General features: G+C 36.6%; 3 protein-coding genes and 1 pseudogene across 7 annotated transcripts in view; 3 read left to right on the top strand and 1 right to left on the bottom strand.

Moving 5' to 3' along the window:
- The first annotated feature begins 9,013 nt into the window (after positions 1–9,013).
- Positions 9,014–12,627, top strand: LOC149828081 (putative serine/threonine-protein kinase WNK9). 2 transcript variants are annotated; one of them, XM_090019876.1, is made up of 7 exons: positions 9,014–9,488; positions 9,580–9,617; positions 9,718–9,945; positions 10,060–10,280; positions 10,582–10,739; positions 10,840–11,266; positions 11,367–12,627. In XM_090019876.1, exons 1-7 carry the CDS (start codon positions 9,417–9,419, stop codon positions 12,284–12,286), a joined length of 2,064 nt encoding a protein of 687 aa, XP_089876002.1. In that variant the 5' UTR covers positions 9,014–9,416; the 3' UTR covers positions 12,287–12,627. The 2 variants fall into 2 exon arrangements, with proteins under 2 accessions (XP_089876002.1, XP_089876003.1); XM_090019877.1 differs by having other exon boundaries at positions 9,017–9,488; positions 9,724–9,945.
- A 38,426-nt stretch (positions 12,628–51,053) lies between these two features.
- LOC149828080 (Methyltransferase-related protein) lies at positions 51,054–52,308 on the top strand. Its single transcript, XM_090019875.1, has 2 exons — positions 51,054–51,387; positions 51,858–52,308. Exons 1-2 carry the CDS (start codon positions 51,235–51,237, stop codon positions 51,966–51,968), a joined length of 264 nt encoding a protein of 87 aa, XP_089876001.1. The 5' UTR covers positions 51,054–51,234; the 3' UTR covers positions 51,969–52,308.
- Positions 52,309–67,085: 14,777 nt separating this feature from the next.
- Positions 67,086–118,895, bottom strand: LOC149828079 (Chaperone DnaJ-domain superfamily protein). Of its 3 annotated transcripts, none has more exons than XM_090019872.1 (3): positions 118,052–118,895; positions 68,507–68,635; positions 67,086–67,765 (listed from the first exon to the last, which is right to left on the bottom strand). In XM_090019872.1, exons 1-3 carry the CDS (start codon positions 118,271–118,273, stop codon positions 67,157–67,159), a joined length of 960 nt encoding a protein of 319 aa, XP_089875998.1. In that variant the 5' UTR covers positions 118,274–118,895; the 3' UTR covers positions 67,086–67,156. The 3 variants fall into 3 exon arrangements, with proteins under 3 accessions (XP_089875998.1, XP_089875999.1, XP_089876000.1); XM_090019873.1 differs by having other exon boundaries at positions 68,567–68,635; positions 118,052–118,894; XM_090019874.1 differs by lacking the exon at positions 68,507–68,635 and having other exon boundaries at positions 118,052–118,894.
- Positions 118,896–141,331: 22,436 nt separating this feature from the next.
- LOC149828078 (cytochrome b-c1 complex subunit 7-2, mitochondrial-like) overlaps positions 141,332–144,179 on the top strand; it is a 10,479-nt pseudogene continuing 7,631 nt past the window's right edge. Inside the window, exons 1-2 of the transcript XR_016435023.1 lie at positions 141,332–141,432; positions 141,510–141,675. The product of XR_016435023.1 is annotated as a cytochrome b-c1 complex subunit 7-2, mitochondrial-like (transcript). The remainder of the gene's footprint in view (positions 141,433–141,509; positions 141,676–144,179) is intronic.

The raw sequence follows: 144,179 nt of genomic DNA, 5'->3' as shown, positions 1-144,179 counted from the left end.
TGTTTGCTTTTGAGAGGGTGATCATCTTGAAGGGTGATCCCTCTAGATCAGTATGTCTGGAACTTTTATTTAAAAGCTATATGAAACATATCACACCCAAACACCTTAAGGGCTCGCTTGTTTCATACCCTTTCTTATGAAAGAGGACATGAAACAAGAACCTCTAGAAAAACATGTGATTGGGTATATATATATATATATATATAAGGGAGAGAAGCATTTTTTCTATCAAAATGGAATCGCATCTCCCTTATGGGGAAGCACTTTCCTTCCTGGGTGTCCCTTTCAAGGGAAAGTAGCTTCTCTTGTGGGGCCCTTACCATATTGCAGTTCATGTTCCCCTTGCCCAATTTCATGCGATACAGTACCATAACCTACACACCCAATTCGCTCATCTTTTCTATTCCCAAAATTCACTCCAACTCAGGATGAAGATCAGTTGCTTTTTTTTTTTACTGTGAAACATATGGATTTTAAAAATGGAATGTGTTTGGATCATCAAAGTATGATTTTAGTGGAGAAAATAATATTCTTTATGGTGTAGGATGATGCATGTGGGCAGGCAACTTTTGACACTTGATATTCTAGAGGGAGGCTCATAGCACTAGGCATCAAGGGAAGCAGGTACTGCTGCAAGTTATGATAGTGCAACCTAATCAAGCATCTCATTCGAAACCCACGTATATCAGCCATTTGCTTGAAAAATAAAAGCCTTGGACGGCCCCCTCACCAACTAAGAAGATACACACAACACTTTAACATACGTGTGCACACTTGGAGAATTGATCTTGGGATGTCCAAGAGAGAATGGATAATCATACATCACCCTAGTCATGTAAGCAGACTCGTCGTGGGAGACAAGTGCCAGTTATTGAAATTGGATAAAAATGAGATTAAAGATCTCAACTTGCAGCTTATATTGTGTGTGCTACTTCCAACAGCTTGCGAATATGCAAAATTTGGTGCTAATACAAGGTATTAGCGCTTTGAACAGAATCTTTACACTACAAGGATCCAGGTCAACAGTAGCCATGTGTTTTGCCGATATTGCTCTATTTCTCTCTCCTATAAGTCTATAATGGCGAGAATTCTCGCCGATATAGTAAAAAAAAAAATTAGCCTTTGTTGAGTAATAACGACGGCATTTATAATTCAGCATTAAAGGGTGAACCAACACTAGCAACGAATCTTGTCGGAACTGAGAACACCAATAGCAGCATGACAATCTTTAACATCAAAGTTGTTTTAATGATAAGATAGGATATAACGGTGAGATAGGATCCCTATCTCATTGTTATATGCTATAACGGAGACAATTGACTCACCTATAATGGCGAGACAAGGATCTCGCTTATAACAGTGAGATAGGGATCTCGCCGTTATAAGCTACAAACCTGCAAAAAAAAATAATGGATATTGCCCTGTTTATTCTAGGACCATTTACGTATTTCCTATCTCAAGGGCAATAAAAATACCACTCGAGATCTCTGCTCTGAAAACAAGATTTTCCTACACCATTTTGTAAAAATACATCAATTAACTGATGCAAAATTATGACCAATAGTACCAGTGGACGAGCACTATAAACTTAACAAATCAACAACTTTTGAAGAAAGCCACAGAAAACATCTTCATCTTTGTATCATGAAATGGAATTGCAAAAAACAAGAAGGCATTTAACTGTGAAAAGGATAAAGGCTGATACTGGGAAGATCTCAAGGCACAAACTTGTAGATGTCAAGCTCTGAAATAACATCAGATTTTACCAGTTTCTGACAGATCTTTCCTTTCAAGTAAAAACAAACCAACTCCACATCTGATCAGATAGAAAGTTTAATATTTTTTATATCAAGTTAGCAAAAAACATGGATTTTCTAGTTAAACAAACCAGTTTCAGAGTTAGAAACACTAAGGCACTAAAGCATATTTTTTTTTCTTTATTTGAAAAGAACATTGGATGGAACCTCTATCTAAATCGCTTAGGGAATAGTGAAAACGATTGAAACAAATACACATTCATAAACAAATTTGTCAATAATGGGTTGAAAATATTCTTCTTAATCATCTGTACACTAAAGAATATGAGTCAATAGCGGCCGCTATTGCTCTCTTTGTCGCTGTTATAGGTCTATAACAACGACAAAAAGTGGCCGTCTAGTTTTGGCCTCTGTCAATAAATAATGGTGATATTTTTTGGTCGTTGTTAAAGGGTATGCCCCAATAACGGTGACTTAGCCTATAACGAAGACAATTAAGTCACTATTATAGGAGAGAACGACCAGAATTAAATTATGTTATATCTTATAACGGTGAGAATTAACTCGCCATTATTGGCAAGCTTATTCTGAGCGCTGGGGTCACCCTTGGATTCCACTTTCACCTCCATTTTTTTTCACCATGATCAACATAGTTGTAGGGACGGATTTGCAAAAAAATGTGTCAGAAATTCCTAGTTTATACTCGGGTTCACATATTTTCAATTCACATATTCTAGTGACCCTATGTGTATGTAATATGCCACTTTTTCAAAAAGTAAGAATGATTTGAAAAAAAATCAACTTGGATGATAGAAAGACTAAGGATTACATGAGCAATGAAAAAAAAAATTAAATACAACTACATCCGAAACTATTGGCATCTGATCACCTTGTCTTGTTTATGTGGCTTTTGGTGGTGTGAGTTATTGCCTTTAAATTATTTGAAGGGCCAATGCACATATTTGTATTTGTCCATGCTCATATCAGGCAGCACCTTTGGCATGCGAAGCCACGTCACATAGCGCTAACTCAAAATAGTGGCCACGGTTGCTTCTTATTTACAGGCTTCGTCGTAATGCCTACGCCACATCCATCAAGCACAGATCCTGCCATTACACGTATGAAGGGATCCATCCTACTGTTAAACTAATAGCTGGAATTAGTCCACATTCTGGAATGGATGTGGACCAGTCCTAGCAGTCCAGATGCATCAGTTGAGCGGCTAGGATCAACATAAGATCCTACAATATCATATTGGATAGGGTCCTTCAAATCCATCTGTTGGATCCAATTAAACTTTCATGTGCAGAGTCATCTCCATTTGTTCAATGCAGCATTGTCTCTTTAAAGAAGACTTCTCAAAACATGCAACCCAGTTGTCTGTGTGTGTGTGCCCGCACCAGCGTGCACTCCCACATGTGTGTGTACGAGCGTAATTTTGTTGTGTGAACTTATTATATTCTATGATTATGATTCATAATTAAAGAGGGAGGTAGTTGAAGATCATGCTGATGACACTGACTAATTAACTACCAAGTCCATGATCCATGTGGGTGGTTATTTAGTCTATTAATCTGAATAAGCAAACCTGGAAAATTGACTGTGGTGCTTATTGGGATACAGAAAAGAAAAAAAATGCATATGGGATGGGTATCCCTTGTACTATTTGTGATGGCATACTTTGTTGCTGATCTCATTCTTTAATGGGTAATAAAATTTAGCACTTAAAACACTTTCAAAACACATCCTTTCTCTCTCTCTCTCTCTTTTATATATATAGGAAAGGAAATACCAAAAGGTCTAAAATCTAGAATCAATGATGATCAGACGATTCTCCTTCTCTAATATTATCGATCAGACCTCATATATTTGTTCTTTATAATTTATTTAGTAAGAAATATGTTTTACATGAAGACTTTAGGACATATAGACATGTTATTCAAAATGCAAAAAATAGATGGCTCACAATGCATTTAAAAGTTTACAATACAAAGTATTGTCTGACGGGCTTTCAAAAATGAATTTAAACATAAAAAATTCATAATACAAAACTTGTCGCTCACTAAATGAATCATAAAAATCCAATATGTAAAGTCCAACTGATGAGAAACTCAATCATTAGAGAAGAAATATCGTTGATTATCATCGCTTGCAAATTTGGACCTTTCGTTGGATGGTCCTTCTTTCCTGCTATATATATATATATTGTAGAGCGTAGGTGCTTAATGATACATGTTTAATGGGGTTTTCTACTCTTTTGGTATTTTTTTGCAGTTTCGACCCAATAAATGTATTGGGCATAGTCAATTTATGAGAAATTCACACATGAATCATGTGTTTTCAATGAAAAAAATGATATTTAGAGCCTTGAAAATTTACAAAGACTTTAGAGAGTTGATTTTTCGAACCTTATAAAAACTCACCCATGTGTCAGATCAAACACTTCATGATCATATCCCTATAAAATTAAGTATATAGATCATGTGTAGGGTGAAAATTTAAAAATAAAATGAAAAAAACTTGAAAACCCATTAAGCACGTATCATTAAGCACCAACGCTCTAATATATATATATATATATATATATATATATATATATATATATATATATATATATATAGAGAGAGAGAGAGAGAAAGAGAGACACATGATAAGTCTCTTGTATGCACATCTTCAACTCAATTGACACACTAAATGTGAATTACATGGTTGTCTTGGTAACGATAGACTCTTAGATCATGCTTTTCATATATATATATATATATATATATATATATATATATATATATATATATATATATATATATATATATATATATATATATATATATATATATGTTTTGAGATAAAAAAAATTGCTGCCATTGATACATTGATTTGCCCAAAAAACCTGTTCGTACATCAGATATCAGTGATCCAGGAGCTGATTTTTACTAAATCAAACACGTACATCACATCTATGGTGTCAGATTGAGTCAAAACAACTGGCACATATGAGTTTCGACTCATTGATATCGTATGGACGTGTGAACTATATATATCACACCAAAAATCCATGAAAATCGCAGTTCACACAGTAGTTATCATATTCCAGTGGGTGTATGTTATAATTTATAAATAATATTATGAGTAAATATTCATGTCTCACTGGTGAGCCAGTAACCTACGCCATCAGCTTCGAATGATTGCAGCCATTATCCATAGCTGAACTGGAACGCTTACATGTAGATGCTTGTATACCACTAGATTAATTCTTAAAAAAAAAAAGAAAAAAAATGAGAAAAAAAATGTGAAATCAATACATCAAACCATTATATATATATATATATATATATATATATATATATATATATATATATATATATATATATATATATATATATATGATGCAATCGTCATGTCTGTACCCATATTTTGTTTCTGTCAGAACCAAACCCAGTTGTACGTTGAATAATAACTTGTGGGGATCTGCCTAAACCCAGCTTGCCTTTCAAAAAACCAAAAAAAGGCATGAACCATACAGGAAGTATGAGCTAGCCATATCTCTCTTGGGGAGTGTGCCCCTTGTGTATCAAAAGATTGGGGATACATGGGATGGACATGGCTATTGGTGAAAGCTTCTAGAGCCTAGTAACTGTAAAATTAAACCCTCTAAACAAATAAAGATGTTAGTTGTTGGAACCCTGGTAAAGAAGGAGAAACATATTTTCAGTTGCTTTCCATGACATGAGTGATAAGAAGGAACACCCCAAGTTAGAACCGTCAGATTATGTGGGACGAGGCAAAATCTAGTGGTTGTGGATTGAGGGGTAGGTGGATCAGGCCCAACAATCATTTATTTTTTTTAGCATCATAACTTTGAACATTTATTTTATAATTAGAAAATCAGAATGGTTAAACTTAATTAATCAAGTCTTCAAGTGTGTTGAAGAATTTCACTTCTTAACCAAACAATTGATAACTTGGTTCAGTTTTAAAAACATCTCTAAACATATACAGTTGAACAATAACTCTGAGTTAAATTATGTGGTGTCTGTGATAAGCTGATATGATCTATGCAATAAGTTAGTGCAAATTTTACTTAAATAGTGTATTGGACAATATCGTTGCGTTGGAGCCCACAAGATTTTCACCTTCTTGGCTAAGGGCGACTCTAGTTTGCCACCTGGCATGGAACGACTATGGTCCAAAACTCAACGGGAGCCTCCATTGCTGCCAAAGCTAAGCTGGGCGTACTCCCCGGAGCAATGTTGTCAGTATCGGTATCGGCCCTGAATCGTTTGGCCACCAATACAGCCGATACCGATACTCAAGTGAATCAATTCTTTATCACTCCAAAAAAAATAAAAAATTAATACATGTTAATCATAACATGCCACTTGTTAAAATCATTAAAATAATATTAAAAATTATTTTTTTGTATTTTTTATATTTATTAAAAAATAGACAATATTTGCAGAGTATCGATTTTCTGCCGATACAGATAACATTGCCCCGGAGGGTAGGAAAGACTTCAAGGGTTGGATGGTTCTACCTTGGCCTACACCAAAAAAAACTTTGAATTGGAAAAGCTGATCACCGTTAATAAATTAAGAAATTGATTAGCAACCGATTAACAAATCTTTAGAGAAGCTTTTAGATAAGTTCACTGTGCACATGACCCCCAAGGGGTCTGAGGCTCAACGGATAGGGAAGTCTCTTTACCCGAGTTCAAATCCCCATGTGGGCACCTCTTCCACAAAGGTGAAAGTGGGTGCCACAGGGTTTTATGCTATTGGGCATGGCAAGTTAAAACCAGTGCAGCCAGGTCTCTGATCCTAGGTGCGATACTTCCATGTAATAAACCAAAACAAAAAGTTCTCTCTGAAAATATTTAAATATAGTGGAAGGGTGTTTTTCTCATGATGCAAAATTAGAGGAAAGAGAATGGTATGCAAGGTTACAAATTCTAAAGAATGCATGAGTTCAAGGGAAAGTAATCATCAAAACAAGTTGAAGGGACATCTATCATCGAGTGCTACAAGTTTTGGAAGAAAGGAGACTGTGAGGGGAGTTGCCTATAGAGCTGTTAAAAACTTGTATAGTTATAGTTACTATAAAGTTAATTTTTTGGTTAAAAACCTAGCACAGCTAGCGAGAGGGGAGATCACCCTTACATTGGCACCCTTTGATAGAAGGGTAAACTTTTTTTTTACACAAACTACAACATTTAGTTGATCAATGAACTGGTAGGGGTATGCCTAACCCCATCTTGACGATAATATATATATATATATATATATATATATATATATATGTGTGTGATACAAGCTAGAAACATCAAAAAGCTCTCTCTCTCTCTGATCAATGGTTGACATTTCCATGCATGACATATTCCAATTAGGTAGTACTCCAATTTTGAAGACGTTGCATACAAAAAGAATATCAGGAATAGTAGACGGTGGACCTAAGGTCAACATAAACACGTAACCCATCTCTCTACATCTTGACGTTAGCCCTTCACGTTATATTGTTTTTCCGATGGGATAGCGTTAATATCAATAAGAACAGTACCAATTTCTAATTAATAATATTATTGATTTTTTATCATTATATACATTAGTATAATAATAAAGGTTAGATCCCAAGTTCATAAATACTAATGGACTCCTGTATATATATGTTCCAACCAATGAGAGAACATGGTTTCCATCACATGGTGTTCTTTTAATTTGTTTTTTCTTCACTATGAAATTGATACCAAGACCTTGGTCGATCATGTGCACCCTGAATCGAATAAAAAAACAAAAGCAAGTTAATGATGATGGATATAATCATTCTATGAAAATGAAATATACAAATAATAAAAGATAGGCTTCCGAGTTCACCTGGTAACATATTTTAGGTCAGGAATTTTGGGCTGTCAACTAACTTTGTTTTCACAGATATTCCTGGCCATTGATCAGAAATGCCCAAGTAATGATCAACGGCCACATTATAACAGCTACGGAAAATAATACTTGAGTAAAATAAATAAATAAGTAGGGGAAGAGAGAACCACACCATGTGGAGCTTAGTTGGAGGGACAGAGACATGTCATGTGCCCGCATATGGCATACGCACGTCCTTCACCAAAATTTTGGAGTAAAAAACAAAAGGGCTATCCCCAAAATTTTCTTCCATCATCCTGTCTCTTCACAACACGTTATCCCATCAATCGCTCTGCTTCACGTACCTAACGTACCGCTATTTTTAATTGATCAAATTACCCTTCAACAACTTTGTCTTTTTGAGCAGTTGTAAGTTTCAAAACTGAGACTCGTATCCTCAACAATAACTATGTGAAGAAAAACTTTTGGTATACATGATTGTCTGCATGCTGAACCACATAGGTCAGGATGGTTGTCATGGCTCATAATCGGTTTCGATTCTAGTTAGATTTAATGTTTTAATTTTTTGTTTTAACAGGGGCGTGTCATTGTTTAATCCATTTATTTTAAAAAAAGTTGGTCGGTTTTATATGGATTAAAGTTTAACAATTAGAATTCGGATCCAAATCTAGTTAGAGCTCTAAACTGGGAAAAAAAATTTAGATTTAGTAAACAATCAATATTCACTTACTTAGATCACAAACGTTACTTTTAGAACATTCTTAAAGTCGACTGGCAAAGTATGAAACTCAGGATGACTGACATAATTTTTTTAATAGTTGCCAAGTCAAAAATTCAGAGTCCTAACGTATGCCAAGACCCGAAGACATGACAATTAAGTAAAGGGCACACACCCTAATCCCTTGGACTCGAGCTCATGGTAAACAAGGGCATTTGTGCAACCTTGAGCGCAATATGAGGGACTTGATTGTCATCTTTTATATCTTTGGATAGCAACAAGTTTGGCATACCAAAATAGGTAATTCAGAATGTTGTAAGGGATATGTTGATCAATCCAATTTCTACCGCCAAAAGTGCCAAAGAAAGGTGACGGTGATATGGCAAAAATATCAATTTAGATCCATAGATATCTGGTTCATAAGACATCTGTCAATATTGAATATTAATTTTGAAAAAAAATGGAGCATCCTCCGAATTCTCTCAGCCTTGGTTCAATGACTGGCCGCCTTTGCCGCTGCTCATCCTATACTGGCAGTCAACAGAATTAAACTCCATGCTACTTTTGTGAAGCCAAGAAATAAAAATTGCATCAACTTTATTATTTCCTTTAGTTTTAACTACTGATGTAAAAATCAAAGGATTTGTTTTTGAATTATCAAGATTCATGGTGGAGGGATGCGACAGTTGGATGGACAGCAAGGGAAGTGTTGCATTTTAACAATACGGACATGGAGGACCAACTTTGTCCTTCACTTGTCCTTTGTGGATACTTGTCCTTTGTGGATGTTGTATAGCTATATTCTATGATTTCTATCACCACAAAAATATACATAAATCTGTATAAAATATATGTATCTGTATGCTCACACACCCCATCTGGCTTTCTTTGTATTGCTGTTGGTTCTGTAACTCCTTGTCTTGTGATGAGGCAAACCCAGTCTTTATTTTTCTTTCCTCATAAATACGGTTGGTGCTGTTGTTGTTGTTGTCCTGCTTCTTATCTTCTCTCAAAGATGCGTTCTTTGCATTAAAACTGGATCTTTCTAAGGAAGTGGGAAGAAGGGAAAAAATGATTAGGCAGAAGAGTTTTGATGATGGGTCGGAGTTTGTTGAATTTGATCCTACTGGTAGATATGGCAGGGTATGTTTTTCTCTCCCTCCCCTTTCCCTTTTCTTTTTACAAATGGGCAGATCTTAGTGGTTCTGATGTCGGGTTGTTGGTTGTTTTGCAGTACAATGAGATTTTGGGGAAGGGGTCATCCAAGATTGTGTAGGAATCTTTTCTTCCAGGCCCTTTGTTTTCAGTTTTTTTGGTGGATCTGTATTGTTGGTTTTCTGAAAAGTGTGTTTTTTTCTGGGTTATGGTGCAGATACAGGGCCTTTGATGAGCTTGAAGGGATTGAAGTTGCATGGAATCAGGTGAAACTTTATGATTTCTTGCAGAGCCCTGAAGATTTGGAAAGGCTGTACTGCGAGATCCATCTGCTCAAGACCCTCAAGCACAAAAACATCATGAAGTTCTATGCTTCTTGGGTTGATACTGCAAATAGGAACATCAATTTTGTCACTGAAATGTTCACCTCTGGCACCCTTAGACAGTGAGCACACTTGGGCCTTTTTTTCCTCTCTTGTACATAATTTCAGGAATTAATGGAGAAACTAATAGGTTCTTTTGTTTTCTCCCCTTCTCTGTTCTGGGTTTGATGGTCCAGGTATAGACAGAAGCACAAGCGTGTAAGTGTTAGAGCAGTGAAGAATTGGTGCAGACAGATTTTGAAAGGGCTTCTGTATCTTCACAGTCATGATCCTCCTGTGATTCACAGAGATCTCAAATGTGACAACATATTTGTTAATGGAAACCAGGGTGAAGTTAAGATTGGAGATTTGGGGTTGGCAGCCATACTAAAAAAATCCCATGCTGCTCATTGTGTTGGTAAGAACATCTCTAAATTCTTTCAAACAACACCTGCTTTCTCCTTTCTCTCTCTCCCTCTCTTTTTAATGTTGTTTTTTTCTGATGCCATACTTCATTTTCTCACTTGTGGAAAAATGAAATGCAAAGGCAGAAAATGCTGTTCTGGTTTATAAATTCATTTACCTTTTTATCAAAACCAAACTGTTACGTATGGATCGATCTGTCGATAGGCGCTCTAGATTCATTTTGTGCTCCATCTTTTCTTTTTCCTTTGTTTTTTTCATGTTTTTGCTGATTCTGTGTAGTTGCCTCCTAACAGGCACACCAGAATTCATGGCCCCAGAAATTTACCTAGAGGCATATAACGAATTGGTAGACATATATTCTTTCGGGATGTGCATCTTGGAAATGATAACCTTTGAATACCCATATAGTGAATGCACGCATCCTGCTCAGATCTACAAAAAAGTCATCTCTGTAAGAATCCCCTTTTGCTCATCTTTATTGGGCTTTAGCTTTTTCCTTCTCTTTATGGCTGCAGACTCATCTTTCATTTGATTTTTTCCACAAAAAAAAGGGGGAAAAACCAGCATCTCTGTACAGAGTTACCGACAGTGAAGTGAGAGAATTTGTTGAGAAGTGCTTGGCGACCGTTTCACAGAGGGTTCCTGCTAAAGAGCTGCTAAAAGATTCATTCCTTCGAATCGATGATTCTGGAGCAGATTCAAGGATTATAGAGTATAGAGAACCTATAGCAGAACTCAAGCCTCTTTACCAACCATCTCTTGTATCACCCCATCTAATTAATGGGCATCGCGAGTTCCCCAGTCACATTGAGAATGGATGGAACTACGAACTCGATGAGCTCGGATACCATTATGACCCTCTTTTTTATTACCATGATCATGATGATGAAGTTTCTGCAAATTTTGGAATTTCAATCAAGGGAAAGAAGAGGGAAGATGATAGCATTTTTCTCAGGCTCAGAATACCAGACGCAGAAGGTTAGCCTAGTATTAGGGAAAAACAATCAGATTAACCTTTGTTGTTGCTTGGTTGTTTTGGATACAGAGGAACGCTAATTACTTTGTATCGTTTATGCAGGACGTATCCGGAACATTATTTCCTTCCCATTTGATATTGAGGCTGATACTGCGCTAAGTGTTGCAATGGAAATGGTGATGGAACTCGACTTAAGTGATGAAGATGTAACAAAGATTGCAGAGATGATTGACGAGGAAATATCCTCATTAGTTGCCGACTGGAAGCCAGGGGTTGGTATTGAGGAAAGTCACAATCCTGAAAACCTCAATTTAGGCAATAATTCTATGTCAAATGTTCCATCGAACATTTTGCTGCATGATTATCCACGAACGAGCAATCATGTGCGCAAGAATTCACACTCCCGACTTGAGTGTGCTGCTATGCATGGCAGATTTGAAGAGATCACCTATCAGCTTGAGGGATCAGAACACTGTGTTACAGAGGGCGCTCCTCCCTTATCCAGCCAATCTGATAGTCCCCAATTTACAGATGTTTGGACTCAAAATGAAGCTTCAGATTCTGTAACATCACTTAGATCAAATGGATCAAGAGTGGTACACTCTGATGAAGAACATAGCCAATCAGATCGCAGGGATTCTCATGCTGATTCCTGTTCTGGAAGTTCTGTTTATCATGATTGCTGCGATGTGAGTGACCATCAGAATTCAGACTGTTGTACTCCTAACTGTTCTTCTCCATCGGAGGAGCTATCAGATGGTTATGAGAATGAGATCAGGCAAGGGCTGAGCTGGCTCAAAACCAAACATCGGATGGAACTGAGGCAATTAAGTGAGCACCAGTTGGGGTCTCGGACATCTTCAAATTTATCACAGGCTACTGGACACAGAAGACAAGTAGGCCAGGAACCTTGGGACTCACTGGAAAAAGCTTGCACAGCAAATGATTACCACGCATCAGTCATTTTAACAAATGCCTTTCACAGGACCAAGTCTCTTCCTGTGGATGCTGTTGATATTTGAAGTTATAGAGACCACTCTGTTTCTCCCATGGACAGCCTCTGTAAATCCATGAGAATTGAATACAGAGATGTAAATCTGGTGATCAGAGCTCTTAAAACTATCAAGAGTTTTGCTTATATATGCAGCCCCTTTCTTGGGGACTTTCACGAAGAAAATATACGTATAAAACATTCATTATGGTACTGTAAGGAAAAATACCAGGTCCCGTCATCAAAACCAGGAGTCCATGTTGATAATCTTGAGATTAATTATAAAGGTTGGTGTTTCTAATCTTTGTTTATCTGCACATGCTAAATAACGTGCTTTCAGAGAAAATGATATGCCAGAAAACCATTATTTCTAAACCATTATTTCTAGCACACTGTGCCCATTTGTAGACCATAATGCTATCTGGCCCTTGTGTTCATGTCATTGTATGCATAACCCATAAACTTTATGCATGTGTGTGTTTGTGAGCCATGGCAAGTGTTTGCAGTCTGTATGTCTGCTTGCTGGCAGACTGGTGCCAACGCTTCTACTTGTGCATTTGAGGTTGCTAAAATGCAGAGTTTTCTAGAAAAGTTCTCCTACAGGTGGTGTTGAGAAAAATCGTGTAGGCCTACATATGATATATGATAAGTCACACGTTGTATGTTTATGGTTTAGGCCATGTAATATCTCGTATGGTGTAGTGTTATTATATGAAAAGACAATTGAAAATAAACGCTCTCTGAACCTTATATAGTGGCCTTCTTTTTAAACTTTCTATCGTCAACAAGAGAAATCAATCTCGCTCTCGGAAGGTTTAGAGAAAGGCAAGGGTCACGGATATAGGTTCTGGAAAATCATACCCGTCAAAGATCTGTCGGAGCACCAATAGATTCAGGTACGCTTTCACATTAAGATTCTTACTTTCAACGATTTAGCGCAAACATGTTTGACGGTCCTTTTAGTTTTTTGGTGGATTTAAAATTCAACAATTGGTATCCGGGCAACTTATTCTTGATAAATTGTTGAAATATTTAATTTCAATATATATATATATATATATATATATATATATATATATATATATATATATTTGTGATGATTCCATCATTATCGAATTTAGGCCACGAGCGAAGGAGGATCAATCGACATTTTTTTTGCACCATTCGGTTTGTCCGAATCTAGGGAGGGTCAATCGGTCCTCCTTGTGTGTGTCAGATTGCCGTTGGTTGGCAAAAGGGGCTTGCCCTTCTTCTGGTTGCCGGACTGGAAGGGCTGTCAGGCCCTTCCCTTCTCTTGTTAATCAGACAGAAGGGTTGTTCGGCCCTTCTCCAATTTTTTAGGTTGGTCGAACGGTGTGCGACAGAGAACCCCTATTTTTCAGACCATCGAACGACGTAAGAGGGCCCTTTATCACCTTGGTTGTCGAATGTTGGATGGAGGACTATCGCCATTCAGATTTGGACATCGATAGAGTGTGTCGCCATTTGAATCGTTGGTCGATGAGGCATGTTGCCATTAAGGATCGTCGGACGGTGCAGGTGGGCAGCCAGTCAGTTTAGATGTTCTCAATTCTGGCGGCATCTCAAGGTCGTTTTCGGCTCTTCAGTTAGTGTCGAGCCGTGATCGGTGTACGCAAGAGTGTTAGGCCATTTCGACCATTCATGTGGTACCGATTTGTTTTTCAGCCAACCAAACCGGGACCGGTTTGGTCCCCTGTCGATCGAGTCAGCGACCCTTTCAGCACCCATTGTCGACTTTCTCAGGTAGGGTGGTTCGGGTATCAGTCTTGGGCTGGGTCAGGTTTTTGGTTTCTTGGTCGATTCGGCCCCTGTGCACAGGATTGACTCGATCTTGTGTTTTACCGGGTATGGGCCTCATAAGTGACTTGAGCCGGGTTTGGCACCCAGTCTAGGGTCGGGCCGGCTTGAGTCACATTCAGGGTGGGGAGGTTGGTTGACCCGGTTCAGTCCCATTCGGTTTTTTGGGCTGAACCGAGTTGGGTGGCACTGATGTGCGGGTTGGGCCAGGTTAGACTCGACCTAATTGCATGAGCTTGCACCCTGTTGCAGATTGCTGGGTCTGACCCGATCCGGGTCAAACTAGTTTTTCACCCACACAGGTGGGTCCAGCCAGATCTGATGGGTCAGACCGTGCACATGTCTTGAAATAAAAAAAATTATTTTGAGGACTTTATTATTTTCAAGACTATTAGGTGTGCATTAAGGGTCCCTTCAGAGGGCCATATTCGATTATTTTTGGTCCTTATACAGATTGTGATTGTGTTTTCTTTTGCTTATATGCATGTATTAACGTATTTGAATCATGGTATTTTTTTTCAGAATTAAAGGTCTCTAAATTGAATTAATTGAAATAATATGTTGTCAAAATAGCTTCTATTGTATAGATTAGCTTGTTTTGGAATATTGTGATGTTTATATGTTTGTGGTTCATGTGAATAATGATCGGCTCAAAGGAATATTACTATTTAGTTGAACCAAATTATATATATATATATATATATATATATATATATATTGGTAATAAATATGAGACAATTGTATAGTTTTCCATGTGAATAACGAGTCGGTCCAAAGAAAGACTCGTTGTTTGACAGGATTGATTGTCTATGTTTGATTACTGTATTGAGAGTATTACTTACAAGTTGACATTTATGTTCAAAGACTAAATGTCAATTATGTGTTGGGTATCTTGTGATGGGGTTTACCACAGTTTTAAATATGTTATTTTATGTTAATGCATGTGAAAATATATATTAATCGTGGGCTTATTTTGTTCTTGATTCAGTTAATACTTATGCTTCTTCGATATATGCAAACATTAATTTCATCCCTGTTTTGAGTGGTTCTAATTTTAAAAGCTGGAAAGCAAACATTATGATTGTTCTCGGATGTATGGATTTGGATCTTGCACTACGAGATAATCAACCACCTGCTCTTACATATAGGAGTTTCGCTAAGGATAAAAGAAACTCTGAGCGGTGAAATCGATCCAATCGCATGAGTCTTATGATCATGAAATGTATAATTCTTGAATCCTTCAGGGGCACTATGTCTAAAGAGGTTAATGTCAAAGAGTTTCTTGAAGAATTTGAAAAGCATTTTGTTAAAAATGAAAAGGCTGAGACAAACACTCTCCTTTCAAGTTTTGTTTCTATGAGGTATAAAGGTAAAAGAAATATTAAAGAGTACATTATGAAAATGTCACATCTTGCCTCAAAACTAAAGACATTAAAGTTTGAGTTGTCCGAATACTTACTCGTGCACTTAATTTTGATATCCCTTCCTGCATAATATAGTCAGTTGAATGTCAGTTTTAACTGTCAGAAGGATAAATGAACTCATAATGAGCTTATTTCACACTTTATGCAAGAAGATGATAGGATGAAGCAAGATAAGATAAAAAGTGCTCATTTGGCAGTAGTCTCTAAGGACAAGTTTAAGAAAAAGAAAAAGACTAAGGAAGGTGCAATGGACCCTCAATCACAGAAGAAGCACAAAGGATATCAGGATCAAAAGTTGAGTTGTTTCTTTTGCAAAGGGGAGAGTCACATGAAGAAGGATTGTACCAAATATCATGCTTGGCGAAAAAAAATATATGCTCCTTGCTTTGGTTTGTTTAGAGGTTAATTTAACTTCTGTACCTAAATACACTTGGTGAATGGATTTTTGTGCTACCACTCACAGAAGTATATCTATGTAGGGTTGCAGAAGTTGTCAAATGTCAATTGATGTTGAAAGATTCATCTATGTGGGCGATGGCAAATCAGTTAAAGTTGAGGCAATAGGGACATTTATGTTACTTTTAAAGACTGAAATTATTTAGATTTAAAAGAAACATATATTGTATCATCTTTTAGACAGAATTTGGTTTCTATTTTCACTTTAAATAAATATAATTATTTTTATTTATTTAAAAATAATGAATTTAAATTGTTTATTGATTCAAATCTTATTAGGACTGGTTTTTTATCTGCTGTTGATAACATATATTTGCTTAATATTGTTGCCTTATATAATGAAACCTTGCATTCTAGTTTTCATGGTACAAAATGAAAATTAGCCAATGAGAATTTTGCTTTATTATGACACAAGCACTTATGTCATATTTCTAAACAAAGAATTGAAAGGCTTGTGACAAGTGAAATTCTTGACTCCCTTGATTTCACTGACTCTCAGGTTTGTGTTGAGTGTATAAAAGGAAAACGAACAAACATAAGAAAATTAGGTGTCGAAAGGAAAACGAACATCTTAGAACTAATTCATACAAATATTTATGGTTATTCTGTATGACTTTTTGGAATGGTCAACAATATTTTATTACGTTCATAGACGACTATTCTCGTTATGAGTACCTATATTTAATTTATGAAAAGTCTTAGTCCCTAGATGTGTTCAAAACTTTTAAGGCTGAAATTGAAAACCAACTTGGCAAAAGAATTAAGGCTGTCAGATCTGACCATGGTGGTGAGTATTATGGTAGATATGATGGATATGGTGAGCAACGTCTAGGGTCCTTTGTTATATTTTTAGAGGAATGTGTGATCATCTCTCAGTATACCATGTTAGACACTTCTAGCATGAATGATATTGCTGAGAGACGAAACAAGACCCTTAAGAATATAGTAAGGAGTATGATTTCTCATTCTACCTTACTAGAGTCTCTGTAGGGAGATGCATTAAAAATTGTAGCTTATGTATTGAACAATGTACCATCTAAAATAGTAACCAAGACCCCATATGAATTGTAGATAGGCAAAATGCCTAGTATGAAGCATTTTCATATTTGGGGATGTTTAGCTGAGGCTAAGCCCTACAGGCTACATGAAAAGAAACTGAATTTCAGAACGGTTAACTGTTATTTTGTTGAGCATTCTAAATTATCCAAAGACTATAAGTTTTATGACCCTGTGAATAAGTTCTTTTTTGAAACAAAAATTGCTTGTTTCTTTTAAAGATGCTGAGTTTGGGAGGAGTGATAAAGTAAAAGACTTTATTTTTGAAGAAGAGTCTTTTTCTCTTCCTACAGTTGTGATTGATAATGTTCAGATTTTTATTCCTGACATTGTTCCAACATATCCAGATCAAGGCAATGCTTTAGATCTCTCAATCCAAAATCAAGTTTTTACTCATTGAATACAATCTCAAGAAACACTTCAAGTAACTCAAAAATAAGTGTCACTAAGGAAATCCACTAGATAGATAAGAAGGGCAATTTTAGATGATTATATTGTCTTTATACAAGAACATGAGGGTGATATTGACCTAAGAGAAGATGATCTAATCAACTTCCATCAAGTCACTCAAAGTTCTAACTCTCAAAAATAGATTGATGCAATGTGTGAGGGGATTAAATCTATGAGGGACAATGATGTATGGGATCTTGTCCTATTACCTAAATATGTGAAATCCATTAGTTGCAAATGGATATTTAAAACCAAAAGGGATTCAAAGGGTAGTGTAGAAATATATAAGATATATCTTGTTGTAAAAGGGTTTACTTAAAGGGAAGGAATTGATTACATAAAGACTCTCTGATTTCTATGAATGACTCTTTTAGGATTATGATGACACTTGTAGCTCATTATGATTTGGAACTACATCATATGGATATAAAGACTGCATTCCTTAATGGTGACATTGATGAGACACTATATATGGTCCAACCAGAATATTTTGTCTCAGATGATGTCAAAAAAATGGTTTACAATTTAAAGAAATCTATCTATGAACTTAAGCAAGCTTTTCATTAATAGTATCATAAATTTTATCAAGTTGTCATCTTATTTGGTTTTGAGATGAATGTGGTTGATGAATGCATATACCATAAGTTCAGTGAAAGTAGATATATTTTTCTGATTTTATATGTCGATGAGATATTGCTTGTCAGTAATGATACATGCATATTACACGAAATCAAGAGATTTTTGACAAAGAAATTTGAAATGAAAGATCTTGGTAACGCCTCATTTATATCAAGGATCCAAATACATTGAGATCGTTCTCAGGGTATTCTTGGATTACTATAAAAGAACTATATTGAAAGGATTCTGGATAGATTTGGCATGAAGGATTATAAATCGGGTGATACTCCTGTTGCTAAGAGAGACAAGTTTAGTCTCGCTCAGTGCCCTATACATCAATCTGAAATTAAGGATATGAAACATATTCTCTATACATCTAGTGTGGGGAGTCTTATGTATGCTTAAGTGTGTACACACCCAGATTTAGCGTACATTGTTGGGATGTTAGGCAGATATCTTAGTAGCCTAAGTATAAATCATTGGAAAGCAGTCAAACAGGTTATGCGGTATTTGCAGAGAACAAAAGGTTACATCTCACATACAAGAAGTCAGATCAGTTGGAGATTATTGGGTATTCTGATTCTGACTTTGCTGGATGCCAAGACAATCGCAGATCCACGTCAGGCTATGTTTTTATGTTGGTCGGGAGAGCTATTTCCTGGAGGAGTGTCAAGCAGACACTCATTGCTTCTTCCATCATGGCAGCAGAATTCGTAGCCTATTATAAGACATCCGATCATGAAATATGGTTATATAATTTTGTCATAGAGATATAGATTTTGGATAATATTGAGAGATCGCTAAAGTTATTTTGTGACAATAATTCGGCATTACTATATTTCAATAACAATAGAATCTCATCGAAGTCAAAGCATATTGACATTAAGTTCCTCATTGTTAAAGAAAGAATGCAGAATGATCAGATATCGGTAGAACATATTGGCATAAACTTCATGATTGCAGATCCGCTTATTAAAGATTTTTCACCCAAGGTCTTTCATGAGCATACTACTCGAATGGGTGTTTTATCATTTTATGATATGCAGATTTAGTGGGAGTTTGTATTTGAACGTTCTATGATATAATAAAGTTTCTTTTACCACTTCAAAATAAAGTTAAAGTTTTAATTTCATTTTGTACTCATATGTTGTGATTTCACTAAAGTTTAAGGAAGGACTAGTTGGAAATAAGCATGTTTAGATCACATTATATATATTTTTCATACTTCACATCCATAATTGATCCATGTCATTTGGTTATGTTAATATACATAATCATTGATGGCTCCAATTACGTTATTTATAATGAAGACTGCTTTGATTTTATGTTGACATGATCAATAAACCGGATTGGTAGAGATATCAATTGATAAGACATTGTTTTTTAGCTCATAAGGTTATAATGTGTGATTATAAGGTTACATATGTGGCCCAAGTGGGAGATTGTTGGAAAAAATCACGTGGGTCTACATGTGATAAGTCATACGTTATATGTTGTCTATAATTTAAGCTCTCTTTGTGTGATCTAATTCGGTTAGGCTATGTGATATCTCATATGATACGGTATGATGTTATTATGTGAAGAGACCTTTATGCCCTTTTCTATCAATTTTTAATTTTATGATATGCTGAATTGAAAATAGACTCCCAGGTAGTTACAATTAGGTTATGGTCTCCAAACCTTATATAGTGACATTCTCTTCAGGCTCTTCATTATCAACAAGAGAAATCAGTCTCTCTCATAAGGTTTAGAGAATGACAATGCCCATGTATACAGGTTCTGAAAGATCATACCCTTCAAGATTTGTCGGAGCACCAATGGATTCAGGTACGCTTCTACATTAAGATTTAGTTTTTGTCTTGCTTTCAATGATTTAGCACAAACATGTTTGATGATCCTTTTAGTTTTTCGATGGATTTAAAATCCAACATATGGTGATACCAAAATCTTTTGTATGTGTATTTGCTGAATCTACATGTTTGTCCCTCCGAATACCATGCCAAATTTTCTGCATGACAATTTATTCAAGCGTACATATATCAGGTCCATAGTGACAAAAGTTAAAAACGACAAAATCTTGACCGAAAATGGGAGATTTTGAAAATTTTCATAAATCTCGCTTTTTTCCAGCAAAATCTCGGGAATAAAAAGTAAATTAAAAAATATAAAAATTAAATTTTATAAGAAAATATAAATAAAACACATTTGAAAATAAAAATCTTGAGGGTTTTCACAATAAATATCTTTTTAAAATATAAATATTGTGATATTTGTTATGCTTTGAAAATCTTGCAAGAAATTGCCGTTTTAAGCTTTCATGTGTGGTTTGCTGTCATACAAAGTGTAGAGCATATATGTCAGTCTGATGCTATATTGATGTGCAACACACAATAATCAGATATTTGCTAGCACAAAGAGCATTCGTAGCTACGATGCATACGTATGCATGCAGGAATGCATGCACTATTTCTCAGATACTGTGTACATGTGTCTGTCTGTGCATGCATACACGTTTGTATGCATGCATGTGTTTTTAGACTAGCTGCGTGATCAATGGGTCACTATCCATGGAGCTGTAGTCATGGTAATGTTGGTCATGTCATTGAACAAACAAGCTTTGGCACACCTTCCATCTTGGGCAGCCTGCCCTTTCTTCACTTAATAAAATATCTGACTGTGTACCAGTGCTTTCTTGCCCATGTGACCATGTCTGCAAGCAGCAGCAGAAATTACGTAGCTGCGGACTGGGCAATTATCCAAGTTGTTGCAAAGAGCCACCTCAATCAAATCTCCAGATATAAAGTGTATCTTGCAGGGTACTGAGTCCAATCACTGCCGATACATGGCATCTGTTCATTAGGCCGAGTACCTTTGCAAGGTACTCGGCCAAGTACTAGATCTGCTGTCACAGTGGTTGACATGGGGCAAGCTACGTAGAAGGCCGTTGTGGAGATGGAAATCAATGCCTTTTTTGGTTAAATTGCAGGTAATTATTCATACAAGAAACCGCAAAGTCCTAGAACAGACTAAAGCTTCTTTGATCCACACAAGAAAATTACTTAAATGTCAAATGCAAAATTATCAGCTTGTGTACTGTGAGGATGCACATCCTTTTTTTCCCTGAAAATCTCCACACAAAGATGTCTTTAACGATGGGAATAGATTTGTTTAACTAATGCAGCAACCATGTCTAATAACGTTACAGTTTCACCCTTGGCAGCATGTGTGCCTCAATTTGATCTCCTATGGCCCATAGTGCCGGAAAGTAAGCCCTTTCTATTAGAAAATCGAGCAACAAGCCAAAAAGGAACACAATTTCCAACTGTCAAGAACGCTAAATTATTACTTCTTAAAATGTGTCTGCCTCTTTCATAAAGGTGAAGACAACATGACATGACTCGAGAGTCACAACCTCCACCAAGGAATCAGAAGCATGGCATGTGGGATGTTGATCTACTCTTGGACAGGGAAACTGAAGGTTCAATTCATGGGCTTAGTGAGAGTAATAAATTTCTTACCATGTATAGAATGCCACTCTGTTGAGATGGACCAAGCCACAGCCTTTGACCCTTTGACTTTTATAGGAGGAGGTGCAAAAATGGAGGTACTTTCTGCTCCTTCCTACTGGTTGAAAGATCGCACTATGCAATGGGAGTACACTTTGTGGGCTCTGATAGTCTAAAAGTATGTGAAACCAGTATTACAGTTCTTAGTTCATTCTGCTGGAATATGAAGTACATTATCAAATGTTTGGATACTCCAAACCCTGATTGCAAGAATGGTAGAATGAATATCATAAGGTGTTTCATCACATGATTTCCACTCTATGGGCCATGTCAGTGATTACCAATGCAAACGACTTTAGGCTCTGTGCTGAAGATGTATTTGAGGTGGAGATTCACTTAATCCCCTTGCCGCTGCTGTTTGGTAGCTCGGATTTGAGATATGAGAGTGGAGATGGCTTGCCATCTCCATCTCTCAACTACATCCAGGATGTAGTTGGCAACTTTATCCTCATCACCAATTTTCCTCTCCACTCTCATTTCTCCTCTAACACCAACTTCCAAACAAAGTGTTGAATGTATTCATGGAAAAGAGGTTCAAACCCAAGATCAAGAAACATCGAGGTTACAACCTTGCAAGAATGTATCCATTGATAGGGTGAAAGCAGATGAGGGGTATTCACCTACAGTTCAGTAACCAAGGATTGTCGCTTCTCGTGAAGTACCAGACCAAATATCTTGCTACTATTGCTACTACTAGTAGTAGCAAGATGTTAATAGTAGTATTATCTGTAATGAACCTGAAAAATATGTTAAGCAATCAAAGTATGGAGATTTTGTTGGATCTTAGTATGGATCCAGTGTGCCTATTGGGTCTCATACATGGAATTCATATGTTGGATCCAAGTATCTGATCCAAAATTGAATCCAAAGTGTATCATTGGAGATTCCAATGACTTTGAGTAGTGGGCCAAGAATCCTAAGACCCACTTAGGCAGTGGGTCCTTAAGTTCCAAGCCACTGAGTTAGTAGTGGGCCCATAACTCATTAGATTCCAGCATGTTTGAGAATCAAGGGAACCGATAAGGTTGAGAACTAATCAGGAAAGGCTACTTAACCCAGCCCTTGCCTCTGCTAAAAACATGATGCAAATTCAATCTCTCTCTTCTCCTTGACCTGGTTCCTCACCAGCACTGCATTCACCACAGATCTCAAATTTCAACTGTGGTATCAGAGCCCGACCTCATGGTGGAGGACTGCGAGGTGCTCTCCTACCCGATCACCCAGTCGCTTGTGGTGGTGGAGCAGAAAAAGAGGCAGACGTGAGTTATAATTGGAAAAGGCTCTAATTGTCGATGTTATCAACCCTCATAATGCATTATATCCATGAATGAAAGCAAGGAAATAATCGGAGTAAACCAAGATATTCTGGAGACTTCCCTTCCCAAGCAAGGCGGCCAGTTATCGTTCTGTATGGGAAGCATAAATGTGTTTTTGGCAAGCTTGCAGCCAGAGATGTAGATGAAGAGACTGGGATGGTTCAGGATACAGAAATATCTGAAATGATCAGTGTGGGTCTTGATCAGATTGGGCCGACCTGTCGACGATAGTGGTGGAACTCGGGTGAGCAACGATGGCTCAGGGAGCCGTGTTGCCAAAAGTCCATCGCATCAGGCGGTGCTGTAGAGAGCGATGGTTGCAGAGTGCAAAGGAGGTTGTCGCCCACCAGCCAAACGGTTGCCGAAAACTGCGGTGGCGGCCACAGAGTAACGTTTGAAGAAGAGGATGAAAAAAAATAATGAGAGAAGAAGAAGAGAGGGTGGTTAGGGTTTCTCAAAATTTTGAGAAACCCTTCTCTTTGTATCTCTTTTGATTTCATTTATTGTTTTTTTTAATCCATATTTTTTGGAATATTACCTTTTGAGCCCTTTGGTTTTTCCGAAGAGGGACTCTATTTTTAGAAAATTTTAATTATAGCACAACTCCTGGCTGCGTTGATCCGCCAATTGTGATCTACTTACAAACTTGGTCTTGATGGGGTTTTGAATTTGTTTTTAGCACCCTCTTCCTTGACTTGGGTGTGTGATCTCGATCTATTGGGGTTGAGTAGGCCTCCTTATGTGATTGAACTTCTTTCACCTTTCTTCTACTACTTGTGTTTTCACAAAAGTACTCTTCCAATGTTTGAGGATCTAGAGCCATAAGCTCAATTCAAATTTTATCTTTCAGACCTTCCATGAATCTACCTTTAGAGCAGGTTTAGACTAATCACTACATATTGTGCTTATGTTCTCAAACTCGGCTTGATATACTTGGATGAACCCTTTTATCTCAAATTCTTCATCTCTACATTATAATTGATATATGAAGAGGTAGGGGTGGCAATTTCTGACACGACCCGCCAACCCGCCTCTTAGGCGGGTTCGGGTTGGGCTTAAGCCAACCCGTTTAATAAACGGGTCGACCCGCGTAACCCGTTTATTAAACAGGTCGGGTTCGGGTTGGGGGTATGCCAACCCGCCAACCCGGCTGACCCGTTTAATAAACGGGTTAGGCGGGTGGGTCAACCCGCCAACCCGTCTGCCCGACCCGCCAACCTGCTTACCTGCCAACCCGATCCGTCAACCCGCCAACCTGAAAACCCGTTTACCCGACCCAACCCATTTATTAAATGGGTTGGCGGGTCGTGTTGGGTTACCCGTTTATTAAACGGGTCGGGTTCGTGTTTGCCACAGCCGACCCGTTTAATAAACGGGTCGGGTTCGGGTTGAGGTATGCTGACACGCCAACCCGCCAACCCGCCAACCCGACCCGATTGCCACCCCTATGAAGAGGGTCCAAACCTTTTCAAGCGCTTTCTTTTGAACTCTATCCAAGTTGGTATTCTGTAGCGTTGCTCGCACCAATGGTACCACCAGATTGCTTTACCTTAAAGGTGACCAATGGTGCATCCTAATTTATTTTTATTGAGGATTCTTTGGTTTATATAGTATTGTTTTGACTTATACAATCAATCATGGGAGTCTTTCCCCAAAAAATAGGAAAGATAATTTTCATGGGTCACATAAGAGAGATGTCCAAGTTGAAAATTCTTGAACCGAATCCATTATCTCCCAAGCACCAATCGAGGATGGAATCATTAACATCTTCATCACAATCATCTTGTTCCTCGTGATTGTTGCTGCATTCACCTTCGATGTTGATATGTTGGAGTTAGATGGTGTCTTAAAAGGTCTTGTGGAGTTTCTGCACAATCTGGGTAAAGTTGGCTATGCTCATTTCTAAGGTGATTATTCGGGTTTTGACACCTCTAAGTTTTGAGTTGGTGTCTTTTGTGAATTGGTTGAAAGTTTTGAGGGTCAATTCAGAGGCTTGGTCGTGGTGCTTTCTGAGAGCCATAGAAACATTGTTCTGATACTACTTTGATGTGTTCTAGTGGGCTTGAGTTAGGTTTAATAGTTTACGTAGGCTAGGTTAGGTTTAGAGTTAAGTTAAAAGTCAATTTGGGTGATAGGATAGGTTGCTTCTCACAGGTTCAGTAAAAAATCTGGTACGCCCAAATGGTGTGACAGAAAAATCCCAAAAATTATGAGATGATTCTAGACACCTTAAGAAATAAATGTGCCAAATTTCAAGGTAAGAAAATTTGTATTTTAGGGATTAAAAATCAGACAAGTTTTAGGTTGAGATTTGATTTTCTGCAGGCTGGACTGGGTTTGGGTAAAACAAACCTGGATTATAAAATCAATATCTTCGTATAGAGGTATGATAAAATCCTGATTTTTGGTTGGTCTGAATCCTAAAGGTGTTTGGGTCAAAGTTTCAAACTTAAATAACTAATTGTTTGGGTTGGGCGACTTCTACAAGTTTGACAAAAAATAAGTTTTATCGATAAATAGATTCTGGATAGGTTGGGAGTTATGAAAGGTTAAGGCTTGAAAGAGGCATAGGAAAAGGGTTCTAATCACTTACATATTTTAGGGAGGATGTTCTAAGGCTTGGGAAAGGTCTGGTCCATCCAAGGTTGGCCAAGGTTCCTCTTTTAAGGCTGGGTTGGGTTGATTCTGCCACGTTGTTGATGCAGTCCACATGAACACTAAGTAGAAGTGGCTCTACTTGGTACTTAGACAATTCTAGACCCAAGCAAGGTCTGAAACACCTTTAGTTGAACCAGAGAAGGGTGAAGGAGTCATGGGGAAGGACTCGCAGGGGTAAGGAGAGAGAGAGATTTTAGAGCAAGAGTTTGAATTCATTTTTATATCTTTCACATCCAAAATGAGACCCTTTTATAGGCTAACGAACTTCTCATAAAAACATTTCATATATCAAAGCATAATGAAAATAATAATACCTACTTAGGTACAACCTATTTTCCTACTTAAGTAATATCTCCTTTAAGTCATTTAATGAGGGCCTAACTCACATGAGCCACTTGTGCTTCCATGACTCATTAAGTTCTTGAGGGGGCTTAGTGGCTCTTGGGTGGTGCCAACTAGGTGGGGCCCACACACTTTCATAGAGGCATCTGGAGAGGATGCCTCATATGGGTCTCGCTTGCATGCATTAAATGAAGGGTTACTCAATAGCAAGTCCCATGTGGATGATGTAGCTACTGGTTGAGGTGGCCGCATGGCTGATGTGGTGTCTCCTTGGCACGGATACCTTGTGGATGAGGTGACTTGCATCATATGAAGCTTGGGTAACAAATCTGGATCGGCAATGATTGGACTCGTTTGCATGATTTAGACATTTGGTGTTGGATCGGGCTCACCCGAGACTTGGTCTGCATCATTTGGCAATAATAAAAAATGCACTTACGTTTTGGTGATTGCAGCACATATTTAATGACAAATTTGCTCTAAGTTTACTTAATTAATCATGACAAACCTTAGGTGTACTTTTAGAATACTAAAAACATGTGTCCATTTTTATTATTGCTCAAAGTTTTAGGTGTGCATTTGAAACTTTCGCCCAAAAGAAAGGAATTTGTAAAAACCACCTTAATTATGAAATATTGACAAAAATTCATTCAACATTTCACATACTATATGAAAACACCTATTTTATCTGAATGCATTTCAAATACTAGGTGCAAGTGTAAAATATTGTTTTTATCCTTTTTGGGTGAAATAACTTATGCACTTCAATTATTAGAAATCAATAACGAGGGCATTTTAGCCTGTTGGTTTGGCTAAACAAATGTCACTTTAAATGATGCTAGGACCTCTTAAAAAAAAAGATGTTTGGACCAAAGGTGTCTTTTGAAAGATAAATGAAAAAACTAGGTGGTGAAGTGTAAGTCAGAATGTGAGACAACTTTTTTTAAATAATTGATGAGTTTGGTGGCTTTTTGTAAATTATTTACAAAATAATGATAAAACATGATAACAATAGCATTGACTTAAATGATAATGAAGCTCAACATATCATAAGATTTAAAGTAAAATAAAAAAACATTTCTTATAACAAACCTTAGCTTGTCATGTGAGATGTGAGGCGTGTGGCCCTTGTAAAAAAAAGTGTGGCTAATATTGTAAAAGAGCAAACGGATTTCCAAACACACACATAGAAGTCACAATGTATGTGGTTCGACCAATGCTATGGTCTATGTCCATGATAGGTAATTACCTTTTCTATTTCATACACATAAAAGTCACAATGCACGCAAAATTTGATCTTGTGACCTATGGGTTATGGGTTGCGACTAGGTAGATTGGTGGACAAAAATATGATTATTTTGGATTCGGGTGAGTGGATTTGGTTGTTATGGGTAACTAAGCATGATGGATGAGTTTCAGAGGGTTTAGAGGACTACTAGGGACATGTACAGAGGTTGAGCATACTTAAGAAAAGGTCTAAGGTTCCTTGTTGTGGCGAACAAGGTGGTACAGGCAAGAAAGAGCCAAAATGGGTAATTATGTAATGCGATTTGAGCTTGATTGATTAATTTGATACAGTTCAAGATCTAGGACTTGTAGGACCTGGTCTAGGGACTCAAGGGAGGTCTAAGGATGTGAGGAAAGGTCTATGACACATGCTAGATAGGGGTAAAGGCTCTAGACGTTTAGGGACACCAAAATAGTCCAAATGATTAAATTGAGTTATCAGTAGAGTGTGGTTTTGGGTTCCCAAAAATAGGTAAAATTGTATCTAAGACTGAGAATGGAGTCTAGCGGTCACTTATAGGTCTGTAATAGGTTGTGAAGGCGATCTGAAATATAGGCACATAATCCGCAATAGCAGGATTGCACGACCTAAAACACTGTAGGAGATTGGGCTCTCTGAAAAGGGTGACCGACCAGCCCTTGGGGGTCTGGTCCTCACGTGGATCAAAGGTAAATCAGAGAGAAAAGAGGAAAAAGATAAGAAGACACTAGAAGAGAGGGACTTTAGAAAGAGAGAGAAGGAATATAATTCAATAAACTTGTATGCTCCAAAAGGAGGACCCAAGGCCTCTATTTATAGTGTTTGGCCTGCGTCTGGGTCTATCTCTAATCCAAAATAGAAAATTTAACACAAAATATTCATACACCATCTAATTGCCAAAATAGGGTCCTAACTGACAGCTAGAACTAGACTAGAGAAAGAGTCAATTAACTAGACTATGGTCTCTCTAACTAGGTCCTAGCTACCCTAACAAAGTTAATAAAAGCATAATTAAAATAAAATAAAAACTTACTTTGTTAAACCCATGTGACAAAATAGAAAATAGAAAGTAAGAGAAAAAGGAAGAGACATCTCTCCCATTTGGAAAGTATGGGGTGCCCCCCTTTCTCCTTTTCTTTCTTTCCTTTTTCCTTCACAAGATGGCCCCTACTTGTGGCTCCTCTAATTTAGCCACTTTTCTTCTCTTTTTCTTCTTCTTCCTTGAGATGTCAAGTGTCCTTATGTGTAAGAAAAGTTTTTTCCTTTAGAGAGTTCTCCTTGCATGTCATGTGTCATCTTTGTGGAACCCATATTCTCATTCATTACTTGAATTTTTTTTTTTGACTTTTTCACCCTACCATCAGCTACATAGGCTTCCATATCAACATACTGGACAATAACAAACAACTAGCACAACTTTGCCCCCAAAGTGGGAGAGTTTACAAACCAACTGATTAGCCGCTCCACCTAGTTCAAATGAGATTTTGGTCAACCCCATGCATTGCGATGATTCTGTGGTTGTTTTCTTGTGATTCTAAAATCACTACCCAACTCCTATATCATGCCATGTCTATGCGAAGGAGCTTGGGACCATGATGCCCTACCGTGATGTTGGCATGAGTTACAAAAAATATTGCTTGTTGCTCCAGCATTGAGGTGACTTGCCATGCATGCTCATCCCTTGCATTTAGATGGATCACGTTGCACACCAACTTGCATAGGATGTGATGCCGCTACGCTTGAGACAGTACCCATATTTGCAACCCTGGTAGGACTACGAAGATGCTCTTTATTGATACATTAGTAAGTTGTAATAAGAGAGGGAGCAAGGTTGTTGGACAGTCAACATCCCTAGGGGGTTACAACATTGGCTCATTGGGACAACAGGAAGTAAGGTGAGGTTGCTGATCAGTTTTATGCATAATTGCCTTATTTTATTTCCCTATGACCTTCTCGCTACTGTCTCATCATTGGGAGCCCAAGACAACGATCTTACGCTTGTTTTCCACTTTGCTTAACTCACCACCCAGGTCACCACCTACTATTGCAGTTAGGTGCTAATCCTCCACCACGGGTGTGTGTTCCTTGTGCAAGGTGGTACTACCACCATGGCTGCGATCACTACAATTGTTATGAGTTGCGGGCTAGTTGAGCCGCCAACCTAATTGGATGTGCTCTCTCCCCTTGGCATGTAGTTATGGCCTTGGTGGTGGCCACACTAGGAAAGGAACCACCACCGGTGGCAAATTTGTCGATGAAGATTTTGCATATGGCAAGGGTTTTTTCACCCAATGTATTTCAATTGCCTTTTTGTGATTGCTTGCTTTATAGTTTTCCATGCTTCCCTCAAACAAATTCTATCTTTGTGGAATCTACACATAGATAGTTCATACACCCAAGCAAGTATGTCGAACACACTCCTATACACATGCTAATCTACCTCATTGATAGGTCTTACGAGGTCAGCAGCTTGCGAGTTCATCTCTTTAGTGAGACGCTCCATGATCACGACATCAACTCGAAGATCTGGTTTTTGCTTTAACACTCTCATATGTTACTCAAGGCATGCCAGATCAAGGTTTCACTCGGTATAAAGATAACCAAGGTCACCACTCATCATGACTAAGGATGAGTTCAGTTGGTTATAGGCCAGAAAAACCAGGTTGTAGTGAAAACATTATATTTCGATATACAGACAACAAAAAATCCTGAAAATTGGTCAGTATTTAGCAAATAAATATACAAGCTCACCCACCAAATTTTAGGCTAAAACGCCAAAGGGTTGGGTCTCAATGAATTTTTAAAGTTGGGATCACTATCAGGACTAGGTCTAGGCTTAAGATCTGACCGGGTCCAGGTATGAGAATTTTGCAGAGCAAACCTAGGCAGATCTAGGCGAGATTTTTTTACAACAAATTCAAAACACATTGGGAGATAGAAAATATTTTTTTTAGAATTTTTGATACAGACTCTCCTGACTAAAAATTTTGAAAAGTTGAGTAGTCTCCTGCAAGAAATCTGGAGCCAACTTGAGAGGGGCCTATCGAGGTCGATATGACTCCAATTCAAGTAAAATTCATATTCTAAATTGATGATCAAGGTGTGTATAACATGTACAAAAAATATCAAGGCCAATGGACTCCTCTTCAGGTCAAACCAACCAAAATACTTTGAGGTGTCTGGAGCACTCAACTAGAATAGGGTTTGTTGGCTATGGATCCGATCTCCAGAGGCCAGATCTCACTTCTCGTGCCTAGATCTGGGTCTTGATCATTTTGATACTCTTGAAATCCTTCGGGCTTCACTATAATACCACTTATTGCAACCCAAATTTTAGGTATGCAAATTTGATCTCGGGAACTATGGGTTATGGATTGTGACTTGGTAGATCGGTGGAAAAAAATAGGACTATTTTTGGAATCAGGTGAGTGGATTTGGTCGCTACAGGCAATTAAGCATAAGGGATCAGTTCCAGAGGGTTTAGGGGACTTCTAAGGACATGTATAGGGGTTAAACATACTTGAAAAAAGGTCTAAAATTTCTCGTTGTGGAGAACAAGGTTGTACGGGCAAGATAGAGCCAAAATGGGTGATCAAGTAATGCAATTTGGAATCGATTGACTAATTTGATATGGCTTGAGGTCCAAGACTCGTAGACCTTATAAAGTCCATAATTTTTTCTAGGTATTTCAGAAATAATAACGGATTGTTCATGATATTTTTTTATGAGAAATTCATAGACCATGAATAATCAATGAACTTTTGGATGTTATAAGAATATTTAACTTATACAAATAACTTATGGATCTGGATCTCGATAGGAGATCCACAAGGACTGTCCCCCCTGAAACCTAGTTCCAAGTATACATTTGATATATCAATGATCCACCAAATCTCCTAATTTAAATAGATTTGGATCCAATGTATGATCTGAATTGGTGTAACCTTAAATAGAACTCAGATCCATTCAAATATACCTGATTTGAGTTCAGAATAATTGGATCTAGAAATAGGGATCAATTCTCAAACATTCGATGACCTAAATATATATTGTATATAAAAGGTTGTTTGGATCTAAGATCCAAACGAGACCCACAGTGGTTCTTATATAAGATGATTTAGAACTTGGGTACATTCATACCCAAACCAACGAAGAACACAAACTCTATTGCATTGAATTGGAATTGGATCCAATCCAATCTCAATCCAATACTTCAAACCTAGAAATAAGGTTTTTTGTATGGATTTGGATTTGTAGGATCCGAATCCAAGCCACCTATAATAGAGTAATATATATATATATATATATATATATATATATATATATATATATATATATATATATATATATATATATATATATATATATATATGGATTAGGTTGGGTCCAAATGGACCCAACCCAATCCAATCCCACAAACAACCGACCCCCCCCCCCCCCCCCTCTCTTTAAAAAAGGAGGGGGGGGGGTGGATCAGATTTGGATCCAATGGAATCCAACCCAGCTCCAAGCCCCCTTCTTATACTGGTTTGGATCGAGATTGGATCCAATTGGATCCTACCCAATCCAAATGCATCCCCTTAAAAAGAGTTTGGACCCGGGTTGGATCCATCGACCCCCGACCCTCTATAACCCCCACCCCATACCAGTGAAGCAGGTTATATGTTCCCCCCTGGAACATGCAGGTGTGTGTTCTCGGGTCTGAATGAGTGTCATGTATGTAAGCACGTGGGGCACATTTCCCTGTGTGTGTCAGCATCACTTAGCATCGGAGTCTGGTTTGTTTGCAAAGACTTAATTACCCTTTTCCACCATTAGCGCCATGAAACGATGTTTTGAGTAAAGGATAAAAATGTCCTCCCGCAAGAAGAGAAAAAGGGTTAAAATCATCATCATTTTTGCCCTAAAAAGTAAATGATTCTGCTTTAACATGAGCTCCTCGCAATATGTCACCCTAAACGTTTTGGCTTACCCTTTGACAATGCACCATCTGCTGTAACAGGAGCTCCCTTTAACGATGCAGCCTTTAACGTCATTTGTTGCCGCTAAAGCACCCCTTTTCGTCGTCTACTGTCGTCAGAGCTTAGTCAAAGCACCATTGCCACCATCAGCTGCATCTACCTTCTAGGTGTTTCTCCTCCAGTGTCGGATTGGCAAAACTTGTGTCCTTTGGGTGAGTTTTGTGTAAGGTTTTGTTATATAAACAAATCGATTTTCGTTATGTAAATCTGAATGCTAAATCTTACATCTGGTTATATTATTCATGTTAAATAACACCTATTTTCATACTGAAATAAATTGATGTGTACCTATCTACCTTCTGGATGTCGAAAAATAGTTAGCATGATTTGTTCTTCTAAAGGCCAAACATTACAACGATATGTACTTATTAGGACTAAATTTCTACAACGATTTGTAAGTTTGAATTTAATAATAATTTATACATTTAATGCAGTAGTGATTTGTTTGATGCAGCAACGATTTATATGTTTCAAGCATTAGAGATTTAGTCAATTTATGATTCATGATTTATACATTTAAAGCAGCCACGATTTATACATTTAATGCAGTAGCGATTTATGATTTACAATGATATGTACTTATGAAGGGTTTGATTTCTTCAACGATTTGTGGTTAAATTTATGTGTTGTGTAGGTTAGCAATGACTACAACAAGAAAGCCTTCGTCGTTGGAGGGGATGACTCTTGGAGAAATCATCCGCCAATCCGATATATATGAGGGTTATGTAAAGTACCAAAATATAATGAACATTGAGAATGAAAAAGATAAGAACAAATTGTTGAATATTTATTATGCGGAGCCTGATCCATCAGATATTAAAGATGAAAAGCAAACGAAGAAAGATGAGGAAGAACTAAAGATAAAGAAGAAGAAGAAAGATGATGAAGAGAAAGAAAAGCAAACGAAGGAGGAGAATGAAAACTACGCGCACTTATGAGGCAAAAGAATTTCTTCTTGCCAACCATGCAAAATTAAATCTACATGCACATCATTCTTCATGTTATCTGTCATGATCGTCAGTTGCATCGCACTATACTATGCAAGGAGTTGTTATTTGCCGTGCCAATTAAAGAAATGATGTATCCTATATGTGTGTTGAAGATAGCGATTCACGTGACAATGATTTAATGACAGCTACGATGCTGTGAAGCGATTTCAATTTTAATCGCTAAATGAGCAATGATTTGAATACGCAAATCGCCACCACAATCACGCAACAATGTAAATGCCACACACACACATTTTAATATCATAATAAAAATATCTTACAATTTGACACTAGAAAACACATAATGTGTTACAAATCAATATACATATCACATAATATATTACCAATCGATACAAAAATTCAGCATAATAGCTTACAAATCGATATTAGCAACCACGATTTGTGTTATACTATTCTAATATTTTTTATACAAAGGCAAATCGTTGTGGCCGACATATACGTCATTGCGTAAATTGCATAAATCGTAAACTGGAATCCAGGTCTCTGTAAACACCTCAAATTTTCCATCTTCATTCACAAACACCTTTTCTCCTGCCACAGAGATCCACTTTCTAAAGCCTTCAAGCAACCAACTGGTCGATGTCTGAGCCAGGGTCGTTCATAGCCCAAATTTTGCATCAAATTCCAATATTTCATCTTGCAATCAAGATTCATTCTCTATTTTGGCTCATATTCAATCATCAATTTTTGCCTTCGAATAAAAATGTTCAAATCTTTATCTCTGCCAGGGGTTCGGGATTCCAAGTCCCTCATCCAGGGCTTACATTTCATGTGTCATTGCATATCACTCCGTGAAAGGGAAGGCACCAATGGTGGAATTCATGTTAAAACATGGAAAAGTATTAAATAAAACATATAAGTTTATGAAAATTTTTACCCTGAGGTTGCAGCTGTAATGGAGGAAGGAGGAAGGGCTGGAGAGGAAAGAGAAGCTCCAAGAAATCAAAAGGAGAGAGATAGGGGGGTCGACCCCCCTATGGTCTTTTATAAAAAAAAATTAGGTTTAAATTACGAATTTTGAAAAAGTTGGACTCTAAAGGGGGGGGGGGCGATTTTCCTAGAGGATTACCTATTTACCCCTATCCTAATCACCTTAATTAACACCTAACCTAAACTCCTAATTATCCTAAAAGACTCCAAAATGTGGCACCACCTAGTGTGGGCCCACATTTGGGTTTTTAAAGCCTTAATTAAAACTTTTAAAAACTAATAGTTAAAAGCCAAAGTTAAAAATGGATTTTCAAAATGGATTTTGATTTTTCTAAACCTCTAAACTAACTAGGACACTTACTAACCCTAGTCTAACCCTGACTTTATCGAACGTGGCGCCACCTAGTGTGAGCCCCGCTCAAATTTTCAAAAACGATTTTAAAACTTGAAATTCAGAGGTTTTTCAAAAGATATTCAAAAGTAGCCTTGAGATTGAAGATTTTGAAATGACACAGAGTTCTGACTGGGTCAGAACTCCTCTAGATATGGCGCCAACTGAGTGGGCCCCACATCAGAGTTTTGAAAATTTGAAATAAATACTGAACATGGCTTTAAAAGGGGGTTAAAATCAACAAATGGAATTCAAAGGTTTGAAAATAGAGTTCTAAGCGAACTGGAACTCTGAACCAGAGTCCTAAACCAATTAGGACTCTAAGATTTTAGATTTTAAAATCCAAATGAAGGAGTTTTTGAAAGATTTTATCAGAACTGGTAAAAACAAATTGATAAATACAGTCAGGGTTAGAGTCCTAACTCAACCGAAACTCTGAAATAGAGTCCTAAATTAACTGGACTCTACAGGATGACCTAATTTTTGAAAACAAATGAAAATAAAAGTAAAAATAGATTTCAGAACAGACTCCTAACTCGATTAGGACTCTAGGACAGAGTCCTGATCAGACTAAAACTCTAGATTTTTTTTGTATTTTCTGAAAAACAAATGAAAGAACTTGTGAAAACAGTGAAAATGATGACAAGTATTGAAATCAGAACAAAGTTCTAATTCAACTAGGACTCTTGGGATAGAGTCCTAATTGAAGTAGGACTCTTAGAATCTTGGATTTTCTAAGAAAACGAATAAGAGGATTTTGAAAAACAAGTGAAAACAAGATAGAATTGAAGCTTGGTTCAGAGTCCTGGTCTGATTAGGACTCTGAAAAAGAATCCTAATTCGACTAGAACTCTGAAAATTTTTGGTTTTCTAAGAAATAAATAATGAGATTTAAACAAAGCTTTTGAAAACCAGTGAAAATGAAGTGAGAAAATAAACTTTGGATAGAGTCCCGATTCGATCAGGACTCTGGGACAGAGTCTTGATTCTATCAGAACTCTGGGATAAAATCCCAGAATTTTGAAATTCCATGATAAAGGTATAACAATTTTGATTCCTGAAGAGATAAATAGAAGAATTTTTGAAAGATTCTCTCAAAATTGAAATCAAGGTCAGAGTCCAGATCCAACTAGGACTCTTCAAATAGAGTCCTGGTTCAACCAAAACTCTAAGTTTTTTATTTTTCTTTGAAAGATTTTGAAAGATTTTGAAAGATTTGATTAAAACAGGTAAGAATAACGATGAAAGATAGAGTCTTGATTCGATTAGGACTCTTAGAAAGAGTCCTAATTCAACTGGGACTCTAGAATTTTGGCCAAAAACAAAAGATTTTGATAGGTTTTCTTAAAAATAGGTGAAAAGGGTAGTAAAAAGTAGAGTTCTGATCCGACTAGGACTCTAAAAAAAGAGTCTTGATCCAACTAAGATTCTAAAAAAAAGAGTCTTGATTGGACTGGGATTCTAAAATTTTGGACAAAAATGACGAGAATGAGCAAGGATATGACCACAGCTGATTTAAAATCAGAATGGTGTTTTTTAAAAAGGTTCAAAAAGATGAAAATACAATTTTTTTTAGATTTTTGATAAATAAAGGAATCCAGAAGTGACACCACCTAAATGGGCCTCATCTAAGAATTGAAATCAATTGAGTTTAAAATGAATCCAGATTGTTTTCTGAGAAAAACATTTCGAAATATAAGATCCTGGGGGTTGGCAGATGACAAAAATATTGATTTAAAACCCAGGTTTTGAAGTTGATTTTGAAAGAAAAGTTTTGAAACTCGAATCTAGATTTAATATTTTGAAAACAGGAGTTCTGGATTTCGATGATAAGATGCAATGACATGCACTGTTGTAAACACCCCAAATTTTCCACATCCATTCTCAAACAATCCTCCTCAGGCAGTGCCAACCCTGTTAGGTCAATGTAGGAGTCAAACCCCGAGTCAGTTTCAGAAAATCACCATTTTACCCATTTTCATTAGGAAAATCACCATTTTACCCCTAGGTCATCCCAGACCCGAGTCAGTCGGAGTCAACCAAGCTCATTGGTCAGTTCAGGACAGTTAAAATATCAGTCATCTCAAGCTCATCTGAGCTCACAATGAACAGACCATTTTCATTTCTGACCATTCATGCCAAAATGGGATCATTTCTTCAAAAATGAGCTCATTTCTCACTCGAATCCAAGCCAATTGTCTCCAAGTCAGTCATTCTCAGTCAGTCATGTTCCCCAGAGTCTAACTTGAGCTCACCAGGAGTTCAAGTGCTCCAGTTTCAGTTCAAAACCATTTCCAAGTGTCTAGGAGCCCATTTTAGTCCATTTTAGCTCTTTCAACTGAAATTGAGTTGAGTTCAGTCAATTGAGCTAGTATTCGAGCTTCAATTTTAGTTCATGTCAGTATTAGTAACCTTTGTTTCAGCTCAAACCCAGCTCAGATTCGTAATTCACTTCGCTTCAGTGACCATTCCATACCATTTCTCTAAAAATGGCAGCTTTTCTTGAAAATTCAGTTGGAAAGGTCAGTTGAGTCAGTGTCCGTTGAGTTCATTTGAGTTCTGAAACTCTAAAACCCAGCTCAATCCAGTTCATTTCAGTTGAATCCAGCTCAAACCCTAATTTTCAGTGTTACTCTAGCTTGGCAGAGCTCGAAAATCATTTCTTCAACCATTTTTGCAAATTTTGTCAATTTTAACACTTTTTGAACTGGTACAAGTGTCAATCGGGGTCTAACATCCAAAATTCTTCATTCAGGGTTAGCATTTTGCATAGCATTTCATGTCATTTCTCATCATTTCATATCATTTCTCAGCATTTCATAACATTTCATCACATTTCATTTCATTTTCGAAGTCCAGAACTCCAGTTTTATAAATTTCAATCCAGATCGAGTTTTAAAAGTTTTCAGGAAACAATTTCAAACCCCGGGTTTCCAAAATTGACATTTTTACCCCCGAGATTCTAAATTTGGAAATATTTTCTCGAGAAAAACAATCTGGATTCATTTCAAACTCAAATTTTCAAATTCTACACTGGATTTGCTTTGCAACGAGCTATTAAACTTCAAAATTCAAGCTCATTTCAAAAACTGCCAAAAATAGCTCATTTTGTTTGGAAATATTTTCTCGAGAAAAACAATCTGGATTTCTTTCAAAATCAAATTTTTAAATTCTACACTGGATTTGCTTCGCGATGGGATATTGAACTTCAAAATCCGAGCTCGTTTTAAAAACTGCCAAAAATAACTTGTTTCGCGTGGAAATTTTTTGAAAAGACTATTTTACCCCTCTAATCATCAAAATAAATTTCAAAAGTAGAATTTGGACCCGCTCTGAGATGGCCCACTCATTTACATTTCTGTTTTATTAAAAATATATATATATATATATTCTTTGATTCCTTTCAATTTTCTTTTATTTGTTCATTTTTTTTAATTTATTTATTTTGCATTTTAGAGAGGTGGGACCCACAAGGGGGTCACCCAAACCTCCAGCCCATTTCCTTTATTTCTTCCTCCATTTTCTTATTCTTTTTTTATTATTATTATTTTTATTTCTTTTATTTCTTTTTTTTTCTTTCCTTCTTTCTTTCTTCTTCCTTTTTCTTTTTTTCTTTCTTTCTTTCCTCCTTTCTTTCCTCTCCCTCCACTCACGTATAGTCTTTCCAGCCCCTCCTTCTTCTTCTTTCCCTCTCCTTTCTTCCCCTTTCTTTCCTTTTTCTTCTTCCCCTCTTCTTTCCTTTTTCTTCCCTTCCTTCTTTCCCCTTTCTTCCTTATTCCCCTTTGGATTTTCCCCAAAAGCAATGGCTGCAGCCATTCACGTATATTCCTTCATGAAATATTATTAGTAACTTAGGTTTTGAGTTAATCAAAACCTAAGTTATGATAAAAAGAAAAAAAGAAAAGAACGGCTGGGGGGGATTCCCATTCAACGTCTCTCTCTTCTCTAACCCCTTCTCTCTCTCTCTCTCTCTCTCCCTCTCTCCTTTGCTGCTATACCTACAGCAACTCCCACCTTCTTCCTTCAGCACCACCAACTGCACACCATAGCAGCCAACCACCTCTTCCAGCCATTGAAGCTCCACCTACCAGCTTGCAGCCACCACAAGGGGAGCACCAGCCGGTTCATCTCTTCCAGCCATTGAAGCCACCAAGGAGCACCTCCATCTTCTCCTCATCAAGGCAGCCATCTCCCTCTTCATCAAGAGTACAGCAGCTCAGCCACCTCCATTGCTGCACTTCCAGCTACCTCCTCCAGCCTTGACAGCCACCACTAGCCTTACTTGGTGACAATCACCACAGCAAATCCGTCAGCCATCCTCTTATTGAAGCTTCTCCATAGCAGCAGTCTTGCCTCCAATTCCTTGCAGCCACCAGCCACAATAACATCAAGGTGCTCCAGCACCATCCTCTACTTTGCTTCAACCATCTCCATGGCTGCAACTTATTCCAGCAAAGTGCCAAGGTGAGTTCATTCTATTTTACTAAGTTTTTCATTAAATTTGACTAAGATCATATGATTAAAAGGGAACATGCAAGTCTTATTTTCATAAGAATGATGTGCAGTTAGATCTATGATGATGCATGGGTTATCTTTGTGGTTTTGAATAGTAGGGAATAAGAAAACCTACGTCCCATATGCGTGGGCTATGTGAATGAAGAGATCCATCCGTTCAATAGATTGGATCTCTCATTTCGAGAGCAACATTAAACAAAAGATCATACCTCCCTGATCATTTTGATTTTATTCTTGGTTACATGTAGATTTCATTGAGTAGAAGCATTATATTTAATTTATGTTATTGCTTAATAGGTATTTTACTTAGTTTCATCCATGTTTGCTTATTAGTTTGTAGTTTTCAATCTAGGCGTAGAGTTCAGTTGTTATTTCATGGATGTATCTTCATTTTTAAATCCTAAAAATCTCATGATAGTTGTGATTATTTGTCTTTGATTTCTTATGAAATTTTGATTTAATTTGGGTTTTGCAACCCCATTAAATAAATCAAATCCCAAACCGAGATTTTTCATTTCTGGAACTTTCAATTTCTGCTTTAGCAGACAAGAATCTTTAGAATCACCTATTTAGGAGATTCAAATCATCTTACAAAAATTACAGTGGATTCATGATTGAATCTACTAATGATCTGAAAATTTTAAGATTTTTCCAAGCAGTTTTGATCTCTGTAAAAAAATCGGATTTTCCAGACCCCTGGGAAAATCTCGATTTTCCTTTGTCAGGGTATAGACAGACCCTAATGCATCATGTCCGCCCAATATGTAGCTAGTTTGTAAAAACTTTCAACATGAAAGTTGTTCCTAACATAATTTCCTATCATTTCCCAAAATTTGGGAATTTTTGGATCTGTTTCATTATTTTTTTCTGGATTTTCTCTTTCTGTCTAACAGATTCCAATGTCCAGAAATTCCAGAGATTTAGGTCTCTGATAACAGTGTGTCCTTTTCCAAACCGTAATCCGAATCCCAAGGGTGTCAAAAAATAAAATCTTCCTATGTTTGTCAGGGACATTTTCCCACAATTTCAGCCATTTTCCCATCTGTCTGCCATTTTTATCATATTTTATACCGAAACCTGTCTGTTTCCTTCATTTACTAGAGTCGCCGGATTCCGATCCCATTTGCCGGAGTGGTACAGCTCCGACCATAGGTCAAAGACAGAAAGTGTAAAAGGCAAAAATCCTTGCCTTACTGTCCTCTGTCATCCCATAAAATTTGGGAAATTTTTATGGAAGTTTGATATCCTAAATCCCCTTTAGAATCAATATTTTAGGCAAAAATCACAAAATTTAGGGTTTTTATTTGAATTTCCATATTTAAAAATACAAAAAATTATATTTTAGAGATCAATTATGTTTCTAGGGTTATTTTAGTTGTCCATGCCAAATTTGGTTTAATTCCAAGTTCATTTGCTCCATGTGTTAGTTTATCTTTAAATTCAAAAGCGAAAATCAAGTTAAATTCGATATTTTATGATATTTTCGCCATGTTAGGGTTTTTATCATGTACATAAGCATGTAGAATCATATTAGGGTTAATTTTAATCTCATTTGCATTTCATATTTTTCTATTTTGCAAAATTTATTTCAGAAAACCCTGGTTTCAAGGCCATAGTCTTGTTATCGGGGGTATTTTGGTCATTTTGACCTAAATTTCAAAATTTCCATTTCTAATTCTCCAAAATTTCATGCATATCATCATATCTTATCATATTATGTTTGATTTATTTCATTTGATTTTCAAAATTCCAAAATTTACAAAAATTCTTTCGTAAAACCCTGATTTCAAGGTCATCAGGGGTATTTTGGTCATTTTGACCCCAATTTCGAATTTTCAAGTTTATTTTCAAAATTTATTCATTATTTCTCATGTTTATATCAAAGGGGGTATGATTCTGGGTTTATATCTGAATAATATCCGATAATTTTCCATATTTTCAGATAAATTCAGAAAAACCTACATTTTTGTGCTAACCTTGTTTTCTAGTTTTGCAGGAACATTCAAGAAGAAGACTTAGCTTTTATTTTTTTAATGTAACCTCAAATGTAATAATTTGGAATAAGAGTTATTTTTCTGCTTAGAATAGGGTTGCATTGCATATAGTTTAATTTCTGCAAAATTTTAATATGTGATGTATGATTCATGCACATTATTTCAAATTCACTATGGTTTACACGAATGGCACGTGCACAAGCTCTTATGGAGTTTATAAACTCGGTGGGATTCGTATTTATGGCCATAGTCAGAATACGAAGAAAACCAAGATTTATGATCTTCATATTAGCCACATTCAGCCTACACACTTAGGCTGACTTCAAAAATGCACTGCATTTCTCAAAGTTTTAAAAGGATTTTCCAATTCCTTAATTAAAATTCCCTTTTCAAATTCATATTCATTCATTCATATCATTCAAATTGCATTATTCTCAAATTCATTTTCCAATTTCAATTTCAGAAAATTCAGCTTTCTCAAGAATTTCCAAGTCTTTCTCAGGATCTAATTTTCTCAAAATCCTAAGTTTTCAAAAGAGATTTCAAAGCATTTCCCAAGTTCAAACCAAGATTTTCCAATCTTTTAAAATTCTCAAATTTCAAAGTCTCAAGTTTTCAAAAAGATCGATTTTCTCAGATTTCTCATTTTCTTGAGAACTCAGTTTCTTGAGAATCCATTTTTCATTTCAAAAGTCATTTTCCAATGAATTTCTTAGATTTTCTTAGAATTCTCAAATCCATTTTCTCATAAAAGCAATTCCAAATTTCAAAATCGATTTTCCAAAGTTCAAGTTTTCATGAGGAATCACTTTCCAATGCAAATTTCTGATTTCCAATGAATTTCAATGATTTTCCCGGGAATTCAATTTTCAAGTACTTTTTCAATCAATTTTCAAGCACATTTCAATTTTCTAAAGCAAACATCATATTTTCTCAAACTTGCATTTTTCAAAATTCCATAGCACAAGCCTGATTCTTTGTGCATTCTAGGAAAAATAGAGCATAATTTAGATATTTGAGTCAAGTTAAAGCACATAATTGGTCCTTGGTTCAATTACCCCTGGTAAAGGCGCCAGAAACGGTTGAACCTCGTACCGACAGGCGGATCCCATTCCATGGAATTTTCCCGCAAATTTTCAAAACGGAGGCGAGTAAATTTTCAAAACAATTTTCAAAACTTTGGTCGAGTTTGACTCGCGAAATTTGTTTCTTTCTCGCAAGGGAGGGAAAAAAATTTTGCGATAATAACAACTGTTATGCAATGCAATGAAATGATATGTCGAATGCATGCAATGATATGCAGCGACATATGAAATGTAAGCACTGGATGAGGGTGAAAATTTGGATTGTTTACATGTGTGCATCCACCTTGGATTCAAGCGCATCCATCCACGCTTCAACCCCGTCCATACGCTTTAACAGACCGATTACATGCTTTTCTAGGCATAGCATATCTTCTTGTATCTCCGTCAACTTGTTGAGTAGCCGCTTCATGATCTTCTCTCGTGCCTTTCCGCTCATAGGATCGTTTCTTGCTTCTTGCGTCATGTCGTTCACGAAGGAGGAGGGGCTGGGATTTTATACCATTTTGATGCAGTGAGGCAACTGTGATCGACCCTCACGTAATGGGTACCAGCGTGGACATATTTTCGGTACAACTAAAGGGGCAGCGCTGATACAATAATGGGGCTGACATTGAGGCTACTCGATCAGCACACAACCCACATTCCTGGGTATCCATGTGCTGCAGGGAGGAATCAGTGTCTTCCCGTTAACAGGCTGTCGTGGTTGCTTCTTCAATGCACAACAACATAGAATAACGCAGAAACAACATGAAGCAAAGAAAGGCTCTGTTTCACGTATCCAAACAACAGAGGATTAAGGACCGGAAATGTTTACAACTTGATAATACTAACAGTGAAATGAAAAGCCACGACTAATAGAAAAATCAACAAAGCAATGAAACTAACAAAAGAAAAGAAAAACGTAGTAAAGAATGTGTGTCTGAAGCAAAGGCAAGAAGCTTTTTTCAAAAAAAATCCAATAGTCTGTTGTAGGCTAAATGTGACAGAGCAACGACAAAATAATCAAACGGAAGCAAAGAAATAATAATGAAAGTAAATGAAAATGAGACCAACAATAGACGGAATAAAAAAAATCAAAGGAAAGTTGTTGAAGAAAAAACAATTGTTGCCAAATTCAATATTCTCTCCACCTGCACGCAACCCTAAGAAGTTTATTTAAAGGCTTCAACTAGATCCGGGTCTTGGGTCCGGTCACAGACCCGAAACACGTTTGTGTGTTGTTGGGTATGGGACATGCTCTGCATCATTGTTATGGGCCTGCTCCGCATCATTCTTCCCGGGTTCGAAAGAAGTCGGCTTCGACGACTGATCTTCTCCATAGTAATCATATAGATCAGACACGTCGAAGGTAGGCGCTTCCATTTAAAATTGTGATCGGCTCCTGACTCTACAAACTTACCAATGTCCACATCTCCAGCTTGCAAGTTGGCACCAATAAATGGGAATCCATCATCATCAAGATTGGCTACCCTACCATACCCACATAGCGTTTTTCCAAAATCTACCGCCCCTTTCATTTTGCAACGCTTCCCTATCTCCTTCACAACGTCAACTTCATATTTATAACTTCTGATATGCTCAGCCTTGAACATGCCATGCTGTAACGAAGCTTGATTCAATACCAAAGAGACTTCTTGAATGCCGCCAAGATGAACATTAACAACCACAATTGCATCCAGACCCATCCACCCGGGTCCCTCTGCTCCCACTCATGGGTTTGCCGCCTTATGGCTCCCACGTACGGGTTCAAGGGGGAAGGTTACTGCCTTCCTAGGTCGGACAGAGGTACCGAGTCCCCAGCAAGGCCCAGTGGGACGCCAGGGCCCTGCAGGTCCGACCCACACTGTGGTGTGATCTCCATGGTGCAAAGCCATGAGCCCAGGCCTGGGACAGGACCCAGCGTAACGTTGTGGTCCTACAACTCAGGCCCGACCTGCGACGCAGTCGCTAGGACCCGCTGCGCCCCTTGGCAGTTCGGTTGGAGGGTACCCGAACGTGGGCGACCTGGGGTCGCTGCTGACTCGAGATGGGGAGAACTGCCACAACCTGCATCCCTGTGCAAGGTTTCCTCAACACCTTCTCATCGTGTCATGTAATGGAGCGTCATCGGAGCTGAATCGACGATGGTAGTATCAACATGGTTAATCGTGTGCGTGCCTAACTGATTCAATTGCACTGTATGCGCATCCATCCGCGCTTCGACCCTGTCCATACGCTTTGACAGACCGGCTACCTGCTTTTCTAAGCATAGCATATCTTCTTGCATCTTCGTCAACTTGTTCAGTAGCCGCTTCATGATTTCCTCTCGTGCCTTTCCGCTCATAGGATTGTTCCTCGCTTCTTGCATCATGCCGTTCATGAAGGAGGAGGGGTTGGGCTTTGATATCATTTTGATGCAGTGAGGCAATTGTAATCGACCCTCACGTAATGGGTACCGGCGTGGACACGTTTTTGGTGCAGCTAAAGGGTCGGCGCTGATACAATAATGGGGTTGGCGTTGAGGCTACTCGATCAGCACACAACCCACATTCCTTGGTACCGATGTGCTGCAGGGAGGAATTGGTGTCGTCTCGTTAACAGGTTGTCGTGGTTGCTCCTTCAATGCACAATCGTGCAACATATAATAACGCAGAAACAACGTGAAGCAAAGAAAGGCTTGGTTTCACGTATCCAAACAATAGGGGATTAAGGACTGAAAATGTTTACAACTTGATAATACTAACAGTGAAATGAAAAGCCACGACTAATAGAAAAATCAACAAAGCAATGAAACTGACAGAAGAAAAGGAAAATGCAGTAAAGAACATGCATCTGAAGCAAAGGCAAGAAGCTTTTTTCAAAAAAATCCAATAGTCTGTTGTAGGCTAAATGTGACAAAGCAACGACAAAATAATCAAACAGAAGCAAAGAAATAACAATGAAAGTAAATGAAAATGAGATCAACAATAGACGGAATAAAAAATCAAAATAAAGTTGCTGAAGAAAAAATGGCTGCTGCCAAATTCAATGTTCTCTCCACTTGCACGCAACCCTAAGGAGTTTATTTAAAGGCTTCAACTGGATCCAAGTCTCGAGTCTGGTCCCAGACCCGAAACATGTCTGTGTGCGGTTGGGTATGGGACGTGCTCTGCATCATTGTTATGGGCCTGCTCTGCATCACAAATAAAGGTTTAAAAAGAAAGAAAAAATATGTTGACAAATCAATTGGGCTAATAAAGAACAGGAAAAGAATGAAACAACTGTCTATACAATATATAATATAAAGGAAAAATGTGTACCTTCTTCTTTTTCTTCGACCTTTCTTTCGAGAGAGCAGGGAGACGAGAGTGATGAGAGACCAGGGAGACGAGAGAGGTGGGAGAGAACAGGAGGCGACCTTAATTAGGGTCGGGGACTCCTGTTAATTTATCTTAAATTTTTGTCAAATAAGGGCTTTGACCCCTATTTGACCATTAATAAAATGGGCACGCCTCACCCTGAGGCGTACGCCTTAGGGCATTTATGCTTTTTTTAGTGCCTCAAGGCACAAAGGCCCTCTCCTTGAGGCGAGGCGAGGCGTGCTTTTTGTGCCTTAAGGCACATTTTTAACAACACTACTGTCAAAAACTCTGTGGAAATCATTCATTCTTTGTATACAGGGTACTAGAGAGAGTTCTGATGGATTATCGTCAGAGCTTCTTTTGATCTGAAAGCTCTCAAAATTAAACCTACTGTTTTTTTTTTCTCAAAGCCTGTTGTTTATATAATCCGATCGTGAAAAGAAGTCATCCTGACTCAAGCTGTGAAACATGAGAGGACAATATATTATGCCTAGGTGGTAGTAATTGTACCAATAAAAATGCTGATAATTTGAACATCATTGACCAAATGAAGCATATATCGCTACAATTCCCCACTAAAAGTGGACATGAGATTAACTGATCCTGTTCAAATTTACCTTAAGAGGCCAGGTTCATGTTTTGTTTGAGATTATATATAGTTGCCCTACCATGGTTAATTCTCTGCAGGTGTAGCTTGTTCTTCAATTGAGAAGAAGTCAAATGTGAGAGTCTGTATTGTCTTTAGGTGAGGGTCCTTTGGTTCAAATGAAAGGGCTCAAATGTCATAACCTTATTGGTACAGTTGCATTAATCAAGGGCTTGTATCCAACTACGGAACTATGTTACAGGGATACTCAAACTTACCCTCGTGTCACGTCCACTTGTATGCTATTCCTCATAAAAAATACACAAAAATGACGCCTCTCTCGTCCTTTGCCGTGTACTTGTGACATGGCTAGCCAAGTGTCTCTAACAGTGATTAGCTATCTTCCCCTCTGTTCCCTTCCAACCCAAAAAAAAAGAGAGAGAGAGAGAGAGAGAGAACGGCATCAACTTGACTGCGCAAGCGTGGATTGAATCAAAATCGGAACAAGGGCTCCATTGCATTGCATGAAAACAGGGACTCATAAATATTCACTGCAGCATGCTCTTGCTCGCAGTTACTAGCTATTCGAACTTCATGTTCTCGAGTTATAGAGAATAATCCGAACTGAGGCAGTTTATATATATATAGCGAGAGAGAGAGAGGTGTATCGTCGGACACAATATGCGCTGCTGATCACGCATGCGATCAGAAGCACATATTTTTTGCGTTTTTTTTTACTCTTTAGTGGCGGTCAAAGACTGCGCAAAAATGTTTTTTTTTTTTCTAAACACTTGCACGAATAGTGTGCGCCCCATTCAAGTCTGACGAAAGGGGCTTCGATGATACCCCTTTCATATATATACATATAAGCATCTTAAATGTTGATAGAATTGTGATATATTTAAAATGGTGATGTTCTGATATTATAGCATTGTCATTTCACCATTTTGTGGATTTATCACAATAATTGCAACATTTTTTGGAAGAGTAGAAATCCCTGTGGCATGTAGGGATGGCAGTGGACTGATGCGGGGGACAAGGTCTTCACCCTCACCCCATCTCAAATTCCTACCCTCCATCTCTGCCTCCATTCCCACATGGGTTTAGATTTTAACCTCCATCCCCGTTTCATGTCCTCCATCTTCGGTCCAAACAGGGCGAGGTGGGGTGGGGGCCCTGTTTTTTCCCTCGGTCCACTTCCATCTCTAAAGAAGGACAGGGGACGGGGAGAGGCGGGGATCGAAGACGGGTACAGGACAGCACGGGACCGCATGGGTTTTGATATTAACCTCCATCTCCGGTCCAAACGAGGCAAGGCAGGGCGGGGCCCCATTTCCCTCCGGTCCACTGTCATCCCTAGTGGCATGTAGATGCTGGTATGCTTAATTAATTGCATGAGAAGTGTAGGCTCAGTCGAAGTTAAAAATGATGGTCAGCCAAATATCAAATGCAAATCAAGGTGATTTGCTGCCACAAGCTTGCTTGTTAAAGTTAGTTTAATTATAATCCTTCACTCCCTCTATGAATATGATAGGGTCTTGTGATTTTTCCATAGATGATACAGAGACTCATTCCACACTTTGAAGGCTCCTTGTCTCTCTTTTCTCTGTATTGTTCATAAGGTAAACTCACTGGCAGCCGCTTTCTATTTCATATGAAATCTTTCATATAAGCACTGGATACTTTCATTTTCTACCAAGCATGAAATTAACATCATTTTTTTAGTTGTGGCCCAATTCATACCTAATATACTCTAGAACTTATTTTTTTGTTAGATGCATCGAGGAGATAATGTGATTGTGCAATGTTTTGCAGATAACGAATAGATTATGACAAGTGCACTACGTGATTATGAGATACTCGTGGACTTGGTGAATTTTCCTTTCCTTTTCCTTTTTGTTTTGTTTAATGAAGATATCATAGAGGGAAGGTAGGATTGACATATGTAGATTTTCTGAATAAATAAGCTCAAGAACCAATTCGGAGCACGGGTACTGTTACAAAGTTTGGATCAGGCCTAAATTCTAAGAAACATGTCATGTTACAGTTCTGTATCTGACTTGGATCCCATAATAGAGTCCGACATGCAGATCTGGTGTGAATTTCTGGTAATTCGCTAAAAAAATGGAGAAAAAACTATTGCTTCCAATTTTTAAGAGGTAAAATGGGTTGAGTTAGAGCTGACGCAGAAGTCGATCAGACTAAATGAGTGTGCTCTCTTCCAAGCCTGATTCAACCAGACCCAACCACGTTTCTTTCAGATGCAACCCGGATTCGGTTATATGCTAGATCCAAATTTTGGATCATTCTGATTTGGACCTAGATCAAAACTCTAACAAATTTGGTTTCCAATATGAGATGGATACCAGATCCAGCCTGTTTTTGTATATTTAACCTAAGTGTGTCAATGGGCCGAGTTTGAGTTGGACCCGACCCATATCAAACCCTATAATAAAAAAAGTGGTTTGATTAGAAACAGATTCGGATCCATAGGGTCTGATTAGTATATGGATCTGGGTATGGTTTGTGAAATTTCATACCAGACCCGAGTCTGATCCAAGTTTTGATTAAGACCCATGATTTTTCAATATAAGAAGATGAACAAATATAAATTTATCAGGTATGGACTGGGTCTGGTTCATGTAATCCTTATAGGACCCGGGTATGGTTTATCCTATGGAGGACCCGAGTCTGAACCGATATCCGCAACTAAAAGTCAGATCTGGTTTGGTCTCAACTGGGACCGAAACATATCAGACCCATTGACACCCTTTAATTTAACCCCACAAGTGGGATTATGTCCCGACCCAAATCCCGAATATGCACACATGCTCAGGTCTTGTTTCACCCTGTTGGACCCTGTTCCAGGTCAATTTGACCAAATTATCCTAAACGTGTCCAGTCTGGATCCTTTAGGTCCGAACCATATCTGGTTAGTTGACCAACTCTCTAAACAGCTGGAGGAATCTTGCTTTCTTCCTCTTCAGCTGACCGTTGAAAAGCTCGTCCTAAAAAATTGTGCCTCGTAGGGGTGGGCATCGGGCCAGACCGACCCATTTACTAATGGATTAGGTTTTGGCCCGGTTTTTAACCGGCTGGGGTTTGAAGATAAGTCCATGGCCCAACGGGCCAATGTGAAGCAGCCCGGCCTGACTCAATCTTAAAATGCATAAATGTTAGATTGACTGAAATTATGAGTCAATGAGAGGAATAGCAAGTTTCCATGTAACTAATTCTTAATTAGTGCAAAAGTTTACATGCAACTAATTAGGTAAATAATAATAGCTATACAAGTTATTATTATTATTATGTAATAGTTAATTTTTTAAAATTTTATATAATTAAAAACATTAATAAATAACTCAGGCCCTTCGAGCCGGCCCCATAGCCCTCCGGCCAGCCCAAGCCTGACTCAGGTATATAATGGGCCGAGTTTCAGTCCGGTACCTAATGTGCTAGGACCTAAACTCATGGCTCAAACCTGGCCCATGGCGGGCCAGAACCATCAGGCTGCCGGAACGGTTGCCCACCCCTACGTGCAAGCAGTTGTATTAGAAAATAGAAAATATTAAACCAGAACACATGCAATTAGTTGGATGCACCTCTATCTATGCCGTCTATCACAATGACGACTCTAGATCTCCCTCCTTTGGCTGCTGATATTATAAATTTATGATTAGAAAAATTAGGTTCACCACCTAATCTATGCCAACTATGAGTAGGTCTTAAGGGTGAACATCGGGCTGGCCAGGCTCTCCATACCCCTAGAGTGTGTCGGGGTCTTAGTCTTACCTATCTTTGCAAACAGTTCGATTCGGGTCAGATATGTGACTGAATCAGTATCCGTTTAGTCAAATTCAGTAGCAAAAGTCTAATCCGATTATTAATCAGATCCAAACTCAATACAGAATATTACACTCGAGCACGAATCTGAATACATATACATGTAAATATTGTACCCAAATAGCTCTTTAAGCTAGTCGACTGAATATTTCATTCATCTTTTATCATCTGAATCTGATTCCAACCCCAAATTCGTTTCAGTAGGATTCGGTACGCTTGGATCCGAAACCAATCCAACATGTGTACATCCCCAATCTTAGGGGTACCTAAATAGTAATATCAGGATCGGGGTATCCATCCTGATGTACACCCTAGTATTGGAGCCCATTAGCCCATTTCCTTTGAATTTGATTCCCGTATCTAATGATTTGGAAGGTCCAGATCCGACCACCAAATATCCAATCAGTATAACCAAACCCAACCGTTCCCCCGCGTTCTAGAAACTCAACAATCGAAATTTGGACACGAATGAGTTCCAAGACCGAAGGTCCGAATGTCTAAATTTTGGTAGGCTAATTATCACCTTGTCCTTTACGAAAATAACGACACTACCCCTCCAAGGGGCTTACAGCAACTAGATCGAGCCTGAGCTTAGCTTGGTTCAGAAACACCTAGATCGAACATGAACTAATGCATTTTTTCTGTTTGTTTTTTTTTTGCATCAGCACATAGCCCGTTGGTTCTAACCAATTCCAACCAAGTGCAAATCTGAATTTTAGAGCCTACCCCAATCGCCCAAACCAAGTGGGTCAATCAATTACATTTGCTAGAAAAGACCACAAACGAAGATCATATGTGCACCGAGTGTCCTAATGCGCCTCATTAAGGACGTTGATCTTTCAAATTTGACCATGTTTCATCACGGCCTTCAGTTTGTCAAGATCGACGGCTCCAACGCCAAGTCAACTAAGACTAGGCGAGGACGAGGTAGACCCAGTCAACCGCGTGGAAGAGTGAAGGGTGTAATGGTAATTATAAGCTATAAGACTTCCCACCCACCCCCACACCTCAAGGGAGGGGTCGGCGCCCGCTTTTGACGTCGCAAGGCGGAGCCAGAGCGCGTAGCAAATCCGATTTAACACCCGGGCTTGGAGTCCGCAGCCATTAAAATCCCGTTTGGACGACGACGCCCGCGAGTGGTCGTCGGAGAGAAAGCCGCCGAGAATATTTGGCCTTCCCCCTTTTCTCGTACGGCCACCTAACCCCGGCGACCTTTTTCCGTTCGGTCGTCACCGCATTCCGTCGAGCGAAGAGGAGGAGAAGGAGGTGCATTTCGTTCCGTCTGTTCGATCGCTCTGTGTCGGCCGTCCAGGATGTGCCCTCTCCGCTTCATCCTCGTCTTCCTGTCGGCGACCCTCGCCGGATACTTCGCCTGGAAATCGATCCGGTCGAAGCCCGATGATGACTCCGTCGATCTCGTCAAGAATCCTGAGGCGACGCAGCAGTCCGTCTGCTCTTTCAGAAAGGTCCGTCGAAAATTCCGACTCGGCGCGGTTTTGTGTTTTCTTCCGTTTTCTTTGTTTTGTTTCTTTTGAATAACCGAGTTTCTGGTTTTTCTTTTTCTTTGTCGATGCGCGTCCGCCTTTCGTTTTCGTGAATCTTTTAGGAGAATCGGAACCTCTGATATTCTTTATCCTTTGAATCATTTTCCCTAATTTTCTGTCATTGGAGCGTCTGATCTTTATTTTGTGACGGAACTCTCTAACCGACGAGATTTTTTGCTTTCCTTTTCGTGAATTTTTAGGAAAATTCCGAACTTGTGATCTCTTTTCCCATGAAAATCTCTAATTTTGACACGGTTTAGTTTTTCCTTTTTTCTCATTTTTTTAAACGATCGAAACTTCTGACGTCTCTCTTTTTTCCCGTGGAAATCACCAATAGACGCATTTCTACTTTTCAATTATGTGAAAATTTATCTGTTTCTTTCTTCTTGTAGTTGCCTTCAATGATCATCGGCGGATTCTGGGTGTTCGTGGATATGGCGAGCGGAAAGTACCTGTGGAGGAACCTGAGATCTGGTGCTGAAAACTCGAAGAAGGAATCCTAAATGGTTCGTCCATGTACGAGACACGTTCCCCCTCTTTTTCTATTCCCTTTTGATTTTCTTCGGGTATGTGTAATTACTTTTTTTGTTGTTGAATATCAAGAGAAGTGTACTTTGATTTCCCCTCAAGAGGAATATGAGCGAATTTTATCGGAAAATTAGGGCGTCGTGGTGAAGATGGCGATGAACGAACCTAGGGTCCGGTGTGTTTCTGTGATGGAATTTGAAGGGGTGGGGAAGAATTAGGGCTTCCTTCTGAATCTTGTTGAAGAAATGTATTTAGTTAAACTCTGTTAAAGTAATCATGTAGTCGTAATATACAGGGCGCTCTTTCAAGTAATAATCAATGTCTTTTAGCTTCTATCTGAGAGAGAGAGAGAGAGAGTACGGATGGGGCAACGGATCCATGTGCTCGTGTGCACCACAAGGAGTCTATCCGTGTGCTTGTGTGCACCACAAGGGATCTACTCAATTATTAATATCGATGGCTGATCCGATTCCGATTCGTTTCTCCTGCACGACTCGTCGGGACCTGGAGAGACTCGCCACATGAGACCTGGAAGTCCAAGCCGACTCGTTCTTCGGTTGGATTGGGTTCTTAGACTGCAGTGAAGAGTCTTGTAGAAAAACAGGAACTCGGAAGATGATGGAGATCTGCAAATATTTTCTTTTTCTAGGAAGAATCTTGGGAAACCGCGTTTTTCAACAGGTGGAGGTGGGCAGAAAACAAAGTAACAAACCCTTGTCAAGTTTTATCTTCAAAATTGTGTCTCCCTCTCCGATGATGCCCTTGTCCCAAACAGCAACTCCTCAAGAGATGTTCACGAATTCTTTCTTCCCAAAATCCGTCGCCCTTTTCTTTCTTTTTCATTTTTTGCTTCACAGTCAGGAATTGGGTTCGGGAAGTTGCACAAAGTACATGCTTAAAGCGACAGATTTCATCAATTTCAAGGTGTCGATTGTAACTGATAAGCAACTTGCCCAACGGGTTCAAGTTTTAACTGGACAGCGGGTGTTAGGATTTTCTTGGAAAGGAAAAAATATGTGATAAATAATTTTTTTTAAGTATATTTAATTATATATGTCAAAACGATGAAATGCTCATACATGGGAGGAGAGCCTCTCATCGGGATTTTGGGCTTTTTTTTTGGTTGGACGGTCCTGCTTCTCTCAATATATCTGAGTAATGCTATGGGGCTCTGGGAGTACCTACTCCTACTTAATAGAATATCATGGGTGTAGGTTTTATCTTCTCAATTAAACTTATGTATGTACACAACATAGTTTATTTGATAGGAATCCATCATTTTTTTACATAAAAATAAGATTTTTTTTTAAGTCTTAAAATTTTGATACATTAATTTTGATACATTGTGAGCTGTTGATTTTTAAAGGTCTTAAAAAACATAAATGTATGCTATAATCACATAATCCAAAACTTGTTTTCTACTCAATAAAGCTTATAGATCATATCTATAGGGTCTGATCAACAAAAAAAAGTTTAAAATTTTTGAAAATCTAAAGCTTTTATTAGGTGGGAATACATACTCCATCCCCATCATAGCATTATATATAGGGAGAAGGGGACCGTGGCATTCCTTCTCTAACGATCGAGTTTTTTCATCGAGAGGACTTTACAGGGAGAAGGGGACGGTGGATTTTTATTATTCATTTATTATTTTGGATTATGAATTTTTTATGTTTAGGCATGTTTTTTTAAGCACTAAAAAATAATGGCCCCCAATACTGCGTTGTGGTTGATTTTATAAGTTTTTAAAAACATGCCTATATGTTGTAGGTCCTATCGATGAGATGCTCAAGCATTGAAAAAGGTGAGTCATCCTATCATCATTGGCTGTAGATTTTATGCCTTTCTTTGATTGGACAGTCCTCCTCTCTCTCTCTCTCTCTCTCTCTCTCTCTCTCTCTCTATATATATATATATATATATATATATATATATTGTAATAACTGCATTTTTTTTAATTAATTAGAAATTTTTTTGTAGATAAAATACGTAAATAAGCCTGGGATCCACATTTCGGATCCAAGATATTTACTTATATAAGTATAATATTTTATATATACATTTAAGAAAAAGAAAATAAGAAGTGAAATATATATATATATATATATATAAATGAATGTAAGTACATTAAGGGATTCACGATTGGATCCAACCCATGGATCCATATTGCGTTGTGGTGCGGGCCCAAAACCCCGACTGGACCCGAACCTCGGTCTCGAACCCAGCCTGAAACAAAAAAAAAAAAAGAGATAAAAACTCAAAGGCAACCCGATACGAGTTGCCCGATAAAAATAAAGAGTTAGGGTTCTGAATGAACCCTAACACAGAAGAAAACCCCAAAATCGTAAAAAGGGGGAGGGGGAGATACGTGGCCGCCGGAAGATGGAAGGTAAACTCCTTCCTTTTCAGGAGACCCCCTTTCTACAAAATGAAATTCCACTAGAGGGGGGTAAATAGTGAATTATGAAATAGATCGATAATAAAAATCTAAATGCAATAAGGCACAACACATAAAACACAAGATTTATACTGGTTCGGTCAAGTCATTGACCTACATCCAGTCCCCAAGCAAAACACTTGAGCCTTTCACTATAAAATCCGAGTTACCGGATAAATAGTACAACACCCTCTTCCTCAGAGGTCTACTTCTCTCAACAGAGAAGGGAACACCCTCTTTCACAGAGGTCTACTTCTCTCAACAGAGAAGGAAAACACCCTCTTTCCCAGAGGTCTACTTCTCTCAATAGATAAGGAAAACACCCTCTTTCCCAGAGGTCTACTTCTCTCAACAGAGAAGAAATACAATGAATAACAGAAAGTTACAATACTTCCTATAGAACCTTCAAAATGATATGAATGCACGAATGAAGGATTCTCAGAATGTTCTGTTCTTTTCACTCAGATGATTCTCTTTGTCAAAGAGCTATTCTTGACTTTTTCTCTTTATTTTCTCTTTCTTTTTCTTGGCTCTCTTTTTCGAATAATGAACAGAAATTTTTCTCTTTGTAAGCTCACATGTCTTGTCTGAGATATTATTTTGTTAGTGTATATATAGTCTCAAGAAAATAGTCGTTGCCTTTTTAAAATGATTATCCTTTTGAGATGTGAGATGTCAAGTCATTTCAAAAACAACTTTGTGTAAAAAGATATGTGTACTATATTGTATTTTCGAAAAGTCTTCTTTCTATAAGTGTAGTATTTGGGGTACACTATTTGTTGTAGTATTTTAAATGTGATATAATTTGTAAAAGGTCTATTATCATAATAAATGATTTGTAGTACATTGAACGTTGGGTTGTAAGTCATCATGAAGTTTTGTCTTTACTCAATTTAATGATTTGTAGTATATTAGTATTTTTCTTACAAATTGTCACTTCTTAACTTAAATGTATGTAAGTTCAATAAATGCTTTGTTGATTACTTTATTTATAAATGATCATTTCTCAAATGCTTTTTGAGGTGTTTATTTAATGTCTACAGAAAGAATGATGACTTTAAGTAAGTCGACATTCTTGTGTGGAGTTTATTATTAAACAAATAGTCATTTCTTAAATGCTTTTGAGGTGGTATTTAATGTCTACAGAAAGAATGATGACTTTAAGTAAGTCGACATTCTTGAATTGTATAAAGTAACTAAAGTCTTTTCCAAACACAATATAATAATATTAGTTTTCTTACATTGGCAATTCAAGCTAGACGATTTTGTATTATGACTTAAATTCATTTTGTCTTTTTCTTTTATACTTGAAATCATTAGTTTTTTTATTTCTTTTTAAGTTGTCTTATTCATAAATGCATGTTAGAAGGTACAATTAATGCTTTTGAAATCATGAGCTATTATATCTTGTCAAAATACATTTTTTCATAAATGTTTGTAAGAAGGTACAATGATTAGTTTCCAAAAAGGTGATTTTTGAAATATTGTATGCTTTTATGAAACATAGCTTTTGTAAATAGATGGCTTGTATGATAAAGCATGTAATATGAGATATGCACTATGCAAGCTTCTGAAGGTTCTGTTACGTATGACTCTAAAGAAGAAAAAAGTCTTCATCTTGAAGTAGCCAATTTCCTTATATGATCTTTAAGAATGTATGGCTCATCAAGTTTTTTCTTCAGAGAGTATGATTGCACCAAAGGTTGTACTTGAGCAGGTTGTCTTCATTCTTTTTAAGTGAAATAACCTTGCATCAAATACTCGTTAAATACATGATAAATCATATCCAGTCATAATATAACATTTTTCATGAAGGCATATCATTATATCATATTAAAGCATATATGACAGTAATCATATTATGTGTCATCAAAACATAGTTTCTCAACATTCTCCCCCTTTTTTATGATGACAAAATATGCTCCCCCTGTCAAAAAGTCATATGTATAATAATAATGATGTCATAAAAATGCATAAAAAAAACATAAAAGTTTTAAGTATCAGAGTATTTTTCTCCAACATAGGAGACAGGTTTTTCTCCCCCTTTGTCATAGACAAAAAGGAGGGGATCAGAGTATAAAAAGAGTTATTACAGACCAAAAAAATAAACAAGTTCATTCATAGTCGGATGTGGGATTAAACTTCCGAAGTAAAGCATCTTGGCCGATCTTCAAAGATTCAAAGGCTTGGTTCAGAGAAACTTGGTTCCTCAGAAGGAGATCCTGGGTATTCTGGACGTCGACAATGGCTGAGAAGATGTCTAGTTCAGAATTTGCTGCTAGATCTGCTTCACCATGGCCTTCGTTGTCAGGTGGCCCATCCTCAGGGAGGTAGGAGTCATCAAATGCATGAATGGAGTAGAAGACGACATCATTTTGAAGAGGCACTTGGAAGTATTGAAGAATGTGGGTGATGAAATACCTGAATGAGAGAGAGCGGAAGGAACGAAAAATAATCAGGTTATTAAAAATAACACTGGACCAGTTTATGGGAGAGTTACAAAAAATTGCATAAAGGAGAAGAGAGATTTCACTAGCAATGAATCCCTTGGATGGCGGTTTAGGGATGACATTGGATGAGAGGATTTATGACAATAGCAGAGCATGAGGCTTCAAATTGCTTGTATGCCACGGGAAGTGAATTTAACGAGTGGAGTGGAGGATCTTCTTAAACACAGTAGGATCTATGGGAACTATGTTTGGAAGTTCAATGCCATAAGAGGAAATGTTAAGAATACGACCTAATTGAGGAATGTCGAAAAAAATGAGTTTTCCATGAACCATGGAAGTGATAGTTGATTCGTCATGGTCGACTGAAAGGTTGGTGTAGAAAATTTTGATAAGTTGAGGATAAATGGTCATAGATTGGGATGATGCTAAAATATGAACAAAATCTGAAAGGGAGGTTTGTAGGTCGAATGAGGGGAATGCTTCAAGGTGAACTAGTTTACCAGTTTGAATTGGCAGAGAGTTAATGGAGTGAAAGTGGTGAATGAGATCTGGATATCTCAATTCAGCTGCTTCAATCATGTTGTCATCATAGGATCGTGAAGAAGATGATGCCATTTCGAGTAGTCTTGAGAGAATAGGAAGTTCTGAGGGAAATAAGAACTTGGAGAGAGTAATAGCTTGAAGGATGATAGAAGTATTCGAACGAATTGGTGAGGAAAGAATCATTTCATTAAATAGAGAGAAAAAAATTATTATGATAGGAAGTGAGTGACATTTGAAGTGAATGAAATTTAGATTTTAGTTGAAGTAAGAACTTGTGAGTTGTAACTTAAAGCTCTTGTGAATGATAAATCAAATCATTCTTTGAAAGATAGTGTTGATGAGAGTATATTATATTAGGAAAGATGACAAGAACATAGTTTCAAAAAAAAAATCTATATAAGGAGATTTTTGATAGAGGAGAGTCCATCGAATTGTGAAGTGTGGTAAAAATATGATAGAAGAATAGAGTCAAAGGGGTGTGTTTCACGATGTGAATTATGATCCATAGATTTTAAAGATTTCCATGTGAAGATGTGATGAGATAAAAAAATCGTGAAAGGAAGGTGTGTAAGAGTGTTATCATGTGAGATGAATAATGGCCTAATAAAACAAACAAGTAAAAAGTATTTTTACTTAAAGAGGATGTATTCTAAGTTCGTGAGAGATGTATTTAGAAAGAGACAAAAGATATTAATGAGAGAAGAGTGATGATTGCTTATATAAGAAGTAGTTTTTATGGATATGTGTGTAAGGAGCAAGAGTAGACATAAAGAAAGGGTGATGTCATACATGGATTTTTGAGTAGGATATGAATGGACAAAAAGACAAAAAACAATTCATGATTGATATGAGATAAATGACATAAAGTAATGTCATGATTGTCTAGAATTAATATTTATTTGAAAGACATAGTTTTTGAGAAACTCGATATGAAGGAGTTCATAGTTTTAGAGAATAAAAAATGAGGTTTTCAAATCTTGTCAAGGGGCCAAATCCATGGTTTTTGGGATGACAGAAGAGTGGACTCAAATTTCGTAGGAGAGAGAGAGAGAGATAGGACCAATGAAAAAGAACACAAAAAATATATGAGGAAAGACATGTTTGTCGAGAATGAATCTTCATATGGATTTTTATAGAAAAGTGTGAAAGATGATACGACATAAAGTAGATTATACTTTGAGAGATATGGTATAAAAGATGACATAAAGCATTAATTTTTAAAAAAAAAACTTTGTGATGTACGTGAAATATGAAACTCTTTTTCAACTTTGAAAAATGTGGTGAATGGAATGATGACAAAATATAAAAAATAATAAGAAATACAAACACTCGATTATGACAAAAAATAATTTGTAAATGAAAACAAGATTTGACATAAAGTGTTTTTATCATTCTTACTTGTTAATCTTTGGTTAAGATGAATTTTGTCAAGTATAGTTTGTATTAATATTTGGTAGAGGTGAACTCGAGTAGACTAATCTTGTTATATCCTAATTAGTCATAAGGATTAAATTTATAAATCACTTAATTTACAGATTCTTAACTCTCTTCTAATTCTTATAAAGTCTTCATTTTTTAAAGGTTTAGTGAAAATGTCTGCTAATTGTTTATTAGTGGGTATAAATTCCAGTTTAATTATGTTGTTTAAGACTTGTTCTCTTAAAAAGTGGTGTCTAATTTGAATGTGTTTAGTTCGAGAGTGTAAAATAGGATTTTTAGACAAATTTATAGCACTTGTGTTATCACATAAAATAGTTGTATTTTCAAATTTTAAACCAAAATCTTTTAAAGTTTGTTTCATCCAGATGACCTATGTACATGCTAGGCTAGCAGCTATGTATTCAGCTTCAGTAGTTGATAATGATACACAATTTTGTTTCTTACTGAACCATGAAACTAGTGAGTGCCCTAGCATATGACATGTTCCACTTGTGCTTTTTCTGTCAGATTTACTTCCAGCGAAATCAGCATCACTGTATGAGATTAAATCAAATGTAGATGATTTTGAATAAAATAACCCAAAATTAACTATGTCTTTTAGATATCTCATTATTCTTTTTACAGCTTTAAGATGTGATTCTTTTGGATTTGACTGAAATCTAGCACACAAGCAAACACTGAACATTATATCTGGACGGCTAGCAGTTAAATAAAGTAGTGATCCTATCATACCTCGGTATAACTTTATATTCATAGTCTTACCATCTTCATCTCTGTCAAATATAGTAGTTGTGCGCATTGGAGTATTCTTTGAAGCAGTTGAGTTCATGTTGAACCTTTTCAGAAGTTCATGAGCATACTTAGACTGATTGATGAAGACTCCATCCTTGGTTTGCTTAATATGCAATCCAAGAAAGTAGGTGAGTTCTCCCATCATACTCATTTCGAATTCTTTCTGCATGGACTTAGAAAATTCTTCACAAAGACTTTTGTCAGTAGATCTAAAGATGATATCGTCCACATAAATTTAAACGATTAGGGTATGATCATTCATTATTTTTACAAATAGAGTTGAATCTGCTTTGCCTACAGAAAATCCGGTTTTTAATAAAAAAAGTTTTAAGTCTATCATACCAAGCACGAGGTGCTTGTTTTAAACCATATAAAGCACGTTTTAGTTTGAAAACATGATCTGGAAATTGTTCATTTTCAAAATCTGGAGGTTGTTTTACATACATTTCTTCATTTATAAAACCATTTATCAAAGCATTTTTAACATCCATTTGATATAGTTTAAAATCTATATAGCTTGCATATGCTAAAAACATTCTAATAGATTCAAGTCTAGCAACAGGAGCAAATGTTTCATCGAAGTCAATACCTTCCTCCTGATTGTATCCTTGAGCTACTAGCCTTGCCTTGTTTCTAACAACATTATCTATTTCATCCAGCTTATTTCTGAAGATCCATCTTGTCCCAATGATTTGATGATCTTTTGGTCTTGGTACAAGATCCCAGACATCATTTTTTTGGAACTGATTCAGTTCTTCAGTCATGGCTAGCATCCAGAACTCATCAATGATAGCTTCATCAATCTTCTTTGGCTCAAGTTGAGAGATGAATGTCATGTTTGCAATCCGTTCCAGCTGAGCTCTAGTTTGAACCCCTTGGTCAGGTCTCCCAAAATCTGCTTTTTGAGGATGATCTCTGATTTCAGCAAATGTTCTTTGAAGATCATCTTCATTAGGATTAGTTGTGTTATCTAAGAAAAAAAGTGTACTTTCAACATCATCATCGTTACTCTGCTTATGAACAGATTGATCAATAGATTCACAAAAACTGACATGCATAAATTCTTCAATAGTATTTGAACTCTTATTAAAAACTCGGTATGCTTTACTATGACTTGAATATCCTAAGAATATGTCATCAACAGATTTAGCATCAAATTTATCAAGGTTATCTTTTGTGTTAAGGATAAATCATTTGCACCCAAAGACTTTAAAGTAGTCTATCCTTGGAGTTCTGTCATAGAATAATTCATAAGGAGTTTTATTTAATAAGGGCCTGATAAGAACTCTATTTGATATATAGCATGCAGTATTAACAGCTTCTGCCCAAAAATATTTAGCAAGATTATTATGATGGAGCATAGTTCTAGCATATTCCTGAAGGGTTTTATTCTTTCTTTTCACCACACCATTTTGAGGTGTAGCTCTAGGAAAGGCAAAGTTGTGTGAAATACCATGCAAGTTACAAAAATTTACAAAAAGATCATTGTCAAGTTCTCCTCCATGGTCACTACAAATTTTGATAATAGTAGAAGATTTTTCATTTTGTAACTTTTTACATAAAATTTCAAATTCATAAAACGTGTCACTTTTGTTTTTCAAAAATATTACCCAAGTAAATCTTGAGTAATCATCTACAATGACAAAAGCATATTTATTATGATTAAGACTAGCTACTCTAGAAGAACCAAAAAGATCCATGTGGAGAAGCTCTAAAGGTCTTTTACTTGAAATAATATTTTTTGATTTGAAAGATGATTTTGACAATTTTCCTAATTGACATGCATCACAAAAACAGTCCTTTTTAAAAGATATTTTAGGTAACCCACGTACTAAGTTGTTTTTAGCTAATTTAGACATGTATTTTGAGTTGACATGACCCATTCTCATGTGCCATAAATTTTGAGTGTCATTATTAGCTATAAGGCAGTGTTCAGTAATATTTTCTAGGTATAATTCATATATATTATTTTTCCTTATTCTTTTTAAAATAATATTTTTGTTGGTGTCTGCTATAAGGCATGCATCATGTTTAAAGCTAACATTATAACCTGTGTCACACATTTGACTTATACTTTAAAGGTTATGTTTTAAGCCTTTAACAAGGAGAACATCTTTGATAAGAGGTTTATCGATATTACCAATATTGTCAATACCAATTATCAAACATTTGTTGTTATCTGCAAAGGTGACGGTTCCTCCTTCTTTATGATGAAGAACAGCAAAAAGATCTGGATGTCCTGTCATATGTTTTGAACATCCACTGTCTAGTATCCATCTGTTCTTCTTCTTTGGAGCCTGCAAAACATCAAGTAAAAATTCTTTGTGGTACCCAATCGAGTCCCTCTTTGTTAGACTTTGAAACCCATATCCATTTTGATTTGGGTTTGTCTACAATTTTAGAGGAGTACATAGTATGAAAGTTGTAATACTCTTGCTTAGGTTCAGCAGAACCTTTGACAAAAACAGCCTTTTTATTTATACAAGAAGGTTTATTCATGAGAGAGTAACCAATACCATTCTTATAAAAAGAGAGTTTTTGAGAAGATAGGAGTTTATTCAGGTTCTCTTTCCCTTTGGTAAACTTGAAAACCGTTTTCATAAGGTTTACAGTTTTGCTTTTTAATTCTGAAATTTCTACTTGAAGAATTTTTGTCTTGGAATTAGTAGAACTGATTTCAGAAGTAATAATAAGATTTTTCTTTTTCAACTCAGAAATTTCAATGTTGAGTTCTTCATTTTTCTGGAGAAGCTCTAGATTTTCAGATTTCAAACTTTTGTTTTTGAGAATCGTTTTTCTTGATTCTTCAAAAAGTTCTTGAAAAGCATTTTGAAGTTCTTCAAAAGAAAAATCAAGGGATTCACTTACAGAGATTTCTGCCATGAAGCACATGTTGGCGGTTTCAGCTTCATCGTCACTTACTCTTCACTTGTGGATGGTTCTGAATCATCCCATTGAGCATGCAGAGTCTTTTTCTTGAAGAACCTTTTCTTTGGTTCCTCGATTATGGATTTTCTTTTTAGAAGATGACAGTCACGTCTCATGTGACCTAGTTTATTACATTGATAGCACATGGAATCTTCCTTAGAATCTTTTTTTCCGTTGTGCTTATTTGACAGCCTGTTCTTTCTCATGAAGCGCTGAAATTTTTGAGTAAGCAGCGCGATTTCAGATTCTTTTTCTGAGTTCTTATTTTCAGAAAGGGCTGGGAAGGCTAGAGTTTTCTTTGTAGGTTGTTCTTCTTCCCTTCTTTCCTTCATATGGACTTCATAGGCCATAAGATTGCCTATTAAGTCATCCAGTGTAAGCTTGGATAAATCTTGAACTTCTTCAATTGCTGTTGTCTTTTTTTCCCAATCAGTTATGAGAGATCTAAAGATTTTCTTTACCTTATCAGTCTGGGAATAGGTTTCTCCTAAATATTTAAGGTCGTTGGTGATGTTTGTGAATCTTGTAAACATCTCTGTGATGGGTTCATCTTTGTTTATTTTGAACAGCTCATATTTTCGAACCAGAGATGAGATATTAGCTGCTTTCACTTTGTTGGTTCCTTCATGAATAACCTCCAGAGAATGCCAAATATCATAAGCAGATTCACAAATAGATATTCTGTTAAATTCATTTTGATCAATGGCACAATACAAAGCATTCATAGCTTTTGCATTCAGATTAGCCATTTTCTTTTCTTCATCAGACCATAAGCTATAGTCTGAGGATGGAGATGTGTATGGATGCTCAACAATTTTCCATAGAGCAAAATCTATAGACTTTAGAAATATATTCATCCTGCATTTCCAATATCCATAGTTTGAGCCATTGAAGAAACGGGGGCGAGATGTATGTTGACCTTCAATATCACGAGCATAAGAGGTTGATGCCATTTGTGCTGGAAGACTTGTTATGTCGAAACCAGCAAACCTACTCTGATACCAAATGAAATTCCACTAGAGGGGGGTGAATAGTGAATTATGAAATAGATCGATAATAAAAATTTAAATGCAATAAGGCACAACACATAAAACACAAGATTTATACTGGTTCGGTCAAGTTACTGACCTACATCCAGTCCCCAAGCAAAACACTTGAGCCTTTCACTATAAAATCTGAGTTACCGGATAAATAGTACAACACCCTCTTCCTCAGAGGTCTACTTCTCTCAACAGAGAAGGGAACACCCTCTTTCACAGAGGTCTACTTCTCTCAACAGAGAAGGAAAACACCCTCTTTCCCAGAGGTCTACTTCTCTCAATAGATAAGGAAAACACCCTCTTTCCCAGAGGTCTACTTCTCTCAACAGAGAAGAAATACAATGAATAACAGAAAGTTACAATACTTCCTATAGAACCTTCAAAATGATATGAATGCACGAATGAAGGATTCTCAGAATGTTCTGTTCTTTTCACTCAGATGATTCTCTTTGTCAAAGAGCTATTCTTGACTTTTTCTCTTTATTTTCTCTTTCTTTTCTTTTTTTTTTCTTGGCTCTCTTTTCGAATAATGAATAAAAAATTTTCTCTTTGTAAGCTCACATGTCTTGTTTGAGATATTATTTTGTTAGTATATATATAGTCTCAAGAAAATAGTCGTTGCCTTTTTGAAATGATTGTCCTTTTGAGATGTGAGATGTCAAGTCATTTCAAAAATAACTTTGTGTAAAAAGATGTGTACTATATTGTATTTTCGAAAAGTCTTCTTTCTATAAGTGTAGTATTTGGGGTATACTATTTGTTGTAGTATTTTAAATGTGATATAATTTGTAAAAGGTTTATTCTCATAATAAATGATTTGTAGTACATTGAGCGTTGGGTTGTAAGTCATCATGAAGTTTTGTCTTTACTCAATTTAATGATTTGTAGTATATTAGTATTTTTCTTACAAATCGTCACTTCTTAACTTAAATGTATGTAAGTTCAATAAATGCTTTGTTGATTACTTTATTTATAAATGGTCATTTCTCAAATGCTTTTTGAGGTGTTTATTTAATGTCTACAGAAAGAATGATGACTTTAAGTAAGTCGACATTCTTGTGTGGAGTTTATTATTAAACAAATAGTCATTTCTTAAATGCTTTTGAGGTGGTATTTAATGTCTACAGAAAGAATGATGACTTTAAGTAAGTCGACATTCTTGAATTGTATAAAGTAACTAGTCTTTTCCAAACACTATAATAATAGTAGTTTTCTTACATTGTCAATTCAAGCTAGACGATTTTGTATTATGACTTAAATTCATTTTGTCTTTTTCTTTCATACTTGAAATCATTAGTTTTTTTATTTCTTTTCAAGTTGTCTTATTCATAAATGCATGTTAGAAGGTACAATTAATGCTTTTGAAATCATGAGCTATTATATCTTGTCAAAATACCTTTTTCATAAATGTTTGTAAGAAGGTACAATGATTAGTTTCCAAAAAGGTGCTTTTTGAAATATCGTATGCTTTTATGAAACCTAGCTTTTGTAAATAGATGGCTTGTATGATAAAGCATGTAATATGAGATATGCACTATGCAAGCTTCTGAAGGTTCTGTTACATATGACTCTAAAGAAGAAAAAAGTCTTTATCTTGAAGTAACCGATTTCCTTATATGATCTTTAAGAATGTATGGCCCATCAAGCTTTTTCTTCAGAGAGTATGATTGCACCAAAGGTTGTACTTGAGCAGGTTGTCTCTATTCTTTTTAAGTGAAATAACCTTGCATCAAATACTCGTTAAATACATGACAAATCATATTCAATCATAATATAACATTTTTCATGAAGGCATATCATTATATCATATTAAAGCATATATGACAGTATATCATATTATGTGTCATCAAAACATAGTTTCTCAACACAAAGGGCCTCCCGTCATCTTCCTCCCCACATCTGCCTCTCGTTCTCTTCTCTATCCTTTGTATCCCCTTCTTCCTCTCATTTTCGCGCGCGGTAGTAATAGCACTAGCGTTGGCCGACCCTCCTTTCGCGACAGCAGACTCCGATCGCCTGTCTGAGGTACGGGTTCCCTCTCATGATTTGAGTAAGGTATTGATTATGTGTAGAGTTTTCTTGCATGATTTAGACTACCAAGGAAACCCAAATCGAGTTAGTACACGTCACTGGAACTATGGAAGAGGTAATCCCAAATCATCCAGCCAGAATGCTTTGGATAAGTCCACTTTGAGTAAGAATGCAGTCACCTTACCAGTGGGGGCTCCGGGGCTCCGCTTGGTTGGTAGGAGCTGTCAGTGCACGTCACCTTATGGTGGGACGGTGGGACGTTGCAGGTTCAAAACCTAATGGTATGTTGAATAACTAATGGGGGTCGGCCTAACCCCAGCTTGCCTATCTAAAAAAAAGAAGAATGCAGGCACCTTCAATGCACTGATCAAATAATTCCACATTCTTGAATGCTACGTCCTTCTATGAAGGCACACTGAGAAGGAGAATGTAACAGACTCTACAGCCATCCTCAGTTTTGTGGCAAGCATCTTGGCTAGGATCTCGTAAAGGGAAACAATGAAGTAGGCCTAAGCCATGAAATATCTTCAGCCAAGTTCTCCTTAACTACGAGGATAAAGTGTGACTTACTAAGCTCCTTCAACATTAAACCATTGGGCCACATAAGGCAGGGTGGTCGTGGGGCTTACACGGGGTTTTCCTCGCTTCGGCAAGGGTTCCTCATCATAAAAAAAACAACATTGAATCATTGGGCATGGAATTCTCGGACGATGTCCAACAAGTCACCCTTAAATACTTTCTACGACCGTTTTGAAAAAAATAGGCAGGAACGCATCAGGCCCTAGTGTCTCACACTTTCATAAGCCCAGACAGCATTTTTAACTACTACAACAAATTCGGCCTCCAGATTGTGCCTAGTTCAATTTTTGGATGCTGCACCAGAAAAAACCTCCAACACCGCTGCCACCCGCCCACCCCTTGACGCCTAAAAAGCGATTTGAAATATTCAGTGATGGCACACACAACCACCTCCCCTTAAACAGCAACATTATCGATTCATATTGATAAAATTAAATTCTTATTGTGCTTCGGAGAGGAAATTATCTAATGGTGGGATTTTCTTGTTTGAGCCACTGCATACAAGACTTTTGCCTGCCATTAGTCTCTCTTCCCTCACCCTCCACTCCTTGATTTTTCGCATCAGCTCCTGCATTTAGCTGATCCTAAACTATTTGTTAGTCTTTTTTATGTTTTCATAGTTAGAAACATTTAACATTTTCACAAAAAAAAACATTTTTATGTATTCTTTTATTATATTTGTATTTGTACTTTTAAAATGCCTGTATTTTTCAAGATTTAACAGAGCATGTGTAAGGGGAGAGAGAGGCGCAATGGCAAATTGGAAAACAAAAATCTTTCTATTTACATGTGATTTTTCTCCTTACCATATAGGGTGATCTTTTAGCCCACACAAGCAAAAAGAAATAAAGCTACACCAAAATAACAAACAATAATATAACCAACTAAAACAATCATTTTTAACTGGATTCCTTTTTACACACTCAGCTTAAATCAACTTGTAGTTTGATGGACATGTACAATAAGGTAAGAATAGCCCCCTGCGGTAGTGGCACAAATCTAGCAAGATCAGTGCCTATCCACATTGCTACAACCACTGATGCCACAAGGCTGCTGCTGGTTTTCCCACACAACCAACTTGCAAATGACAGGAAAAGCGTAAGCAGAATGCCTCCACGGCCACCCAGGACACATGCTACCAGGTATGCCAGCTTGTATCCAGCATCCAACTGCTCATCAAGCATTGCGCTCACACTACACAGTCCAAGACCTAGGCGAGGTCCAAGCATCCTCACAGAAAACAACATAAAGAAGGCAAACTTCAACACATCAGCAAAGGATCCTCTGTTCCACGTCAAAGTTTCTTCATTGGTATTTCTTCCTTTATATGTGGAAGAAAAATCACTTTCACCAGATGTGCCATATTGCTGCCTGCAACTTCGCTTGCGCTTTCTGAGTTCAGACCATGAGTAGATTGTCACTCCTTCGTCAAACTCATACTGTTGAGTCCAGTTTCTTGATGGACGGTGTGCATTTGCTAGCAGTTCAAGATGTTTATCATAATCAAACCTGGTTTTTTCATCAGATAGTACCTGATAGAGAACCAGCAGAATGAAAAGAAACAACCTGAGATTAAGCATGAAATACGTGAGTTCTTATATGCATAAAAAACTTAGGCCCCAATCAACAAGGCAAATGCACCAAGCGCATAAGATCCTTCCCTTTTTTCACCCAGGAGTCTAAGTCATCAAGAAACAGTGAAAATGGCCAATTTTCTCTCCCTAATAAGGGGGGGGGGGGGGGGGGGGGAGAGAGGGAAGAATGTGAACAAGGTCAACAACTTTACCACCTAGAAGAGCCAAACCAGCAGTTTTCAGTTTCAACCCCAAAATTGATTTGAGCTGCACCACAACCGTTTGATTCCAAAACACCATGTGTAGACAGCCTAAACTACCTTTTGTTCATAACAATTCATTATATCTAGCAGATTTGCAAAATGATCAAATGAGATAGGTTCTCTATTTGGATAATTGATGAGGGGAAACCCCAGTTGAGATGGTGGGCCCCAGGAGAGAATGACGTTATGCGGTATGGCACACTCTCAATCAGTTCCCTCGGCTGCCTCCCCCTCACCCACCAGGGAGCCTGCTACTTCATCCTTGCAGCAAGGGACATACACCCCAGGTATCAGACTCTTGACATCCTTCAGCTTGAAAGCTTTAGGCCAACCCACATAGCCATAGGATTTAAACCATTACATTTTCAACAACTCCTCCATATCAAAAGTGTTAAGACTTATACTTTCATTTTTCAAGTCCAGAGTTTTGAAATACCTTGAACATGAGAAATTGTAGTGTTCTATCCATAAAAATTCCACTTGTTTGGGTACGCACCTCATAAGCTAAACGGATACTCTTGAACGTATCACCAGCTCGGCACTCTTTGCTAACATCAGGATGATACTGCAACCACCACAAAAACAATCAATGCAACTTTTCCATATTTCCCTTCCTGTAAACAGTAACACCATATGCATATAGCATAGATCTAACACAGATTCCATTTTCACTTTTCTCAATGCCAAACTCCATGAAAATGGTTACACCTACAGGTGCATCAGCAGATGTGGATGGCAATGCTTCACATTGAAGAAAGCAGAGGCAGGATATAATTTCTGTTCATCATCAGAACGAAAATCTAAGAACAAACCGACAAATAAAAAAAAGGTAACTATAAAATACACAAATCAGACTTTCACTATGAGAGAAAATATTCCATATGACAACCAAACTTTTTATGACACTGCTAAGTTCTTCAAGATCTTTTATAAACCACGATTTTTCAATTTCTACAATCTCTACATCATCCCCGTAAAACTTGTCTTCATCTTCTATCATTGGGATTTCTCAGTTTGCTATGCATCATTCAGAAGAAAATCTTTGATTGGAAAAAGTAAATTTAAATTAATGCATTGACATTTTTTGAGCTCGCACAAGTTCCAGACTGTTCTATCCCTTCATCGGCATTATATATATATATATATATATATATATATATATATATATATATATATATATATATATATTAACAAAATCAAATAAAATGAAAGCTCCAACCTTAAATTCTGTATCCCAAGAAGATCCAGGGATGAAAAGTTCAAAAGTGGTTATATGCATCCAAATCCTAGTCTTACTGTATCCAACTTTTACGTGCTTATTATATTTATATGGCAAAACTCTATTGGTAGGAATTTGAAAATCCTTAACCACACTCAAAAGTTGCCTAACGCAACATGTACTCACTTCAAAATCAGACCCGTCATTATTCAATGAAATCTGCTATAGGGAGCCCAGAAATGGATTTGATGCGAATAGATATGTTGCTCAAATCATACAGTGTGCGTCCAAGGAAGGTTGAGTGATACAAAGGTTATATTTGTTTTGAGTCTAAGTACGACTGAATCTAGCATCATCTGAAGTAGGATTTGCACTCAAAGTTACAGATACAGCATATTTACACCCTTGACCATATGGGATCCAACTTTTATGTGTATAGCCACCTTTCTATGTATGGGGATTGGGTTGAGAAACACTAACCAGACCCAGCGATTTGTCTATCTATTACTTTGGCAATAGGCCAAAATTGGTTCTCAAAGGGAATATGGGTTGGATTTGACCCCCTTACATTATCCAACCAAAATAAAACGAAATTCATGTGCACTTGTGCACAGCACATGCACATTACTAATATATATAAGTCCCACATGCACACTTGAATTTAAAGGGAGTTACTATTACTATTAAATATGAATATGACAAACATTTGACAATATATATGTAATCAACTACAAAGAGAGGGTGTCAAACTAATAATGCAATGTTTTGAGAATAAAAATAAAAAAGATACCAGTATTTTAGTCCACAATCCTTCTTTGATTACTCAAATAAAGACATAAGGATATCCTCAACACAAAATCATTAAGATGCTTGTAACTTTAGACAGAATTTATTGAAAAAATGTATGCTTAAACAAAGAAAAGAAGAATACCCTATAGGTATACTCTTAGTTGTCAAAGGCGATAGGCGGTGCCTAGGCGGTGAGCTCCTAAAAAAACTAGGTGGGGCCGAGGCGGACTAATTGGTACCCCAATTAAAAAAAATTTAAAATATACAAAATATGTAAACAAAGTGCTAAAAGCCTAAAATTAATAACAAACATGTATACAACATAAAATTAATCAACAATAAGCAATAGACAAAACCAGAGTTACCAGTCAAGGAAGCGGGAGCGGGAAGCGATACGGGAAGCGGGAGCGGGAAGCGAGGCACTTTCAAAAATTTAGGAAGCGGGGAAGCGTGGGACCACTTAGAAGAAAATTCCGAACCGTCTCGGAAACGACCTAGGAAGTGAACCGGAAGTGACCTAGGAAGCGAACCGGAAGCGAGGGGAAGCGAAAAAAAATGAAAAAAATGGGGAAGCGAGGGGGAAGGGAGGGGGAAGCGCGCTTCCCATTTATGGGAAGCGCGTTTCCCATAAAAGGGGGACGCGCTTCCCAAAAAAGGGGGACGCTTCCCCTCACGCTTCGGAAGCACGACGTTTCGCGCTTCCCCTTTTGCCTAGGCGCTTCCGGTAACTCTGGACAAAACACATCATCGAACACTGTAAAACATTTATATTAAATAACCTGCTCAAAAAAATTAAGAATAAATGAACAATTGAATAAACAAACCATTATCAATGTGAATAAACAATATACAAAAAATAAAATCATGTATACAAAAAATTTAACAATAGACATAAAATAAGCAATAGACAAATAAGAAGAAAAAATAAACAATTGAATAAACAAACCATGTAACTGAGAACTGACAATGTAAATAAAAGGCAACTACATAATTTAAACACAATTAAAACATTAACAATATTAAGTTCACATCCAAGTCATACTAAAATGTCATAAGTCATAATTGAACTACTGATAGTTCATGATAACTAAAAATATTACACTTAACTTCATCTCTAAACTATAAAGATCCTAAAACTAAGCTATATAGACCAAGAATTAGGAAAGAAAATCTTCATTGTTTCATCTAACTGTCCCACCATCTCTTCGCATTGGTGTCTTTTTTTGGCAAGTGAAGTTAATCGGGTTTGTCGTGGTGGGTTATTATTATCTTCTGGAACAATGGTTGAAATTCCTTCTTTGCTTTTTTGCAATCTTCTTCTTTCAATTTCTTCTAGTTCAGCAATAACATCCATAGTTGAACTCGTGACTCGGATCCGGATCGCCTAACCCTTGACTCGCAAGTCAGTGGGTTGACTCGGTAACTCGAACGAGTTAGGACATGAATTTTTTAGTGTTAAGAAATGGAAAAAATCAAACTCCAAATGGTATAATCACTAAATTTAGTACATGACATCAATGGTTAAGCTATATAAGTATCCAACTATACATAATTGTTGATATTATGATTTAAAAATAGATGATTCTTTATAAAAATTATCCCTTTATAAGCATTATGCATTAAAACCACGAAATGCATGACAAAAGATACATAAGTGGCATGCGAATCGGTGGTCCTGAATCGGTGACCCAGTTGGGGTCCGATCCAGGTTGACAAGCGCGATTTCCAAGTCAACTCGTCGAGTTTGCCAACTACGATATCAGTACGAAAAGTGACAGGAATAAATGGAAAGACATGGAAGTATAAATTGACAAAGATCTGCAATATGTTGTTTGAATCTATATGGTTCACCTCTAATAATAGCACCATAAAAACACATCAATGACCCTAGTACATTATCAATGATTCTACAGTATTGTCATGCAGGATCATCTCTATGACATGAACCTGAAAGCAACATCGAAAAATCTAAAATAAAACATAACCAATTAACCACCAAATAAAAATATAGACGTACAAATATTTGACAACAAATATACACACATATAACAAACTTAACTAATAAAAAAGAAAAAAATCAAGCAAGCAACTTAGTTGTCAAAGGCGCTGAAGTTGTGCATTCAACATACAAAACATGATGATGACCCACCATAGTAAATATGTAGTTAATTCAAATATATATTTGCAAATATATAGCACATTAAACACTATAAGTGCATTCAAGTCTAAAGTAGTCAAATCCAAACTTATATATGTCTAAAGGGTAAGGGTCAAAGTGCTAAATGTTACAATATATATCTATATATATACTTATTGTTTGAGCATGTACATATATATATATACATTAATATGTAATAAGTGAAACCCATTAGGGATATTTTGGTCATTACACATTATGTATTTACTGCCGGTCCCAAGCCCGGATAAAGGAGGAGGGTTGCGGTAGGCCTGTGACAGCCAGCATAAAAACTTTGTCATATCCTATGAAAATGAACCAATATGAGAATTTCGTTGGGGCGTTCCCTACTGAGCGACGCGCTGTACTCTCTAGGCCCGGAGGCAGTGATAAATGGGCAAGGGTTGCTAGGTCGTCGCCCAGAAGCGACGCGTCACACCGGCGCCCAGGTGTGGTGTCAAATAGGCAAGGGTTCCCTCACTTTGTTGGACGGGTGGGGGTAAAGAAGTTAGTCCAAGACCATAAAATTAGGTTAGCCACTTGGAACATAGGGTCTTTAACTGGTAAGTTGGTAGAGTTAGTAGATGTTATGTGTAGGAGAAAGATTAATATTTTATGTCTTCAAGAGACCAAATAGGTAGGTGAGAAAGCTAAAGTGATAGAACCTTGGGGATATAAGATTTGGTATACAGGAATAAATAGGAATAGGAATGGAGTAGGGATTGTTATGAGTCGTCAGTTTATAGATAATGTAGTTGAGGTTCGTAGGAAGGGTGATAGAATTTTACTTATTAAATTAGTATTAGGTACGGATATTATTAATATTATTAGTGTTTATGCACCTCAAGTAGGTTTAGATGATTCCATTAAGCATCAATTTTGGGAAGATTTAGATGGAGTAGTACAAGGGATATCTTATGGAGAAAAGCTTTTCATCGGCGGTGACCTTAATGGACATGTAGGCATTAGTAGGGATGGATTTGAGAGTATACATGGAGGCTATGGTATAGGAGAAAGAAATGAAAGTGGAGAAAGGATTTTAGATTTTTGTTTGTCCTATGATATGATCTTAGCAAACACTTGGTTTAGGAAGAGGGAGTCTCACCTAGTAACATTTAAAAGTGGGATTAATACGAGTCAGATAGATTTTTTCCTACTTAGAAAGAGAGATAGGGGTTGTTGCATCGATTGTAAGGTTATACCGGGAGAAAGTGTAGCTACACAACATAGAGTCTTAATTTTAGATCTTAGAATTAGACAATGCCTCAAAAGGGATAGACATAAGATAGATCCTAGAATTAAGTGGTGGGCACTGAAAGGAGCTAAACAAGGAATGTTTGTAGAACAGGTAGTTAAGGAAGTTGATTGGTGTCTCGAGGAGGATTCAGAATCAATGTGGAATAAGATAGCGGGTGGCATGAGAAAAGTGGTTAAGGAGGTATTGGGTGAGTCTAAAGGCGGTGCACCACTAGGTAAGGATACATCATGGTGGAACGAGGATGTCAAAGTAGCTATTAAGGTTAAAAGAGAGTGTTATAGAAATCTAAGTAAGAGTCGTGATAATGAGAATTTGGAGAAGTATATGATAGCAAAGAAGGAAGCTAAAAAAGTTGTTCGAAACGCGAGGGCTAAGGTATATAAGGAGGTTTATGACAAGTTGGATACCAAAGAAGGCGAGAAGGATATTTATAGGCTTGCAAAGATGAGAGATAGGAAATCGAAGGATTTGGGTATGGTTACATGTATCAAAGATGAAACACAAAGATGAGGAGATTAAGGAGAGATGGAAAGATTATTTTGATAAGCTATTTAATGATAGTCATGCTCAAGATCTTGGAGACATCTTCATTCCTTTTCATGAGATAAATCGTGACTTCATGCGCAAGATTCAAAAGAAAGAAATTGCAGAGGCTTTGAAGAAAATGAAATCAAGAAGGGCAGTTGGCCCAGATGGTATACCTATCGAGGCTTGGAAATGCTTGGGAGAGAAAGTTTTAGAATGGTTGACAAATCTTTTTAACTTGATTTGGCGAACAAATAAGATGCCTAATGAGTGGAGGAAGAGTACTTTGGTGCCTTTATATAAGAATAAGGGTGATATACAAGATTGCACAAACTATCGTGGTATAAAACTCATGAGTCATACTATAAAACTTTGGGAGAGGGTGATTGAGTCTAGGTTGAGGAAGGTTGTCATGATATCGAAGAATCAGTTTGGTTTTATGCCTGGAAGATCAACTATGGAAGCTATACATCTTCTTAGACAACTTATTGAAAGATATAGAGAGAGGAACAAAGATTTGCATATGGTTTTTATTGATTTAGAAAAGGCATACGATAGAGTACCTAGGGACGTTCTTTGGTGGACAATGATGAAGAAAGGTGTTTCTCTCAAGTACATTAGTATAATTAAAGATATGTATGAAGGAGTAGTAACCAATGTCTGCACTTGTGGAGGGGTGACAACCAATTTTCTGATAACGGTTGGGTTACATCAAGGATCTGCTTTAAGCCCTTTCCTATTTGCGATAGTGATGGATGAGCTTACGAGATCAATTCAAGAAAATGTACCGTGGTGTATGTTGTTTGCTGATGATATTGTTTTGATTGATGAGTCTAGAGCTGGGGTTAATGCTAAGTTAGAATTATGGAGACAGACATTGGAAGCTAGAGGTTTTAAGTTGAGTAAGAGTAAGACGGAATATATGGAATGTCGGTTTAGTAAGCAACGAAGTAGTGATGGGAGTGTAGTGAAGCTCGGTGAGCAAGAAATACCGGTGAATGATTATTTCAAATATTTGGGATCCATCATTCAAAAGTATGGAGAAATTGATGGGGATGTAAATCATAGGATAAAGGTTGGGTGGATGAAATGGAAAAGTGCAACTGGAGTGCTGTGCGATCGTAGAATGCCATTGCGGTTGAAGGGAAAGTTTTATAGGACGACTATTAGACCCGCTTTACTATATGGTTCGGAATGTTGGGCTGCCAAGAGACATCATATTCAAAAAATGAGTGTAGCTGAGATGCGGATGCTTAGATGGATGTGTGGAAATACAATAAAAGATAAGATTCGGAACGAGGAGATACGTAAGAAGGTAGGTGTTGCACCCATTGAAAATAAGATGCGAGAGAATCGTTTACGGTGGTTTGGACATATTCGGCGAAGGCCTAATGATGCTCCAGTTAGAAGGTTGGAGAAATGGGAAAATATATTAGTTAAAAGAGGTCGGGGTAGGCCTAGGAAGACTTGGATGGAGATGATAGGAAAAGATATGAATGCTTTGAACCTCACCGAGGACATGGCATTGGATAGAAATGATTGGAGGAAAAGGATTCATGTGGAAGACCCCAAATGAATTTCTTTTTTGGTTCATATCGCTGACCCCAATGGTTTTGGGATGAAGGCGTAGTTGTTGTTGTTGTTGTTGTTGTTGTACACATTATGTATTTAGTAGTGTTCCTAGAGGATGCTTTAGGGTTTTCCTTTTTAATATATTTTATTCTTTTCCTCAAGGGCATTATAGTCCTTATAATGCCCTTGGAATAGAGCAGTTGGGAGCACTTCCTAACAACAACTATATTTCTAGTTGACGGGAAGGGATCAGTTGTTGGGAGCACTTCCCAATGGCTCATCTTTGCTTCTTTTTGTGTATAAATAGGAGTGTAACCCCTCTTGTATGTTATGTTTGTTCTCAAGCAATTATCCAATAAATTCCTATATTTTTTGTGTTGTTCTTGCACATAAGAGGCATTTGTGATTGAGTTTTGTATTTAGACACATAAGCGGTCATTGTTCATGTGTAATGTTCTTACCCATAAGGGGCTTGTACTTGTGTATTGGGTATTTCATTACATGGTATCAGAGCATTGGTGCTCTTGGGTTGTATCTCATACGTTAAGATCAAGAGGAAGATCGTGAAGAGCGGTGAAGCTTTGGTTCATTGGTTCATTGCCTCGGGAAGTATGCCATCAAACTTCAATATATTTTTTGCCTTCCTCTTCTCTTCTTTTCTCTTTATCTTTCATCTTTCTCTACTCTTCCTTTTCTTGGTATAATGGCCGAAAAATAAGTACTTACGGTTATTCCCATCAAATTTGATGGAAAAAACTATAATATGTTGGCCACTGCTATGAAAAGAATCTTAGTTGGCAAAGACTTGTGGGACTATGTTGATGGATCCATATCGGAACCTCAACCTATTCTCACAAAATCTATTTGTGGGAAAGATGGTGAAATCAAAGAGGAAACTCTTAGAGACAGAGAGAAAAAGCTCTCTTAGACTACAAAAAAGCTATTAAAGCATAGATAGAATAATCATGATTTGGCATTGTAGATTACGACATTGCAATTCCAATTTTCTTGAAAATTTATGTAATAAAGGTTTGATTGATGTTAAGTGAAGTTTTTCCTGTGTTAGTTGTCGAATTTGTAAGTCATGAGCTTCCCTTCTCTAGATCTAATAAAAAGGCTTCATTTTCATTTGAATTTATTCATTCAGATGTATGGGGTCCTTCCCTTGTTATGTATTTGTCAAAATCTAAATATTATTTAATTTTCATGGATGATTATACTTGTTTCACTTGGATATACTTCTTAAAATCCAAGGACCAGGCTTTCTCATTTTTCATGGATTTAAGTCATATGTCAAAACTCAATTTTCTAAAAAGATTCTAGCCCTATGAAGTGATGGTGGTGGTGAATACATATTAAATGAATTTACATATTTTTACATAATAATGGTATTCGGCATGAGTTGAGTTGTCTTAGGACTTCCCAACCAAATGAACTTGTTGAACACAAACAACGTCATGTTGTAAAAAAAACCCTAACAATGATGTATAATACAAATTTAAAAGTTGGGTTGGGATCAAAGGTTTGTCATACAGTGGTTTATTTAATAAACAGAATGCCCTTATCCACTCTTGGAGGAGAATCTTCTTAGTTTTTGTTGTATAGAACACACCTTGATTATTCTTGATTATGAGCATATGGCTATCGATGTTTTGTACACATTGGCACTAAGTCACAGGGACTCGGCAAAACAGGTGCCGCACCCGCGTCGACGCGACGCAACGCGAGTGCGCGTGTGGGTGCGGTCAACGCACCCAGGGTCATTTTTGTCCATTGTTTTGGCGTTAAAAAAAAATCCTCGATGAAAAGGAGGATTAGGGCAAAAAAAAAATTGCCATAATCTCTCCTCTCCTCTCCCCCTGAGCTCGAGCTCTCTCCTATCGGCGCCCCAACTCCACCTCCCAGGCTCCTCTCCTTTCGCAGGTATGTACCCTCTCTCACTCTCTTCTTGGGTCGGCAGGGGAGGGGCCGAGCACCCCCTTCCCTTCTCGCTCTCTTGTTGGGTCGACAGGGAAGGGGCCAAGCCCCCCCCTCCCTCTCTCGGTCTCTTGTTGGGTCGGCAGGGGAGGGGTTGAGCCCCCCCTGCTCCCTTTGTTTTCGGCACAGGAGGGGTCGAGCCCCCCCCCCCCCCCCCCTCTGGCTCTCTTTTTGGGTCGGCAGGGGAGGGGCCGAGCCCCTCCCCCCTCTGGCTCTCTTTTTGGGTCGGCAGGGGAGGGGTCGAGCCTTTCCCCCCTCTGGCTCTCTTTTTTGGGTCGACAGGGGAGGGGCTGAGCCCCCCCCCCCCTGTGCTCCCTCTGTTTTCGGCAGGGGAGGGGCCGAGCCCCCTCCCCCCCCCCCCCCTCTCTCGCTCTCTTGTTGGGTCGACAGGAGAGGGGCTGAGCACCCCCTGCTCCCTCTGTTTTCAGTAGGGAAGGGGTTGAGCCCCTCCCTGTTTTTGGCATAGGAGGGGCCGAGCCCCCCCCCCCCCTGCTCTCTCTGTTTTCGGCAGGGGAGGAACATCCAAATTTTGGGATGTAAACCCACAAGAGTGTGACTTCGAGGGAGAACATGATTTCAATATAACAAACATGGATTTAGTTGAGCCCAATATTCCTTCTAATGATGAATTTGATGATGAAGAAGAAAATTATTAACATCCATTACTTCATCAGGATATACTTTGGTATATAATTTAGTTCTTTTATACTTTACTTATTTGATTGATATTTAGGTCAATTTATGTAATTGCTTTACTTATTTGATTGATAATTTGATATTTAGGTTGATATACTGCATGCATGATGAATCATATTATGACAATGTTAACTGTTAAATGTTAAACTGTTAAAACTTCAAAATTATATATATATATATAATTCCTTTTTTACATTTTTTCCCCTACCGCACCCGGGTTTTTTGGAAGTGCCGCATCCCCGCACCCATGTGACAACATTGGCAGCTCTCTGAGAAACAAGTTATCTCTCATCGCCACTATGTGTCAATTAATTGGATACGACGAAGAATATATGGTAGGTGTTTTGATCATGCTGCCAATAAAGTTAGCATTTTGCGGCATGTTGTTTTTCATGAAAATGTACGTGGTAGCATGTTACAGCCCTCCAATAGTAATCTTCTGCAGTCCTTTTGGCCCTCATCACAAAGAGTACAAAGTGCAGAAAAAGTGTTGTTGAGTTACCACCAAGGTCAGCTGATATACGCCCAGCTAACAGAGTTCAGACAACTGAACTACCATACTTTCCTTTCTTCGAGCACTTGCATACTGTGAAAACTGGAAACATGTGTTAGGGTTATAGCTTCCCAAATGGAACACAAAGGAGAAGAAGAAGTTCACATATTTCATTATCCTCAATCTTTGGGAGAACTCTCTTACATGTTAAAAAGGGTCGACCTCCTTTAGAGTACATAAAAAAAAAAGATAAAAAGACAAGTATACCCCTTTTACTATAGGGTATGTACATATTAACTTTATAAACTTACTTTACATATGTTTATACTACTTTATATTGTATATACTTTCAATACTCCCCTTCAAACTTGGAAGGATATAAGGGAATCATTCCAAGTTTGGAAAGGAAAGAACTGAAAAGCAAAGAGGGAAAACTTTTTGTAAACACGTTTGCTATCTAGATCCAAAGCTATAATCCCATCCTCATAAGCCCTCCTAATATAATGGCAATCTATTTCAATGTGCTTAGTGCACTCATGAAATTATGAAATCTTGGTAATATTAATAACATGCATATTGTCACAGTATAGTTGAGTTTACTTATCACATGGAATTCCTAATTCCTTCAATAGCCATCTTATCCAAATAATCTCAACCACAACTTGAGTCATAGCTCTGTATTTAACTTTTGCAATGGACAAAGCAACCCTTTGCTACTTCTTGCTCTTCTACGAGATTGAAGAGTTTTCAAGAAAGACACAAAACCCTATAATAGAAAGTCGATCTCTAGTGACCTTCAAAAATCAGCATCACAAAAAACTCTCAGCTCTTTGCCAGATGAAGCTGAGAAAAACATGCAATAATGCATAGTCTCTGACATACCCTGAGTACAGTTGCCAAATGAACCAATCTGGGGGCGCTCATAAATTGACCAACTATATGAACTGCATATGATATATCTGGCCTGGATATAGTCAAATATATATAGCTCCTAACTAATTGCCTATATACTATAGGATCTTCTAGTCCTACTTCATTTGTAACCTTCATCTTTCAATTAGCCTCCATGGGAGAATTTACTCGTTTTGAATCGTCATCTAATCTTGCTTTCACAACAAAATATGTAGCATATTTATGTTGAGACAAGTACAGTCCCCTTGAAGAGTACTTTATCTCAAGACCAAGAAAGTACTTCAAGTACCCCAAGTCTTTCATCTAAAACATGTTAGCCAGTTTCTTTTTTGTTTCTTCAACCTTCTTTAATGTCACTCATGAAAAAGCAATATACATCTATCAAGTGCAGAGGAAGAAACAAACAAAGCATAATCATGGTGACTCTACTCAAAGCCAAGTGATCTCACTATTGAGCTGAATTTCTCAAACCAAGCTCGAGGTGATTGCTTGAGTTCATATAGAGCTCTGCGAAGTCTGCAAACTTTACCTTCTAGATTTGAGTATCCTTGTGGTAGCTCCATATACACTTCCTCATGCAAATCTCCATTCAAAAATGCATTTTTGACATCCAATTGCCAAAGATCTCACTGGTGAACTGCAGACACTGCTAGAAGTGTATGAATTGTAGTCATATGAGCCACAGGGGCAAAATTTTCTGCAAAATCAATTCCAAAACACTGACTATATCCCTTAGCTACCAATCTGGATTTACACCTCTCCACTGACCCATTTGCCTTTGTATTTACCTTATACACTCATTTGTTGTCAATGATATTTTTCTTTAGAGAGGGTTTTACTAGTTTTCATGCTTGCATTCTTTTAAGTGCATTCATTTTATGTCACACTGACTCTTCTAACAGGGCACTGCACCCTCGTCGCACCCGCACCCAAGCGGGTGCGACACTTGGACACAACTTCCTTTGTGTTAGGTGAAGTCAACCACACTGAGGTCCATTTCTATCCAAAAGTAGATTCAGTTAACCCTAATCAAGTTCATTTTTATCTATATTATGTATATAAATGTTAGAAAACAAAGGGTTCGATAATGAACCCATAAATGCACACTAAAGGTGCAAATACACAAACCCACTAAGGGGCAACCAAAAGCACATAAAGTGCTAAACCCACAAAGGTGTTAAGCCAAAAGGCTAAAAGAATATCTCTTTATTATGAAAAATAGGGTAAAAACCCTTTTACAATGGAGCTAAAGCTCCCTCAAGAATAATGAAATACAAGGGGAAGACCCCTATTTATAACCCTTTAGAGGAGCCATATAGGGGGCTCCCAAAAGAGTCGTTGGGGGCTCCCCAACGACTCTTTTGGGGAGCCTCCCTAGGTGGCGCATACCACAAAAAGAAGAAAATAAAAATAAAAAATAAATTACAATCATATTACAAATGGAATATGCATAAAAATACATGAAATGACTAAACTACCCCTATAGATAATAATAGAGAAATATATATTTTATATATATAATTAGGTAGATAAGTATACATATATACCATATATGTATATGTATCAACCTTTATATATATAAAATATATATGATTACACTGATTAAGGAATATATTTTAACACCCCCCCTCAAACTTTGCGTGGGAAACGAAAAGATTGAAAAATACAAGATGAAGAATCTCAAGGCTTCAAGAGTCTTCAGTAAGGATGTCATGAAAATAGCAAATATCTTCCTCCAAAAGTCTTTATTGGTGAGCACCTTCCATGATCTATCCAAGGTACTCTTTTTTATCTCATCTTCAAGATCCTGTGGAACAAACCAAGAACAAGTCCAAGTAAAAGATATCTTTGCACTTTAATCAAGTGGAATATTCCAAACAAGATGAATCAATTAAAACCATATCAGATGATTCATCCAAGAAACAATGGTGCAAAAATATATAAAAGCATAATTATTTTATTTAAAGCACAGGATTCGTCAGGACAAGATAATTACTTATGCATGCAAAATGATTTTAGAAGACCATCTTTCAAAATCATATACTTAAAAAATAATGAGAAAATTTTAAAGTGTATACGAAAATGTATAATAAGAATACTTAATGCATTCACATGATTCAATAATGAACAAACAAAAGACCACAATGAGGAACATTGAGATAGTTCATGAAGTGACAACATAAAGAGCCTTCAAAGAGACAACACATAAGAAAATATATGAATCTTAATCAAGTGAGAGCTTAAAAAGTCATTATGAGCATATGCATATTGAATCAACACTTAAAAAAGTCATTAATGAACAGCTACAATCATACTTTAATCAAGTAATATTACTTGAGCTTACAAGATAGGAAAACAAGTGTTTATTGATTTGAGCAATTCTCTTGAAGGCAATTTCACAAAGGAAATGCTCAAGAGCATAAGATAAAAGAGAGTGTATAAAATACAAGAGTTCAAAAAGTTTTAATTTCATTTACGAGACAAAACTATCAAAATATATTCTTTGATTTGAACAATATGTGCACATAGCAATTGTGCTATAAAGTGAATATGAGTTAGAAAATCTCATATTAATACCAAATTTCAAATTTCCATAAATATGGAATTTTGTAAATCTCAACAATAGTTTATCCATTACAAGCAATCACCTTATTAGACCTCCAAAAAACCTACAAATCAAGTGTATAAGCTACTAGAACAAGAACACAAACATAATGTCACTAAAAGCCAAAGACACACATGAAGTGTGTATAAACACATCTTGTCTACATATAATAATACTTGAAATGAGTGTATCAGCGACCAGAACAAGAGAAGTAATGCCAACATGGACTAAAAATATCTCTTATCTACATAAAATAACACTCAAAACAAGCATGTTTAGCTACTAGAGCCAGAGTACCATGCTAACCATGGGCTAAAAACACACACGAATGTGTGACAATACATCTCTTGTCTACATAAAATGACACTTGAATTGAGTGAAAGAAACCAACCATGGGCATACATCTCAGCGACTAGAACAAAGACACAAATGCCAACATGGACTAAAAATCACACACAATGGTGTGAATCAACGTGCCTTGTCTACATATAATGACACTCAAGACAAGTGTGTTCAGCTACTAGACCAAGAGAACAAAGCCAACAAAGGGCTACCAACACACACAAATGTGTGAACAATATGTTTTGTCTACATATGATGACACTTAGATAAGAGGCATAAAAGGAGAAGACACTTGAGGTAATAAAGCTTGTAATGAAAATACAAATAAAAAACATCAATTTCTCAATATACCTTGAAACACTAAGGTTTCAAACTTTAGACATCCATCACAAGTATACATAATTAAAAGCATTCATAAAATCAACGGCCAAAAAATAAATGAATGACACACTCATAATTAGAGATCTCAAAACAAGTCATTTTAGAGACAAATTACAAGTCGACAATCTAAAATGACATAACACGAGGTGCCCATAACTCACCTCGACAAAGATCTCTAATATATCAATAACAAGGCCAAAAAAGGATTGATGCATCATATAACATCTTGTGATGCACAAAATAAGGGCCATAAAAGGAAAAAATACTCTTTCAAAAACACAATGACATGTAAAGAAATCATCTTGGGATAATTAAGAGAAGAAAACCAAGCTTTTAACAAAGAAATCACAAGAACCATAACGGTTCACAAAGAGAGCTTTAACACAATACCCAAAGAAGGAATATTCAAAAGTACTTGAAAATTTATAAAATTGGGGTTAAATCCCATAAAACAAGTTTTAATATTCTTTGATTGTGATGAGATATGCAGAAACATACAAAGTGGTATAAGCACTTACAATGTCTTATAATGATTAAACAAAAGAGTCAATATCCAAGTCCATTACACTTTCACAAAAAGAAATGTGCACAAAAGTTTCACAATGTAAAAATGTCTACGAAGAGACAATACACATACAAGCACAAAAGCTTTACAAAAGATGTGCACGAAAGTACTCACACAACACTTGAACAAATACGCACAAAGGCGTAGAAATAGCAAACATGCACTAAGGCATGTATTTCATAGAAAAGAAGGAATGCTTAAGACCCTCAAGCCTTAATTATGCAATTATATGCTTAACAAATGCAATTTAAGACAAAGAAGACCATATTACGGCCAACGTAGGCATCCTTTTAAAAGAAGAGATACAATCAAGAGGTTTTGAAACCTTATGTGAAAAATACAAACAAACAAGTTTATAAAGTTGCATCATTAGAAGAAAATCAAAACTAATGAAATCTTTTATACCAAAAGATGCAATAGACACACTATGCATATTAAGATTCTATATAGTGTGGGAAGTTCTTTTAAAAGATCTTTCTTAATGAACACAATGGTTCATACAACATATTTAACACAAAAAAAAATCAAAATTCTTTAAATAAACCAAAACATTGAAAGACCTTTAGGAGTTCTCACAAATAGTTATTATTAACAAGAACTACTTAGGATTCAAAAAAAAAGTGAACAACAATGATTTAGATATGAGAAATTCTCATACAAGAATTATATCAATTTTTCACAAAAAATACACTAAAAAACTATAAACAAGAGAGGACCTCAAAACAAATTAGGCTTCATATGAGAGTCAAGAGCTTTTAAGCAAAGATCATTAATTTAGCAAGAAAACATATATAATTTTAGAAGTTAACTTATAGGTCAATCATGAAACAATTATGTAAAAAATCATAAATCTCACATAATTGAAGATAATTTTGAATAACATAAATTACTATTATATGTGATGGGTAATCGATGAATGCGTAGAGAAGTATGTGAATTATCACAATCCTTCATATACAAAAAAGAAAATTCAATCTTATCCAAACTTTCTTTAAGAACTTACACATACAAAAGATTTTTATCACAACCATGTATGCTCGTTTATAAAAAATCTCTAAAAAATATTTGTGTATAAACACAATGCTAAGAAGTGTGCACAAGGGTATAAGAAGAACTCTCACAAATGCACAAAGGCACGGATAATATGAACTTCAAGCTTTTAATACTTGAAGTCAACATAATAGAAAACACCTAAAGCCATACGAGTTCAAGTAGGATTTACATCAAATTTTAAAAATATAATATACGACCCATTTTTGAGCAATCATATATTTGAAAAACAAACAAGTTTACCAAATTTTAAAAGGAGATATTTTAAAACATGCGAACACGTGAAATGTGAAAAGAAAGGATTCAACTATCATAAATACTGAATGTACAAAATATATGCAAGAAAAATAGTTTCATAATGCATAATACTTTAAGAAAGGGGATACATACCGAATAACTTCAAAAAAGAGAAGAACAATGAATACTTCACCATTTCTTGAGTGACACGCTTTTCGATACACCAAAAGGCAACCCGATCGTGACCTCGCTCTGATACCATGTTAGAAAACAAAGGGTTCGATAATGAACCCATATATGCATACTAAAGATGCAAATACACAAACCCACTAAGGGGCAACCAAAAACACATAAAGTGCTAAACCCACAAAGGGGTTAAGCCAAAAGGCTAAAAGAATATCTCTTTATTATGAAAAATAGGGTAAAAACCCTTTTACAATGGAGCTAAAGCTCCCTCAAGAATAATGAAATACAAGGGGAAGACCCCTATTTATAACCCTTTGGAGGAGCCATATAGGAGGCTCCCAAAGGAGTCGTTAGGAGCCCCCAACGGTCACATTTGTGACTGTTGGGGGCTCCCCAACGACTCTTTTGGGGAGCCTCCCTAGGTGGCGCATACCACAAAAAGAAGAAAATAAAAATAAAAAATAAAAAATAAATTACAATCATATTCCAAATGGAATATGCGTAAAAATACATGAAATGACTAAACTACCCCTATAGCTAATAATAGAGAAATATATATTTTATATATATAATTAGGTAGATACGTATACATATATACCATATATGTATATGTATCAACCTTTATATATATATAATATATATGATTACACTGATTAAGGAATATATTTTAACAATAAATACATACATGCACACAAATACACGTAGTGTTAACTTAAAACTGTTAAAAATTATATATATATATATATATATATATATATATATATATATATCCTCCCCACACCCCCGCACCCAAGTTTTTTTAAAGTGCCGCATCGCCGCATTAGCACCCGCACCCGCACCTATGTGACATAGCATTCATTTCATCGACCATGGTTCTTTGCCACTCTTCCTTTCCTGCACCTCTGAATAGGACTCAGACTCAACATAGGAATGGACTAAGGCTAAGAAAGCACGATGATGAGAAGCACAAGTCTCATAGAACACAAAATGAGATGGAAGTACAGAAGGTCTAGAACTTTTAGGTACCTGAGAAGACGCGGAAGAAGAGGAAGATGGTAACTCTGAGTTTTGTTGTTGTTGTCCCGGATCAGTTGTCGTAGGAATGGAATCAAGATTAGCCTCTTCACTTCTCTGCTCTTCCATTTGATTAAACCTATCTTCTCTAGCCAGAACTTGCTCCCCTTGACTCTCCATTCTCTCTCTCCCACCTTCGCTTTTTTAAAGGGAACCAAAAAGGATAAGTCAGTTTCATTTTCTAACTTTTCTCCATACTGACTAAAGTATAGCACATTCTCCTTAAAAACATGCCTAGACACCCACACTCTCTTTCCAACTGAATCATAGCACTTGTAGCATTTTTGACTCTCAGCAAAACCAAGAAAGCAACATTTGACAACTTTAGGAGATAACTTGTCTTTGTACCTGTCAGCTAGCAAAACAAAACATACACAACCAAACACCTTCAACATATCATACTTTTGAATCTTTCCATACAGTTTCTGAAAAGGGGATATGCCTTTAAGTACTCCAGAAGGCATACAATTTATATGATAAATGCTTAGTTGAACTGCATCTACCCAAAGCACTTTGGGTACTTCTCCACCAAACAGGAGAGCTCTTGTAGTTTTCAAGATATATTTGTTTTTCCTTTCAGCTACACAATTTTGCTGAGTGTAAGGACTGGACTTTTGGTGAACCACACCTCTCTTTGGAAGGAATTTTTCAAACACATAGCTAACATATTTACAACCAGAGTCTTTACGCAGAGTTTTAATCTTGGCTGCGAATTGATTATCAACCATGGAACAAAAGCTCTTAAAATTTTCAAAAAGATCACTTCTATTTTTCATAAGATATATCCATGTGAACCTTGTACAGTCATTTATGAAAATCACAAAATATGATGATCCGCTTTTTGACACAATAAGAACCCACACATCTGAATGTACCAACTCAAAAGGACTTTCTGATTCCCTATCATTAGACTTGAATGGCAAGGCATGACTTTTGGCTAGTCTAAAGCTCACGCAATCTTTAACATGATTTGACACAACTAGCTTGGATTTTAAAAAACTTCCTGTGGACAATAAACTTTGCAATCTAAAGCTAGAAATATACCCCTGTCTCTGGTGTCATAAAACAGACTCATCCAAAACTAAAGCTCCATATCCAGTTCAAACTTCCTTTTGCCCCCTCATATCAATCCAATCCAGATAATATAGATCTCTTCTATGGCCAATCCTAATCTTGTTCCCTGACAACTGATCTTGCACAACACAACCAACTGAGGTGAAGATAACATTACAGTTAAATTTAGTAAGATAAGATTCATAACAAGGGATGGAACATGATAAAACTTGAGAAAGATTGAAATTAATACCAGGATAGGAATAACAAGTAATTGAACCTACATTGAAAACAGGCATAAATGAACCATCTACAGTGCGAAAGATGTCACTGCAGGACGACAGTCAACAAGAACAGACTCATGAGGTGTCATATGGCATGAAGCCCTAGAGTCTATCAGCCAATCAGAGGAAGGACCTGAGATACCTGAGAGAGCAGAACTAGAGGAGGCAGGAGTGGCAAAGAAAGAAAGGCCAATGGTTGACTGAGCAAGAAGTTGCAATTGTTAGATCTGATGTTGAATCTCATGTTGAACATATTCCAATCTCTGAAGCTGCCCACTACCCATCCCTTTACCTCTTTCATTCAACTTCACTAGAATAATTTGCATTGGTTCACTCTTCTCCATTCTAACAACAACCTCCAACTACTCTGAAATATACGCAAGACAAGCACTACAAGTAAGCAGCAACAAGAAAATCTCAACCAACAAGGAAAACAAGCACAATATCCCAACGTGTAAGTCAAAACACTCAACCCAAGAGAGCTCAAATCTGAATACAAGAACATAACACACTACTTATGTAGGCAAACTACCAAGAAAACCACAGCTTATCCACCCAAATAGGTCTGCTCATGCTCCCAAAAGAAACAACTGAAGTGTATCACGAAATCAGCCTACCCGATACCTAGAATATGCTTAGAAGGACAAAAAACAAATTACCGCTAAATGTGAACACCTTAAGATTTCAACAAACCTCAGCACAAAACTCAAAACTAAGCACAAAATTGATATTAAAGCACTCCTAACTCAAAAATGACATCAATAGAAGCAATTCAAACCCTTCATAACCCAAAAACCTAATCAGATTTAAGGGTTTTCTCACAACTGGTCTGAGATTTTCAAGAAACTCAAAAATTCTTGAAAAAATCACCAAAATTCCAATATAGCTCCAAATCCAATGGGGTTTGATTTATAGACCTTCTAAAATTAAACCCTAGCAAGTTCCAAATTCAAACCAATCAAACCTGACCAGACTAGGTCAGTCGTTCTTCAAGTGATGACATCAGCACATGTATGAAACTGAGTCTCTGATACTCCTTTCAATCCCTCCTCTTCGATGATCAGATGCTCCTAGTGAGCCAAAATAACTCTTTTATACTCAGTTTTACAAAAATCAGCACACTATCAACCTTCTTGATACTGACCAGCACACCCAAACTCACAAAAGCAAGATTACCGTCCCACACACTTATAGAAACTTCAACAAAGTTCCCACATACCAAGAGAATATTATCCAAAGTCACTCCAAACGTGATTCTCTACAAAAAACCTCTAGAATCTGGACAGAAAACCATACCCAATCCAGAAAATATTGAATAATCTGTAGAAAATCCAATATTTCACCAAATCCAACGATTCCTGCTTTGATAAACTTCTAAAATCAAGAACTATTGAATCCCCAACACAGAACTGTCAGATTCTACCAACCCTGCCAGATGACTGAAGGTCGGATGATGTCAGCAGTAACATGCAACCCAAGGCAAAAATCTGGCTGACGCAGAATGAAGTCTTATTCACGATGAGAACCCTCCTTCAATCCCTTCTTCAAGCTTGGTATGGCACTAAAACCACATGAAAACTGGAAACATGCCTTAGGGTTATGGCTTCACAAATGGAACACAAAGGAGAAGTTCACATATTTCATTATCCTCAATCTTTGAGAGAACTCTCTTACATGTTAAAAAGGATCAACCCCTTTAAAGTATATCAAAAGAAAAGATAAAAAGATAAGTATACTCCTTTTACTATAGGGTATGTACATAATAACTTTATAAACTTACTTTACACATGTTTATACTACATTATATCACATATACTTTCAATACAAACTAGAAGAAAAAACATGCAGTCTCTAGTTAATAGTGAACTAGCAACTAGTATATTGGCACAGAAGCCAGCAGTCGTTAATAACAGTGTTTTAAAACTCGCCGAGTCAACTCGGTGACTCGGCTCGGCTCGGCCCTCCAGCGAGTCAACCCGGCAAGCTTAACTCGGACTGCGAAAACTCGGCTGCTGACTCGGCCAGACTCGGCTTGACTCGGCCAGACTCGGCCTGACTCGGCTTGACTCGGGCGAGTTCTGGGATGTTTGAAATTTGATTTTTTGGGTATTTCACACACACATATTCACTTTTGTACTGAATAATACATATTTCCCATGGATTGTCAGGAAAGATCTTTTTGAACAAATAACTGTTATAGTATATAAATCAAACAACAAAGCATTCTAGTCTATAAACCCAATTAACAAAGAATTCTATGCATCTAAAAGCAGGGATTTCTTTCAAGACACATGGAGATTGGAGAGTTAGGACCTAAGGATTCCTTATCTGAATATCACATATTACTTTACATACATGATGATACAACTTCATAAAAAAACTCTGCCTCTATAACTAACATTGCCCCATCACCACCCTTTCGTGGACCACTAGAGGTCCAAGGCAACTTCTAGTTTTCCACTTTATGTTCTTGTAAATGATAGTTTATAGTTTTCCCCAGTCTGTAGCATTTGGTGCAGCTTTTGGGCCATTTTACCAACATCATCTGTCTTTGTTTCTGCCCTTTGTCTAATTGGAATCTTTTTTATTTAAGAGTTGGGCATCATGAATCTAAGGCCTGCAGCAATTTCACTTTTCCTAACCTCTAATCTTAGGCATTGAAAATTTTATTCTCTCTTCTTTCGACCTGCTAATAGCTGTTTGAATTCTTTCAAGGTGATACATGGTGCAGAAAATCTGTCCAACTCCATTATGTGTTCTTTGTTTGTCCAAAATAATGAATCTCTTAACTCGACCTGTCATTCTCTGTATATTGCATGATCCAAGTGACTGCAATCCATAATCACACAGGATACCAGTGCCATTGGGATCATGTAGTTCCCAAGGGCTATGAAGGTGTTGGCGCGATGAATCACTCTTGTACTGAATAATACATATTTCCCATGGACTGACAATTTATATATTGTTTTTCTTTTAAAATCAAAAGTTAACAAAACCCGGTCCGAGTCACCGAGTTGACCCGCCGAGTCACGAGTCAATAAAGAACGAGTCGAGTTCTGAGTCACGGGTTTTAAAACCTTGGTTAATAATGATTCTCAACAGCAGCAAACTGAACCTATTGCTGATCACGGTGCTCATGCTTCTAATAGTGTTGTTGTTCAGCCCAATGCAGCTACTAGTCTTGATGCAGTTCAGCTGCTAGCCAGTTTAGCCAATGATGGTTTGGTTCAATCCCAAGGATCCTCTACTCATATGTCCAGTCGAGCTAGACATCCTCCTGAAAGATGGGTTAGTTATGAATCCTTTTCGTTGGATTTTCAAATATATGTTGTAGATCCTTATAGTGTTCAAGAACCAAAATCCTTTATTGAGGCTGGCCAGAATTCTCGTAGGATGGAAGCTATGAATGATGAAATTGCAGCTCTCCATGAGTGACATACATGGAAAATAGTGGTTGGATGTCATTAGTTATATAAAGTTAAACGAAAATCTGATGGTAGCATTGAACGTTTTAAAGCAACGTTAGTGGCTAAGGGCTAAACTCAAGAGCATGGGATAGATTTCGATGAAATCTTCAGTCCGGTTGTTCGAATGAGAACCATCATAATTGTCTTATCCTTGGTTGTCACATGGATAGGATTCATTCTCAATTGGATGTTAAAAACGTTTTCTTGCATGGGGATTTGTGTGAAGAAGTGTATATAGAGCACCCACCTAGCTATCTTGAAGGAGATACATAATCCACTGTGCTTAAGTTAAAGAAGGATATATATGGCCTTAATCAAGCTTCTCATGCCTCATTTAATACTTTTAGTACTGGTGCGGTCACTTGGCTTTGACCAAAGTCACTATGATTATTCCTTATTTGTGCAGTGTCAAGTCTGACATTATTATTACAAGAAACAGTGGTGACAAAATCAAACAGCTGAAATCTATACTGCGTGGCAAATTTCACATGAAAGATTTAGGGCCCCTCATATTTTTTGTTGGAGTGCAGGTAGACCAACAATCAAATTGTTTGGTCCTATACCAAGATTTATAACTCAAGTTTAACATAACTTTGTTAAACCTATCATACCAAAGTTTTGGGGGCTTGTTTAAGCTCATATATAGTTTTTCTTAACCGAAGAACTTTTCCCTTCTCAATCTCAAAACCGGGAGGAATCCATGTACACAAACTCATTTAGGTCCTCATTCGAAAAGGCATTTTTGACATCAAGTTGGTAAATAGGTCATTTTCTAATGGAAGATGGCAATTAGAATTCTAACACTAGTCATACGAGCTGCGGGAGCAAAAGTAGCAAAAGTTTCTTTGTGGTCTATCACATACTATTGGGAATAACCTTTGGCCACTAACCTAGCCTTATACCTTTCTAACGATCCATCCCCTTTGGTTTTGACTTTATAAGCCCACCTACTATGAAGACTGTACACTTGGTTTGCATGCCCTGTTACACAGAGAAAGAAGAGAAGAAAGAAAACAGAATAGGAGACAATAGAGGTGGTTACCCGCACTGGGACGTCCCCTCTTTCTTATAATGAATAGTAAAAATAGGGTATAATTACATATCTAAACTTTAGTATATTACACATGTAACTGTAAGAAAAACAAAATACCAGATATAGAGAAAGCACCATAGTTACCTTTCAACAATAGGATGAAAGAGAGGAAGAAAGAGGGAGAGGGAGATGCTCAAAAACGGCAGCCACTAAAGAGATGGCTAGCCCTAATGCTTTATTATGAAACATATATTATAAAAGGTTTAAAATACAAACAAATAACAGGATTGCCATTACATAAAGAAAATAGTGTTAACATGATTAGATGCACGGATATGGATCTAATCCAGATCCGGTGACGTCAAATCACGTTTTATCACCCTCCCTCAAGTTGTGCATGGTCATGAACCATGGACAACTTGTTCTTTAAAAACCAAAATTGATGCTTTGTTAGGCCTTTGGTGAACAAATCGATAACTTGACTTTCTATGTGAATGTGACGATGCTCAATCTCTTTGTCTTCAACCTTCTGTCTGATGAAGTATTGATCTATCTCAATATGCTTTGTGTGGCCGTGTTGTATAGGTTTATGAGCAATGTTAATAGCACTCTGATTATCACATAACAAAAATGATTGTGAGATTCTTTCTACAAGATTTGCAAGAAGATGTCTAACCATGTAGCTTCAGCTGTCCCAACAGCCATAGACCTATATTCAGCTTCAGTACTGGACCTAGCAATGGCTCTTTGTTTTCTGCCACTCCACAACACCAATTTTTTTCCAATGAATATACAATAGCCAGAAACAGATCGCCTGTCATCCGAATCCCCTGCCCAATCCACATCTGTATAAGTGATGATCTCATGTCCCTTATTGTCAATCCAATTTCTTTGATAAAGAAAACTGTCACCAATTGTTCCTTTCAAAAATCTTAAAATTCTTTCCACGACTTCAACATGACCAGTTTTTGGTTCATGCATAAATTGAGATACATGATTAATAGAATATACGATGTCTGGCCTGGTAAAAGTAAGATTCTGGAGCATTCCAACAATGCTCCAATATTTGGTCGGATCACTATATAAGTCTTCATCATTAGAACTCAGTTTTTAATGCAAAATACAAGGTGTGCTTAGGGGCTTACCCTGCTCAAAAGATCAAGAGTATATTTATGTTGAGTAAGAGTTAAAACATTTCTTCTTCTATCCACTTCAACCTTGAGAACATACCTTAAGTCACCAAGATCTTTCATCTTGAAATTTTGCATCAATAATTCTTTCAATGTCTGTATGTTTTGTTTGAATTGCCAGTAAGAATTTTGTCATCAACATATATAAGTAACAACGTAGTAGCATCCTTATCCTTGAAAACGAAGAATGAATGATCAAGAGAGCAATCTCGAAAACCATAGTTTTGAATTTTGAGAGAAAAACTTTCAAACCAAGAACTAAAGACTTGCTTCAATCCATAAAGAACTCTTTTCAGTTTACAGACATAATCCTTGGGCTCTCCTCCTTCAACATATCAGATTTTACTCAAGAATATGGGCAAGATTATGATGAAACTTTCAGTTCTGTTGTTAAGATGGGAACAATTTCCCAGGTTTGGCATTCATGAAGAGCTTCCATCTCCTCATTCATAGCCTCTATCCATTTATGTGATTTAATGGCTTGATAAAAGTTGACGGGTTAATCATGCTTCTCTACTTGTGACATGAACAACTGAAAATTCATGAAAAAGTTATCATCCCTGACCCATCTTTGAATAGGATGACGTATCATTTCTGATTTTCTTAATGGAGGCTGACTCATATTCTGCTCGACATTGTCTGTGACCTGATCTCTTGCTCTTCTAACATAAACTTGACCAGAAAATCTCTGAGATTCTCTAGGCATTTTGTTTTCAGAGGAATGTGAAGGTTCGAGATTTTGTCTATTTGAGCTCAATTCTTCACAAAATGATTGACAAGACCTCATTTTACTTTCAAACAATTCTGCACTCATCCAAGGATCATAAACTTCAATATTTCGAGATAAGTTTTGCTCTTGAAATGATGACACGCTCTCAAAATTTTGTTCATCAAAAACAACATTTCTGGAAATCTTAATACGCTTGGTTATCGGATCATAACATCTGTATCCCTTATAATCATCTGCATATCCAACAAATATGTATTTCATTGCTTTATCTTGAAACTTATTCCTCAGAGACTTGTCAATATGAACATAACAAATACAACCAAAAGTGCGCAAGTCATTATAATCAGGATGTATTCCAAGAAGACTAAAATATGAAAACTTGTCTTCTAAAATTCCCATGGAAAGGCAGAAAAGCTTTTGTCTAGATATTAATAGAAATATTACTATCATGAAGTATGCTCATAGCACTCTCAACGATATGGCAGTGTTTCCGTTCAGCCACTCTATTTTGTTGAGGAGTATGTGGACCGGACACCTGCCTACTTATTTTATTATTTCGAAGAAAATCAAGAAAGTCATTTGAAGAGTATTCACCTCCACAATCACATTGGAAATGCACATTAGAAGAGAAACAATTTTTAACAAGAGCACAGAAGGCTTGAAATAATCTAAAAACTTTGGACTTGTGTTTCATGAAGTATATCCAGGTGAAACGAGAATAATTGTCTATGAATAAAACATAATATTGACTTCCAGATGAAGAACATACATGAGTTGGTCCTCATACATCAGAGTACACAATTTCAAAAGCTTTTGAGGTTCTTTCATTAACAAGATTAAAAGGAAGAACATGACTCTTACATAACTGACAGCTTGAACATTTTTTAGCATCTAAAACAGGATGTAGACGGGACTCTGGAATCAAATTTTTCAACAAAAGTTTCTTAATAAAACCATGACTACAATGACCCAAGCGACTCCCACAAATTTGGCTATTACATTGAGAAAGACTGAAAACATCTATATGACAAGACTTAAGACTCTGAGATGCTGGTTTCAAAAAAGGTCACCTCAAGGTAGAAGATGAATGAGATGTGGGATCCTCCTTGAAGATATACATGTTTCCTCGTCGCTTCCCCCCCCCCCTCAGCGAACGTCTCCTTCATTCAAAGATCCTTAACATACACAGAAGAGAGTAAATTCGACAGAAGAATTTGTATCATCAATAAGTTTAGACATACAAACAATATTATTTTTAATATTATGAGCAAAAAGAACATTGGACAAGCTAAGAGAAGTACTAGACAAAGAAATTTGTGCACTTTCAATATGAGAAATGTGATGATGTATTCCATCTCCAGTGACTATACGATATTTTCTTAAATAAAGAGATAAATTCAAGAGTTTACCAACATTTCCTGTAATATGAGTGGTTGCTCCAGAATCCACATACGATTCTCCTTACTCATTGTGCTTAATACTCATCTGAGATAAAGATGCCAGCAAAAGTTGTTGCATATCTCCAAAAGATTTTTGTCCATCAAATTCCCTTTTGTTTCCAGCTTTGTTATTCTTTCCTTTGTTTTGGGGATTAAACCAATAGTCAGCTTTCACATGTCCTTTCTTATTACACTAAAAACATGTAGGCACTCTTTTCTGATTCCCAACATTGAAAAATCATGGCGTTCTCGGAGTAGGAAGAATATCACGACCTCCCTGACCAAAGCGACCTCTACCACTTTGAAGACGGTTACCTCCACGCCCAATACCATGAAATATATCTTATGCCAAAACATTATGTGCATCTGCATGATCACTACCTTCCATCAGGTGTTTTATGCTCATTTCATATTGAAGAAGTTTAGCTTAAAGATCTTCAAAGCTAGGTAACACTAGCATAACCGATAAAGAAGTGGAGAGAACATGATATTCTGGACCCAACCCAATCCATTAAGAGTTTGTTATACTTTTTTTTATAAGAGATTGCACTTCTAACAATAGCAAGTTGATCAGTAACTGATTTTACCTTGTTTAAGAACTCCATGACAGACATTGAGCCTTTTTTAAGGGTCTGGAACTCCCTTTTTAGAAATAAAACTCTTGCCTCTAAAATCTGAGAATATGTTTGCGCAAGTCTGTTCCATAATTGACTAGCAGTACAATCATCTGGTATTTGATATTAATACTTCCTGAGATAGAGTGAAAGTAATATATACAACTAATGCCTGATCGCACTTCATCCATGTGAATTCAGGATTTGGAATATAATTAACTGATGCATCTCCTTTATCATCCTTAGTTTCCTGTGGAATGAACTATGGTGGGACTAGAATTGATCCATTTAGATGCCCAAACAGTTCTTGGCTCCTTATAAAAGGAAGAATTTGTCGCTTTCAGGTCAGAAAATTAGAATGATTAAGCTTTTCGAAAACAAGCTGACTCAAAAAATTCGAAGAGAGCCCAGCATATGTAGAGAAATCCATTTAAAACAAGTGAAAATAGTAAAGATAAAACAAAATGAAGATTAGGATAGAATTCAGCCAAGAGCAAAAATGTAGCAGCAAAAACAGATTTGGCCAATAAGCAAGAAAGAAGATTTAATTTAAAACGCACCCTTTTTTTTTAAATAAAGGCACTATTTCGGACTCAGTCCGATTCCTGCAACAGACCTGTTAACACAAAAAGATGCTGCCAATATATTAATGCCAACTGAATATATGTTAAATAAAGGAGAGAAAAACGATAATAGGATTAACGATAATCAGTCAAGATTCCAGAAAATAAAATCTGGACTAATATTGGAACCAAAAAATTTCAGAATAGGATATATCAGAACCAGAAATTTTCATATTAGAATATTAGAAGCAAACAAGCACTATTTTGACGTCAAATATATTTCCTCTTTTTTTTTGGTTAAAAAATGTTTGAGGTCAAAATAATAATGTGTGATATGGGTGGAATAAAACCAAAAGAGAATTGACTGACAGTAAAATAAAAGAAGAAAAGGAAGAAAGATTAGAAGAGAATAAAGAGAAAGGAAGATTCTTACCAGAAGAAACAAGATTCGATCTAAATGGGCATACATTTTAGAAGAAAACCAAAGTCTCGCTATGATACCATGTAAGAAAAACAAAATATACCTTTCAACAGGAGGAGGAAAGAGAGGAAGAAAGAGAGAGAGGGAGATGCTAAAAAATGGCAGCCACTAAAGAGATGGCTATCCCTAATGCTTTATTATGAAACATATATTAGAAAAGGTTTAAAATACAAACAGATAACAGGATTGCCATTACATAAAGAAAATAGTCTTAACATGATCAGACGCATGAATCTGGATCTGATCCAGATCCGGTGACGTCAAATCACATTTTATCAGTAACGACCCTAACTGACCCTCAAAAAATAGTAACATTTTTTTTAAACAATTGCGAAAAACCTTCCAAGGACCCGGGTACATCACAGATTTAATATAACCATAGCACAAACCATTCCATGCATTAAATCAATTAGAAGTAATAAATTGAACTTTATTAATTAATCAATAAGTCGAAAAGTCCAAAAAATATAAAATCGACTCTATCAAAAATCCTGCACTCTAGTAAGAACCTAAGCACCAAGTGACAAGTCTCCTATCCTCCAACCAGTCAATCCTACACATCACAGAGCATCAGAGTCTGTAAAATAGTTTTAGAAAATGGGTAAGAACCAAAGTCCTTGTACGAATTCCTCTAAAAATCCAACAATAAAGGAAATAGCATAAATTAACTCATGCATAATTTAAGAGAAAATCGCAAGCAATAACTTACCCCAATTAACTTACCATTCAAGCATTCAACAAATATCATGCCAAATCAAATTTTTAGAACTGCATGGAACTAATGTTGAACAGTAAAAGACGCATGATTCAATGCAAAGAGTTGTTTTTGCATGCATGTCCCTATTAAATGCACACAAATTTAATTTTCACTTTTCCTTAAACCTATATATACTCAAAATGGCCAAAATTCTTGAGGTTCAAGTTAGTTCTCAGTTATAGCTTAGCACACAATTTGTATTTTAATTACTAAATTTTATACGTGTTCCTCGATCGATATCTGAAATCAATATCATCAATCGAAACATTAAGAATCAACACCTAATGTCGGGACATCAAGGAAATCAACATTCATTGATGCCACTTTCTTGGTATACCAATTGTTGAGATTAAGATGTTTTAAGTTTAAGTTTTCTTAGATTAGAGGTTATTTGAAATTTTAAGTTAATGAGGGACTTATATGTAATTTCTTCTGTTGGGCTCTCTCTATTTAATATAGAGATTAGCCCTAATTACAGATTAACGAGTTCTCTTATTGTGCAACCGTCTCTCTCTCTTCCTCTCTCTCTCTCTCCCTCTCTCTCCACCTAGGTTTCGGCGCATCACTTCTACCTTCTACATGGTATCAGAGCCATTGATCTCGGGAGCATGATCAATTAATCTACACCAACGAAATTTTTTTTTCTGGGAATCAGGTGTGCAGGTTCCTTTTTCTTTTCTCTCTTGTGTAAGATCTGATAACAGATCTGGAGTCTGACCAAGGTCATGACCCAGATCTATCATCAGATCTAAGGGACACGGTGCGTGTCTTTGGTCTGGTAGTCGTAACCCTTGAGCCCAGCCCTTGAGTTTTTTTGGATATATTTTTTGCCGTGATTTCCTGCTGTTTGGGAGCAGCGGCAATCGCATTTCCTGTACTGCTGCTTGTGATCAAGATGTGACTGGTTTGTTGAACCGTGTCCTGAAGAACTGAAAGTCTTGTTGGCTGTCGTCTTTATATGTCTGGGAGCAGCAGCTGTCGTGAATTTTTTTTTTGCGTCTGCATATTATTGTTGGTCGTGAATCTGGGTGCCGAGTTCTTCTCAAAATCTTAGTTGGTTGTTTTATTTCAGAATATGAATTTCAGCAGTCGTGATTCCCTGCTGTGTCAAGATTTTTTTTTCATGCGTGCTGTGAAAGAAGCATGTTAGGATTTGTTGTTCATTACTGTCGTGAAAACAGCAAGCGTGATTCCTTGCTGTGCTGAAAAAAAATATTATCATTCATGTTTGTGGGCTGTTGTTCATTACTATCGTGGAAACAGCAGGCGTGATTCCTTGTTGTGCTGGGAAAATATTCTTGTTGTGGGCTGATGTTCATTACTGTCGTGGGTTTTTTATATTGTGTACAGTTGCTGGTTGTCGTATCAGCTGATGTGTGATTGTAACACACGCTATTCTCCGTGTTGCTTGAAGCCTGTCCAGATTTTATCTCTGCTGAAATAGAATTATATCTTCAGTATGGCTGACACTTCGAAATGTGATTCCAAAATTGAACATATTGGGAAGTATAAGGCATTTGCCAATTCCTTTTCGTACGGCTCTTATGTAAGGTTAAATGAAACTAACTATGTCAGGTGGTCCAAAACTTTTATGATGTCGGTATCTGGACACCGTAGAAAACATATCTTGTTGGAAGACGAACCCACTGAAAAAGTGGGAAAATATGTTACTTGGGATGAAGATAATGACATAGTTATGTCATGGATCATGAATAGTATGGAACCCCCTATTGCAGATGGTTTAATTTACTATAATACAGCCAAACAGATGTGGGACAATCTTCGAGATACGTACTCACAAGAGACTAATGTGAGTCGTATCCTACAAGTTGAACAGGAGATATATAATTTACAGTAGGGAGATCAGACCTTGGCCCAGTACTATGCCTCTGTCAAAGATGTGTTTGAAAGACTCAATGCTCACAGACCTCTCTGTTGTTCGAAACAAAAGGATCATCAAGAACAAACTATGGTCAATCAGTTTCTTACAGGTCTATCTTCATAATTCTCTGTTGCAAAAGTCCAAATGTTGACTGGTTCAGATGTACCTACTCTTGCTGATGCATACAATCGTCTGAGAAAATGGAGTCGACTACCTACATCATCCAGTGGGGATTGTTCATGCTGCAGTGGAACACTCATCCAGTCCTGTTCAGTGGCATCGGCGTCTTGGTCATCCTTTATTGTCAAAGCTTTGTTCTGTCTTTCCTCAAATTCCTTCCACTACATCATTTCAATGTGAAGCATGTTAGTTGAGCAAGCATCATCGAAGTTCGTTCCCTTCAAGTCAGAGTCAGTCTAGTCATAAAGTCTTTGAACTTCTTCATGCTGATGTATGGGGTCCTAGTAAGATTCCTACTAGGACTCAGTGTCGCTATTATCTTGTTATTGTTGATGACTTCTCTAAGTTGTCATGGGTGTTTTTGATAAAAGAACGATCTGAAGTTCTAAGTATTATCAAATCCTTAATTCTTGAAATAAAAACTCAATTTGAATCTATTGTCAAGATTGTTCGCACTGATAATGCTCTTGAGTTTAAATCAAAACTTCTGTTACAATTCTACCAAGATCATGGCATTCAACCTCAAACTTCATGTGCCTATTCATCTCAACAAAATGGGGTGGTTGAGCGAAAACATCGGCACCTGCTTGATGTTGCAAGGACCATTATGATTCAATCTAATGTTCCTGCGTTATATTGGGGTGATGCGATTACCATTGCTTGTTATCTGATCAACCGCATGCATTCATCTTCTGTTGGTGATCAAATTTCATTACATATCCTAAAACCTAATGCCCCACTCTTCTCTTTCTCACCAAAAATATTTGGATGTGTTTGTTTTGTACACAAACTTGGTCCTGATCGTGATAAATTATCTGCTCAAGCTACAAAATGCATATTTATAGGTTATCCAAAAAATCAAAAAGGATATCGATGTTATGATCCTATTTCTCGCCGAGAGTATGTCAGTGCGGATGTATCTTTCTTGGAATCCACTCCATATTTCTCTAGTTCTGGTTCCCCGCTGCAGGTTGGTCCAGCTGACCCTTTTCCCTTACCTATACCTCATTTTCCTTTGAAATTTGTGCCCTTGGTACCGAACCAAATTTCATCCTCTTCACGATTTAATAATCTTCCATTGGTATATGTACGTAGAGATCCACATCTGCCCGTGCCTCCACCCTCTTCTTCTCTTGAGGTAAGTACTACTGACAATAGTGATCTTCATGATGATGATAACAGGCCTATTGCTCTACGCAAGGGGACACGACAGTGTACCTTATATCCCATATCTCATTTTGTCTCCGATGTCAGAATTGGAAATCAGATGAAAAAATTTATTTCAGCCCTATCTGCTGAAACGATTCCTCTGAACTATCAACAGGCAGAGCTAGATAACCGCTAGAAGCTGGCTATGCAAGAAGAAATGGATGCTTTAGTGTCTCAGCATACATGGGATTTAGTTGATCCCCCAGTAGATGCTGACATTGTTGGATGCAAATGGGTATATATAATAAAGTACAAATCAGATGGATCTATTGAAAGGTACAAGGCCAGATTATTAGCAAAAGAATATACTCACACATATGGTATTGATTTCTTTGAAACGTTTTCTCCTGTTGCACGGATGGGCACCATTCGTCTTGTTCTCTCAGTAGTTGTTCATCATGGTTGGAGCTTATATCAATTAGATGTGAAGAATGCGTTTCTATATGGGGATCTATATGAGACAGTTTACATGCAACAACCTTCAGGTTTCGAGGTTGAGGGGGAGTGTCAGAAGGTGTGTAGATTGAAAAAGGCGATTTATGGCTTGAAACAAAGCCCTCGTGCATGGTTTCAAAAGTTGTTTGAAGTGATGTCACGCTTTGGCTTCAACAGGTCAGCGACAGATCATACATTAATTATCAAGAAAACTAACTCAGGCATAGTTGTTATGGTGCTATATGTGGATGACATCATTCTTACAGGAGACGATCTGAAAAATATTGAAGCCACAAAGGCTCATCTTCAAAAACACTTTGTTACAAAAGACCTTGGCTCACTTAGATATTTTCTGGGTATAGAAGTTGCTAGGAACCGTGAAGGGATGGTTTTGTCTCAACAGAAGTATGTTCTTGACTTATTAAAGGAAACAGGAATGTTGGGAGCTAAACCAGCAAATATTCCCATAGACCATAAAGTTCAGTTGTTTGAAGAAGGGTCAAAATCGGTTGATAGCAAGAGCTATCGCAAGCTATTGTATGTAACTGTTACCAGGTCGGATATTGCTTTAGCAGTAAGCAAAGTTAGCCAGTTTATGGACAAACCAACTGAGATACACTGGAATGCAGCTATAATGATTCTCAGGTACTTAAAATCTTCTCCTGGAAAAGGGTTATTGTTCAAGAAAGGTGGTAATCTGGAGATAGTGGCCTATTCTGATATTGACTATGCAGGATCTATAGTGGATAGAAAATCTACCACAAGATTCTGTGTGTTTCTGGGAGACAACCTGATTTCATGGAGAAGAAGCAAAATGTGGTTTCTAGATCGAGTGCAGAATCAGAATATAGGGCTATGGCCCAAACAGCTGTTGAATTGATGTGGGTTTGTACTGTTCTTCATGACCTTCAGGTGAAGGTTTCCTCTCCTATGACCATGATGTGTGATAACAAGGCTGCCACATATATAGCGAATAATACTGTCTTTCATGAGAGAACAAAGCACATTGAGGTTGACTATCACTATGTAAGAGATATGGTTCAAGCTGGTTATATCTCTACCAAATATCTAAAGTCAGAGAACCAAGTTGCAGAGATGTTTACAAAGCCTCTTGCTAGACCAAATTTCTCAAAATGTTGTGACAAGCTGAGCATGATTGATATCTATGCTCCAGCTTGAGGGGGAGTGTTGAGATTAAGATGTTTTAAGTTTAAGTTTTCTTAGATTAGGGGTTATTTGAAATTTTAAGTTAATGAGGGACTTATATGTAATTTCTCCTGTTGGGCTCTCTCTATTTAATATAGAGATTAGCCCTAATTACAGATTAACGAGTTCTCTTATTGTGCAGCTCTCTCTCTCTCTCTCTCTCTCTCTCTCTCTCTCTCTCTCTCTCTCTCTCTCTCTAGGTTTCGGCGCATGACTTCTACCTTCTACACCAATAACTACAGTTGAATCAACAACACCACCCACGGGCAAAGTGGCTGAAAGCTCCCTAAAATCGTAGCTGGGAACGTGAACCTCATATCGGGTTCTGGGTACACAATTGCACGCGGAGTTTTAGTATCTTCACGATCTCCCATGACCATTATCCAATATTCTCACACTGTAAAAAAGACAGCCAAGAAGAGCTTAATTATATTGTTTTGGTCACTTTTACCATTTAAATCAATTTCAAGTTCTTTATACAATAATTGCTTTGCAAATCAACATGCAAAAACAATTGTGAGCCTTGACCCTCACAAATTAACAATGTAATTAAATTTGGAAAATAAATAATTTTCAAAAGTCATTTTGCAATGCATAAACAGTTCAATAACACTGGAGCAACACATGCTTCTGGCCTATATAAGCACACAGTGGTAGTGGTTCACACGTAACCACTAACAAAATATCAAAAAGTGATTCATGCCATTACAAAATTTCAGTGAACATAAAACACACATAGTTTCACATTTTATGTTCACAATGTGCATTCATAGCATAAAAAGAATGCACATTAAGCCAAGCACATACACATGTATATAGAAAGCTGGCAGACCACACTATTCATAATCAAATTTATGCATATAATCAGCAAACATATAATCAGTCTACACCAGTGTTATTAAAAACGCGCCTCAAGGAGCAAAAAGCGTGCCTCGCCTCAAGGCAAGGGCCTTTGTGCCTTGAGGCGCGGGCTTAAGGCGCAAATGCACAGAGGCGTACGCCTTAGAGGCCTTGAGGCGTACGCCTCAAGGCGAGGCATGCCTCAGGGTGAGGCGCGCACGCCTCATGATTATGGTCAAATGAGGGTCAAAGCCCTCATTTGACCATAATTAAAATCTTGCCCCCGACCCTAACGAGGGTCGGGGGCCCTAAATAGTCTCTCGCAGCCCCTCTCGCTCTCGTCTCTCACAATCTCTCCCTCTCTCTCGCAGCCTCTCTCCCTCTTTCGCAGCCCCTTTCCCATTTCTCACAGTCTCTCTCTCTCCCTCTCTCTCGCAGCCCCTCTCACCGTCCCTCTCTAGCGTCTCTCCCTTATCGGCCTCCTCCTTCTCGCCGGAAGCAGCTGCGACGCCGGAAGCAGCCATACCCCAGGTAACCCGACCCCCTTCATTCTTTTTCCTTCGTGTCTGCCTCCCTCTCTTGAATCTCTGTAGCAGGCAGGGGCACGACCCCTTCCGTACGATTTATTCTGGCAGGCAGGGCCCATGGCTCCTACCGATTGTGGTCCCTGTCAGGTAGGGGCCTTGGCCCCTGCCATATATGATTTTCGTTAGACTTTGTTTCTAGCAGGGGTCATTCTATGGTTCAGTCAGGCAAGGGCCGAGGCCCATGCCATATATTGTTTTAGGCAGTGTTTTAAAACTCGTCGAGTCAACTCGTTGACTCAGCTCGGGCCTCCAGCGAGTCAACCCGGCAAGGCAAACTCGGTTTGCCAAAACTCGGGCTTGACTCGGCCTGACTCGGCTTGACTCGGGCGAGTTCTGGGATGTTTGAAATTTGTTTTTTGAGTTTCAAATGGTAATGATATATATACATATATGCAGTCTACTGTTTACTGTCTGTACAATCTAGTTGAAAAATCATAGGTGCAAGTTGTATCTAAGCAATCTGACCTCATATATGTGTTCAACATGGTTTATTTGCTAGGAATCACACCTTTATCATATTTTTTTATGTAAAAATATGCTTTTTTGAGTCATGAAATTTTGGCATATTGTAGGCCATTGATTTATGAAGCCCTTGAGAAACTTGCTTACATGTTGACAAACTATTTGAAAAAAAAAATTGTGTTCTAATAGATTGTATGTACAATTGACTGTGTAAAAACATACATTGAAAAACTTACTCTATTGGCAAAACCAGGAGATTTTTGTATGCATTTGCTTTTGTCAAATAAAAAATGGTCTATTTTGCAGTTTCAGACCTTGTTTACCTCAAAATTGGGATTGATATGAAAAATCAGATAAACTGTTGAAATGGAGAACCAGGTCTTGAGTAAGGCTAAAAGAGTCTAGTACTTTCTGCAAGCTGATGAAATGGTTTGGGAGTCGGGACTTAAACTAGCAAAATTAATGAATTTTTGCTTGTCGTGACCAACTGTTCTACATCTAATAAACTTTTAATCTTTAAACTCCCAGATTTCTGTGGCACATGACAAATTGACTGTCAAAGTGCTTGTATAGATATCAAATTCAATTATTCAAGCAAACCTCTATAGCTCTTTGCAGTTGTTTTTATATTCTTACAGACATTTGGAGACTATGTTTACTCAAAAACATGGTTTCAGACAAATTATATATTGTTTTTCTTTTAAAATCAAAAGTTAACAAAACCCGGTCCGAGTCACCGAGTTGACCCGCCGAGTCACGAGTCAATAAAGAACGAGTCGAGTTTCGAGTCACGGGTTTTAAAACCTTGGTTTCAGGCAGGCAGGGGCTCGACCCCTGCCATCTATTGGTTAAAGCAGGCAGGGGCCAAGCCCTTGCCTGCTTTTTGTTTCTAGCAAAGGCCATTCTATGATTTAGTCAGGCAGGGGCCTCGACCCCTGCCATCTGTTGGTTATAGCAGACAGGGGCCAAGCCCCTGCCATATATTGCTATAACCAACAGATTTGCACGCAAATATATTTTTTGCAAATATGTTTTTTTGTTTCTAGGTGTTCCCATATCAATCTTCAATTGTTCTTAGATCGTAATTGGTAGGTTAGATACCATATGCGAGCTGCATTAAATTGGTGGAGCTGGAGAGCTTGTATAAAAATCACATTTTAGTTAAAGTAGTTTTTATGTTTTTCATTTTTTTCTCTCAAGATATCCATGTTGCCTTGATTTCCTCCAGTTGATGTCTCTCTCATTGATGTTTTGCTTCAGTTTTTTCTCTCAACATTGCAAATATTCTGTGAAGTATGATTAGTTATTGTTGATATGAAATTTTGTGCAGAATTCTGTCTCCTAGTTTTGTTTCCCGTGAATTAATGTACCCCAGAAAAGATACTAATATAAGCTAAGGTTTTGTCTAAATTTTTCTTTCTATAAAAAAATATAGACATTATTTTTCTTTATACTAATTATCTCATATTTTTTCCGTATTTATTTGAGATTTTTTATTTCGTGTTGGTTGGTGCTTCATCAATAAAGCATTTCTTATTTATTTATAATTTTAGATAATTTTTATAGTTTTTTTAAGTTTTAAAAAAAAAATTTGAGGCTTACGCTTTGCACCTCGAGGCTTATGCCTCGCCTCAGATTTTGGTAGAGCGCCTCGCTACGCCTTAACGCTTTTCACAACACTGGTCTACACAAAATCAGATTTATGCATATGATCATAGTCACGTAAATCTAATTATTTTCAGATTCATGCGTATCCTAAGAAAACTGCAAATTGAACTGTTTAGGATCATATTTATGTACCTAATCAATATATATATATATATATATTCCAATCAGATTCATGTACATGACCAGCTGACTGCAAACATGCACACGATCAACTTCATGTACATTAATCGGCTAACAGAAATAGGTAGATAATCCCTGATCATTACAAACTGCACATATGCAATGAGCTTCATGTACATGAATTGGCTAACATATGTATGTAATGAAGACTGGGGAAATACAAATTATAAGAAAACTCTTAAAAAGAGTTTAACAAAGAGCCAAGTAGCACAAGCACATAATGTGCACAATACACAAACCCACTAAAGGGAAAATGCCAAAAGGCAAAGAAAAAATATTATTGATGAGTGAAAGAGAGAGCAAAGCTACAGTACATGAGGGAGAACCCCTCAATTTATAGAAGAAAAATGAGAGTTGAGAGGGGGGCATTGGGGCTCCCAATATAGTCGTTGGGGAGCCCCAACGGTCATATTAATGACTGTTGGGGACCCCCAATGGTCCCAATACAATGGAAATAAAAAAGAAAAAAAATAAAAACCTAAGTAAAAAAATAAAATATATAACAAAATTACCAAAATACCCCTATCGAGTATTTTGATATAAATACATAGAGAAGAATATATATATATATTAATATATTAGCACCCCTCCTTAATCTTTACGGGAAGAAAACTGAAAGTTTGTTAAGGAGAAACAAGAAGTGAGGAATTGGAAGCGCCTTGGTGAAGAAGTCAGTCAACTGATATTCTAATGTAACAAAAGGTAATGCAATAGTTCCCCTGAGGTATTCATCTCGAACATAGGGACAGTCCACTTCAATATGCTTGGTGTGCTCATGGAAAGTATGGTTGCTTGCAATGTAGATCGCACTCTTGTTGTCACAGTCCATCTTGGAAGGAGTTGAGATGATGACCCCAATATCACAAAGAAGACTTCTAAGGCATACAATCTCCATGGTTGTAGTCGTCATGACATGATATTCAGCTTCTATTAAAGACAAGGATATTTTATGTTGCTTCTTGCACCTCCAAGAGATAAGTGAATCACCTAAGAAAATTCAAAAACCAGTAGTTTAAATTAGATCATTGAGATTACCTACCCAATTGGCATCAGTCCAAGCAGTTAAATCAAAAGAAGAAAAAGAGGATAAGAAAAGCCTTTTTGAGATAGTATTCTTGATATATCGCACAATTCTCATGACAGCTGCCATATGAACTATCGTAGAAGCATGCTAGAACTAGTTCACAAAATGGATAGCATGAGCGATATCCGGTCGAGTGATGGACAAATAAGTAAGAGATCTAATTAATTGTCGATAAGGAGTAAGATTATCAAGTAAAACACCGTCTTCAAGTCTTAATTTGGCATTTATAACTTCAAGAGTTTCTACTTTCTTGTCATCAGAAATCCCTGACTTAGCATAAATGTTTGTTGCCAGCTTCATTTGGGATAGAATATAACCTCTCTGTGAATAGGCCACCTCAATAACTAAAAAATATCTCAGAAAACCCAAGTCAGACATATCAAAAGTTTTCTTTAACATAGACTTAATGTCATTTACTCCCTCTTTGTCACTTCTTGTGATGATCATATCATCAACATAAAGAAGAAGAATCACTTGTTTTCTTAATAAAGAGAGCAGTATCAGTATAACATGAGACAAAACCAAGTTCATCAATATATTACTAAATTTGTCATACCAAGCCTTGGGAGTTTGTTTAAGACCATATAATGCTTTCTTCTGGTTTCAAAACTTTTTCATTTAAATTCATATCAGGAGGAGTATCCATATAGACCTATTCACTAAGATCTCCATTTAAAAAGGCATTTTTAACATCAAGTTAATAAATATGTCATTTTTTAATAGAAGCAATAGTAATAAGAGCTTGAACACTTGTCATTCAAGCTATCGGAGCAAACGTCTCATCATAATCTACCCCATACTCTTGTGCATATCCTTTGGCTACCAATCTAGCCTTATATCTTTCTAAGGAACCATCACTTTTCGTTTTTAGCTTAAAGACCCATCTGCATCCTATGGGTTTCTTTCCTTGAAAAGGATTAACAATTTCCTAAGTTTGTGCTTTCTTAACTGCATTAAGTTCATGTTCCAATGTGCATATTGCCTAGCATCATTGTAATGAGATGATTCATAAAATGAGTGGATGGCCAATAAATAAGCTTTAAAATGCGGTGAAAAAGACTCATAAGACACAAATCTATTTGGTACTTTAGAGATATGATTTGACCTTCTTTGAGATGATTCTTCTAAAGATATATTTTGAGAAAATTTATCAAAAGTACAAGGATGAGTATTTTCACTTCTAGTATAAACTTGAATATTATTTGTTACATCTTCATCTATATTTTTATGGGAGTCATTTCTTTCATCGTTAAAAGTTTGTTCATTTTGATTTTCAACATCATTGAAAAGTTCAAGATTCTCAATCGAATTTGATTCATCATGTCGAGGTAGTAAATCAAATAAGAAAGAATAGCTAATGTTTTCTTTTGGTTCATTATTTGTAAAATTGTTTTCTTCTTTAAGAAAAGTAACATCTTTTGAAATATAAAGTTTATTATTTGATAAGTCAAAGCATCGATATTCTTTTTGTTTTTCACTATACCCTAAGAAAACACATTCAATAGCCTTTGAAAAAAGCTTATCATTTTTTTGAGTAAAAACATAACATTTACAACAAAAAAGTCTTAGCCTTTTAAAATCCGGAGACATATTCTAAAGTTTTTCAAAAGGAGAAACATTTTTTAAAGATGATGAAGGAGTTATATTAATAAGATATGTTGAAGTTAAAACGGCTTTGACCCAAAAAGACTTTGGAATATTTTTATAAATTAAAAGGGTTCTAGTTGTTTCTATAATATGCCTATGTTTTCTTTCTGCAAGATCATTTTGTTGTGGTGTGTTAAGACAAGATCATTGATGACAATTTTCATTTTGTCGTAAATAAGTTTGAAATTCATTTGACATATATTCTCCTGAATCTGATCTTAGAATAGATAAATTACTTAAAAATTGATTCTTAATCATTGCATGAAAATCTTTAAAGATGAAAAACACATCGGATTTTCGATTTAGAAAGAAGATCCATGTGTATCTAGTGAAATCATCCACAAAAATTACATAATATGAGAAACCTCCCTTAGACATGATGGGAGAAGGACCCCAAACATCGGATTGAACCAATTGAAACGGCCGTGTAGAGACAAAACTTCGTTATGGAAATGGAGTGGCTTTTAATTTACCAAGTCATAACTTTCTCATTACAAGAATTTTCCAAAAAGGAGAAAAGAGATATATTTGAAAAATTTGAATGGCCAAGTCTCTTGTGCCAAACTTCTATACTCTTGACATTTACAAATTTACAAAATGACTTGGATGGTAGAGTCAAAAAATCCATAAAATATAGATCGCCCCTCCTATGGCCTTACCCAATCAGCTTTCCTGACTGGAGATCCTGCATGGTGCAATCTTTAGGTAAGAAAGATACTTTGCAACCTTGATCGGTAATTTGAGAGACCAAAAATAAATTTAAGTTGATTTTTGGAACCACCCTTACTTTTGGAACAAAAAAATCTTGAGAATGTTTTAAATCAAGTGTTCCAATGTTTTCAATTTTCAAAGAAGTCCTATCGACCGTTGAAACATAAGATGTTATGGGGGGATAATAGACATTAGAAAGGATATTTCTATGTGGTGTCATGTGAAAAGAAGCACCGGAGTCCAAAATCCACATACCTAGAGGAGATGAGGAGGTTGCGATGGCGGCACCCGAAGTAGAGGAACACTTAAAAAGATGTTAAAGTGCCTTCAAGATTTGATTTAGAGTGTCTTTAATGTTTCCTCCATTATTGTTCACTTCTTTATTTTGGATATTTTCAACCGCGACCACTTTTCTTTAAGCATAGGGCAAACCGGTTTGATAAGACTTGGTTCATTACAATAGTGACAAATAACACCTTTTCTAAAGCCATTATTCTTGGCAAAGTGGGGAGGCCTATAGGGCTTAACATTAGATCCCAGCCTAGTAACGACTAAGATCTCATCACTTTTATGAGTCATACCAAGACATGTTTCCTCTTGGCATACTTCGGCAAGGGCAACTTCATGAAGAAGGGATGCCTTTAGTTGCTCAAATTCCGGTCTAAGACCGTGAAGAAATTGAAAGAAACTCATTTTCAATTTGTTCTCTTCTTAATTCAATATCTTCCAGAGCCACCCACTTGGGCTCAAGAAGAACAAGTTCATCCCAAAGGGGAGACAAAGCACTAAAATAATCTCGAACACTCATGTCCCCTTGTTTAGTGGATCTAATCTTTTTTTGACAAAAAAATTGTCTAGCTAAATCCTTTTGGGTATACATACCATTAAGAAAGAACCAAGCTTGATTGGCTCTTCTAAATTTAGCAATGTTGGCACAAATCTTTATGTCGACATTGTTCATGAACCACGCCAATATTTTGGCGTGTGACCCTCACCATCAAGAGCCTTTTCTACACCACCTTCGATCTTAGTGAGCTTCAATGTCGGATCAAAAGTGGTCCCCATAACGAAGCCCCATAGTTTGATTCCACGAAGGTGATTCTCCATCGTCGATGCCCACATTAAAAAATTTGATCGGTTGAGCTTGAAGGAGAGCTCCACTCTTGTGTCGTGCTCCATGATGACGAAAAAAGGTAGAGATGAGAGAGAGCTTACAAGAGTCTTTAAAAGACTTCCAAGATTACAAATAACCCAATTGGCTCTGATACCATATAATGAAGAATGTGAAAATGCAAATTATAAGAGAACTCTTAGAAAGAGTTTAACAAAGAGCCAAGTAGCAAAAGCACATCATAATGTGCACAATACACAAACCTACTAAGGGGCAAATGCCAAAAGGCAAAGAAAAAATATTATTGATGAGTGAAAAAGAGAGAGAAAGCAAAGCTATATTACAAGAGGGAGAACCCCTCAATTTATAGAAGAAATAGGAGAGTTGAGAGGGGGTCATTGGGGCTCCCATTATAGTCACTGGAGAGCCCCAACAGTCATACTAATGACCGTCGGGAACCCCAACGACTATAAGGGCGGGGGCCCCAATGGTCCCAATACAATGGAAATAAAAAATAAAAGAATACAAAAAAATAAGAAAAGAAAAACCTAAGAAAAAAATAAAATATACAGAAAAAATACCAAAATACCCCTATTGGGTATTTTGATATAAATACATAGAGAAGAATATATATAGATATAGATATAGATATAGATATATTTTAACAAAGTATATATGCAATCAGATCGGATTCATGTACATGATCAGCTTCATGTACACGAATCGGCTAACAAAAATATTTATGCATGCTAATCAGTACATGATCAGCTTCGTGTACATGAATCGGCTATACAAAAATATCAAAGTATGTTAATCAAATTCGTGTATATGATCAGCTTCATGTACATGAATCGACAACCAGAAAGTATGTGAGTGCTGATCAGATTCATGTATATGATTAGCTAAGCAAAAAAAATATAAGTGATGGTAAGTTTCATGTACATGAATCAACTAACAGAAAACATAAATAAGTGTTGATCACATTCATGTACATGATCAGCTTCATGTACATGAATCGGCTAACCAGAAAATATATAATGTGTTGATCAGATTCAAGTACATGATCAACTTCATGTACATGAATCGGCAAATCAGAAAATAAGAGTATGCTGATCAGATTCATATACATGAATCGGCTATGCAAAAAACATACAAGTATTGCTCAAATCCATGTACATGATCAAGTTCATGTACATAATCAGCTACACATGATCAGCTAGCTGGAATATAACATATGCATGATCATATCTAAATAGAGGAATCGGTAAACTGATATATTTTTATATCAGATTCACAACATGAATCAGCTGACAAATATGTCAGATTCATGACATGGATCGGCTGACATATATATTTCATATTCAAAAACATGGTCTGAAATACATACATATATATATATATACAATATAAATCAGATTTTTAACACATGATCAGCAGTAGAAGTCTAAAGTGAATAAACACATATGCTTCAGACTCATGAAATTGACAGGCTGAAATTTAAATACATAGAGGATTCATACTCATGAAATCTGCAAAACAAAAAATAATCATATCATGTTCATGCAATGAAATCAGCAGACTAAAAGAAAGCAAGTTTTAGATGCATGAACATGAAATCGACAAAACAGAAAATATAAATATGTATTTTGGATGCAAGAGCATGAAATCGAATCTGGCAAGTAGAAAATACATGTAACAAACTTATGAACATGAAATCGGCAATCTGAACAAACACGCGTATTCGGATTCCATGAACATGAAATCGGTAGGGTTGAAAATACATATAACAGGCTCATGAACATGAAATCGGCAACTAGAAAATATATATACTAGATTTCCCTTTTTCCTCTATAAACCCATACTCAAACGATTTATACAAATCCCTTTACCGTGTGGATTAAGAGAGAAACCCGTACCTTGATTTGAAAGATTGAAAAGACTAGAGGATGAAAAATCAATGGATGTTTGATCTTCTTCTCTTTTCCCTCTCTATCTCTCTCTTCCTCACTCTCTAGAAATCGAATTCTAGAGAGAGAGGGGGTTCTAGCCTTTTTATAATTAATAAACTCTCTAGATGGGGTGACGCCCCTTTCTAGATCCCCTTTAGGGGCAGAGTTCTACCATGTGTAAAACTCTACCTCTAACTCCCTTATCCTTCTAGATTTTAGGAATTTTTATATTTATTTTATTTTTTATTCTAAAGGAATATTCTAGGGGGGACACCCCCTTCTAGGTGTCCGTATAGGGTAGCATCCTTAGTCTTAAAAATAAAGGTTTGTTTTTTAAACTTTAAATTCATTTTAGTTTTAAAATGACATTGATGGATTATGGATCCATGATCCAAATCCATATTCAATCCAATTAGATCTCAACCCGGACCAGATCCTACTCAATATAGATCCTAGACTGGGTCCAGATCCATATTAACATGGGTCCAACGGAGCGGGTCTAGTCCGATCCAAACCAGAAAAAGGTCTAAAATAGAAGCTGATCATTTTAGAAAAATGCATTTTTCGGGCCAACCGTTGTCCGATTTCGAGAAAACAGATCTCCTGCGAGATCTGCGTTCGAAGCCGGATCTAACGATGGTCTTAACTCAATTTTGCCTGAATTTAACCTGAATTTTGCTCGAATTTAAAGGTTAAAAACAATTAATTTCATAGATTTTACTTAACATTTATGGATCATGTCAGCGGGCTCTGGACCAAGTCCAGACCCAGCTGACCTCAACTCATATATAACTATTTTTCATGATTTTATCATATTAAATATAAATATTTAATTTAAAAACACAATTTTAGGCTTAAAAACATGAAAATTTATGAGATATTACAATACATTACATGAGGGAGAAAAGACGAAAAAGACCCTCATACACAAGAGTTCTAACAGCCCCTCTCAAATTGTGCATGGGTCTTGAACAACTATGGACAGTTTGCTCTTAAGAAACCAATATCGCAAGGAAAAGAGCAGTTTGGTGAATAGATCTGCCACTTTATCTTTACCCTGTATGAACAGCGGATAAATTTCTTGACTCTCCACCTTTTCGCAGACAAAATACTGATCAATTTTCACATGTTTTATCTTTCCTGTTGGACCGGATTGGTGGCAATAGCTACCGCACTTCTATTATCACAAAAGAGAAGTGATCGGGAAAGTCCTTGATGTAGATTAACTAGCAAGTGTCTAGTCCATAATACTTCTGCTGTTACGGCTGCCATTGCTTGATATTCCGCTTCGGTGTTAGACCGTGCAACAATCTTTTGTTTTTGGATAGACCAAGATACTACATGCTGACCCAAGAAAACTACATATCCTATGACGGATAGTCTGGTGGAGGGATCACCGGCTCAGTCGGTATCAGAGTAGGCAAGAACTACAAGTTCCAATCCATCATGGTGGCCAAAAGTATCCTTTTTGTAGACAAGGTCATCGTTGATCGTACCTTTCACATAACGAAGAATTCTTTTAGCCACCTCCATGTGACTAAGTTTAGGTGACTGCACACAACGTGAGACCCAAAGTAGGGTAATCCATCATGGTGACTCTCTTACGTAGTTTTGATCAGTATTTGGTCAACCCTAGGTATGGGATATAGTTGGAAAGGGTTTGATTTTTTACCTAAATTAGGGTAAGTTTTTTGACAAAGGGTTGGTTTCAGTTGAGTTGGTTTTACCCAATTTGACTAGATTTAACTAGCTTAACAAAGTTTGATTGTGTTGTTCTGAGTTTAACACAAGATTTTCCTTACCTAGCTTGACTAAGATTGAACCTAATGGATCGAGGTTTGACCAAGCCCGTTCTTGGTTCAAATAAGGCTTTTCAACCAAGATTTGACTTGGTCTAGGCCAGGTTTGAGTTTAAGACTTGAACTCGGTGTGCTCTCCTCAAGAATTTGGTTCTGAAGTTCGAGAAAATTTTCAAAATAGTTTTTGATAAAATTTGGGGTGTCTACGGTATCATAGTGTATCATATGATACACTACATTTCAGATTGTGTTATCTTACCTGTAGCGAGTGTATCTAACGAGATGCCCTTGCATCTTATGAGTTGCCTTGATATGGGACGTAACTTATGATACACAATAAGTGCAGTTTAAGTTGCACTTATTTCGATTTTTTTTAAACATATGAGGTCCCTTGGGGCCAATTTATGCTCATTCCTGAAGAGCTAATGAATGATTTGATAAACAAGATGATGATGATAATCATGATTGACATTATCAAGTTCATTTTTGTTTGAATTTTTAAAAAAACTTGGTTATGTAAAAATTTTAAGTATTGAAAAACACTTTATAATATTATTTTTGTTTATGTAAATACACACTATTATGAACCTTGTGACTTGTTAGCTTAGTTTCATTGTTTAATATGCATTCATTCACATCATATTATCTTGATTACTGAATGTTTGATGTCTTATGCATGCCATTCATAGCATATAATTGTTTTAACATGTGATATTATAGTTTTATATTTGTAATTCATCATTGATTCTTGTGTTATAAATTCTCTAAAAGTTTTCTGATTTTTTTTGGATTTCTTATTTAAAAAATACATTTTTTATGAGATGATACATATCTTATTTTGGGCCTCGCCTATATGAGTTATGATACGTTTTTTACAACCTTGGTACTTTTACCATTCTAATAGCTTGCTCACCACATAAATTTTACTAGTTTAATAGTTTGCTCGTTCTCCATCATAGTGGTTGCCAAGGAACAAAAACATCTTATTTTCCTGTTGAAAAAAATGCTTGCATTTATTCTTGAAAACCAACATATGAAAAATGCTAACAATTACCAAGTATGGAAACTATATAATCATATATTAGCAATGATATCTTTCGAAAGATTTTTTGGATTAAATGATAAATACATGCTTTTTTCTTTTGTTTGTCAAGCATATGATGTCTTCAACATTATCTCATTCAATGGTTAGAATCAATGTTGTAATTATTGTATGAGAAGGGTTGGTGATACGGGTGTATCATGCCGTATTGTAAGATATAGAAAAACTCATTTTAAAATCACAAAAAAATAAAAAGTATACAAAAAACAAAAAAAATAGAGACAATCATATAATGAAATTTAAAAATCAAATTTAAGCAACATGAATAATTAAACATACACATGTACTACTATAACATGTGAAATGATATTATAACAAACTAACAACTAACAAAACAAAAGGTTTACTATGAAAGAGTCACATTAGAAAACAAACAAAAGAAAAAAGTTTTAAGTAAACAAACTATAACAATGACATAATTCAAAAACAAAAATAAAAGTTAAAATATCTATAACAAAATGAAAAATATGACCACAAAGAGAAATAAAACACATTTAAGAAGTCAAACTACAATATTAAGTAGACTTAATTACGAAATAAATTAAGCGTGATTAAATATGTAAGAATTATCAAATTTAAAAGTTATAATTATGATGTTATAACAATGTATCCATTACATATATCAAAAGAGTATGAAATTAAACATTAAAAAGTAAAAAAGTAATAATAATGTCATTTCATTAGTAAGCATTAAAACAAAGAAGTTTCATAATGTCTATCATTAATTAGTTTCACTAATTACAATAAGCACAAAAGTTGAATAATTTGTGCTCTTCCATAATAATACTTCACTTCTTTCTTATCTTCACTAATCATAATAAATTAAGAAGAAATTCCTGCTTTTTTTGTTCCCATAGCTTATGAAAATAAGTGAATAGAACTCTATTAAAATCTTATTTATGTAAAAAGTTGTCATTAAAAGTGAAAAAAGGATCCAAAATAAATTACCTGAAAATTTTCAAAAACAAATGAGAAAATAGTTGTATCTTACAATACAGCAAGTATTGTACAAAACGATGTGATATGGTTTGATATGGACCAATACGGTCTGACACACTGCATTTTCCAATTCAAGGGGGTATATTGTATCGCATGGGCTAGTGATACTATGATACACTGTATCGTATCATAAGATTTGATATGATACTAATAAACTGGTTAGAATATTAAATGTTGAACAAATCTACTCAGAGGCTTTATCCTTGCACAAGAGCTCCTGTTGTAAGATACCCAAAAGCCGTATGTCTCGAGATAGCATGTTGGGTATATAAACACATTTAATTTTAAATAGATACAGGAAAAAACCAAGGACTGTTGCTTGATTCAATAGTCTCTTTAAAACGTGGAACTCTTCCTTTGGGTGAGGCCTAAAAGATTGACTATATTCAATCATTAATGAACATTGTGCTCAACTTTTTTAAGGACTACATGCCACAACCAAATCCTCTAATCATTTCAGTGTCAAAAAGAATTTCCCTGCAACTGCAAAACAGCTACAAATAGTAAATCCAACCATGCATGTCCTATCAACACAAATGGGAGCAACCACGGCATTGGGAGCGCTAAAAGCATACTCAAAACCATTAATAGAAGTCATCCTCAAGAAATCACATTTATTCATTGAGCTAAAATCCATGTCAAAATATCAACAATTAGTTGCCATGCTCCATGAGAAAAACCTAAAGACATGTAAGGACATGCTAACAGAATAATCAACACTCCAGCTCCTTGCAGGGGACAAACATCCAGTCGAGCTTCAATCCTGGCAATGAATTTATAATGCTAAAATTGTCAGTTACAAAACGACTCAATTATGTCCATCCCATCATCAACCACACCAAATCACATTTCTAACCAGTAACTTGTGTCACTGACAACATGTACTTATCAGTAACCACCTACATATTCAAATTTTGTTCACAACGATCAAAATTGATTATGTTCCAGAAGCATTGATCTATGGCCCACAAAAGCAATCATATACACCAATCGAAACCAATAAATATCATGTACACTAATGGCCAAATTGGCAACGACCCACATGATAAAAACCATCCAAAACAAGATTCTGGTGCATAAATCACAAAATCGATCTCGATTAAGCAAAGGGGTTTTCGACCACTCATAATAAACAAAGTCTCCAGGTGAAATTTCTCCGCACACCCAACAAAATCCACGCTTTCGAATAAGAGAAAACAGAGGAAAAAGTGGGAAGGAGTCTATTTCGATAAACACATGAAGAGAGAGAGAGAGAGAGAGACCTTGCGAGCCAAAGAGCGGTAGGCCCGTTTGATGTCCTCGAGGGAGGCGCGGAGAGGGAGGCCAAGAACGTCGTAGTGGTTCTGTTGGTGGGCTTTAATCGGGGAGACGAAGGTTCTTCTTCTCTTGCTAGAACAGTATTGGTAGGCATAGAGGGAGAGAGGTGCTGCCGGCGTTGCTCTGCCTGTGGTGGGGCTGGGGCAGGGCCCGAAGAGAGCCTGCATCACTCTCTCACCCGTCTGCCTTTTTCGTTTGTTTTCTCACACTTGAACCAGCATAAGGCGAACGGGACAGACGGTCTTCCCAAAAACCGAAATTCAAGGTACAAATGGCAATCAAAATCACGGTTTGTACTTTTCTCATATTTCGCTAACCTTGAGAAAGTGTTGTGATTCTGATTCACAGGATCTTGAGAATAATCCAAGAATCACGGGGCATTTCAAACATGCCCTTTCCTGGAATATCGGGAATTTCGTGATGTCCAAAAACCTCCCCTAACTTATCGTTTGGTTCAACAGGCCCTGCGTCCTTTAGTGAGCAAGGGCACGCAGATCTAGTTTTTTCATGTGCATACTTTCCCGTGGGAAAGGGCTTCCCCACCCTCTCCCATTAGAAAGATTTTTCTACAAGAAATCAGCAGGTCCAGGGGGAAAAAATGGGGCACACCAGGGCATTACGTGAGCAACCACTTTCCCGTGAAACGCGCTTCTTTTATGACCCATGGCAAAAGGGTTGCTTTCCAGTGAAACAAATGGGCTGTTGTTGGAATCATAGTGATAAAAGTTTTTTTTCGGCAAAATTTCATTTTTTTAAAACTCGTGAGAAATTGAAAATTTTTCATAAATCTTGTTTTTTTTTTTGGCAAAATCTTTGCAATAAAAAATTCAATTAAAAATATATAATTATTTTTTATAAGGAAATATTAATAAAAAATATTTAAAAATAAAAACACTCGGTTTTTTCACAATAAATAGCTGTTTAAAACATAAATATCACATTTAAATCACGATATTTATGTTTTTTTCATAGCCATTTTAAACTTTCAGGCAATTTCTCGCGATATTATTGAGAGATTTTCATAAATCTCGCGATATTTGTCACTATGGTTAATCATGTGTAAAGCCTGACTAATTTCATGAACTAGGCCCAATTATTCGAACCAAACCATGAGTAGATGGGTTTTTGCCGACCATTTCATCTACCGATATAGAAATCATTTCTATTATTGGCAGCAGTTTAAGATTTTAAAAGATCCTGGGTTTTTTTTAGTCTACCAAACATTTGATGGATGTGGGTTTCACATGGTCGACACTTGTAATCAAGTTGGCTTGGGCATGAGTTCCTTTGTCCTTCAATATTTTGTTTAATTCTGAGATTAGTCTTGCCTAAACTCAAGAATGCTAGATAGGCTTGATCTTGAGCTCAAGCTGTGGTTCGAGCCCCAAAAAAGCACAAAGAAATGAACAATGGGTTGGTTGGCTGGTAGTGAAGTAATCAGATTGTAACTTAGCTCAATTCAGTTCAGTAATGAGTCTAGTCATGCTCCTAAAATTGACCCCTAATCAAGTTAGAAATGTCCATCTAGAAAAGTGAAACGACGGTGCAAGATCCTCTATCTAGAAAAGTGAAACACCGGTTCGAGCCATTCTTGCCATGAAACGACGGTTTGAGAAAATGATAAAAATATCCTTCATTCAAAAAAGAGAAACGACGGTTCGAGATCTTCCATCTAGAAAAGTGAAACGCCGATTCGAGAATGATGTTAGCTCTTCAAAGTCCAAACGTTCTGTTTTCGCCCTAAGCAGTAAACTTTTGTACCATCCGTTGTAACAGGAGCTCCCTTTGAAGACGCACCATTTGCCATTGTCTGATGCCATCGGACCCTCATTTACCATCGTCTGCTGCCGTCGGAGCATCCTTTGTCGTCGTCTGTGTCGAAGCACTATTTGTCATTGTTTGTTGCCACCGAAGCACCATTTGCCATCGTCTGCTGCCGTCGGAGCACCCTTTGTTGTCATCTGCGCAGTGGCACCATCGTTGCCACAATCAGCTGCGTCTACTTTCTGGGTGTTTCTTCTCCACTATTAGATTACCAAGGTTTCGTTATGCAAACAAATCGATTTGTAAATCAGAATGCTAAATCTTACAACTGGGTGGTCGTCTTCATGCTAAATAACACCTATTTTCATACTGAAACAAATTGATTTGTACCCATCCACCTTTTGGGCATCGAAAAACAGTTAGCACGATTTATTCTTATGAAGGCCAAACATTTCAACGATATGTACTTATGAAGGCTAACTTTCTATAATGATTTGTATGTTTGAAGCATGAATGATTTATACATTTAAATCAGTAGTGATTTGTACGTTCGATGCAACAATGATTTATACGTTTGAAACAATAACGATTTAACGAAACTACCACGATTTGTACTTAAGTTTGATAAATCGTACAACAATGTTTATGTATGAAGTCAAACATTACAACGATATGTACTTATGAAGGTTGTGATTTCTACAACGATTTGTAAGTTTGAAGCAGCAACGATTTATATATTTAAAGCACTAGCAATGTATATTTATGAAGTTACCTCGATTTGTACTTAAGTTTGCTAAATCTTACAACGATGTTTACTTATGAAGCCAAATATTACAATGATTTGTAATGTTGGTGATTATTTAACGAATGAGATAATTTATATTATTATATACTTGGGGAGGCGGTTGTAACATATAATGATATGGTTAAATTTATGTGTTGTGCATGTTAGCAATGTTTAAAGATCGTCAGACAAGAAATCCTTTGTCGTTCTGTGGGATGATTATTAGAAAAGTTATTTGTCAATCCCATCTATATGAGCGTTATGAATGGTACCAAAATATAATGAAGATTGAGAATGATAAAGACAGGGACAAAGCATTGAAATTGTATTATGTGGAGGATTATCCATCAGATATTGAGGCTGAAGAGCAAAGAAAGAATGCGAAAGAACTAAAGATGAAAAAGAAGAAGAAGAATGACGAAAAGAAGGAAAAGCAAATGAAGGAGGAGGAGAAGGAAAAGCAAAGGCAAAGGAAGAAGGTGGAGGAAAAGGAAAGTCAAAGGAAGAAGAAGGAGGAGAATGAAAAGCAAAGGAAGAAAAGGCAAACGAAGGAGGAGGAGGAGAGGGAAAGGCAATTGAAGGAGGAGGAGGAAGAGAAGGAAAGGCAAATGATGAAGCAGGAATATTTTGAAAAGCAAAGAAAGATAAGGCAAATGAAGGAGGCGGAGGAGAGGGAAAGGCAAAAAAAGAATAAGGAGGAGGAGAAGGAGAGGGAAAGGCAATTGAAGAAGAAGAATGAGGAGGAAGAGAAGAAAAGACAAATGATAAAGATGGAAGAGGAAAGGCAAATGAAGAAGCATCAGGATGAGGAAGAGAAGGAAAGGCAAAGAAAGAAGAAGGAGGACAAAGAAAAGAAGGAAAGACAAAGGAAGGAGAAGGAGAATGAGGAAGATAAAGAAAGAGAAAGGAAGAAGCAGGAGTAGGAAGAGAATGAAAGAGAAAGGAAAAAGCAGGACGGAGAGAAGGAAATGGAAAGGAAGGAAGAAATTGAAAAGTAGAGGAGGGAGGCGAAGGAAGAAGGAAGTAGAAAAGCAGAGGGAGGCAACGGAGCAACAAGAAAGGCAGAGGATGGAGGGAGGGGATGATGAAGAAAAAGTGTGATCAAGGTACGCAAATTGATCCTGTCTATCACGATTTACTATGATATGTATTATTGTGATAATGATTACTATGTATAGCGATTAATGTGATAGCGATTACTGTGAACGATTTACTATGATAGGTATTATTATGTATAGCGATTACTGTGATAGTGATTACTATATATAATGATTACTATGTATAGTAATTACTGTGATAGATATTACTCTGAATGATTTACTGTTATAAGTATGATTCTGTATAGTGATTATTGTGATAGCGATTACTATGTATAGCGATTATTGCGATAGCATGTATGTACAATGATTATTATTTATAGTGATTTCTGTGTACAATGATATGTAGAAGTACAAATGGGCCTAATTTATAATTGATACGAATAATATGTTATTTTGCGTTACAGGGAGGTCAGAAGAAAAGTAGAGTATCATGTGAAAAGCTCAGAGGGCGGTGTCAGTGGCATGTAGTTCTGTTGTGGTATGGATAGCTGAGTGAATATGAGAAGGATCGATTATGAAATATGCATTTTGGCAGACTTCTGGACCAGCATTATTTTGAAACGTGCTGGAACACCATGACCCACCTAGTAAATAAGTAGAATCATAAGACGAACACATTCTAGTTTAATTCTTTTGAGATCACCATGACCCTAAAAGATGTAGCGCGGATTACAGATCTTAAGTGCCATAGAAGTGTTGTCCTATTACAGGATTCAAAATATAACGCAAGGGACAAGTGCACAACCCTTCTAGGAATGTCGATGGAGGACTGTGGTTAATGTATTTCTGGTGAAAGCAATTCCACATCGATGAAAGTTTCTTCTTTCCGTAATAAATGAGAAGGCTGGTATGCTATATGTCCATCTGAAAGAGCTGACCAAGAGTTGCTCAACTTTCTTCTTTATTTTTTTGGACTTACTTTATTTTCTGACTTGTGTGGTTCAAGAATAAGTTACATGTAATTGTAATTCTTGGAAGACTTTGATAAAGTCGACAACTATGCATGGGGTGCTGTTATGCTCACACACTTGTACAGTCAACTTTACCATGCGAGTAAGGGTACAAAAACCATCGCAGGGTTTTTATCATTTGTCCAGGTAATTGTTTATTACATATTTGGTAGTCGTAGACTAAGATTGTTGAAGGTTATAGTCTTACTAATATATTGATTTTGTAGGCCTGGACATGGGAGCTTATTACCCCGTTGCAGCCTCAGTGTGGCCCTACGATTTATAGTTTTCCAAAGATTGGTGAGTGGGCTAGAATAAATGTCAAGGAGGATAATGCTAAGTTCATTTTAGATTAAATGTAATTAAATGAGGTAAATGGTTTAAATTCGTTTACAATTGTTTCAACATTTATCATTCATTAGTATAAATTGTTGAAATGTTTAGCATTCTTAAGTAATCATCGCTGCAGGATTTTGTCTTCATTAGTACAAATCCTTATTGCTTTAGCATTTAACTTTCAGTACTGTAAATTGTTGTAATCGTTTGCATTCTTAAGTAATGATCATTGCAGAATTTTGCATTCCTTAGTACAAATGGTTATCGCTTAAGCATTTAACTTTCAGTATTATAAATCGTTGTAATCATTTACATTCTTAAGTAATGATTGTTGCAGGATTTTGCATTCTTTAGTACAAATCATTATCGCTTTAGCATTTAACTTTCATTAGTGTAAATCATTGTAATTGTTTGCATTCTTAAGTAATGATCGTTGTAGAATTTTGTATTCCTTAGTATAAATCATTATCCTTTGAGTATTTAACTTTTGTTAGTATAAGTCGTTGTAATCGTTAGCATTCTTAGTAACAATCGTTATAAGATATTTAACGTTCATTATTATAAATAATTTTAATATTTAGCATTCATTAGCATAAATAATTGTCTATACCTAAACCATAATCTCAAATGTACAGGTTATGTGGAGACCGTATAGAGATGGGAAGGACGAGGACCAAGAGGTTGTTGCTGAGGCTGTGAAACTGTCTGTCTGCAATATTTGGTTGTTTAGCAATTATGAAGCCGAGTTGCACCATGGGAGTCGAGTTCTCCTATAATCTGGCTTGGGACAATCTACCCCAAAGAAGCCTCTGGAAGTGAGAAGGAAGATGAATAGTGGTGGGGCCAGAAACGTGAATTGGCACGAACGCTACAGGGAACAATTAGATAGCTTGAACAAAGGAGGTGTTTGTGCCATAGTGTATGATTATAAAGAACGACAATATGATCCCAACTATTTTCAAAAATATTAGGAACCCATGTGTCGAAATCTTCAGATTGAGAATATTGGGAACCCATGTCTCCCTCCTGTCTCCCATCATGTCGCATCCCAACATAGAAAACACGTCAATTGTCTTCCTCTGGCTACAACCACAATTACCTCAGTTGCAGTACACGATGAGAAGCGAACACAACTCACAAAAGAGAAGGTAGTCTCTGCCACAAGGTTAAAGATGTTGGAGAGGGAGAATAAGGACTTACAAAAGCAGGTGAGGAATTTGGAGAGATAAATGTGGTCATAATATGATACACTGGTAGAGATGATGACCAGTGTTTATAATAAGATCGAGGAAACCAAGAGGCCAACGAGGATAGAGAGTCCACCAAAAAAAAGAAAGAGACGATTTATATGTCATAGTCCATCTGAGTCATCAAGTGTCACTGAATAAATGATAGTGATTCTTTTTATCCCAATAATTATTTGTTGTAATTCTATAATTCTTTGTTATAATTCTATAATTCTTTTTTGTAACGTGACATTCTTTAATTGTTTAATTCATTTTTTTAATAAGTGTAACACACAAGTGCCACTGAACAGGTCGTTGTAATGTTCGACCTTCATAAATAAAAGTGATCGCAATTTATTTTTTAGAAGAGATCGTGATTGGCTTGCAACCAATTGTATAAGAGATCACGATTTATTTTTTATAGAAGGTGTTCTATCACGATTTGTACATCCATCCCACCTAAACCCATCAAATAATCAAACCAAATCTATTTGAATATCCTATTGCGATTTTCCTTTACGAGCTTTGTCCTAGAGAACAATACATTCTATCGCGATTTACATAATGACATTCAAAAATGGAAGAAAAGAAAAATAAACAAATCGACACGATGTTTAGACTTAGTAAAGAACAAATCAAGTTAACTTCAACGATACAGACATCATTGTGTAAATTGCTCTGGAATAATATCTGGTATAATGATTCAGATACAATATATGTACACCGATTTGTCTTATCACGATTTACACAATGACTGATAAAAAATGAAAAGTAAAATGAAAAAATAAATCAACATGATGTTTATTGGTGAAGTCCAAATCTAGGTAACTTGATAAATACAAATCGAGTTAACTTCAACGATACATTGCAACCACATTCATTTACATAAGTATTTAGTTATAATACATCATGACTAATGGTTTGGCTTAGATACAATACATGACCAACATCATCAAAGAAAACAGACATCATCATCAGCATCAACCCCACGTCCAAATCGTGATGTGCTTCAAAACAGACATAATCAACATCATCATCAGCATCAATACCTTCAGTTTACTGAGTAGCCTTCGCTAGTCACTGGGAACGCTAGAAGGCAAATCTATCTACCAATGGAGGTCCTTATCTCTTTGCAAGTTTTTTTTTCATAAAGTATATCGAAGATTAGGTAGAATTTTTTCAACTGCAAAGTATGGTTTGTGAACGATGGAGGGTCTGACAATAGGAATAGATCAAATAGATGGTCATCAGCATCCCTCTGTCTATCATGCAAAATATTTGTGCTTACTCTGGTATGGAGGCAAAGATTGAGGATGATTATGGTCGTTATATTCTGTGTAAGCTTCGATATACTTCACGACAAATGTGCCACAGTCGTATGTGTCATGAATATATCGATGTATCTACATAAGATAACCACTATAATCATTATCAAAGATTATACAGATCTTTCCTCACGACATGAAATAACTACGGTATTAGCATCAAACCCCATTTATCAAGTACAAGTAGAAGAAACACAGAAGAACAAAGAAGAAAGAAAAATACAAGGAAGAAGAAGAAGAAGGCATATGAGAAAGAAGAAGAAGAAGAAGAAGTTGTGATGTCGCAAAAAAGAGGAAGATAGGTTAAATAGATTGGGCTTTTAGACCTAGACAACGGGTCAGGTCACTCCCCCACATAAACCCATTACACAAATCGAGACGTTGTTCAGACTAGATAAAGTAAAAATCGAGGTAACTTCATAAATACAAATCGATTTACAAATCACTATGATGTTTATTGGTAAACTACAAATTTAGGTAACTTAATAAATACAAATTGACTTACAGCTGAAATACTTTAAGTTTCATAATTTAACAATATTTGTCCTATTGCGATTTGCTGTTACGAGCTTTGTCAATATGAACGATATGTCCTATCACGATTTACACAATGACTGATTCATATATGGCAGAAAAGAAAAACAATAAACAAATCAAGACGATGTTCAAACTAGATAAAGTAAAATTGAGGTAACTTCATAAATACAAATCATTTTACAACTTGATACCGATTTAAGTAACAATTGTGAATCGATTTATGTTATCACAATTTGCATTGACAAGCTTTGTCTATATGAACGATTTATCCTATCGCGATTTACACAATTATAGATTCATAAAATACACGAAAGAAAAACAATAAACAAATCAACACGATGTTTAGACCTAGTAAACTATAAATGAAGACAGTTGTAAATCTATTTCACTGTAATGATAAGTGCTCGCGATTTGCTTGATACGTCTTATCGTGTTGATTAGTTATGCAAAAGGTAGATGAAATGATGTTTTTTCATTTAATTAATGCGCAATGCAATTAATTTGCACACGGTTGAAAATGGGCAGTAGGTGAAATGGTGTTTCCTTTATATATGAATGACACGTTGCACAAGTTCAGAAGGGTATCGCTTCGCTTTGCTTCGTGATTAAGAAATAGATGAATCGGCATTTCCTTTATAAACAACATGTTCGTGAATCGAACATATAACCTACTTCGTTGCAGTGGGGGTATTGATGTCGAGGAAGGAGACGACAATAGCTACATGACCAGTGATGACGATGAAGGAGACAATGACAGCTACATGGCCAGCGATGGCGACGAAGGAGATGACTACAACTACACGACCGGTGATGACGATTCAGGCGTATATTGTCTAAACCTCATGACAAGTTTCTTCAATATTTGCCTCTTTTATGGCGTATATTCAATTTATGTTGTGTACTGTAGAAAGCAATTTCAATGTCGTTTATTGAATATTCTGCTCATGTCAGTGGAATATCCATAAAAAAAGGTGCCTGAAAACTCTGTAAAGAGCTTGAAGAGAACATCAATCGGCTACAAGATGAATTTACATAAGGCAACACTATCAGTAATTTTGTATGTATGAAACCACTATTAGTTATATATTTACGTATGCCATGGGTATATATGTTTACAAGTTCATATTTATTGCAAACAGACTATATTCGATTTCGTCATGTATATTAAATGCAACGCAACAAGCAATACTAGATGCATCGTCGCCCCTTATTTTATGGTATATCGGTTCTCTTATTTGTTTATTTTCTTTTTTAATTTACTCTTGTTGCTTTGTGTTTTAACCTTACTATTATCACTGTTTCGTTTAACAAACTCACGTCCACCGAAAGCCATACTCCATTGGATTTTAAGATGCACTACCATGCTAGGATAATGATGATCACTGCGACGACTTTTGGTCAAGTGAAAAGGTAAGTGAAGAAACGTCTTGTCCAAGGTTTAGGCCTAACAGTCCTAACATAATTTGTACTATCGATTTCTAAGATATTATATCGATTTGCAGATATTGATTTCTACACTTTGGCAAACTGCTGAGTATTGAGTCTTATACATGATGAATTTACAGGAAAAACAACTATGGTGCTACAACTCATTAGACTTTCACACTGGTATACAACGTGACATTATGCATTTGATAAGTTTCTATCTATAAGTGTATTATATCTTGTACGGTGGCCCAGAATTTACTTGATTTTGCATTAACCACATGAGAGATTCATCAAAGACGTTTTGGGTGTCGACATTGACGATTAGAGCTTGTGTTGTACACACCATGCTCCTTTACAAAATAATGGCATTGATTGTGGCGTATTTGTAATGAAGTATATTGAAGCAATATACAATAGACAAGAACCTAATTTTGATGTTGTATGCTCTACACTTAAACATGTTTTATCATCCTCTATTATTGGGGACTCAATTTATATATTGGTGTGACATTACCTTTTTATTGCAGGATGATATACCTGGATTCCGCACAAAACTGTCAAAAATTGATGGAATTTCTAATTACAAAAGAGAAAAAAAGTCAGTCGGCAAGAATATTTACAAGGCAACGAACGATGCGACCCCCCCCCCCCCATGAGTAATATGATATATAGAGATTTCTAACATATTTTGTAGACTGTGTATACTGATGGTTCTTTTTGTGAAGGTTATTTTAAAACTTTATTTTAATGTTGAAAGCGTTTTGGAAAATCACCAATCAAGTAATAAAAATCGACTTTCCATGAATGTGGCGAGTACAGATCGAATCCACAGGGAACATGATACACTCAAATTAAATCTAAACTTTGCATTTTATTGATATATAACTTGTTCATTTACAGAAAGTATAATACAATGCAAATTACACTGGACAAGTTATGAAAAAGACAAAAAATGATAGATGAATCCAAAGCTTTATGGAGTATGCTGAGAACTGCAGCTTTGTATCACCTGCAAAACACAAAAATAAAGTTAGTTACGCTAACTCGATGATTTAAAAGAATTAGCTAAACCTATGTTAATACTAAAGTTAACTAATAATCTAATTTATACATAAAACGAGAAATCATCAGAGCTAATTTACTAAACTAATTGTCCTCACACTACGATTAACTCTGGACTCATGTTAGAAACCTAATGAAACACTAAAAATTAGAAGGTTAGGAAAACTACGGAAACTAAGTAAATGACTGCTTTGTCCCTAAACAATGCAGAAATGGATTCTGATAGATTTTCGTAAACAGGGAGTTTGAAGGGGCAAACTGAATCCGCTTTGAAATATTTTTCTTTTATTATGTGCCCAACAGATTCAAGAATCTGTCAAAATGAAGTCACTCCCTGCCAAAAAAAAAATGAGGCAAGGTCGCCCCCTTGCTGAAAAAGCAAGGGGGCGACCCCCTGCCCAAATAAAAAAATGACAGACCCCCTGTCCGAATAAAAAAATGACAGAAAGGCGACCCCCTACCGGAATAAAAAAAATGACAGGGGGGCGACCTCCTGCCCAAATAAAAAAATGAGGCATGGGGGCGACCCCTGCCGGAAAAAAAAACCATGCAGGGGTCGCCTCCCCTGCTGGAAAAAAAAGTGGCAACGAGGCAGGGGGGTCGACCCTCTACCTGAAAAAAAAAAGTGGCAGGAGGGCGACCCTCTGCTAGAAAAGCAGGGGGCGATCCCCTATCCGAATAAAACAACGAGGCAGGGGGTCGACCCCCTACCCGAATAATTAAACAACGAGGCAGGGAGGTCAACCCTTTGCCAAAAAAAACAAAACGCGACAGGGGGTCGCTCCCCCCCCCTGCCAGACAAAATAAACGAGGCAAGGGACGACCCCCTGTCTGAATAAAAAAATGAGGCACGGGGGTGACCCTCTGCCGGGAAAAAGAAAAAACCATGCAGGGGTCGCCCCCCTGCTGGAAAAAAAAGTGGCAAAGAGGCAGGGGGTCGACCCCCTACCGAAAAAAATGAGTGGAAAGAGGGCAACCTCCTGCCGGAAGGGGGGGGGGGGGGACCCCTGCCCGAATAAAACAACGAGGCAGGGGGGTCGACCTCCTGCCCGAATAATTAAACAACGAGGCAGGGGGGTCAACCCCCTGCCAAAAAAAACAAAACGCGGCAGGGGGTCGCCCCCTTTGCCGAAAAAAAACAAACGAGGCAGGGGGTCGACCCCCTACCTGAAAAAACAAAAAGCGGCAGGTGGTCGCCCCCCCCAGCCAGAAAAAACAAACTAGGCAGGGGGTCGACCCCCTGCCGAAAAAAACAAAACGCAGGGCAGGCGCCCCTCCTACCGCGGGTAAAAAAAACTGGGATTTACCTGCGGCGGGCGGGGGGCGACGGACGGCGGACCGGGAGGCGACAGGCCAGGCGTCGGAACGAGGAGCGACAGGCAGTGGCCGGCGGGCCGGGGAGTGCATCGAGCGGCGGAACGGGGGAAGACGGGCCGAGCGGAACAGGGGGCGACGTGCGGCGGACTAGGCGGCGGACCGAGGAGCGATGGGCGATGGTCGACAGGCCGGGAAGTGCACTGGGCGGAGGAGGATGGCGTCGGGTGACGGAGGGTTGCGTCGGCCGGGCGAGAGAGACGAAACAAGAAAGAGGAAAAGGGGATCCGATTAGGAATTTACGCTAAAATTAGCGACGGATTTGGCAACGACTTAGTTTCGTCACAACTCCATCATAAATTTATATGACCCCTTAGCGACGGAATATTTCTGTCGCTACTTTCGTCACTAAATAGCAACAAAAAACTATCTGTCGCTAATCCTTGCGTGTGTTGCAAAAAAAATAGGTCGTCGCTAATCCGTCGCTACTTAATGTAGCAACGAACGTTTTTTCGTCGCTACATCCGTCAATGTTACAAATCTTAGCAACGAATAAGTTTCCAGCGCTACATCCGTCGCAAAGTGGCGATGGAAAAAAATCATCGCTAATATCCGTCGCTAATTAGCATTTTTTGTGGTGTAAGTTAATGATTTTCCTATCGCGATTTACATAATGAATGCTAAATGATGAAAAAGAGGATAAAAAAACAAATTGACACGATACGTGCTATCACGATTTGATTGATACGTCCTATCGCGTTGACTAGTTTTATAAAAGGTGGTACGAAATGACATTTTTTAATTTAATTGGTGGTATATAAAATGATTGATACGTCCTATTGGAATTTTTGAAAACTGGCAGTATGTGAAACAAGGTTTCCTTTATATATGAATGACACATCGCACAAGTTCGGGACAGTGTCGCTTCACTTTGCTTCATGAACAAGGAACAAACAAACTGACAGTTCCTTTATAAACAACATGTTCATGAATCGAACATATAACCTGCTTCATCGCAGAGGGGGTATCAATGTCGAGGAAGAAGAAGACAACAGCTACACGACCAGTGATGGTGAATCAGGCATATATTATCTAAATCTCGTGTCGATTTTCTTTAAAATTTGTCTCTTTTATGGCGTATATTTGATTTATGTTGTGTACTGTAGAACGAAAATTCAATATCGTTTCTTGAATATTATGCTAATATCAGTGGAACATCCAAACAAATTGGTGCCCGAAAACTCAGCAAAGAGCTCCAAGATAACATCAAACAGCTACAAAATGAATTTGCAGAAGGAAACACTATCAATAATTTTGTACGTATGAAACCACTATTAGTTATATATTACGTATTTCATGGGTATGTATGTTAACACTTGCATATTTGTTGCAAACAAACTATATCCGATTTTGTCATGTATATTCAAAGCAACGCAGCAACCAATATTATATGCATTGTCACCCCTTATTTCATGGTATATCGGTTCTCTTATATATTCATTTTCTTTTTTGATTTACTCTTGTTGCTTCATGTTTTAACCTTACTATTATCATTGTTTCATTCAGCAGAGTTTCGTCCGCCGATTGCCATACTCCATTGGATTTCAAGATGGACTAGCATATTGAGGTAATGATGATCATCACAGAGACTTTTGGTTAAGTGAAGAAACCTCTTGTCCAAGGTTTAGGCATAACAGTCCTAACACGATTTGCAGATATTGATTCATAAACAATGGCAAACTGCTCAACATTGGGTCTTATACGTGATGGATTTACGAGAAAAACAACTATGGTGCTACAACTCATTTCACTTACACACTAGTGTACATTGTGACATTTTGCATTTGGTAAGTTTCCATCTATAAGGGTATTGTATCATGTACGGTGGCCAAGAATTTACTTTCTTCTGCATTAACCACAGGTGGGATTCATCAAAGACATTTTGGGCTTCGACATTGGCGAGTGGAGGTTTTGCTCAGCATACGATGCTCCTTTACAAAATAATGACATCAATTGTGGCATATTTGTAATGAAGTATATTGAAGCAATATATAATGGATGAGAACCTGATTTTGACGTTGTATGCTCTTTATTATCCTCTATTATTGAGAACTCAATTTATATATTGGTGTCACATTATATTTTTGTTATAGGATGATATACCTAGATTCTGCACAGAACTATGCAAAAAATTGATGGAGTTTCTAATTGCGGAAGAGAAAAAAACTCAGCAGACAAGAATACCTAGAAGGCAACGAACGACGCGACCCCCCAGGAGTAATATGATGTACATTGACTTCTAACAGATTTTATAGACTGTATAACTAAATTTTGTATAAAAATTTTGTAAGACTGTGTATACAAATTATGTAAATCTCTCTTAGCTGAAACAAATAAAAAATCAATTTTACTAAACACGCCAATAAGTTGAACTGTTATGTGTAGTAAAGGCAAATCGTTGTTATGTTCGCCCTTCGTAAATAAAAATCGTAAAAGCGATTATCGTTGTGTACAGTGGAAACGAGTTGTTTTCTTTAACATGACATTCTATAAGGGTATAAATCTATTTTAATCAGTATAGCATATAAATGTCATTGAACAAATCGTTGTAATGTTCGACCTTCATAAATTAAAATCAAACAAGCGTTTATATAAGGCTGAAACAATTTGCACAAACATTCATAAACGGTGATCACAATTTGCACAAACATTGACCATACACTTTTACCATGATTTGTACTCATGCACAGTGCGATTTTCATCCAGCTATGCCTGACATAGATGTCATTGTGTAAATCATTATACCCTCGCGATTTACACAATGATGTCTGTCTTTTAGATAATGAGCTTTGTCTAAGTGAACGATATGTACCATCGTGGTTTACACAATGACATATGAAGGCTACGTGCTATCACGATTTGCTTTTACGGGCTATGTCTATGTTAACGATATTTTCTAATCGCTTTTACATGCGATTGGGGTTGAGGGTTTAAGGATTTTGGGTTTTACTTCAATGATACAAAATGAATTAACTTCTTAAATAAAAATCGATTTCATTCACAAAGATAAGCAAAGACATATCATTCTCGCCGTAACTTTGTAATTACAAATCCACATGATTTACATGATTTACAACCATATTCATATACAAACAATATTAGTATTTAGTTACAATATCTATGGGAGGACATTTTCATCAAACACATATCTATCTTTTAGAGACTCATTTTTACAAAAGAGATAACCAAAACATCCATATCGTTTATCGTCGCGTCCTTCTATGTTGTAAAGCGATTCTATGTGCACCTTAGGATACATCCTCTCCAAGAAAATGAGCTCATTAGTAATGGCAGCCCACTGTACTATTTTTCTTGGACTGGGGCTGATTCTTAAAGACTCTAGCATTGGTGCACTCTTGACAATATGCTTCACAACTTAAGCTCAGGCACTGTCCCCTTGAAGGAGCGGAGGGGCTACATGATAAATTGCTTTTACGTATTTGTCATGAAGTATATCGAAGATTAGGCATATATTTTTTCAACTGTGAAGTATGGTTTGCAAACAATAGAGGGTCTAACAGTAGGAATAGATCAAATAGATGGACATCAGCATCACCCCCTTTCTATCATGCAGATAACCACCATAATCATCATCAAAGATTATACAAATCTTTCCTCACGGCATGAAACAACTACGTTATCAACATCAAATGTCATCTATCAAGCACAGGTAGAAGGAACATAGAAGAACAAAGAAGAAAGAAAAATATAATGAAGAAGAAGAAAGAGAAGAAGAAGAAGGCGGATGAGAAAAAAGAAGAAGAAGTTGCGCTGCCACAAAAAAGAAAGAGGAAGAGAGGTTAAATAGATTAGGGTTTTAGACCTGAACAACAGGTCGGGTAGGGTTTTACATTTTGTAGGGTTTTACACACGTATACAAAAATCAACACGATGTTTAGACTTATTAGAGTATAAATCAATTTAAGTAACAATTACAAAACGTTATGAGTAAATCGTGATATTACATATCATTATCGTTCACATAGACAAACAAAGACATATCATTATCGCAGTTACTTCATAAGTATAATTAGACGTTCCGTTAATTACCTATTGGTGATGATGTCTATTTTTTTGAAGATGATGGTCAGGCATTTTATCTAAGCCAAACCATTGTGGTCAGGTAAAAAAGACTAGGTTTTTTCATAAAATGATTGCAGTTGTAAATCACATTGATTTGTAGTTTTAAAGTTACTGCGACAATGATATGTCTTTGTGAACGAAATCAATTTGTATTTATGAAGTTACCGCGACAACGATATGTCTTTGTGAACAAAATTGATTTGTATTTATAAAGTTACCTCAATTTGTATCATTGAATTATTCTCGATTTGTTCTTTACTAAGTCTATATATCATGTGGCTTTGTTTATTGTTTTTCTTTTTGGCCATTTATTAATTAGTCATTTCGGCCATTGGTCATGATCTATTGTAAATAAATACTAATATTTAAGAAGCTACCACGACAATGATATATCTTAGTTTGTCTTTGTGAATGATATTGATATATAATATCGCGATTTACTCATCGATTTGCAACTGTTACTAAAATATTGTTTCTATATAAAATGTAAATCGATATCATGTTTTAAATCACTTCAAATTTACCTTGATTTTTTCATTGAATTTCACGTCGATTTGTAGATGAGACAATAATTTGTCTGTGCACTTTTATCGTGATTCATACTCGTGCACATTGTGATTTCCATCCAGTTATACAAATCGTTATACACATGGCAAAATATATTACAAAAATCGATACGGAAATGCAACATAAAACTTAAAAAACAATATTAACAAACAAAACAATATCTCACAAATCGGTATTATGTTACTACAACAGCGATTTGCGATACATTGCATATACTGAGTGAATGGACAATACCGGATAGTGTAAAGGCCCTCCCATATAATATGGATGATACAATATATGTATAACGATTTGTATATGTGAAAGCTAGATGAGACAACAATTTTCACTAATTGTATAAGCACTGAGCAACGGCAATTTACCTACGGTATCAAAATTGTAGCTCTATAGGCTAGACGAGACAATGATTTATACATGTGAATGATACATATTACAACGATTTATACATGTGAAAGATACATTATTAAACAGAGTTCATACGTGATTCCTTTGTTTCATAGCTTTTTGGATGAAGCCATTTTCATGAACGGTGATCCATAAAATATTAACAATTCAATTTTTGTGGCTCACGATTCATGAAAATGACTTCATCTAAAAACTCTTTCTTAAGACCATCCAGTGTATAAGCATATTCACCTCTTATTTTGTTAAACTCTTAACAAATCCGACAATATGAAAATTGGGTCATGCAAAAATGCATGACAACTAACTTTATGGTAAGACTTAAACAAAATTCATACACGATTCTTGTGTTCCATAGCTCACTTTCGAATTGATCTGAGCCTTTCATGAAACAGAATAATATAAGACACTACATTAAGTTTCACAAGAAATGCAAACATCCTCCCACATTGATTACATACCAAAAGACTTATAAAACTGAAGCTATCGTTCTGGAAAAACTGGTTGAAAGAATTGAAGGTTATAACACTGGAAATTACGTGTGTAGGGTATTGCTACATGTTGAAAATTATACAAGTTAGATATTGATAAGTTGCACGTAATGTAATTTACATGGGAAGCAATATAATGTATTACATACATGTTCATGCAAAGAACTTTGTTATTTTTTCTTAGAGGTTGGTTGTTTCTTAGATCTTTTCTTGTCAACCAATTCTAATGCACCTTTGTCCTCCAACGACTGCGATCAGAGGCATGTTTTCTTTTGATACCCTTTGCTAGGTGAATTTTTCCATCATAATCTACAACATTCACTCCTGACTTGTTGAAGATGATATTTAGACTTCGATGCAACTTCTCATGAGTGTCAAGAGAAGCATGATTTTTATCGTTCTTGTTCGCTCTCATTTTCTTGGACTGGTCTTTATGAGCAGCAACGAACTGATGATGAATTAACTACACGTTTTCAAGTAACTCCCTTGACACTTTTCTCATGCATACATAGCTTCTTCACTTTTCAATGCCAAATCTGCAACATGCATAAATGACCTACACAGTTGTTGGTAACGGGAGGCTATGTGGCACTTCTCATCAACACCAGATTGACTGACATTATCTGTATCCAACAACTCAATCTTTGCTTGTCTTCTCCATCTTCGCATTAAATATGACTCAGGTATTTCTTGTATCTTCTCTTGATTAAGTGTCTTTAATGCATGACGACATAAAATACCTTTGAATTCATACTTTTTGCACATGCATTCAACTGTTTTGTTGTTAACATTGTACGTGACATGTGCTTCTTGCCTTTTCTGATGCTCTTCGCCCTCCCATATAATATAGTATTTGTGCATATTCTTGGTTTGCACGCGTCTTTTTATATTGCAATTCATGACCTATATAACCTCCTTCTTAATCCATTCAAATACAATTAGTGTATACAGATCTGTAGGTTGCATCAATATTTTCATGCCCAAAGTTACAAGGCGTGTATTGAAGAATTTCACATCTTATTCAAGCTCATTGTATCTAAGATTGTCTATAAATAATTCATATTGTTCCATGAAGTGAAACATTGTTAAACATAAATACATGGTTTTCTTCAGTGCGCCATGCATAGATTCAGCTCTTTATGTGCTTATCATACATGCATAAAAGTAATGTCTTCCATATGCCAATGCCCATTTCTCTTTTTCTGCATATAAATTTTGTAAACACAGACAGTCTTCAAGGTCCTACATCTGAATCATTTCATCCCAATCAGACATAAAGGTGACCTCATCTACGCTCTCAAGTACACACCTTGTAAACTTTTTGTCAAACTCTGTCTTCTGATTAAATATGTATCCGATGTTCTTTGCTGCATTTTGAAAGATATGCCACAAATATAGGCGATGATGTACATCTGGTCACACATGAGACACTGCAGTTGTAATTGCGTGATCACCATCTATAAGTACAGCTTTAGGTTGCTTCTCATTCATTGCCTGTGTAAATACTCTGAACAACCACTCAAAGCTTTCCTTGGTCTGGTCATATAAAAAAATGTTGCCTAATATACAACTCTGTGAGTGATGGTTCACTCTGACAAACTGCGCAAATGGCCACTGTTCAATATTAATCTTCACTGTCGTATAAAAAATAAGACATCATTGAAGCATTCATAATCTACTCTTGACTTTGAATCTGCCCAAAACATATTCACAACATATTCATCTTCATCCAATTGCATTGCACTAAAAAAACCAAGGTCAATGCTTGATTTTATCTGTAAGTAATCAACTAAAGAACATCTTTCTTCATTCTTCATATTATTTGTCATCTTTCTTCTCAAGTGGTTTCTTAGATCTATAGGTGTAAATGGCACATTCTCGTGATCACCATCTATGTGCACGTATAAATTGTATGTCTTTTTTGGTGCAATGTCGGCGCTATCAACTATTTCAACAATTACAATATGAACTTCAGTTACTTTACGATGTGACCTTAACATAGAAGTCATAAATGAAGCAGATAAATCATGGTTATGATCACTAATTAAAGTACGAACTACATATTGCTCATTCAGAAGTCTTCTTAACAGCATTCTTGTTGGACATCCACATCTTGAATCTGGCTTGCTCCTTGTTGGATTTCCACCTGACTTCTTCCAACCTTTCTTAGAACAAACATATATCTTTCTCACCATGACACCTTGTGCATTTTTTGACCAAGAATACCTTCTAACACTGAAGGCAAATTTTAAGGCATAATCATTGTAAAATTTATATGCAGCTTCCTCATTATTAAACTGCATTCCTTCTATGAGAACAGAGTCAGGTGTACTATCATGTACATTCTCAGTGCATGCAACTTTATCAAGTGTATTGTCATGATCGTCTACCTCATTATCGAATTGTATTTCTTCTGCTGAAACATTCAAGTCAATAGTGAATTCAATGCCTGCATCCTTCTTATCATATGCATCATTAGTGCACATGTTCACTTCTTCAGGTGCATCATTAGTACAGATGTTCACTTCTCCATAACTTTCCAATGATTAAGATAGATCATCTTCATTACAACCAGATGATAAGCTCACCACTATTATAAGCAAGATATCAATTTGCGTTAGCCGGCACATACATTTACTACGATTTATTCAAGATGCATATAACAACGGATACCGATAAGGTTAAGCAAGTAAAAGAAACGATTTAATGAATCACAATATAAAAGCAACAATGATTTGTTATTTGCTTATACTATGCATCGAGTTATTATTTACCATGCCAATAAAAGAAATGATTTGTTGTATATGTGTGTTGACGATAGTGATTCACGTGACAATGATTTAATTATATCTACGACATTGTAAAGCGATTTCAATAAAAATCACTAAATGAGCAGCGATTTGAATACAAAAATTGCCACCGCCAACGCACAACAATGTATTTCTGCATGCACACATTTTAAAATTCTTTCTACAAATATCTTACAAATCGATACTAGAAAACACATACTATCTTACAAATCTATATACATATTGCATAATATATTACAAATCGATACGATAATTCAACATAATAGCTTACAAATCTACACTACAAAACACAAAATATCTTACAAATCGATATACATATCACAAAACATATTACAAATCGATACAGAAATTCAGCATAATAGCTTATAAATCGATATTAACAAACAAAATAATATCTTACAAATCGGTAGTATGTTACTACAAATGCGATTTGTGATACATTGCATATACTGAGTGAATGGACGATATCGGATGGGGTAGAGGCCCTTAATTTCTCGCATATGTAAACAAGCATTCTTGTCAACAGGTCTCAGCGTCTTACAAATATCATTAAGTTTCCAACAGTTGAAAGAACAAGATCCACCTGCAATAACAAAACAACTCTTTAATGACACTCACAACGACATACATTCTTCAATAATAGCATGATGACATGGAAAGGTACTCACGACGCCTTAATGGCACTTGTTGGAATGTTTGTGCATCATTGCTTTCTTCCATACAGCCTAACAACAACAAAAAAGAAGAGAAGACTTAAAAAGAGATGGCCAAAAAATGCCCCTATGACGCCCACCAATGATTGAACCAGTCGATCATGAACCTAGGAATATTTTGTAACACAAGGCAGGAACGAGAAGGTGGAAATGTGTTGTAACACAAGCTAAAAACCAAGGCGAAAACCTGGACTCAAGACGACAACAAAGGCTGCTTCAATGGCAGCAGATGACTGCAAAGGGTGCATCATAAAAGGGAGCTCATGTTACGGCAGATGGTGCAAAAGTTTACTGCTTAGGGCAAAAATGGAACATTTGGACCTTGAAGAGTTAACATCATCCTCGACTTTCTGGATGGAGGATATTTTTGTCCTTTTCTTGAACCGTTTTTTCCCTTTTTTGGATAGAGGGCATTTTTGTCCTTTTCTCAAACCATCGTTTCATGACGAGAATAGCAGGAAAGGGTACTTAAGTCTTTACAACCACACCAGACTCTGATGCTAAGTGATGCCGACACACGGGGTTACGAGCCCCACATGCTTATATACGTGGTGCTCATTCGGACCCCCAAACATGCACTATAGCAAACAATGCATCTTCGGGGGAGAACACACAACACCCTCGCTAGAAATGAGCTTGTTTTGTTTAGTGTACATAGGGTTAATCTAGCTTTAAACCTTTTGTATTGATACTAATGTATAACTTATTGAAATGACTTGAAACATCTCCAAAAGCATTGTAATTTTGAAAATACAATGATACTAACATTAAAAAGAAAACAATTTGACTTTTTTTAAAAAATTTATAATAGTATATTTTGTCACTTTTAATATGTGTTTTTTCTGTTTTGCCTACAAACAACTGACTTTAATCCTGAAAGTAATTCTTTTGAAAAATGCCATCACTTGTGAGAGTGTTTTATCATTTCAATCAGTTATATATTATTTTAGATTTTTTATAAGGTTTTTTAGTCAAGTAAAAGTATGCTTCTTTGTCTCCTATATGTTTTGCCAAATTTTTTCTCAACTCCCTTTAAAAAGTGTACTTTTTAAAGTTTTTTTTTTTAATACGGTAACCTAAACACTATTTTTTTCATGGCTCAAATAGTGCTCTTAGGTTTTAGAGTGAAAACCTCAAAGAAAAAGGAATTTTCCTTGGGACGGTGCCATCCTACTTTTCGACGGCAAGTCAGTTTGTCGTCCAAATTTGTGATAACAAATAAGTTTGCCATATGAAAGTGGGACGACATTGCAATGTGTCATTCAATTGTGGGATGTCCAACAACTTTGTCGGCCATCCCTTTTAGGATAAGGATAAGTATCAAATGAGGTGTATCTCAATCAGACTTGAATTACTCCCGTGGTTTTTAAACATGACTCTTCATGGATGAGTGTTATCCTCGTTAGGATAAGAATGGAATTTTTAGGTTGGATTATAATTCAGAAAATTCTTGATCAATATTTCATCCATGATTCTTATAAATAAGAGCTGACCCCAAAACCAAAGAAAATTTTGAATTTTTTCTACCTGTGTTGGCCTTATAAAGAACAAGCCCTAGCCTTGCCCTCACTATGTCCCTTTTTCTTAAATTGTGGTATTCTACAAGAAGTTGCTATTGACGGAGAAAAGCCAAGCAGAGCAAAAAGGATAAACAGACCCGAAGTCTAAAAAATGTGATTTTCATAACAATATGCTTGTTTATTAATTTGTTTTAAATTTTATATTTAATTTGTTTTGTGAGTACTTATGAATGTTTGATTTTTATTGCATATTGTGTTTCATGAGGGATTGAAATCACAAATCTAGACTATTTTGGTGATGAGTTGTGCGCTTTGGAGATCGAAAAAATGCTTATGTTTTACTATGACTATCAAGACTTGAAACAAACATCTCACATCTTTTAAACAAAATTAGAAAGGGTTTTGTGAAATTTAGAGGAGCCTATTCTTTTACCCCAATGATGGATGACAATATATGTCCACTCACTATCTTCTATCCAAAGGGTAGAAGACCATCACAATTTATTGTTCGATAGGCTGGATGGCAAACAATGTATGTCGTCTGTGAGTTTGGATGACAATCACTCTTTGTTGTTTGATATCACAGATGATCGAAGAATCTTGAACAAGCAATCAAACACATCCTAAAGGAACAAAGTATTGCCATTTTTGTGGGTCATCGCATTCACTTCTTTTGTTGGGCGATACAAAAGTCTAATAACAAGAGCTTTGTTGAAAAATTGAGAGAGAGAGAGTTGGGTGTTCCTTCCACCCATGGATGCATTCTTGAAGGCATTCTCAAGTCCATCCCACACCTGGTTTGCTGCCCAACACTGCGTCTCAAGAAATATGCTCTCTCTCTCTCTCTCTCTCTCTCTCTCTCTCTCTCTCTCTCTCTCTCTTTGTTATCTCGTCATTGAGAATTTGGGATTAATCGATTGATCTTTTGTTTTTCTTTAGGGCTCTGTTACGATGACCTATACGACTTCATGTACGACCTCGACATCAAGGAAGCCCTTGCTTGGCTCCCCTGCGAGGTTGTCGATGCCCGCAACCAACGCCTCAAGCGCGCCATGGATCTCTCCATGAAGCACGAGTACCTGCCTGAAGAATTATAGGTAAAAATGATTACCTGTATCTCTTTTGTTCGCTCTTCCCAATATTATTTCATGAATTTATACTCTTCATTAGAAAGTAACATTTGGGGTGCCCATTTTTCTACAAATATCGAACACTAGATGTCAGTAATACTATTTATTTCATCCTAATGGCTAGGTGATCAGTATTAATCAAAATTGGGATATGTTTTTTTTTTATATGGAACATTAGAAATCAACATCTAATGTCAGGACATCAGAGAAATCAATATTCACTTATGCCACTTTATTGATATACAAATAACTACAGTTGAGTCAACAACAACACCCCCATGCAAAGTGGTTGAATCTCTCTAAAACCGTAGTCAGGAGGTGAACCACCATATCGGGTTCAAGGGCACAATCTCATATGGAGTTTTAGTATCCTCACGGTCTTCCAAAACCGCCATCCAAGATTCTTATACTATGAAATGAACATCAAGAAAAAAATTAATTACATTTTTTGGTCTTTTTTACCTTTTTAAATACTTTCAATTTTTTTACACAAGAACCATTTCGCAAATCGACATGCAAAACCAATTTTGAGCCCTGACCCGCACAATTAATAGTGTAATTAATTTTGAAAAAAAATCATTAATTTCAGAAATAAATTTTTGCAATGCATAAATAAAATCAACAATAAGTGAAGCAATACCTGCTCCTGGCCTACACGGCTCGCAATGGTTCTTGTCTGACCACTAACACATATCAAAAGTGATTTATGCATCTTTTACAAAATTTCAATGAACATGCAACTGACACCTTGTTTCAGATTATGTTCACAATGTACATTCAAACACACAAATGAATGCACATAAAACCAAATGCATATGCATGTTAATCGATGCTCGCATAACACATTAACATAATCAATTCCACAAACATCCAAACATGCATATGATCATATTTATGCAAGCATCAAATAAATTTTAGATTCATATGTATGTTATGCACAACTGCAAGCCATTCAAATCAAAATCATGTTTATGTATCATTTCAGAAAAATGCATACATCGATTTTAAACATAATCAAATTCATGTACTAATTTAACTATATAGAAATTTCTTATCAACCCGTGCAACTCAACAAGTCTGATCAGATTTGCTGATTTCTGAAACTCAGCAAGTTTAATTAGATTTGCACACCTGTGTAACTCGGTAAGTCTGATCAGATTTGTTGATTTTTGAAACCTAGCAAGTCTGATCAGATTTGCACACCATCAAATCTAAACCTAAGTGTGTGTGTGTGTGTGTGTGTGTATATATATATATATATATATATAGGCATGAGCAAAACAAATCTGAATCATATGATATTATCAGAACATGCTGACAACTATAATCATCAATGATGAATCGTATGCATATATATAAATTGGCAAGTTTGATCAGATTGCATAACAAAACAACTGGACAGATCTGATCAGATTTACTCACCTGCTAAAATGCTGCAAGTCTGATCAGATTTGCACTCTATAAGGGTCTGCAAGTTTGATCAGATTTTCACACAAGCATAACACTGCAAGTTTGATTAGATTTGCACTCAATAAGGGTCGACAAGTCTGATTAGATTTGCACATAATTAAACCACTACAAGTCTAATCAGATTTGCACCTACTAAGGGTCAGCAAGTCTTATCAGATTTGAACACATGTGAATCTTGGAAAATCCTGATCAGGTTGTCGTATATGAAACTCTGAAAGTCTGACCAGATTTGCACCAGTAAAACTCGACAAATCTGGGTCAAATTTGTTGATACATGCAGTTGACAGATTTGTCCACGTGCAGATCGATATGCTCGAGACCTCCAACATATTAGAATACATTAAATTTTTTTCTAGAAATGATGTTTTGAAAAACACTCATCACACATGGGTTATATACACATATTCAGCTTTATGAATAAAAGGGGCAATTGGGCAATATATATATTCAGCATGAATGGACCAATAGAAAAAAAATTGATAAGTATATATATTTAGCTATATGAATATAAAAAATAAACAGTCTAAAATTTCATGCATATCTTAAATATATCAACAATAAAACCAACTGAATTTATGGCATAAACATATTTTTGATGCATGAATCATGAACATGGTAATATGCTTATACAACAATCAATAAAATCAATGGTTAGAATATATATTTACAAACACATGGAATAGAGAAATCAACATCTATGTAATACATACACACATGCATAAAATCGACATTTCATATACTCATATATATTGTTTGAAATCAAATTCCCTTTTTTCTCTCTAGTACCTATACATGAATCAGAATTTTTTCCTATTACTTTCCGTAAAAACTTCGAGGGAAACCCGTACCTTGATCATAGCATAGAAAAAGACTGGAAAGAAATGATGAATATATGAAAAACTTTTTTTCTTCCTTTTCTTCTCCTTCTTCTTTTCTTTCCTCTCTTTTCTTTCTTTTCTCTTTTTCATTCTCTCTCTCCCCACATGTGTTTGGGGTTCTCC

The sequence above is a fragment of the Nuphar pumila genome, chromosome 10, assembly GCF_984573655.1.
Source record: "Nuphar pumila chromosome 10, dmNupPumi1.hap1.1, whole genome shotgun sequence".
Lineage (NCBI taxonomy): Eukaryota > Viridiplantae > Streptophyta > Magnoliopsida > Nymphaeales > Nymphaeaceae > Nuphar > Nuphar pumila.
The sequence above is the reverse complement of the archived record's forward strand: the minus strand, read 5'-3'. Positions and strand labels throughout refer to the sequence as shown.

What these genes read in the sequence shown, in the direction of transcription:
- LOC149828080 (XM_090019875.1), top strand. Translation starts at nt 51,235, where the DNA reads ATGTGCCCTCTCCGCTTCATCCTCGTCTTCCTGTCGGCGACCCTCGCC. An exon ending in CCGTCTGCTCTTTCAGAAAG is followed by an intron (nt 51,388 to 51,857) that starts GTCCGTCGAAAA and finishes TTCTTCTTGTAG; the next exon opens with TTGCCTTCAATGATCATCGG.
- LOC149828081 (XM_090019876.1), top strand. Translation starts at nt 9,417, where the DNA reads ATGATTAGGCAGAAGAGTTTTGATGATGGGTCGGAGTTTGTTGAATTT. An exon ending in CTACTGGTAGATATGGCAGG is followed by an intron (nt 9,489 to 9,579) that starts GTATGTTTTTCT and finishes GTTGTTTTGCAG; the next exon opens with TACAATGAGATTTTGGGGAA. An exon ending in CCATGCTGCTCATTGTGTTG is followed by an intron (nt 10,281 to 10,581) that starts GTAAGAACATCT and finishes GCCTCCTAACAG; the next exon opens with GCACACCAGAATTCATGGCC.
- LOC149828079 (XM_090019872.1), bottom strand. Translation starts at nt 118,273, where the DNA reads ATGCAGGCTCTCTTCGGGCCCTGCCCCAGCCCCACCACAGGCAGAGCA. An exon ending in ACCGCTCTTTGGCTCGCAAG is followed by an intron (nt 68,636 to 118,051) that starts GTCTCTCTCTCT and finishes TGGTGGTTGCAG; the next exon opens with TATCATCCTGATGTTAGCAA. An exon ending in TACAATTTCTCATGTTCAAG is followed by an intron (nt 67,766 to 68,506) that starts GTATTTCAAAAC and finishes GTTCTCTATCAG; the next exon opens with GTACTATCTGATGAAAAAAC.